We start from the raw sequence: 120402 nt of genomic DNA, 5'->3' as shown, positions 1-120402 counted from the left end.
CGAGAGTTTATCTTTAAGGGCTTCATTTCCTGTCCATTTATCCTCCCACAAATTTATCTCTCTTCCATTCCCAATCTCCCAAGAAAATTTATCTTTGAAACTCCCTTTCCAACCCTCTAACCTCCAGAACTCCTTCAAATCCTTCCACCACAGAGAATCTAACCTATTAAACCTATGAAGCCTTAGGTTTCTCCAGCCTCCGTACTTCGAGACCACCACCTCTCTCCACGAACCTTTTTCCCTCGTGCCCAGACGCCAAATCCACTTCCCTAAAAGAGCCAAGTTGAACTTTTTGATCTCTATCATACCGAGCCCTCCTGCTCCTTTTGATTCGCAAACATTTTTCCACGAAACTCACGTTATCTTCCTTCCTTTCGAGCCCCAGCCCCAGAGAAAATCCTATTGTAACCTGTCTAGCTCCTTACCACCACGGCTGAAACTTTATAAAGAGACAGATAAAATAAGGGAAGAGAAGATAACACAGATTTAATCAGACACAAACAATCCGCCATAGAGATGAACTTGCCTTTCCACCTATCTAGCATGTTTCTCACTTTCTCTACCATCCCTTCCCAAAAGCTCTTTCTTTTCTGGCACCCCCCAACATGCAACTCCATATACTTAAAAGGAGTTTTTGTAATCTCACAATTCAAGATAGTTGCACAACTCTGAAGCAAGTGTTGACTGCAACCTACCCCTCCTATATAGCTCTTCAAAGTTTACCTTTAATCTTGAAACTAATTCGAAACAATTAAGCATAGCCTTAATCACAAAAAATTATGTATTTTTTGTGAATTATTTAAACTTGTCCATAGGTAGTTTTGTCAATTATTTGAACTTGTGACAATAGTATGACAATAAAGGAAAAATGGTCATTAGACTAATAAGGAACAACTTTATGAGGATTGTTATTTGATGTGCTAGAATAATAAAATTTATATTTATATAAACGCAAAAACAACGCCTTCTCCTTAAGAAGTACGAACATTTCTCTTCTTATGATTTTATGGATGTAAAATCTCCAACAATAACAATAGTTATACATACCTTCTATAGATGGTCATGACACATCTTCATTACGAAAAATATCTTTTATAGAGAAGTTAATACATGTCATGCAAACATTATATTCACGAAACACCTTAGACCTTAAAAACTATACACAACAACTGTAGAAATGCATGAAGTTGCCAACTTACTCCATGTAGCGTCCTTCTCAGGTGACATGAAACACCTCTGATTTAAAAACATACACACCTTTGCTCCTATATAAATACAAGACCACTTTATGAACAAAACACATACACCCTTGTATAACTTCAAAACACTTCAATATAGCAGCCCTTTATTCTTGAACACCGCCACAGTTCAACAGAAAACAAAAGTAAAGACCTCCATTTGTTCATACTTGTTGTCACCATTCTATGCCCTTATCTTCTTTGATTCTCTTGATTCATTGAACCTTGATTTAAAACAGAAAAAACAACTACGTTAGATAGTAGCAAAAAGTAAAGCAGTCTCAAACCTATATGTCAAATCTATTCAGGAGCAGTGTGGAACACGAACTTTGATAGGTAAGAGATTCATAACAACTAAACCTTATTGTGTAAGGCGTGAGTAAACATGACACCATTGATTTATTGACAGAATTAGTTCCAATGAGCAAACAAAATCTGCTAGTCGGGAAAAAATAAAGACACAAAACTGAACCAGGAAAAATCAGAGGAACACCAATAAATAACCTGTCTTCTATGATCTGATCATAATTTTGATTGTATTTAAATTTGATTCTGAACAGATTTATTACAAAATCAAATCAACATAATGTACAATCCATCATATTAAAATTGTTAATATTGAAAGATAATAAAAAGTAAAACCAGATGTGTCTAATAAGCTAAGTTAATATAATATAACTAATAAGTAAATAAAGAATACAGAGTGAGAAAAAATACATTACCATTAGATCATATAGAAGGTTTACAACCACCACATGGTCAACAAGAACTGTCCATAGAAAAGATGTTTCAATGAGAATGATGATATAATCTTCTATGATATTTCACTGAATGTATAGAAAGATTTTATAAGTACTAATTTGTTCTTCGTTCAAATATTTCTAAAACTTATTAATTCTTTTACAATGCTAATGTCCATGATTTTATAATTAATTCAACCTGTCTCCATGGGAATAAGCTAATCAAATATATACTTACTCAGGATGCCTCTGCCTCGTCTTGTTGCATGAACACAGAATTCATATCACGTTTAAACTCATCTACTTCCACTCTTAATTTCTCTGGAACTTTGTCACCAAAACGGAAAAGTTTCGCACTGCAGCATTTTCTTAACGACATTTCTTCCAAGGATAGAAAATTCAAAGTGGAACTCCCACTGTAAAAGCTTCGAAGTTTTGGTAATGATTTAAGAGTCAAAATCTCAAGCTTCTTGAATGTAATCTCATCTTCACATTCATTTCCACCGTTATCACATTCACCTGCATTTTCATTTCTATCTCCATCACCTTCACCTTCACCTTTAGCATAAGCTTTAACTTCATCTTGGTCGTCTTCACCTTCACCTTGTCCCTCCTCCTCCTCTACACCACCATCTTTGTCTTTGTCACCTTTATTTTCATCTTTGTCTCCATCACCTTCAGCATCATCTTTATCTTTATCTTTGTTGTCTTCACCTTCACCATGTTTCTGCTTCTCCTCCACATCATTATCTTCATCACCGCCACCTTCATTTTCATCTTCATCTCCATCAACTTCAGCATTAGCATTAGCTTTATCTTCATCTTTATCCTTATCTTCGTGGAGTTCACCACCACCTTGTCCCTCCTCCTCCTTCACACCATCATCTTCATCTCTGTCACCTTCATTTTCATCTTCATCTCCATCACTTTCATCATCATCATCATCATCATATTCATCGTCTTCATCTTCACTTTCACCTTGTCCCTCCTCCTCTACATCATCTTCATTACCTTCCCTTTGTCCTTCCTCCTCCACCTCATTGTCTTCATTCAGGCCATCTCCATCTGTATCAGCCACTATCGTTTCTAGCGATTTACAATTGGTTATGCAAACTTCCTTCAATACAACCAATGTTTTGGCCGTTGAAGATGTGAACAAGTATTTCAACTTCCGACAATTCTTTACATTAAGCTTGATCAGATTTGAGAAAGACACAGTGGATGGTGTCAAGTTTGTCAAACAATGGCAGTCCCAGATAAGTAAGGTATTTAAATTTTGTAGTAAGGGGATTACCCAGGAGTGCCCTAATCCTATGGATTTAAGTTGGAAGAGACTCAGAAGCTCCAATGTTTTAAGCTGTGAAAGGATTTTAGTACAATCTATGCCTGGTGCTTGAGCGGGGAATATCTCTTTGAAGGCACAATGAAGCAACCCAAGCTTTTCGATAGTGGGGAGTGACACTGACACCTTCGAACCAAAAACAAATGGAAATACATCCCCTTGTTCATCGTGAAAGCACTGCAATATGAGCGAGCTTAATTTGGGGAGCTCAATATGAAGTTTTCCCTGCAAAATCATCGCTTCTTCTTCCTTACCTAGAGACATTACCTCCAAGCAGGGAGTAACCTTGGATTCAAAATAAATACAAAAGATTAGAAGGCCACAAAATTGTGACACATAAAGTAAATGTTGGATGTCCCAATAATAACCTTAAAAACAAGTCCCAATGATAAATGTATATGTGTAAACACAAAATGCAGTGTGTTTAGGAGTGTTCTGTCTAAACAGCCATACCTTTTCAAGAGAGACAACTGCTTGCTGATCTGTTGAAAATCCATCTTGATCATCTTGATTTAAACCCGTAGAGTTTTGATATTCTGTTGCAAAAAACTTCAGCTTTTGACAATGTTTGACATGCAACTCTTTTAACATACCCCATTTTAATATGTGCATTCCAGGATATATGGACCTTAGGTTTGGCAAATTCGATAGCCTCAACAAGGTTATGCTGGAGAACATAGCAATCTCTTTATTAGCTTCATCAGTTTCTGCTTCACCCTTTGCAACAATTGCCACTAACTCTTCACAGTTTTCCACATGAAGTTCTTTCAGATGGGTGAGAATTCCTTGAGGTCCCATATTAGTGATCTTCGAATGACTAAATACTGCCTTTAGAGAATTACATCTCCGCACTTTCAACTTTTTCAAGTTATTTAGCAAATGAAGTAAATGGGAAGGCAGTATTGCATCTGATAAAAAATCACAATCTTCCACTACCATAGAAGTTAAATTTTGGAAATACCCTTCTGGGAGTGTCCCTGTCTCTGGTTTCCATATCTCTTGCAACATATGAGACTTCCAGAAAACTAAATGATTCTGGGCATACAAAAGAGTAAAGGCGAGTATGTAAGGATTCACAATGTTTAACTGTAAGGTACAGTTTCAAATGTTGTATGAAATCAGAAAACTGTAAAGATTTGTAAAACCAGAAAAACAGAACAGAGGGATTTTATGAAGTTGTGCAACGAAAGGGAGAAAAAAAGTAATTTTATATTTGCTGAGTGCAGTAGGTTGTGTTACAGAAAACAAAGATTGTCACTTTAAACACACAAAAGAAATAAGAAAACCTCCACAATATAAAGACAAACATTACTTTGTACTTAATCATTGTCATGCAACCAACTCTCCCATAAAATAAGGATTAACACTAGTTTCCAACCTAACAAAACTGAGCACAACAGAAAATAACATATGTGACTGAAAGTCTACAAAAGTCTCCATTTATAAAAATAACAATAAACTACTGACAAATTATCAAAATATTAGAATCACAATAATAAGGAAATTATTGAGATACAAATGTTGGTATCCTGTGTGCCACAATGGATCAAAAGAGAAGTTTGGAAATGGCTCACTAGTTTAAGACATCAAACTCACAAAATTTGAAGTTGTAGTAATTGATTTGGAAGAAGAGGTTACCTGTTGTTGAAACACCTTTTTGACAGTCGAGTTAAGATCATCATGCACGATGACCGATCCATCATTTAACTCGGAAGTTGTAATTTTTCTACAAAAATTCGGTCCTATTGATCCTTCAGAGAAAATTTCCATCTTGGGGCACTTAATTATTACAATTTCTATCAGAGAGGGTAACTGCAAAGTGTTATTTCCAGAATAAAAACATTTCAAGCTTGATAAATCATATAAAACTATGTAGTATAGCTTCTGCAATTTGATCTCTCCTGAAGTTGTTTCAGCTCGAGGTGCCACTATTTCTTCTAGTGATCTACATTGGTAGAGATAGATACACTCAAGCTGAGTTAACTCTTTTGCTGCCGAGGATGTGAATAAACACACTAATCTTTGACAATTGAACACATACAATTGTTTCAAAAAGGAGAAAGATACTGCTGAAGAGGAAGGCATTAATTCCTTGAAATGAGGACAACTGAAAACATATAATTCACGGAGCTTCTTACAAATCATGTCTAACCATGGAACATCCCCTGACCCAATAGATTTGAGCTCCCATACATCTGTCAGATCCAAAGTTTTCAAGTCTGTACGCTTCCTGTTTTGACCAATTTCAGGAATTTGAGTGCGGAATGCCTCTAGGCAATGACAATAACTTATAGTCATTCCTTCTAAATTTGGCACATTCTGGAGTATTTGAATGGGCAAAACAGGCTTCTCATCCTCATCAGCATCAAATCCCAGATCAATAGTGCTTAAATCCTTAAAGTGGTCCTTAAGATCTCCTAAGATTGAATTTAACCTCGAAATGTGTTTCCATTGGAGTGTCAATTTCTCCAGGTTGGGATTGACCTAGTCAAAACAACACAACAAAAAAGAAAAGACTGTGAATTGGAATTAGGATTAGTAGACGAAAAACTAATAAATAAATTAAATGCAATCTGCATATTACATACCTTCAGATACAAGAAAAGAGGAATTAGATCAAACTTTGGACAATCGCACACATTTAAAGTATTTAACAGAGGGCATTCTAGAGTGAACGATTTGGGGTAAAGGTAGCTGAGCTCTGGCAGGGCAATAAGAATTAGTGTAGTTAAACAAGGGAACACAAAATTCTGCGTTTCGTCTGATGCTGAATTGTCTTCCTTTCCAACAATTTCTAACAACCCCCTACTAGATTCAATTTCAAGTTTGTAAAGCTTTGTAAGATTTTTTACAAGGGCTGCAGGAAACACAGTTTGCAGCATGTCACAGTCTTGAACAGATACTTCTTGCAGATTTTGAAAGCTATGAGTTCCTTCACCATTCCTTTCCCACACATTCTTAAGCTCTGATAGGTTGCCTAGAGTTAATTTCTGCAATTGGAATGTCGCTCCTGTTCCCTCTGTGACATTCATCTCAAAAACTACCTTTACCTTGTTGCAATCTTGCACAAACAGCTCATTTAAGCATTTCAAATAAGGAAGAATATTAGATGGAATTGCACATGGTTGAATTTCACAGTTCTCCAACTTCAAAATTTTCAAACTATAGAACCAATTATTTTGCGGATAAACTTTATCACCTTGCCAGGCTTTTTGTAGCTCTGGGTGATCAGAGAAACTCATCATGTCCATGCCTTCAAAAAATTTCTGTGAATATAAATAACCATGAAGTTAATATTAGGATACAACATAATCCTCTCCATATTAAGTCAATCAATTGTCTTTCACTTTTGTTATTTCCTAATTAGTAAAAATACAGCTTATATCTACAAATTTCAAAAATAACTATTTCCATAAATTTTAATAACAATATTATTCACATAGATATTTATCAAGTGCAATTCAGAGAAAAAATACTAGTTACTTAGAAATAACTGCAGGATGAGTAGTAACCTTCAGAACCACTATATTTCTCAATTCCTTAAAACAGTTAAGAAAAAACAAAACAATATCACAATATTTTGATTGACATGGAATTTCATATTCAATCTAATTCATTATCTAATAAGCAGGAATTCCTTCTTAATTTATTTCAATTTTATTGTTCATTTTTTTCTTTATTCACCAATAATTCAAAAAGTCATTTCAAAAATAAATTTTAAAAGAGAGAAATAAAAAAGTGTAAAATGAAAATTCGGTCCAAAAGATCATAAACACACATACCTTATCCTGAAATATTTTTTGTATTGTAGCATTTAAATCACCTTCCCAGCAATATCTTTTCTTCTCTTTTTCAGGTACCACATATATATTTTGTAAAATGGGTGTGCTACGGCTGGTGACTTTGTCAGAAAATTTTCTCATATTATAACATGCACTCACCACTAGTTTTTCCAATGAAGGGAACTCAAATTCACAACTAGCAGAGCTACAAAAACTCTGGAGGTTCTTCAGAGAAACAAGCTCCAGAGTCTTCAATTGTTTAAAAACAACTTTGTCAGCATTCTCTGCATCTTTTCCTACTATTTCCATCAGAGAACTACATTTGGTTACCTTCATGGTGTTGAGTTGACCCAAGCTTTCTGCAGTAGATGGTGACATTAGCTTTACTAATCCATCACAACTATCCACTTCAAGAGTCACCAAGTTACTGAGAGAGGCCGAAGAAGACACTACTGTTTTCAGGCTAGGACATTTTTTCAAAAGCAAGAGTTTTACCCTTTTAAGAATTATGTCTTGTTCAAAGCCTAGATCTTTAAGATTCCTTAAATTTATCAACTTCAAGCTTTTCAGCTTTGGAACTACTCCCAGTGTTTCAATTTTTGTATGTTTTTCAAGAGGCAGTATCTCTTTAAAGAAACAATCACTCAAGGACAGACTTTCCAGATTAGGATTGCTATGGAGAAAAGAATATAAGATCTCAGTATCCATTAATCTAGATAAACGAAGCTCTTCTAAACTATTTCTTCGATGATTCCCTTCACCCATACAACTGTTTGGTGACTCTGCATGCCAAGACTCAATTTGCATGGACTTCAACTTATTGAGTACCTATAAGAAATAGATAATGAAAAAGAAGTATAAATTTAAGTAAATGTGCATTTTTCATGTCAAAGAGATTATTTTTCCAGTTTTATAACTTATTTATTTTTACAAGAATTAGAAATTATTGTTAAAGATTTGAAAGGCTTAGTACTACCTCTTCAGGAAAGAGGGCAGACTTTTCTTGTGCATCTACAGTTTCTTTGTGGAATGGTTCCAGCCAGTCACAATGTTCAATAGATAGGTCATTCAAGGTTGGACAAGACAGTTGAAAAGCTCCTGGATAGAAACTTGTAAGTTGTTGTAGGTCTGAAAATTTGATGCTTCTTAGTTTAGGGAACTTGAATGATAAATTATCAATGTTGGCAGCTGCTCTTTTGGCCACAATTTCCCTCAATTCATAACAAGAACTCACCACAAGGTATTCAAGATTACCAAGACTCTTAGCTACAGAAAATGGAAATATATTTTCTAAGCATACACAATTTTGAACCATTATCTTTTGCAGATTGTTCAAGTTAAGAATCCCTCCTCGACCCTCTTTCAATTTCCATATATGCTTCAAATTTGGGAGTATTTCCAAATGAATATCTTGCAAGCTAGTTACATCCCCAACATCATGTTTTTTATCATCTATGTCAAATATTGTTCGCATTAACCTGCACTTTTTAACAGTCAGGCTGCATAGACTGTGAAATATTCCCTCATTGTAACAAGGAAAAACACTGACTAATTTATCACACTTCTCAATGATTAGTGTGTCTAGCTTGCTAAAGGATTCTGAAGGGAATTTTGAATTCCATATCTCACGCAAACTCTTCATGCTACTAAATTTGATATTCTTCAATTTTGGAAAGATGCCACCCTGTTTTGGTTCAAAATAGTCATAAGTTAAGCAAATTAGATGCCAAACAAGCAGCAAACTCAATTAATAAAGAGAGAGCAAAATTTACTTTGATTATAATAAAGGTTGTAATTCCTATAATGGTTAAGATATTATTGTATATTGGTATCATATTAAGTGCGATAAAGTTGAAACTATGATTGTGGGTTGTAAACTTGTAATTTGACATCATAACCACAAGAAAGACAAGTCATACCTATATGTCAACTAGTTTCTGATATTTATGACTTAGAGAACCTACATTTTACATATAGTATGCTAACATAATATTCGAACATGAAAATTAGAAAGTGAAATATAATCCGACCACCGACTCACCTCCATTTGAAGCTTATCAGGAAAGATGCTTCTCATGTTCTCACATTCACTAACAAAAAGGCTTTGAAGGCTTAACAGAGACTTGGCCATTGAAAATGATATTAGATATTTTAATTCCCAACAACCATTAACATCCAAATGTGTCAAATTCTTAAAAGAGGACCTGTGTGAATAATGATCACTCCATATGTTGGGAATTGGGATTGAGGACAACTCCATTCTCTCTAATTTTGAAACTTCAACCTGCAAAGAGACACATGAATAGTGTCCGGAAATTAAAGAATTTATTTCAATTTTCTCAACTTAATTTTTTCAGTAGATAAGATGATTTAAGTCTTAACACCTTACAAACCCCTTCCTATTCGCTTTAAGAAAATAAAATGTGAAAAACAAGTTTGAGCTGCTAAAGATAAAAACATTTAGAGTATAATTTTAAACATACCTTTTCGTAGAAGAGTTCTTTCTTGGTTCTTACAGTTGATGTGGTATAAAATTCACCAAACTGAGACAAAGATTGTAGCTTCAAATAGAGTAATTTAGGAAACACGAGTTTGAATTTCAGAGTGTTCCTTTGTGATTCTTCCACAGAGACAATCTCCTTCAAAGAGTTACACTCAGAAACTTCAATCGTTTCAAGAACAGTTAAAAGATTTACCACAGAAAATGAAAACACACACTTTAATTGACCACATAGATTGATCTTGATGACTTTCAGTTTACCAAAGGAGGGTTCAGAAAGTTTACAGGAGCATATATTATCCATCTTCTTGAGCTTATATAGATACAATGACTCCAGTTTTGGAAACGCTTTCTCAGGGTGTTGTGACTGTTGTCTGTCTTTTGGATAGATGAGAGATTGAATGGTGGAATTATTTACAATCAACAGATGTTTTAGACATGGAAAACCCTTTAAATTCAGTCTATAAAATATATCATGGACAGTATTAAGTTCTTCCAAAAGCAAACTTTGAACTCCTTCGAACAGCATTTTGACCCCCTTTAGAGAATGAATGTCAAACCCATCTTTCAATCCTATAGCTAAAAATCTACATGTTTCATACCTCTCTGGAATCTTGAAATCAGTCTCTAAGCTTGCACTCAAATCTCCAATAACAATCTTGTAACTATTTAACTTGTCGAAGAACAAGGTTTTCGGCAAATGGGAAACCTCTGGGATTTGTATGTCAAGAGTTGTCAATTGACTCAAATGCTTCAACTCAGAAAGAAGGGCTATTTTACTTTGACGAGTAAGTTCTTCCTCCTCCCATTGAATCAAGGTGTTTCTCATATACAACTCCTCTAAGCATATCAAGCTTGATATGACACCAGATGGAATTTCTTTAAGTTTAGAGCAACTACTTATGTCAAAAATTTGTAATTTTTTCAACTGTTGCAATTCAACCGGCAATTTCTCAATATCAGATCTTGAAAAACTAAGAATTCTTAACTTTTTCAGCACTCCTATGATGGATAATTCCTTGTCTAGTGTGCAGTGCTCCAAACAAAGCAGTCTGAGTTCTGTCAAGGATGAAATGGACGAATCTAAGAGAGAGAAATGAATGCCAGTCAATATCAACACTTTGAGTTCCTTCATTCCCTTAAAGAAGTTTTTGGGTATTTTGAGATGTGGATCACTATTGTTGACATGGAAGACCCTAAGTCTCGGATAGTTTATTCTCCTAGGAAACCCCTCAATGAAGTCACAATGATGCAAGGAAATAGCAGCATACTTTTCCAGTTTATCAGGCCATTCATCTATCTTTCCCTTTGTCATTGTAAATAAATGTTTTTCCTTATTTGCTATTGACAAAGCTGCACTGCGAATAGTATCTTGCATGGTAAATTGATCCCTTGAATAACTGTCAGACAACAAACCCGATTCTTTTAGCTTTTCAACCAGGTTATAAACTCTGTCTCTGGTTTCCCTTACTGTGTAGATCCCTTGAAGGAACCCCAAACCGATGCAGTATTTGACCAAGTCCATAATCAATGCATCATGACCCATGCGACCACAAAGTAAGAAAGTATACTTCAGCTCCTCGTCTTCTAAAAGATCATAACTCAACTTTGTTGAAAACTCAGGTGCTCCAGTTAACTTCTGCCATTCAAGTCTTCGGAGAATATCCTCCCATACAGAGCGGCTCTGATTTTTTAATGCCCTTGCAGTTGTAACAATTGTCATTGGCAACCCATTACACTTGTTGGCAATTTGAGCTCCTAACTTCTGAAATTCTGAACTAAAGTCTCCCATTCCAGCCATTTTCTTGAACAGCATCTCTGCTTCCTTCTCCTTTAAGACTTCCAAAGAGAAAACACAGTTTTCTGTCCTTCCCATTTGACTTAATAATACTTTTTTGCTTTCAGAAATCATCAAAATTTTGCACCCATACTGACTACGAGTTTCTTCAGTTTTCATCTCATGGGAAGCACCACGGGCTTCTTTAGACTTTCCATCTTTCATATTCATCAAGCTACCAGCAAGGAGGGATTTTCCTTCTTTAACATTTTTTAGGCCGTTATCGCCATGTATTTCATAGGGAATCCCAAGCATATTGAAGTCCACTTTTTCCCAAAGATCATCTAGGATTATAAGCGTCTTCTTCTTTTCGTTCTTCAACATCCCTTGTATTCTAGCAGCTCTTGCAATGTCACTTTCCTCATCCAATATAACCCCCAACGTGTCAGCAATTTGTCCTTGGATTTTTCTGATGTCAGGATTTCTTGTCACGCTTGCCATGGTCACTACATCGATCTTCTTAGCTTCTAAGACTACTTTAACAATCTCTTTGACTAAAGTGGTCTTGCCCATGCCACTTAACCCATGAAGACCAATCATTCTAACACTTGGCTCTTCCAATTCTGCAATCATCTTTCTCAATGTTTCTTCTCTGGATGGAAAGCTTTCATAACCAACGTTAGAAAAAAAGGCTGCCATGGAGGGTGGACCAGACCAATAAGAAAATGTGTCAAACTTTGAACTTTGCAATAACCCATTGACCTTCCTTCTAATATCATATGCTTTTCTGCTTTGATGATACCTTATCCCCGGCTTGGGAAGGTAACCACTCTTCAACAAGTTAAACACCGCAAGTTCATGGTATGTGTCCTCGTTGAAATCCTCATATTCAGAAATTAGTCGGTTCACGCTCTCTATCCATTCTTTCACTTGAAGAGGAATTTCTCTTCCACGTCGTTGTTCTTCCTCCTCAACTTTGTGCAGAATGTCATCTCTCACATTCTTGAGGTTCTCGACAGCACCTTTTAGTTCACGAACACTTGTCTCGTACGATTTGAGGTAAATCAATTGCTCTTTTAGCCATGCCTTTAAAAGAGGCCACCTCAGGAACTTACGAAAACCAGCTATTATTAGAGAGTCCATGCTACATCTCAACTACATCTTCTGCATGTACATAAATAGCAACATAGTGTTAATTAAGAAACAGTTTAACAGGTTCTTCTGCATGTACATAAATAGCAACATAGTATTAATTAAGAAATGGTATAACAGGTCTGTGAGACTGTGATATGATAGAGATTTGTTGAAGATCCCACATCGACTAGAGATTAGAATATTTCATTGTATGTAAGTGGGTGCAAACCTCATCCCATGAGCCAATAAGCCAACTCAATTCATATCATGGTGCACTAGTGTAAGAATGTTTACATTGTCAACCAAAGATAGCTTAGTTGTTGTTTTGTTCTTCCTTGAGCAAGAAATATCAAGTTCTGTAAAACAAATGGGTTGTGTGATGTGAGGGCACAACATGAGCTGTTTCACTTGGTGCTAGAATAATTTTTTTGCAATACAAGATGGAGCTATAATATAGCAAGAATCATCAAGTTTAGAAATACAAATTGGTGCTACAATAACTTTTTTGTAAAATTATAATTTGATCACCAGAGGAGTATACTATATTTATGCAGATTTGACGGCCTAGCAGCAATACTAGGTGTTGCATTATGCTAAACGCAGTTGAAAGGGACGAACCACAACAAGGTAAACAATGTGAGAAAAAGTATATGTTTAGGACACTGTTTAAGGAATAAAAACTGAGTTTTCATAAAAAAGATGTCATTAATGCTTTGTAATGTTGTTTTCAGTGAATTATAGCCTGTGAAATGACAGAATCTTGTTATACATATGGGAAGATACCAAAATAGAGAGTGAGGGGAAGAGGGAGAGGAGTGCTTAAATATATCATACAACCACGCATTAAGGGCATATCTAATGTATGGGTCATAACTAGGGTCTTATTAAGCTTAAGATGTGAATCTTATAACAAACTGTTTTTAGAACATGCTGATGTAATATGAGAGAGTGATGTGTTCCTTAGGGAAGCTATAGGATTTATCATCTCAAGAAGAATTTGAGAAACCAAACTCTATGGATGGCTCAAAGAAGCTTGCGGCATTGATCAAAATGTAACAATAACAAGTTGCAAAAGAAATTACAAATTGGATTAAGGTAAAAATAGGGAAAAGAACATGTCACTTATAGAATGAATTCTAAGTATTGAAAAAACTCTTGAAGATAAGAACTAATAAACAAGAGTTTCATACTTTCAAAGACACTCAAAGATGCTTACAAATTTAGTTGTATTTTAAGTGTCATTTGATGTGAAGGAAGTTATAGCTTGCAAATATGCTTCCTTAACCTTTGGTCTTCCACCTTTTGAACTTCTAGGAGATTCTGAACATTCTTAAACCTTCTAGAACATTTAGAATCTCCGAAAAGAATACAAACATTTTGCTTTTTAATTTCTTCTTCTATGTTCTAGATAGAATCTTTCTCTTATAAATGGAGAACTTAACTTTAATCATGGATCATAAAGAATAAAATATTATTTAAAGATCTTATTGAAGTGTGAATAAAGAATGGATTTTCTAAGATCGATGGATTCAAGATCAATTATTAAAAATGATGCAGCATGGTGAGACTCATACAAAGTAGAATAAGACTTTATGGTATAACTTTTAGATTAGAAATGACCTTAGAAATAAAAAAAATAAAAAAAATGACTTTTTTTTTAAATTATCATGTAATTATTAAATAATTTTTAATCTTAATAATATATATGTATGTACCATATTTACTTTTTACCCTCCCATAATAAACACTAGTACGTGGACTAATGTGATGCACAAAATATACTTTTACTAATAGACCTAGTAATTTTATTTTATTTTTATATAAAAAATTTATAACAAGAAAATAAATACTTTTACAACTTTTCTTTATATATATATATATATATAATAAAATATTTTATTAAAGTTGTATGTTTGCGTTTATTTAATGTTAAATCTTTATTTAAAGATAATAAATTTGTTTTAGTATTTCTAACTATCTTTTATTTATATATAGTTTGAGATCAAATTATAATTTAACTTTATATTTATCATTATACAAAATATAAATTTTCGGGAATATTTAGAAATGTATTTTCAAAATTCATTTTAATAAGAGACTCTTGTAGCAATATTCTGACAACTCTTTAGGAAATATACAATCCAAATTGTATGATCACTCTTTACACCCTTTGTTCATCAAATATAATAGTGGAGTTTAAGAAGAAAAGAAGAATGAGATGTTAAAGGAAAAGTCAAAACTTGGTCCACCAAAGAAACCAGATCCACTCAAAATTTATCAGTAGCCTCAGATACTTTTACAGAACATTTATAAAACCTTTACAGAACATTTAACATACAAGTGTCAGAAAACCACAAACAATAACTTTTTTTTAAGTATTTTGAAGAGGACAAATTATAGAAAACTTTGTTTGTCTTCCTTATTTTTAAATAAAAAAAATTATCCAAACATACCTGCAAAAATCATATCCAAGCATATGCATATGTTCAAACAATGGAAATGAAAAAACCCAAACAGAGAAAAGGACAATGGGAAATTCAAGGAAGAGAAAAAGGAGAGCTTACCTTGTTAAGTAGAACCATTGAACACTCTCAAGAAGTAACAGTTCAAGTTGTGAATTTCGTAGCCACTCTTCTGTTAAAGCAAGTGAAGGTAAAATGATGAATTTATGGTAAAAGAAATGGTACAACAATAATTTCTTCAACTAGAAAAGTTGATTCTCTTTGTGATCGTCCATGGACCAAAAAAGAACCTGAAGAATTCAAAATTTGGTTCCCAGATTCTAGTAAAAAGAACGTTGTAGTTAATCTAAGTAGCAATATTATCTTTTCAGACTATAGAAAGTTAAAGATGCATGGATATTTTTGTTTTAGAAGAGATCAGAGCGAAAACCATAGCTTCAAATAGGAAAGATGAGGTTGCCATTAGTGCTTACCTGATCACCATGAAGGCAACCGAAACAACCAGAAACTTTGAAGACTGCAAAACAAAGAAAAAAGTTTTGAAGAAAACAGTGTGAAAGAGAAGGGTATACTTCAAAGCATTGAGATTTACTTTGATATCTGCAACAAAACTTTTATGATAATAAAGTATAAATAAATGTTTGGTGTTGTTTTTAATTAATTATCAATCACAGATTTAGTTTTCCCTGAAATATTATTGTCACTTAAGTGGGTCTTTGTGTTACTTTGTCACTTAATATATTTTATAAAAAAATTACCAAATACTCTCTATAAGAAAAAAACACTTCTTCCTCGTACTTTTAATTGTTAGTTTTCTGTTACAATAATTAATCTAAAGTATTTTATATGAATATTTTTTTTTAAAATGTTTAACTACAAGTCAGTTTTGTAGTTTTAGTAAACAAGTAATGAAAATTATTAATTAATTAAACTAGTTAGGAGTGTAATTTTATTTTGAGTAAAAAAGCTTGGTGAATTTCACTTCTTTTCGTAAGTACAATCAATAAAAGCAAAAACAATAAATATAATAATGATGAGAGAGGTTAAAAATTGAATTTTCAAAAAAAGGCTAGGAATATTAATTAATTTAGTACAAAAAATGAACGAAATTTCTTAAATTTTTTTCACATTGATGAAAAACTTCAATTTCATAGAAACTTAATTTGAAAAAACAAGGAACCTTTCTTTGTTTTAAAGGATTGGTAATTGATATTTGAGAATCATATGGTTATTGAAATTGGGGTTACAATGCGCGCCTACTTGTTTTCCCCTACCTTACTCGTGTGAATTGAGTTTATTGCTACAATTTATATAAAAAAAATATTAATTTACTTATAATATATATAGAAAATATTTGTTGTCTAGTTTGCAAATTGCATGATAATAATGTTGGCGTGACAAAATTCAATATGTATTTTAGGAACTATTTTTTTTATCTTTTTTAACTTGTTTTTATTCTAATAATTACGAGTTGTGTTAAATGTAAGGAAAAAATTCACTATACTCATAATTTTAAATGAAATTTAATTCAATAAAAATTTAATAAGTTTGATTTGCCACGTAGCACGCTTAATATTACTATTATAAATACCTAGTAAAAATATAAAAAAATATACAAAAATAAACATAATTAACCATTGTATTTTGCATATTCTATATACACCATTTAATTATAATAGTATTAATACATTAATCATTTAAAGATACATAAAGTTAAAAATGTTTTTAATACATTGTCATTTAAAATGTTTAGTATAGGTCCAGCAGGGAGTATAGGGAGGATTTGTACAAAATATATAGTATTTCAAAAGAAAATTAAATATAACAAAAAAAAATATATATATATATATAATAAAATATATGTACATATATTTATGTTTTATGTTTTTTCAAAAAGATAATTTAGATTATTTTTCAGTTTTTTTGAAATATGACTCCAAAACATATATACTTATATTTTTGTTTGTATATATTCAATATATTAATAACAAATCACTACACAGACAATATATACAAAGTAAATTATTAGAATAAATTTTTAACATTTAATAAATGTATATAAAAAAATATTTTAATTAGAAATTCACCACGAATTCTATTAAACATAAACATAAACATACATAATCATCATTACAAGAAAAATTCATTTTAGCTACTAAACAAAAAGCAGAGGCTATAAAAAAAATCACTAATATTGGTAAAGTCTAATCAAGTTGGATACAAAAAGAAATGTCAAAAATTGTGTCCACAATGGAGACTTTTACCTCACACTAAAAATTATTAAAATAATAATAAGTTAGTGTCTAGAATTGGGACACAAAGTATATGCAATGAAAAAAATTAAGTAAGAGAATAATATTGAGTATAAAATGAGGACACAAAGTGGATGCAAATTAAAAATTATTAAAATAATAATAATAAGTTAGTGTCTAGAATGGGGATAGAAAGTAGATGCAATAAAAAAATAAGTTACAAAATGATACTGCGTCGAGAATGAGAACACAAAGTATATGCAACATAATATTTTATTACATTTAGCATAGGTCGACACTAAGGTGATGTGGATGTTTATTGTCACCTTAGCCCACGCTAAGTTATTTAATAAGAAAAGAAATAAAACACTAAAAAAACATATTCATTTTCTCACACTTTCAATTTCTCATTTCTGTCTCACACGTTTAAACTCATAATCCTGAAATTCCTCCTAAAAATCTACATCTTCTTCGTGGCCATTTCGTCTCCTTAATTTCATTTTTCATTTTTGTCTTCGTGGCCATTTCGCTCTCCTTAAGTGCATTTTACTAATTTATTTCCCAGGTAGTGTCCTCAATAACAACAATTTACTCACATTTGCTTTCTCATATAGTGTCCCCAATGACGACGTTAATTTTAATTATTGTTGGAGATCCCACATCAACTAGAGACTAGGACATTTCATAGTATATAAGTGGGTGTAAATTTCACTTTATAAGTTGGTTTTATGAGGTTGAGTTAGGCTTAAAGTCAACTTCTTAATACGGTATCAGAACCATTTCAAGCTTATCCTAGCGATTGTTTGTTGGGCTTACCAGGCCACCCACTATCAGACCATTATCGGACCACCCAAAATATATAGCTCACGCACGAGTTGGTAGCCTCAACGTGAGAGGGGTGTGTTGGAGATCACACATTGACTAGCGATTATGATATTTCGTAGTATATAAGTGGGTGTAAACCTCACCTTATAAGTCGGTTTTATGAGGTTGAGTTAGGCTTAAAGTCCATTTCTTAATAATTATCTAATTTTATATCCATTTTAGTGCTCCCCAAACCTACGCTATAGTTAAATAATATATTTTTCTTTATGTAGCTTAGCCAACACTACCTTGTAAATTTGTGTCCCATTGGAGGTCGTCTCTAATGCATAACCACCAAAAGAATAACTTTCATTTCTATTGGGACGCTAAGCCCACACTAGCCCCATGTAGCATCTCTCTTTTGCTCTTTGCATCGCTCTTTTGGGGACTCTGCCATCATTATTTCTTGTAGTGCATATAAACCATATATGAATCTATACATCAAAGGATATTCATCAAGAAATATCTACAAACGTATTTTGGATGACTCGTATTAAGCATTCACTACTATAGTTGTCTTGCATTGCCACCCCTAAATTCATCATCCTTTAGAACACATATTTTTTTCTCTAAATCTTAAGATATCATCCATTCTCATAGAGAAGCTTTTATCAGTATTTAATAGGCTTAATATTCTTCAAATAAAAATCCATAGGCTTAATATTCTTCAAATAAAAATCCACCAACTGCTTCACTCTCACTTTTTCTAGGAACTCATTAGTTATAACAAACATATTACATATAATATAATGAAGATATAGAAACCTTCAAATTCAAATTGTTGAATTTCTCAATCAACTCAAACTCTCTAACCATAATTGATAACACATGTATCTTCTTGTGACTCAGCATTTGCAATAATATTTGAATTCCCAAGATGGTGCATTACTTGGAAATCACAGTAATTTAAAAGTTTGATGACTATTTAATTCAGCAAGTGTACTGAGTCAAAAGTAATAAATTGTTCGACAGATATCGAAACCAGAAGGAACGAATCTAAAATCTCAAGTATAATATTCACAAAATATGAAAAGATGTGTCAATTTTGTTCAAAAGGTTGTTTGTATCATGAATTTGTAATAAATTATATAAAAACAAGGTAAATAATTTGGATGATTCAATTGAGAAAATTGAGATTGTGATTAATCCTTCTCACTCATCTGTATTCTTAATGAATAAAAACATATAACATTCCATCTTAATTAATATTGATGCTCATATAAAAATCATTCATATTAGGGGTGACAATGCGGGTTGGACCGCCCCGCATAGAATCTGCAGGCTGATTCTTGTAGCCCGCCCCGCATAAGGGTTGGTCCGCGGGCTTGCGGGCCAGCCCGCATAAGAAATATTTTTAAAAAATAAAAAAAAATCTTAAATAAAAATTTTGAATTTTTATTATTTAGATGAATTAGGTAAATGGTCTCATAATATTATTTTCATTAGGCATGCGTAATAAGATGTTATTAAAATTTGTGGAATATGAAATATGATACTACATAAAGAAAATATGGAGGTGCAGAAAAAAATTTCTACATTTTAAAGTTATGCGGGTTATGCGGGCAAACCCGCCCCACCCCGCACTTGGCCCGCCCGGGCTGTGGGTTATACGGGGCGGGCCTAAGCAAGCCAGCGGATTAAAATAAGCAGCCCGTCCTGAGTTTTTTTTCAGCAGATCGCGGGCCGGCCCGCCCCACTTTGCCACCCCTAATTCATATTGATTCCTCACATACAAAATTATGAAGATTGTTTTCTAAATATCAATTCCTCGCATATTTATAAAAACGTCTTATCATTATGAACAAATGTTATAAAGCAATTGATATTTCAAATTTATTCGTAGCATTCAAATATGTTAAACATTACCATTTAGGTAAGATGCTTAGAAGTACTTTTCAATCAAATCTAAGGAACAAAATCATGGATAAAGATTCAAATTTTAAGAATAAAATGATAATACCAATCATCAATCAAGAATAGAATATTATAAAAAAATATCACCTCAATACGTAAGAGTTTGAACATATTACTCCCAATCTCAAAAAGGAACACTTAGTCACTCATATTGGTCATTACAAGCATGGAAAACAAGAAAATAAGATCCATGGTGTTTCTCCTTGAAGGTTGTCTCCTCTAGGGTTCTCTATCATTGAATATCCTCCCCATGATGTCTAGGGTTATGTCTCACACCTTTCATTTAACGTAATTAGGTTTGGTTTAAGTGACATCTAACTCAAGCGAAATATTGCTTCCTTAAGCAAGTTTCACGAGACAAGGTTCAATTTCACTAGAGTGAACTTGCTTAAGTGCCTGTTTGCTTCTGGGGATGGCACTGTAGCCGCAGACAAATTGTTGGTGCCACCCCCGTTTGTTTCTATTGAAGGGTGAGGTTGAGAGTGTGAGTGAAGGGAAAGTAGAGAGTGTTTTTGTTGCTCTCAAGAGTGAAGAGAAAGTGGGGGAGATTAAGAAGAAAGCCACGTAGGATAGTGTCATTTACATAGTTACCCTTGCCTTTTGCTATCTTTCACGTGAGCTTGCATGTCATTGCACAACACCACAACATTGAACAGTGAGTTTCGTAGTGGTTCACTGGGGTTGGAGAGGTTCGTGATGCATCAAAGTGGTAGGGGAGTGAGTTTCGTAGTGGTTGTTTGGTCTCAGGTTAGCATTGTCTTGGTTTTGTATAGCACATAATCGATTATGACTGAAAAATAACAAAGTACATAATCGATTATGCTGTTAAAAACAGTGGATAATCGATTATGCTCTTGGGATAATCGATTATCTGTTATTTTTTTCCGACCATAATCGATTATGCACTCTGTGTAAAAGTGAGGGTAATCGATTATGTATTTGAATAATCGATTATGTTAGTTTTTTAACTATATAAATAATTGATTATGTTAGTTATTTTCAGATTTGTAAATTTTTGTGTTGTTTATTTTTTTTTGTTTTATAATAATTTGTATTGTTTTGAAAATATTATTAGTAATAAAAATAATATAATTATTTTCATGAAAATTAATTATATAAATTAATTTAAAATAGAAATATTAAGATAATAATGAAATTTATATTATTTAAAATTAAATAAATAAATTACATATTTTTGTTATAGAATCCATTCAAATGAATTTCTCTTGATTAAAATTCATTTTAAATCTAGACCAAATTAATATAATTATTATTTTTTTATCAGCACTAATATAATTATTGTTTTTTATTTAGGGTTTTATTGATTAATAGGAGTTTTTTTTTTCATATTAGTCATAAAACATTGAATTTTTTTTTTCTGTTTTTAGAATATTAAGGTTTTCATGGTAGTTTTAATGGTACTATTTAGAGAATGATATTGTTTTAAATGCAACTTTTTTAACATTTAATTTATATTATGTATAAATTAAATTTAGGCTCCATTACATTGAAGCATTACTTTATATATATATATATATATATATATATATATATAATTTAAAGAATCATAAATAATATTAAAATTATCTAAATACATTAATTTAACTAATAAAATTAAAATAAATTAATAAATTGAAAAATAATATAATTATATTTTATTTATTTGTTTGAATTTTAAATTATTTTATTTTTTTATTTATAATTGAAATTTTAAATTATTTTAATTGAATAAAATGTGAACAAAATTAATTATTATTTGTTTTCTTATTTTTATACACAAGGGTAAATTTGTAATCTTATCATTTACACAATTAAAAATAATTCAAAATATCCTTATAACCATCACATCACTCACATATTTCAATAAACTTTCCTTACACATCCACTCTAACATACCTCAATCCAAACACACTCAACTTTCTTCACATTTTCTTCTCAAATCTTCACACTTTCATTTCCCCTCACCCTCAACTTTCCACTCCCCCACACCCTCTAATCCAAACAAAGCCTAAGGGAGCCATGGGCGAGTTCCTAGAGTAATCTTGCTTGAGCGAGTTTTCAATGTTTCAACTTTATCTTTCACTTGTCCATTTTCTTTTAGCCTTCTTATCTCCATCTTCTCCTAGATTTCTGAAATTAACACAAACTTGAGAATAAATCGTTCTTATTCATCTCATAATAAAAAAATACATAAAAAGGTTATCTTTATTAGAGGTTGAATTATAACTTTATTACTGAAATATTACTGAATTATGACACTTATCAAGGCTTTATCCATCTTTTTTGTCTCATGTTAGGTTGCTTTTGATCAAACAAATATCTTAAGCTCTTATGATCAATAAAGGTAATGTCTCCATATTTTCAAATCAAGAACGATTACTATAAATTCCAAATCATGAGTTGGGTAATTCCTCTCATGTATCTTCAACTGAAGGGAGGCATAGGCAACGATTTTCTTATTTTTGATGTGATATTTCTTGGTAGGTAGACTGAGTCAACTGTAATATATATGATAAGAGAGATTGTAGTTTCTCCAGGAACTAGGTGTAAGCAGAACAAATGCACTTTTCATTATAAAGTAAGATCATAATCATTTGAAGTCTTGTAAATATTTGTAAAGTAAACAAAATATATGTTGTATAAAGCTAAAATTAGGTGCAAAAGGAAAAGAATTTAGATTTGATAAGATGTTGGGATTGAATAAACTTTGCAACTCTTTTTCACTCAATGATTATAAAAGCAATGTAGTTGATATCCACTTCTCCCAAGTCAAACAAAGTTAATACCTTAATCATGGTTATATAGAAAGCAAACTATCATAATTAATTCCTTGACTTATAATAATTTGAATTTGCACTACTAATGAACAATACATGCCAAACACTTCAATTTCATCCCTAAACATTAAAATCTTTGGATGATTTGATTTAGTTCAGAAGGTGAAAGTATTTCCCGATATCATTCAACTTATAAAAGAAACAATAGTGATCCCTCACATATCAACATTAAACATAAAATCAAATCAAATGGACTGAAACACACATGCATTCATAAGTAAAAGCGTACATAAATGTTACATTGTCTTCAATCCCAATAAAAGTAACTTGGCTACTCATAATGATGAATATAAAACAATGAAAGCTTAAGTAGCTAGCAACTAAGAACATGCTTATACTAAATTTCGCTCTCTTTTTGTTTCCTCCTTTTTCCACTCTTTGTTTGTACCATGACATCTTCTATTTATAGTGTTGAGTCAGTGGCTCTGTTTTGCATAACTTTTGTTCAACGCATAATAGATTCACTCAACGAATTGACTTTCTTCATCTCAAAGAATCCTATGCACTCAACTCCTCTGTTGTTGTGCTCAATAAATTAACTTTCCTTTGTCTCAGGTTTTTTTTATGCTCGGCGCTTCATGGCCTTCGTTCAATAAATCATGTAATTTGATTAACCTTCTTCGGCATATATCCGCTCAATGATTCTCTAGACGCTCAGTGGTTGGAGGTGTTTCTTCCATGCCTTTTTATTATCATCAATCCATTCCGCTTTTCATGTTTGTGCTCAACAGATACTCCATTTTGGCTTAGTTTCTATTTCTTGTAACAAGTTTAACATGAGATCATACAATTTATTCTAATTATTATTCTATGTGGGAAAAGTTCAATTTCATAATTTTTTTCTTCAATTTATGTGCCTAAATTAATTAATACTTATGATAATTTGGAACCTATAAATTTTGCAACAAAGAAAACATCACAATCCTTAATATATAGCATCATATAAAACTTCAAAAGGTTGACTTGTATCATGGATTTTTAAGACAAGAGCATTAATTAATCTTCTTTTTAACTTTTCAAAACTTCTCTCACATTCCTTAATCCATACAAAACGATGATATTTTTTTAGTAAAGTAAGTCAAATATCTTAAAAATTAACAAACCTCATAAAATATCCCGCTAACCCCTTAAATTTATTATATATATATATATCATTATAAGAAAATCATTAAATAAAAACTAATAGAGACAAAAAATAATTAACTACTATATTGACTAAATTAGAAATCATTTTAATTTTTTTTTTAATTTTTAAATTAATTTCTATTATTATTAAATAATTTTTATTTAATATTTTATTAGTCACCAAGATTTTAACTAATATAAAAGTTTCTTATCTTAAAAGTATATAATGAGTTATGTATAATTATTTTTAAAATGAAATACACCTTTATTGCATTAACTAAATACTTATATTTTAATCAAGTTTCAAACTCTTTTTAGTTATTGCATAACACGACAAACCCATTTAAATGATGAGACATCTATGAAATGAACATTGGACAACTCTATCCAAGGACACCTCAAACGACCTTTGAAGAGACTTTACAAGGCCAGCCCAAAAGACCTATCAAATCATTTAAGAATTTTTTTTTATTTGATGGTAAGTCTTTTTCTTTTCTTCTTTTTTATTGTTTTTAATCATTAGATGAATTGAAAATAATTGAGGAAGAGAAATATCATGCTCCAAACTTTAATCAATATTAGAAAAGATTATCACTATAAATTGAATATCTCATAAAATATCATAATTTAGTGCTCACTCAAGTATAATAATGACTAGTTTTTCATTTCATATCATTAACAACTCATCTCAATCAATCACTTCTTATCTTAAAATCCATAAAATATAATATTTATAAACATATAAACAATTTAAAAAGTTTTACCATACAACTTTTTAATCGTAGGATTAAATAATTAAACAGTTTTTTTTAAGAAATCTGCAAACAGATTTCAATCCAAGAACAGGTGCAAATTTGCATAGTGAACTTCTCATAGAAAATACTGTCTAATTTTTTTTGTCCGAAAGTAATACAATTGGACTCGTGCTCTCATGTTCATTTCCTTGTAATTGCTTTGTGAATTTTAATACGGTGAGCTAATACATAAAAAACAACATCAAAAAAACTCAGCTTTTCAATTCAAACCTGCCATTTTCAATTCAAATAAAAATCAAATTTCGACATTCCAATTAACACATATACTCAACCAAGACCATAACTCAAACAAAAATCACAATTTCATCTCTATGAGTCCAACAACTCTACACTTTAGTATTATAAGCTAACATTTAGATAATCAAATAATTAAATTTAAAACTAATCTTCAAAATTCTCAACAAAAGAAACATTAAGTTTCAAAATACCAAATTCTTTTTACAAAGTTACACAGTAGCTAACTAATAATGTTAATTTTTATCATTTTATTTAGTCATTTTACATTAACCTTGTAAATTATTCTTTAACTTTTAACATACATAGTCGTCTTTTGATAATTTGTTTTTTTATGTAATTGGATATTAGTTACTCTCATAGTTAAATTTATTTTGTTGGGATTAGATGTCATAAGAAACTAAATTCTCATTTAATTGATATTGTTTATATATGTGTCTTTCCTGTTAATATTTTTTTTATATGTTTAATGTTTACAATAGTTTTGATCATCTATAACTTGATATTTAATTCATTGGGTATTGAAAAATATATTTTGTGATATAGAACAGAAACAACACACTTATTGAAGCTTATATCTTTAAACGGACGTTGACTCACTAATTGTCTTATATTTACAAATTATTTTTCAGGAAAATTGGCAAAAAATTTAACAGAAAAATTGGTAAAGAAAAATCTTTTGTCTATTGATACAAAGTTTCTTAGTTGTTCCAAATTAGTTCAAAATAAAATTACCAACTTTCCTATATAAGAAAATTAGCCAAAAGAGAGTATGGATGAAATAAGTCACACAAAAGTGTGATGCATAAAAGTGAAACATAATTTAAGAACATTAACATCTATGGAGTTTAGCTTCATTATCTAACCCTAAACATGGGATCCATTGAAATCCCTAAAATTGATGATAAAAATTGAAGAAACTTGGAATAGAATTATTAGTTTCCACTTCTCCAAAATATCTTCTTTCTAAATCTTCAAATATTTTCTATGACAACATATAGACATAAAAAAAGTCAACAAGATTCCTAGTGATAAAAGCATTAATCCAAAGTCTAATTACCAGTAAGATGATTAACATGAAAGTGATCAAAGTTTAAAGCTATGGAAATATTAGAAATTCTAAGATAGACAAAAAGAGGTAAAGACACAAGGCATTTATCATAGGAGAGGGTTGATACAGAGGATTGAGGTATTGTTCATGAAACACCTTATAACAGAGAAACCAACCATACACGACATGTGTAGAGATGCAATGCTCAGTTTCCAACTTATCCATGGAGCATCTTTCTCTACAAATAAACTCATGTCAAATTTATTCAGACAAAATCCTTCAAAAAACTCAATTTAAAACAATTCAAATCTGGTCAAATATATGAAACATCCTTCACATAATTTAAAAGCAACATGCATCTGCTCCTGCATGAATACAAGAACAACACTTATTCACATACAACCTTATATATCTAGAGAACCATTCACGGTTTCCTGTAGGTATATATAGGGAAACTTTATTCATCAACACTGGACTGCAACACAAAGAAAAAGCCCTCTATTTGTTAATAGTTGTAGTCATGTCGCTATCAAGAGTCCCTTGATTACCCTGCAACTTGAATTTTTTTAAAAGAACTATGGTTAGAGTGTGGAACAAATTAAAACTCTTAGGAAAATAAGACGAATATGTTGATGTGCAGCAAGTGAAATCCCAACTTTGAGAAGTGAAAGATTCACAGCCTTTAAACTGGTTTTTGTAAGGCATGAGAAAACCTGACTATCAATATTTTGATAGTCTGAACTAGTGTTAAATTTCTAGTTCTGACTAGTGTCCATGCTTTATCAAATTTTTATATCAGAACTTTTCTTTCTTCAATCTTTAAGAATAAACTTATCGTGTCATCATTTATTATGTTAAGAATAATGTTTTATAGAGATGGAAAATTATGAATGCAAGAAGGAAAATAAACTCACTAACATTCCATTTCTTCTCTGTTGTTGTGCTTAATGAAAAGAATAAAACAAGTTTTCAGGGGTACCATAAGCCAACGCAATGACAAAAAGTATTTTTCAGCTGACATTTTCCTGAAGCAAATGATTTACAAGGTTAGTGATGACAAACACATATTAAGGAAAACTATTTTTTGATTTAACATTTCATATTTCTTCATTTATGTAAAATGCAGAAACAAAGAAAAGTTATTAAATGAGGAATCTCTTCACACAAAGTCAATAGCAGTTGATCAGCATATGCCAATCCCATTTCCAAGAGGAATAGAAAATCATATAATGTACTTACTTACTAGTCTACAGAATTTGTGACCAAACTAACTCAGGATGCCTCCTCCTCGAACTGTTGCATGATCAGATGTTTTTTATCACCTTCACAACGGAATCCATCTATTACCACCCTAAATTTCGGAGGCACTTTATCACGACGACGGAAAACTTTGGTGCTGAAGCAATTTTGAACCCACACTCTTCTCAAGGATGGGAAATTTAAAGTGGAACTCCCGGTGTAAAAGCTTTCAAATTTGTCTAATGAGATAAGAGTTAATTTCTCAAGCTTCATGAATACCATCTCATTTTCATATTTATCTTCACCTTCTCCTTCGGGCTCATCTTCATCTCCCCCTTTGGCCACTATTTCTTTCAGTGATTCACATTCTTGGACTCCGATCTCTTCGAGGTTCACTAGCTTTTTGGCGACTGAAGATGTAAATAAATACTGCAATTGGGAACATCGGTATGCACGCACTTGTTTCAGAAAAGAGAAAGACATTGTAGAAGTGGAATGCACTCCTATTGTTTCAACAAGAGGGCATTGGAAGACATTTAATTCGTGAACCTTCTCGCAGATTGTGTTTAACCATGATGAGTTCTCTGACTGGATGGACCGGATAGCAGATACTTGGAGTGTCAAAATTCTTAGCTGTAAGAGTATCCCATCCTCACCAATTTTGGGGTTTTGAGCAAGGAAAATCTCCGGATTATTGCAATCTGGCATAGCCATCATCATTTCTGTTAGGTTGGGTGCTGTATGGAATATTTCATTGAGCACCATAGGTATCTCACTCTGATCAGCATCTAATGACAGGGACATATTCTTTATACATTTGAAGACTCCTGTAAATTTTTCAGACCTAAGCCTTGATCTTAATGCCAGAATTTGTTTCCAATCAAGACTCAATCGTTTCAGGTTGGAAATGACCTAAAAATTAAATCAAAAACAAATTTAACAGAAATTAAGGACTGTAATAGGCAAAAAAAAGGGAAAAAAAAAATAGATTGCAGATTCTTTATTGTGCACTTGCCTCTAGACTTGAGATAAGAGGCTCTCTGTCACCTAAAGTAGTCTCACCAATGCAATGTGCACTTTGAAATAACTCCAATTTCTCACAGTTCGACACATGTAATTTATAAGGCTGGACATTCCAAAGTAAATGTTTGAGGGTAAAAGCAAGTGAGTTGTGGCAAGGAAGAAAGATTGAATTCCTCTAAACAAGGGAGTACAAACTTTGCTTCTGTGTCTTCCTCTTTTTCTATAATTTCTTGGAACTCAGCACAATATTCTATCACAAGTGCCTTGAGAATTTTAAGATTTTTTGCCAGGGAAGCTGGAAATAAAGATTGCAGGTTTTCACAATTGCTAACAACAACCTGTTGCAGATTTGGAAAGATGAGAACTCCATTTTTCTTCTTTTCCCAAACATGTGTCATCTTCGATAGCCCTTTTAATGTCAATATCTTCAACTGGGATGCTATTTCCGTAATCTCAGTGTCATTCATATAAAAGAGTACCTCTACTGTTGCGCTATCCCGTACTTCCAACTCTTTTAAGCTCTTTAGAAGACCAATAATAGCAGATGGAAGTGCACATGGCAGAGTACAGTTCTGCAGCTTCAAAGTAACCAAATCGCCCAACCATTTGTTTTTCAGGCCAAACTTATAATGCGGATCTTTTTGTAACTCAAGATTATTAGAAAAACACCCCTTGTCCACTGCTTCGAAAAACTCCTGTAAATATTACAAAAGGTTTATTTTTATAAATTTTCTAAATTACTTGTAAATATGCCTTCGATATGATAAGGTCAAATAAATTATAAATATCTTTCTAAACCCATCCTTGAAATTTTTACCTTTCGTTGTGAGATCCATTTTATTCTGGTGTTAAGATCTTGACGAGGGGGTAAATCGTCTGCTTCCTTGTCCATGGATAACGTAATTTCCATAAGGGATTCAATTCCTTGGGAGAAAATCTTCATGTTGGGGCAGCTCCATATTTTCACAGTTTTCAAAGATGATAATTGCAGAGTGTCACTCCCAGAATAAAAACATACTAAACTTGTTAAAGATAATAGATAAATGGTGTGGAGTCGCTCAAATTTAATGGGTTCAGAAGTTGCATCACCCTCTTTAGCCACTATTTCTGTTACTGATTCGCATTCTGTGACACTGATCTGCTCAAGGTTCATTAACTTTTTTGCAGCTGAAGATGTAAATAAATACTTCAAGTTTGGACATTTGTGTATGGTGCAGTTCTTTCAGACAAGAGAAAGACACTGTAGAAGTAGAATGTATTCCTAATGTTGTCAAATGAGAACATTCAGAAACAAGTAATTTATGAATTCTTTCACAGATTATGTTTAAGCTTGAAGAGTACTCAAACTGGAAGAACTGAAGAGTGGACACATTGCATAGTGTCAATATTGTTAAATGTCCCAGCATCTCCTTCTCGCCAATTTTGGGGTTTTGAGCAAGGAAATTCTCGAGTTTGCAATTGTTTATTTCCATTTCTATTAAATTTGGTGCCTTGAGTATTTCAATGGGCAACATAGGCATTTCATTCTCATTAGCACCAAGGAACCACAAGGAAATGCTGTTTAAATTTGTGAGGCCTTCCGTAGATTGTTGTGACTGAAACCATAAGCTTAATGCCCTTTGTTTCCAATCAAGAGTCAGTTTCTCCATGTTGGAAATGACCTACAAGTTAGAGACAAAAACAAATCGGATCGAAAGGTGCGTGAATTTTGAAAGGAGAAAAAAGTTGATTCAGTGATGCTTTAACTTACCTTTGGATCTGAGATAAGAGGGAGTATGCTTCTTGAAGTACCTTCACCCATGGGATCATATACCCCTAACTTATCACAATCCCTCACCGATAAAAATTTTAGGGCGGGGAATTTCAGAGTGAATGTGTTAGGGCAAATGACCTGGGGCAAGGCATTGAGTTCCATATCCTCTAGCTTAGGGAACACAAACTCTTCTGTTGCAAATGCTATTTCTTGCAAATCTTTACACGAATCTATTTTAAGCTTCTTAAGATCCTTGAGACTTTTTGCCAGGGAAGCAGGAAATAAACTTTGCAGCTTTGCACAATCACTGACAGCAACCTCTTGTAGATTGCGAAAGATGAGAATTTTGTGAGTGTCCTTTTCCCACACATGCGTAAGCTCTGGTAGCCCATTTAAAGTCAATATCTTCAACTGGGATTCTGTTGCAGTAATCTCAGTGTCGTCATTCATGTCAAAAATTGCCTTTACTTGGTCGCTTTCTCGTACTTCTAACTCTTTTAAGTTGTTTAAAAGAGCAAGAATAGAAGATGGAATTGCATATGATAGAGTGCAGTTCTGCAGCTTCAAAGTTTCCAAATTGGCCATCCATTTGTTTTGCAGACCAATTTTACAACGTGGGTCTGCTTGTAGCTCAAGATTATCAGAAAAACAGTCCTTGTCCACGGCTTGAAAAAACTCCTGTAAATATTTCAATAGGTTTATCATCAGATATATCAATTGCCTGCTATGCTTTGTTTACCTATAAAAAACCGCTTTAAATCTACAATGGTTCTGTCAACAGAGACAAAGTTTTTATTTTTAATATTTCAAATAGAGAGTACAATACTATATAGTCTCACAATAGACTTCCAATGCATCTTGTTCTCTAATAACAGTTATAATATAAATTACATCTAAAATCATATTATAAATAATATTCAAAATTCAAAATTAAAAGTAATAATTATTGGTCATTCAAATTTTGACGAAAAAAACAACTGAGGGCGACTTTGATTTGAATGCTTAACAAATTCCTCCCTTAAACTAAAACCTTTCATATTCTTCATTCCAATCATCTTCAATTTTTCAAATAGAATTGTTTGTAGATGACTTGCAACATGCATTATTTTTACTTTTCCATTCTTCACATGTTCTAATAAAATGAAAACGAGTATCAATATGCTTATTCCTCTCATGATGAACTAGATTCTTTGCTAATTCAATGGTTGATTTGATGTCAACTCGTATTTTAGTTGCCTCAAGTTGTTGCAAATTTAACTCACATAATAAATTTCTTTACCAAATCATGTGTCACACACACCAAGATGTTGTAACATATTCCTCCTCACATGTTGACAAAGTTACGATTGGATGCTTCTTTAAGAGCCATGTTAATGTTGTATTCCCCATATCCTGCTCTACTTTTTCGGTCATCTACATCTCCACATCAATCACTATCAGAGTATCCAACCAACTTAAATTCATTTGTCTTTGAGTAGAGTAGCCCAAGTGATTTTGTTCCTCGAATGTATTGAAGAATTCTTTTAATATCTTTTAGGTGCAAGTGTCTTAGATCCTCCATGAATCGACTTATTATACCAAAACTATACTCAATGTTCGGCCTTGTACATGTGAGATACGGTAGACTCCCTACTAAACTACATTATTCTCTTGCCTTCACTTGGTCTCCTCCTTCAAATTTAGAGTGTTTCATACCGAGCTTCATTGGCGTTGTTATCGGATAACAATCTTCCATCTCGTTTTTCTTCAAAATATCCTTAGCATATGTGCTTCTTGGGACACAAAAATTCCAAAATCTCTGTCTAATCTCAAGGCCAAGAAATACTTCATCAATCCTAAGTTTGTCATTTCAAACTCTTGCTTCATAACTTCTTTAAAATCTTCAGTCATCTTCTTATTACTCCCCATGAAAATAAGATCATCAACATAACGAGCAACAAAAATTAAATTACCTTCTTCTTTCTTTACGTATAGTGCATGTTCATAAGCACATTGTAAAAATTTATTTCGCTTTTGAAGTAAGTATCAATTTGGGAGTTCCAAGCACGGGGCGCTTCCTTTAACCTGTACAATGCTTTCTTTAGCTTCAAAACTTTGGTCTTTTTTCCAAAATTTCATGAACCCTAGCGGTTGCTCTACATAGACGTCTTCTTCAAGGACTTCATTTAAAAATGCAAATTTCACATCCAGTTGATAGATTGGCCACTCGATTTGTGCAACAAGAGAAGAAAGAAGTCGAACTTTCTCTATTCTTGAAACTGAAGCAAAAACTTCATCATAATCAATTCCCGCCTTTTGTTTGTAGTCTTTTGCAGCTAGGTGTGCCTTATGCCTTTCAATCTCCCCTTGAACATTCATCTTTTTCTTGTACACCCGTTTTACACCTATGAGTTTACTTCGTTTTGGAAACTCTAATAAGTCCCTCATTCCATTTCTTTCAATTGTTTTTATCTTTTTGTCCATTGCAGCTTTCCATTTCTTGTCTCTCACTACTTCCTCAAATTCAATGTTCTTTGAGTCTACTAATAAGCGAATCAAATGTGTTTCATCAGTTGAGTCATATAGGTCTGGCTTCGCATCTTAGGTTGTCATGGCTCTTCTTCTTCATCATGATATGGAAAAATTATTCAAATATTTACTGGTACAATACTCAATTACCCTCCTTGTTTTGCAACCATTTGATTCTTCTAGTCCCACGTGTTTTCTTCATTCACTTGTACGTCTCGACTCCCAATCACTTTTTTATCAATGGGATCAAGTATTCCCATCATACCAAACAAACACATATTTCTTACTCTAAGGTGTGAGTACAATGCGTGTACGCCATACTACCAAACACTTTAAGGTGTGATACGGTTGGTTTATAACCGCTCTAGGCTTCTTTTGGCGTTTGATTCATCAATTTTGTATGTGGATATCGATTTTGCACGTATACAACACATTGCACTACTTTCGCACAAAAATTTCTTCGGCATATTTTTTCTCTTTAACATGGATCAAACCATATCAAGTATTATTCGATCTTTTCTTTTTGCGATGCCATTTTGCTGAGGTGAATATGGTGTTGTCAAGAATCTTTTGATACCTTGTTTCGTACAATAGTTTATGAAAGTGGTTGACATGTACTCTCCGTCTCTATTTGACCGTAAAGCCTTTATGTATAAATTGATTGTCTTCTCTACCATTGCCTTAAATTTTTAACACCTCATATGCTTATGATTTTTCCTTCAAAAAATAAAATCAAGTCTTCCTTGTACAGTCGCTAATGAAAGTAATGAAATACGTCTTCTCACTAAAAGACCTAGAGTGATTAGGCCACATATGTCAGTATGAACCAACTCAAGGCATTTCCTTCCACGATATTCTGCCTTCTTTGAAAATTTGTCCTTGCTTGCTTACCAAATACACAACCTTCACATAATTTCTTGATGTAGTCCATGTCTGATAACCCATGGACCATCTTCTTCTTTGCTAACTCTTTTAGCCCATTGTAGTGTAAATGTCCAAACCGTAAATGCCATAACCATGCTTTGTCCTCCATGTTGACTTGCAAACACCTCTCTTGTATATTCTTTAAGTTGAGTTTGAACATCACATCTCCACATTTGCGATCACTCTATCATTTTTGTCCTTCAAGTGCAACATTCGGTCTTTCATGAAAACCAAACATCCTTTCTTCAATAATTATCCCATACTAATAATATTACTTTTCAAGTCAAGTACATAATAGAAGTCCTTCATAACTTGAGGAACTCTCTAAGGCATGGAATGATAACCTGCACACATGGATCACAGATTTATACTGTAGTTGTCTCAAGGAATAATGTTTTCCATTGGTGCAACTCAATTGGGGTGTTAGTTTAGACCAATGTTGGAGATATTGTATTGTTTGTATTTTTTTTCTTAATTTGGTGTTTTGGTGAATTGGGGAATTATGTAAGTTTTAAGTTAGGAAAATTATGGGAGGGGAGCAATTTTCGGTTATATATTTATGCGTTTTAAAGTTTTTACAGGCTTGATTTTTGCTTTAGTTGGTTAGCTGTCTTAGGCCAACATGTAATACTTTTTCTCAAGCCTGGTTTTTGTATATGGGTTGAGGCACCCCAAGTGCTCCCTATTTTATTTTTTATTCTTTGCCGATAAAAAAATATAGACGTCCTCTATAATACCTTCTTTTCTATCCTTCTAGGAAAACATTTTTTTCCCTGACCCTTGTTGAGTCTCCAAAACATGTCCATCTTTTATCTCTTGTATATCAACAAAGAAGTGTTTGTGCCCACACATATGACTACTAGTATCAGTGTCTTGATACCATACCATGTCACTATCCAAAATGACATTTTCATCAACCATCATGAGAATTCCTTCTTCTTTTGTCTCATATTCCTCGACTAAATTTGCATTTTCTTCCACTTTCTTCTCGGTATTACAATCTTTTGCGCAGTGTCCATGTCTTTTGCAGTTGTAACATTCAACATTTTGACTATTTGAACGACCACCACTTCCACGACCGCAACCTCATGCACGTTAGTTTTTTTGGTTTGTTTGTCCTTTCTCTTTATTGTTGTATTCACGAGCATGACCTTCGTTGCGACTGAAGTCGCGACCTTCGCATCCACGTCTTTTTCCTCAGTTACATTGCGCATACATCACCTTGTATTTCTTGGTGGTCATCTTTGTTTGTTAGGCTTCCTCTAAGACTTCTTGTTTCTTTTTCTTCTTTCGCTGTTCATGCGCTGTCTATGGATTGCGTGAAGGATGATTGTAGCTTAGTTGGGTGTGTTCTAGGGTAGTTTGAATTTGTTAATTCACTCTTAATTTGAATCCAGAAGTTGGTTTAATTCAAATCTTTTTAAAAGAGTGTTTTATGAAGAAGCAAAAAAACAACCAGTTGTTTTATCGTTTCAATCAGTTGTTTTATACATAAGGTTTTTGAAACTACCACTACAAGAAAATCATGAAATAGAAACCAATTTGTAGAAACCAAAATAATTAGTTGCAATAGTAACTAAATTAGAGACCATTTTAGAAACTAAAAAGAAATTTGGTTTCTAAATTAGTTTCTATTATTGTTAAATAGTTTCTAAATTGGTATCTAATTAGCAACCAAGGTTTTTGCTACCAAATTTAGAAACTACATAATTGGTAGTTAAAACCTTAGTTGCTAATTAGATATCAATTTAGAAACTATTTAACAATAATAGAAAATAATAGAAACTAATTTAGAAACCATTTTTTTTTTAGTTTTTAAAATGGTCTCTATTTTAGTTCCTATTGTAACTAATTATTTTGGTCTCTAAATATTGGTTTCTATTTCAAGATTTTCTTGTAGTGTAGTTTTGGCATATTTGAACTTGGTTGACTTTGCTGTCAAATCAATTTAATCGGTTGTTTCGACAAAACAATCAATTTTTTTTTAACTGCCTTAACATAATTATGTTAAGTTTGTTAAATCTGCTTTGAATGTTTTAAAACTGATTTGACTTTAATAATAAATGCTTTTAACTGCTAATTGGAGTATAAATATTCTGTTATACGCTCCTAGCAAAAGAGTTAGATCAGTTTTTGAAATCAAGTTTTCTCCAAGATTGCTTAAGGCTTTGGATTTTTCTCTAAGAGTGAAGTAGGACTTGTTGTGTACTTTGATTTTATTTGTACCAGGTGTGATCAATCCTATTTCCTCCTTCAATTGTATTTCTATAAGAACTGGTGTTCACAGAGTCAGAGGGTGTTATGATCTGTGGTGTGTTTGTGGTGTGCCAAAGGAAGTGTGTGCTCTTGAGGGGATCAAGATCACTTCTTTAGTGGTTGTGTGTTTGTAATCTGGTTTTTCTATTACTTAGTGGATACCCAGAGGTTTCTGGGAACTGGATGTAGCTTTGGGTATAAGAGTGAACCAGTATAAAATTGCTTGTGTGATTCTTTCTCTCCCTTAACTCTTGCATATCTGTTTTTAGTTGTATTTACACTCTGCTGATAAAAACAATCGGTTGAATCGCAGAAACAACTGGTTGAATTTCTGGAATTCAACTAAAACTGTTTTCTATTTTGTATTCTTTGATTCCTTTGACTTTGATTCTTCTTTGACTTTCTACATACCTTCAAAACTTTCAAAAAAACGTTTGAAAACAAGTCACCCCTTCTTGTTTAAGGCCTACAATTCTAACATAAATGATATTCAAAATCAGAATTAAAGGTAATAATTATTGGTGATTCAAATTTCCATGGAGAAAACAAAACTTAACTTATGGTGGTTTTGAGTTTAATACTTAGCAAATTCTTGTTTTAGATTCTTTAAATTCACACAAACCAGAGTCATAATTAATTGATTCATAATTAGAAGTGGTTACCTCTTGAAGGAACACCTTTTTTACCGACGAGTTAAGATTATTGTATAAGAAAAATTCATCACTTGTGTTGTTTGAAGCTTGAATTCCTCTAAAAGAAGAATTCATGTCTATCTATCCTCGAGAGAAAAACTCCATCTTGGGGCACATCCATATGTCCACTTGCTTCAAGGAGGGTAAGCGCATAGTGTCATCGCCTGAATAAAAGCATTCCAAGCTTGGTAAAATACTTAGATCTATGCGCTTTAGCTGCTGTAATTTGATCTCTTCTGAAATGTCACCCTCATCTTTCAAGACTATCGCTTCCATTGATTTACAGTCTCTGACTTTTATATGCTCAAGGTTCTCTAACTTATTCACCGCAGATAATGTGAATAAATACTTCAATTCTTGACAGCTTTCTATGAACATTTCTTTCACATACGTGAAAGACACTGAAGGAGTAGAATGCACTAAAGTTTTCAAATCAGGACAATTTTCAATATATAATTCTTGGAGCTTTTCACTGTCACAAATCACGTTTAACCATGGTGAGTCCTCCGACCCAATGGACTGGAGTTTCGAAATGTTATTCAGTTCCAATGCTTTCAAGTCCGTAAGCACCACCTTTGTTTCAACAATTTCTGGGATTCGAGTTTGGAATAACTCGAGGCAACTGCAATTGTATATACTCATTTTTGTTAAATTGGGCATCTTCTGGAGTATTTGAATGGGAAAATCAAATCTTTTATTCTCATCAGTATAACAAAACAGGAGAATATAATGTAAGTATTTGAGGTTGTCCATAGGTTCTCCCAAGTTTGTCCTTAACACCGAGTCAAGTTTCCAGTCAAGTAACAGTACCTCAAGGTTGCAGATATCCTAGTGAAAGAAAAACAAATAAAAGGGTGAGCACTGAGTATTAAAAGGTGAAACGTAAAATATATACAAAGTGCGCATTTCTTTTTACTTAATTACCTTTAGATCAAAGAACATGGATTGTCTGTTAGCACTTCCAAATAGCTCCAACTCTGGGCAACTCCACACTAATAATTTATTTAACACAGGGCATTCCAAAGTAAATGATTGTGGGTAGAAGTAAATGAGCTCTGGCAGATCACCAAGATGAAGTGTAGTTAAGCATGGGAACACAAACACCGCTTCTGTGTCCTCTTCCTTTCTAACAATTTCATGCAATCCAAGACAAAGTAGTATTTCAAGTTCGTCAAGTTTCTTAAGAATTTTTGCCAAGGTCAAAGGAAACACAGTTTGCAGGTTTTCACATTCACTGACATTGACTACCTTCAGATTTTGAAAGCTCTGAGTTCCTTTACCGTTTCTTTCCCAGACATCCTTAAGTTCTGGTAGCTCTTCTAAAGTCAATTTCTGCAAGTGGAATGTTGTTCCAGTACCCCCTTCAGCATTCATCTGAAAAATTACCTTTACATTGTTGCAACCTCGTACTTCCAGTTCTTCTAAGCTCCTCAAATAAGGAAGAATGTTAGATGGAATTGCACATGGTTGAATTACACAGTTTTCAAGCTTCAAAATTTTCAGACTATAAAACCAGCTATTTTGCTTTTGAAGACTAGATCCACTTTGCCAGGTTTCTTGTAGCTCTTGATGTTCAGAAAGGCTCATCTCCTCCATGCCTTCAAAAAATTTCTGTGAATATATATTGTGTAAGTTCATTGTATGATACCTATTCCACTCAGACAATCACTTGTCATTGATTTTTCTTTTATTTTTTGGTTAGAGGATGTTTAAAAAAAATGGGTCTTTGATTCTTTAAAAAGATAACTGAAGCTAAGACATAATTATTTCTCGTTTTCTATTTACCACAAATTCACACAAATTTTTAAGCCCACTAATTACACTGTTTTAAGTTAACTTTTAAAACTGGGGACAACAAAATTGAAACGAAAATTTAGTCAAGAAAATCATACATAATTACATACCTTCTCCCCAAATATTTTTTGTATTGTAGCATTTATACCTCCTTCCCAGCAGAATCGTTTGTTCTCTTTTCCATGTACAACGTGAATATTTTGTAAAATTGGTGAGCTGGAGACTGTTTCAGAAAATTTTTCCATATTATAACATGCACTCACTACAAATTTCTCCAGTGATGGGAATTCAAAGTCACAATCAGAGACACAGAAACTCTTGAGGTTCTTCAGTGAAACAAGCTCTAGGACTTTCAATTGTTGAAAAACAACTTTGTCCGATTTTTCTCCATCTTTTCTTACTATTTCCATCAGGGATTCACATTTCACTACCTTCATGGTGTTGAGCTGAACCAAACTTTTTGCAGTAGATGCTGACATTAGACTTTGCAATCCATCACAGTTGACCACTTCTAGATTTGTCAAGCGAGTAAAAGATACAGAGGAAGGTGCTATAGTAATCATACAGGGACAGTTCTGTAAAATCAAGAACTCTATCCTTTCAAGAATTATGTCTGGTTCAAAGCCTATCTCTTCAAGATTCGGCAAGTCTATCAATTTCAAGCTTTTCAGATTTGGAACTACTCCCAAGTTTTCAATTTCCGTATCTTCTTTTAGAGGCACTATCTTATTAAAGAAACAATTACTTAATGATAGGCTTTTCAAATTAGGATTTCTTTGTAGGAAAGAATATAAAATCTCAGTATCCATTAATCTAGACAAGGAAAGCTCTTCTAAGTTATCCCTTCGATGGTTCCTTTTACCCATATAACTGCTTGGTGACTTTGCATGCCAAGACTCAATTTGCATGGACTTCAAGTGATTGATTACCTATAATTGACAAACATGTAAACAAAAGGATGAGTATATTAATATAAATGTAAATATATTTAAATAAAAGTAGAAGAATATGTTTCCATTTTTATCATTTTCTATTTAATTTTGCATGAATTAGAAAGTGTGGTTGAAGAGTTGAAGGGCTTAGTACAAGTACCTCTTCAGGAAAGCATACATGTACAGGATTTCTTTGTGCATACTCGGTTCCTTTGTTGAATGGTTCCAGATTGTTACAAAGTTCAATAGACAGCTCATTCAATGGACATGATAAATCATAAGTTGTTGGATAGAAGCTCGTAAGTTTTGGTAGTTCTGAAAATTTGATGGTGCTTAGTTTAGGAAAGTTAAATCTGGCTCTACCCCTGTTGGTAGCTTCCCTTTCGGCAACAATTTCACTCAATCCATAGCAATCACAAACCACTAGAGATTCCAGATTATCAAGACTCCTGGCTACAGAAAATGGAAATATATATTCCAAGCTGTCACAATCTTGTGCCCACATCTTCTTCAGTATGTTAAACTTAGGAATCTCTATTCGATCTTCATTATTGATTTTCCATACAAGCTTCAATTTTGGGAGTGTTTCTAAATGAACATCTTGCAAGTTATTAGCTACATCCCCAACTTGCACACCTATATTAAATATTGTTTGCATGGACCTGCAATTTGTAACTCTCAAGCTGCATAGACTCCCAAATATTCCCTCCATTACATTTTCAAGTTTGTCACACTCCTCAATGATTAGAGTGTCTAGTTTGTTAAAGGAGTCTGAAGGGAGTTTCGGATTCCATATCTTGCTCAGACTCTTCATGCTGCCAAGTTTCATATTCTTCAATTTTGGAAAGATGCTACCCTATTTTGGTACACAGTTACCATTAGTTAATGGAATTAGATGTAAAATAGAGAAACCAAATTAATAAACAGAAAAACATGAAGTACTTTGGTTATAATAAACATTAAAAACTATTAAAATTTGAAATGGACTAATATAACATTTATAGATCTACAAACAAACAACATCAATAACTGTACTATTTGAAACTACGATTGTGGTGGGTTTGCAATTTCAAATCGTAACATTGAATCTAATCAGACCAATCTTCTTACCATAATATCCTTCTCTGTATCTTGTTCAGGGAGGAAGATGCTTCTCATCTTATCACATTCACTAATATAAAGGCTTTGAAGATTCACCAGACTCTTGGCCATTGTGGATGATACCAAATATTTTAGTTTCCAACAACGATTAACATCCAAACGTGTTAAACTTTCAAAAGATAATCTTTTAGAAGAATGGTCGACACTCCATATAACGTCAATCATGATTGAGGACAACTCCAGTCTCTCTAATTTTGAAACTCCAACCTGCAAAGAGACACACGTGATTAGTGTCTCAAAAAACTAAGGAATTGATTTTGATTTTCTCAACTTAATTTTCGTAATAGACAAATAAGCTTCTTCTATTTTAAAGTTTAACTCCTTACAAACTCTTTCCTATTAGTTTAACAAAATAAAATGTGAAAAAAAAGGTTTAGCACAGAAATTTGGAGGAACAATTATAAACGCACCTTTTCGTTGAAGAGTTTTCTTTCCTCTCCTTCTATCGGAGGAATGGCATCAAACCCAATAAACTCAGACAAAGATTGTAGCTTCAAATAGCGTAATTCAGGGAGAGTAAGAAGCTCAGTCTTTTCAGGGTTGCTTTGTGGTCCCACATCGATAATTTCCTTCAAAGAGTTACATTCAGAAACTTTAATTGTTTCAAGGACTTTTAAAAGTCTAACCACAGAAATTGAGAAGACATTCTTCAATTCACCACAGAGATTGATCTTGATGACTTTCAGTTTACCAAAAGAGGGTTCAGAAAGTTTACATGAGCATAATTCATTCATCTTCAGATTATAGAGACATAATGATTCCAATTTTGGAAAAGCTTTCTCAGGGTGCTGCCTGTCCTTTGGATGGATGAGAGATTGAATGGTAGAATTATTTACAATCCACAAATGTTTCAGATATGGAAATCCTTTTAAATTCAATCTATAAAAAAGGTCGTGGACAATATTATGGGCTTCCTGGACACTACTGTGCTTTTCATGGACAGTATTAAGTTCTAGAAACAAATTTTCAACTCCTTCAAACAGCATTTTGATCCCCTTTAAAGAATGAATGTCAGATCCATTTTTCAATTGTACTGCCAAAAATTTCAATGTTTCATATTTCTCTGGCATCTTGAAATCTGTCTCTAAAAATGAACTCAAATCTCCAATAACAATCTTGTAACTATATAACTTGTCAAAAAACAAATTCCTTGGCAAGTAGGAAACATTTGGGATTTGTATGTCTAGAGTTGTCAATTGATTCAAATGTTTCAAATCAGAAAGAAGAGCTACTTTACTTTGACGTGTTGTTCTTCATCCTCCCATTGAATCAAGGTATTTCTCATATACAACTCCTCCAGACTTACCAAGCTTGATATGACACCATATGGAATTTTTTTAAGTTTAGAGCAATTACTTATGTCAAAAATTTGTAGCATTTTTAACTCATTCAATTCATCTGGCAAACTTTTAATATCAGATCCTGAAAAACTAAGAATTCTTAACCTTTTCAGCTCTCCGATGATGGATAATTCCTCATCTGGCATGCAGCATTGTTCCAAACAGAGCATTCTAAGTTTATTCAAGCATGAAATTGAAGAATCAATGAGGTGGAGATGAATACCAGTCAATATCAACACTCTGAGTTCTTTCACTCCTTCGAAGAAGTTGTTAGGTATTTTCGGACGTGGATTATTATTGACAATTTCTAGGACTCTAAGTCTTGGATAGTTTATTCTCTCGGGAAACTCTTCAATGAAGTCACAATGATGTAAGGAAATAGCAGCATAGCTTTCAAGGTTATCAGGCCAATCATCTACTTTTCCCTTTGTCAGTGTAAATAAATGATTTTCCTTATATGCTATTGACAAAGCTGCAGTACGAACAGTATCCGGCATGGTAAAATGATCACTTGAATAACTGTCAGACAACAGACCCGACTCTTTTAGCTTTCCAACCAACGTATGTACTTTGTCTCTGGTTTGCCTTGCTGTGTTGATTCCTCGAAGAAAACCAAAACCAATACAATATTTGACCAAGTCCATAATCAATGCATCATGACCCATGCGAGCACAAAGCAAGAAAGTGTGCTTGAGTTCCTCATCCAAAAGCTTATAACTCAACATTGTAGAAAATTCAGGTGCTCCAGTTAAGTTTTGAGATTCGAGGTTTCGGTTAGTTTCCTCCCATACAGAAAGGCTCTTATTTTTCAGTGTCCTTGCAGTGGTAACTATTGTCATTGGCAACCCTTTACACTTCTTGGCAATTTGAGCTGCTAATTTGTCAAATTCAGAATTCTTGCCATCTATTCCAGCCTTTTTCTTGAACAACATCTCTCCTTCCTTCTCCTTTAAGACTTCCACGGGGAAAATATACTCTTCTTTCCCTTCCATTTGACTTGATAACACTTGTTTGATTTCAGAAATAATCAAAATCTTGCACCCTTTGTACTGAGGAACAGTTTTTTCTGTTTTAACCCGATCAGAAGCATCAACGGGGGATTTTCCTTCATTGGCATTCTTCAAACCACCGCCAAGGATATCTCTTATTTTGACACTCTTCACCCTATCAAGAGCACCGGGGGATTTTCCATCAGTGACATTCTTGGAGCTATCAACATAAAGGGATTTTCCTTTGACATTTGTTACGCTATCATCTTTCTTTAATTCACATGGAATCCCCAGCAGGTTAAAGTTCACTTCTTCCCAGAGATCATCTAGTATTATAAGCGTACTCTTATTCTCATTATTCAATATCTCGTGAATCCTAGCAGCTCTTGCAATGTCACTTTCCTCCTCCAATACAACCCCCAACATGTCAACAATTTGTCCTTGGATTTTTCTTACGTCAGGGTTTTTTGTCACACTTGCCATGGTCACCACTTCGAACATCTTATCTTTCAAGGCTTTCTTCACAACTTCTTTCACTAAAGAGGTCTTGCCAACGCCACTCAAGCCATGAAGACCGATCATTCTAACACCTGGCTTTTGGAATTCATCAGTAATCTTTTTCACAGTGTCATTTCTTGATGTATAGTTTTCGTAACCAAGGTTTGAAAAAAATGCAGCCATGGAAGGTGGCCCAGACCAATAAGACAAAATGTCAAACTTTGCATTTTGCAGCAACCCATTTGCCTGCTTTGTGATATCATCTGCTTTTCTACTTCGATGATACCTTATTCCCGGCTTCGGAAGATAACCACTTTCGAAAAAGTCAAACACTGCACATTTATGGCAATTTTTGTCCTCGTCGAAATCCTTATATGCGAGAATGAGTTTATCCACACTCTCTATCCATTCTTTAACTTCAACGTGAATTTTTCTTCCATGTCGACGTTCTTCCTCGTCAACAGTATGCTGAATAGTATCTCTCTTTTTCTGGAGCTTCGTCACAACACCTTCTACTTCACGAACTCTTGCCTCGTACTTGTACAGTTGAATCAAATGCTTCTTTAGCCACGCCTTTGCACGAGGTGACGATGTCAGGAATTCATAACACGTGACCAGAGAAGCCATGTTGCCTCTCAATTACATCTTTTCTGCATGCATACGTGTAAATCACAGAGTAATATTAATTAAGAGATAATATAGTTGAACTAATGAATCGATAATAATAGATTAGGGATGATGAACTTTGCTGTTCTTTGAGCCTGAAATTTCATGTTTTGTAATGCAAAAACTAATTTCGTGTAAGAAAAAGAAGAATGATATAACAAAGAGTAGTTTTCTAAAATTCTTATCTCCACAAAGATCGATATCTTATGTATTTCTCTTAATAAATTCTGCAATTCTTTTGTATATGTTTATGTTACAATATAAGTTTAACCATCTGTGTAATTGAGGTGCATAAATTTTACCTCTGCAAATGGACCGAATATAAAAAAATCCAAATTGTTTATTTGAATTAAAATGGGGAACGAACTTTCAGTTAAAGAATTAAACAATCAAACTTGAAAAGCAACATTAACATAAATGAAACAAAAAAGTTTTGTAATGGAGTTCTGCTTTTTTTCTCCAATTTTCCAAGCGACCATAATGAAAGAGATATGTGGAAGATTTTTCTGAGAGGGAGAAGAATCAAATATGTTTTCATTTCAAGAAGATTTAATGTTTAGGGTTTGACCTTTCTTCTTCTCTTTCCCGACACGGTTTGACCTCAGTCTCTCTTTCTGACGGTGATATTGATAATTGCAACACTCGTTTGGGTGATTCTGTTTCGCCTGTGGCCTCGGCCAAACTGTGGGAGATAAGTAGAAGAGTGGGGATCACATGCCAAGGGGACGAACAACAGGTTCTCAATGAATACTCTTCTTTGGAAGCAAGAGATCTGCAGTTCATGGAGAGTCTAGCGGAGGGTAAGAAGGATGTGTTTAAATGATAATTGTCAATTTAAATATAAGAGGTCTGGGGGGAGGTACCAAAGCCAGGTATTTGAGGCATATCATTGGAAGCGAGGGAGCAGAATTTGTGTGTGTGCAGGAAACAAAAACTAAGGAGATTTCGGACGGTAGATGCTTCTCTCTTTGGGGAGATAACAATGTTGGATGGATACATAATAAAGGAGATGATGGGAATGGAAGTTTACTGTCGCTATGGCATAAAGAAGCCTTTAGCTGTGAATATCATCTGGTAGGCAAAGGTTTTATTATAGTGTGCGGTCAACATATTAAATCCTCTTCTAGGTGTGTGGTGGTTAATGTGTACTCTCCTTGTGCATTAAGTGGTAAGAAGAAATTATGGGAGGACCTTTCTTCTGCTAAGCTGGCCTCTCAAGTTCTAGCATGGTGCTTGTGTGGAGACTTCAATGCTGTGAGAAGTAGAAACGAAAGGTCAGGCATTAGAGGATGGGGTACACAGTCAAGTGAGATAATGGGCTTTAATAGTTTCATTGATGCCAATTTTCTGCTAGACTTACCTCGGGTAGGCAAGAGTTTTACGTGGTTCAAACCGGATGGAACGGCTAAGAGCAGAATCGATAGAGTGCTGGTTTCTGAAGAGTGGCTTAAACTATGGCCCACGAGTAAACAGTATGTTTTACGGAGGGAGGTATCCGACCATTGTGCACTGGTGGTTAAGTCGGTAGAGAAGGACTGGGGACCTAAGCCCTTCAAATTCATTGACGCTTGGCTATTGGAAAGGGGCTTTAACAGGATGGTGAAGGATAAATGGCAATCATACTTGCTACAGGGGAATGGTATAACGGTTTTTAAAGAAAAACTGAAAATGCTCAAAACAGATCTGAAAGTATGGAACAGAGATGTGTTTGGTAACCTTGATACTACTAAGAGGAGGATCCTTCAGGATCTGGAGGCTTTAGATTGCCAAGACTGCAGTGGGGGCTTAGGGGAAGGTGAGAGGCTGGAAAAAATGGAATTGACAAGCCGTCTGGTTGAGACTGAAAAGAAAATTGAAAGCCTTTTTTGTCAAAAGGCTAGAGCAAGCTGGTTTAAAAATGGGGACTCCTGTACTAGGTTTTTTCACTCATCTTTGAGGTGGAGAAGGCTCAGGAATGAAGTGAAGGGCGTTCAGGTTGGGGACCAATGGTGTGAGGAACCTAGTACCGTTCGCATGGAGGCAAAAAAGTTGTTTGAAGCTAGATTTAGTGCCACGAAAGATCTTGGTGTAAGGTTGGATGAAGTCGAGTTTAAATCTCTTAACCCAATGGATAACGAGAGACTTGTAGCAGCGTTCACGGAGGAAGAGATAAGGGACGCAGTGTGGCAGTGTGAAGGTTCGAAGAGTCCCGGTCCAGATGGCTTTAACTTCAGTTTTATCAGGAAAAGCTGGGATCTTATAAAACATGACATTTTTGCAGCAATGGCTTTGTTTCACAGGACTGGAACCATTCCGAAGGGTTGTAACGCTTCGTTCATATGTCTAATCCCCAAGGTCAGGGACCCATCTAAGCTTGAACAGTATAGACCCATCTCACTAGTAGGAGCCCTATACAAAATCATATCTAAGGTCTTGGCTAGCAGGTTGAAGAAGGTGCTGCCTGCAATCGTAGATGAAAGCCAATCAGCCTTCCTAAAGAATAGAGGGATTCTAGACAGCGTGCTTATGGCTAATGAAGTGGTGGAGGATCTTAGAAAAAAGGGGAGAAGTGGGCTCTGCTTAAAGGTGGACTTCGAGAAGGCATATGACTCGGTTAGATGGGAATTCCTATATGATATGCTGCACAGGATGGGGTTTCATAACTTATGGATCACTTGGATTCGAGGTTGTATGGAGTCCGCTTCAATTTCTGTGCTGGTCAATGGGAGCCCTACGAAGGAGTTCAAGCCATCAAGAGGGTTGAGACAGGGTGATCCTTTAGCCCCCTTCCTGTTCTTGGTGGCAGCAGAAGGTCTTGCTGGAATTGTCAGACAGGCTTTGAAGGTCAATATGCTATCGGGTCTCAAGATTGGAAGCAAGGAGTTAGAGATATGCATTCTCCAATTTGCGGATGACACCTTATTTCTGTGTGAAGACTCCTACAGCAACGTGTTAACTTTGAAAGCCATTTTGAGGGGTTTTGAGCTAGCCTCAGGCTTAAAGATTAACTTCCATAAGTCCAGGCTAGCAGGTATAAACGTGCAAAGTAGTGCAGTATCATGCTACACTAAGACTCTTAATTGCTCGCAGATGGGGATTCCCTTCAAATATCTTGGCCTGGAAGTGGGAGGAAACCCAAGGACGAAGCAGTTCTGGGAACCGGTCATTAATAAGTTAAAAGGAAGACTTAGTGTATGGAAAGGAAGATTCCTTTCAATGGCAGGAAGAATTTGTCTTATTAAATCTGTTTTAACAGGTGTACCTTTGTATTACTTATCCCTTTTCAAAGCACCGCTGGCGGTTTGTAAGAGGATTATGAGCATACAAAGGAGATTTCTGTGGGGATGGGGGAAAGCCAATAAGCCAATCTTCTGGGTTAGCTGGAAAGACGTATGCAAATCTAAAGCGGAGGGAGGTTTGGGTTGTCGGGATATACGTATGCTCAATTATGCTCTTTTAGCCAAATGGAGATGGCGCAGTCTGTCTGATGTGAATGGAAGGTGGAAGGAGCTGCTAGATTCAAAGTACAACTTGGAGTTAGAAGATAACCAAACACCTACCAAAGTTCAGTCTTGGTGGTGGAGAGACCTGTTAAAGATATGCAAGGAGGGAGGAGGTAAAGGCTGGTTTCAAGAAGAGCTAGGATGGGAAATAGGATGTGGTAATAAAATTAAATTCTGGGAGGAGGTATGGGTTGGAAGTGCCGATTTGAAATCCATGTTCCCACGACTTTTTTCCTTGTCCCTAAATCAGGGTCAAGTAGTGGGTGAGGTTGGTGAATGGATAAACTCGGAGTGGCGGTGGAGTTTGAAGTGGAGGCGTGCTCGATTTGAGTGGGAGAAGCCAATGGAAGCAGATCTTAGCATGATCTTATCCAGGGTCATTTTGAAGAAGAACATCAAGGACAATCACACGTGGGGGAAGGAGAAATCACGGTTATTCTCTGTGAAATCTGCATACGAATGCCTAACTAAGCAAATTAGAGACCCTCAATCCGAAGTGTTTAAACTCTTGTGGAAGGTAAAGGCATTTCCAAGCGTAGTCACGACAGCTTGGAGGGTACTTGTGGGAAGAATACCTACAAGAGTGGGCTTGAGCAGGAAAGGGGTGTTGATGACCTCTACGTCGTGTCCTTTATGCCAGTTGGAGGAGGAGTCATGTCAACACATCTTCTTGGAATGCAAACACGCTCAACGGGTATGGTCTTTATGCTTTAATTGGATAGGTATTTTATCTGTCCAGCATAATGATTTAAAGGTGCATTTTCAAAGCTTTTTCTTATCCCAAGTTAGTAGCAAACAAAATCTGCTATGGAAAGGTGTTTGGGTAAATGTTGTTAGGAGCATATGGGATCAAAGAAATATGGTTGTTTTCCAGCATGGGGTAGTAGACGTGGAGGAAGTCTTCCAAAAGGCTCAACTCAAGTCTTGGCTATGGCTGAAGCATAAAACGCCTTCCTTTAACTATTCGTTCGTTGATTGGGTTCTTAATCCACTTATATGCATTACGAGCTTTAAGTAATTTTTCCAGGCAAGTCTTTGATGCAGATACAGGGGAATAGATGGGCCGTTTTTGATTGCTGGAGAAGAAGGTTTTGACTGGAAATAGGGATCTTGGGAGAAGTCGAGTTAGTTCCGGTGCTGTAATAGGCTTTGAGAGTATGCACTGCTTTGAGAAGTGCACTACCCTCACTCTATCTTTTCTCACTCACATGTGAGCTGGCGTAAACATTACTGGTATAGGTGTGAGAATACTGGAACTGGCTTAGTGGTGCAGGACAGGCTTGCTGGAGCTTGGAGGATGCACAGCGTGTTCATACAGACACGGTCTGTTGGTTTTACTTGGCATGGGTAAGTTGGAAAAGGCTATAACAGAGGAAGATATGGAAGGGTGGAGCATGGAAGGACAACAGTAGGTGTATATAGGTGGTGGTGTTGGACGATGGCTTTGCATTATTATAGATGGAAGGGGTGGCCTTGGAAGAACATGCAGGAGTAGATATGGGTGAGGTGGGTTGGAGTGCAAAAGAAATCATCAGTTGTTGGAGCCTGCTGCAGTGGTGAATCTATATAAACACTTTGGTGTTGGCTGTTTCTGCTGTAGTTGAGAATTTAAAATGTCGGGGTACTTGCTGTTTTTTTTACTGCTAATGAGGTATCCTAGGACCTTTTTAAAGGTTAGATCATAAGCTAAGAGCACCCTTCTCATGTTTGTTTGGAGGATGGGTTTAGTGGGTGTGTAAGCTCAATTCTGCTGCTATGATTCTTTTTTGCAGGGTTTTCTTGTATCTATCGCTGCAGGCATAGCCTCTCTATGGCTGCTCAGCAGTATAATCAGTGTGTGGTTTGTAAACGGGTTGGGATACCCCTAAAGTATCCCTCTTAATTTAATTCATTCATTGCTGATCAAAAAAAAAAAAAAAAAAAAAAAAAAAAGAAGATTTAATGTTAGAAAATAAAGGTTTGGTTTTGTGAGATTTCAAGAGGTTGTTGATGCTGCGACGTGGAAGTTGCGAGTACATAGATCAAAATATAGGAGGTTTGAGGAATCAAAGAATGAGTGGAATTGAAGCCAAAGATCAATGCAACACAGGAAGGAATGGAGGAAACAAGATCATCGTCAGATGCCAGACGTTTGCACAAGTGGTGAAGGGAATGAAAGAAGGGAAATACTAGGTCCATGGCAAGAAAGATCCAAGAAGACTGAGACTATGCTACTGATAGTAGAGAAACCCTCATATACATGTTCAAGAATGTCATAAACCTAGTGTAAAATATTTAAAGTAGAATTTATTTTCTTGTCAAAAGTAGAATAAAAAATTTACTTATAACTTTTCTTAATTGTAATTAGGGTTGAATTTAAGCATCTAAAAATCAACCTAGTTTAAATTAGGGTTTATAAAAAAACCCCTAGTTAACCTAGGCCAGTCATTTAGGTCTAAATGAATCACATGAAACACACCTTGTCGTGCTTGACTTGTGAGCTCATTTTAGGGGCTAATATACAAACCCATTGCATTTGAATTTCCCACTAATTTCCTTGTACAATGGTTGTACCTCATTCCTATTTAAAAGGGTGCTTGGCTCATGAATTTCCAAGATTAATGAATGACTAAATTATTGCCAAGATTGCATGCTTTCTCACTCTCTTGTCTTGTCTCTCTAGGATTGAGACCTTAATCTTCTTCTTCACCTTCTCCAAGTGATATGGCCCAACCAATCATGCACCTTCAAAGAAACCATAACTTTATTAGAATCATCCTTGTCCGCTTCCTACATCAAGCTTTTGCTCCACCACAAAAATTCAAAAGAAATGAAGACAATGCTATCAAGAAGAGTGTATGGTTCTTATCAGGGTTAAGGAGGATAGTACAAAATGGCTACAAAAATGCTTTGTAGGTAGAATGTTAGAGGCGGGGAAGGTGGAGGCCATAAAGGAGAGATCATCATGAAAGGTTTCAACTTCATTAGAGTGAGATATCTAGGAGATAGTTTTGTGTTGATGTCTGGGGAAGCGGAAGGGGTGGTAGAGAAGACTATCAAAGAGAAAAAGGCATGGCTAGAAGAATTTTTGAATAAGTTGTTCCATGGGTTAATAGCTTTGCTGTAACGGATAAGTATGTATGGGTAAGATGTAGAGGAATTCCCTAGCTTACTGGAACAGACAGTGCTTTGAAGAAATAACTGCTCAAGTTGGGACACTAATAGAAGTTAATGAAGCAACGTTTGGAAAAGAGGTGCTTCAATGTAGTAGAGGAGGAGTCGTCTCTCTCGGCCAACATCTCCATATGCTTTCATCCCATGTGGGGGGAGACACAAGAGGCGGACTCGGATGTCGGCTCAGAGGAGAAGACTGGAGAGCAGTTTTACGAGTCAGAATGCTCTAACTATGGCGAAGAAAGAGAAGATGGTGTGAGGGTGGGTGAAGAAAAATCTGTGCAGTTTCCGGTGGAGGAGCTTGCCCTTCATGGCAATGGTGCGTGCAATGGTGGCTCGAGTGGAGATAGGATCTCGAGGAGTGGAGAAGGTTTCACCCAAATGGAGGGACACTTTTGGTTGTACGAGGAAAGAGAGGGAAGGAAGGGACTCAAATGAGTATATGTCACTGCAGCATTATTAAATAAAAATTAATTTTAAATATTAAAAATAATTAGTTATTATATTAATTAAATTTAATATTATTTTAATTATATATTAATTTTAAAATATCAATAATTGTACCGTCCCGTTCCCGGGTGTCGACCAAAGTCAAAGTCAAAGTCAACATATGGTGGGACCCCTCAAGGGGAGTCAAGGAAGAAAGTCAACAGGTTGACTCCTTCAGGCGTCGCCAGGTTGAGGCGTCGCCAGGTTGAGGCGTCGCCAGGTTGAGGCGTCGCCAGGTTAAGGCGTCGCCAAGATAAGACGTCGTCAGGGGGAGGTGTCGCATCATTAAGGCATCGCCAAGAGAAGGCGTCGTCAGGCAAAGGCGTCGCCAAGACAAGACATAGCCAAGGTGAGACGTCGACAGTGTTACCCCCAGATACCTATGGGTAGGAAAGACCTTGGAGGGGGCGACACCGCTCGGAGGTCTCAGGTCCGACAGCCCATAACAGTAACAAGGAGAAGAGAAAGGTGGCTTCAACAACATAGTTCTAGTACCAGTAGGGAGTAACCTGACTCGTGAAGTACCCACGCCACCTTAGGGAGACCCCCGGGATAGATACGACCCATGAGAGGGTCATGCCCGGGGGTGAACCATGTGCATGGTGTGAGAGGAAGGTAGATACACTCTCTAGGCGAGTGACTAGAGGTTGGGGCGCATGAGTTGGCACCCAGGAAGTCACCACACACGCCAGATGCACTTCGAGGAAAGAGGACTCACACAATGGAATAACCCTAAGTTGGGTTACAGCGCTGTGAGGCCCTTTACGTAGAATAACGATCAAGTCAGAAGAACACATGACAATAAGCACGTGCTCATCAATGTTATAGTGAAAGTTTACTAAGGTACGCGTTAATTTAGTTTACGTATCAAATGTTTCAAGACACATTTTTATATGCTTTCAATGCGCTTTAACGCGCTTTAAATGCAGGAGGTGTATGAAAAGGGGCCTGGGGACATTTGAAAAGGATCCGGGCTTTGACCTAATTCTCACAGTTCTACACATACGTAAACCCTAGTTATTTCGTTGTGCACCCACTGGACACACAGAGAATTAGGGCAACACAGTTTTAGCCACTCAGTATATTTTTCGACCACCTTCAGAGCATTCGTTCACGGTGCTCCGATATGGAGGTGTGTCCCCTTGATGTTTCTCGCTAGTTGACTTGATCGTCGGAGCGCAAACGGCCGCTAGGGCGCCCCTTTGTCCACTTCTTTTCAGGTATCACAGACGGTGCAGAATGAAGACGCCCTAACTCGCGAGGACAAGCCACGCACGAAGATGTCCTGGTCAACCGGCGGGAACATTTGGTGCCCACCGTGGGGCCGATATAAAACATCAGTCCCATCACCCAGTTTTCCAGTTGCAGTTGCAGTTTCTAACCCAATTCCCTCGCCATTTTACCAAAGAAGAATTGGTGCAGTTTTCACCGGTTGCTTTGGTTGAGTCGTTGTACGCTCACGTTCGTTCGAATTCAAGTCTTTACCCCTTGGAGTTGCACGACAGCTAAGAGCGGTTCCAGATGATGAGATCCACGAGACAAAGCGCGACGCGCGCTGAAAGTGAAGAGATGACCATGCAGTAACTCATGGGTATGATGCAGGGATTACAAGAAGCAATGGCAGCGTCGAAAGTGGAGTAAGAACGCATGCAAGCGGATCTTGCTACATCTCAAGAGATAAACGAAGAGCTCCACCGTACAAACGAGGAGCTGCGCCGCGGGCGGCGCGACACAGACGAAGTCGAGGCTGTCACCCCACCAAAAGAATTCTCAACACCGTTCTCACAAGCGATCCTAGAGACAGTGATTCCCAACACGTTCACAGGGCCCAAAGCAACCTTCACAGGAATAGAAGACCCTGAGGCGCACCTCACTGCGTTCCACACGCAGATGATGCTGGTAGGCGGCTCTGATGCGGTAAGGTGCAAGCTCTTCATGAGCACCTTGACTGGGATGGCCATGGACTGGTTCATCAACCTCCCAGAGGGTCATATCACGTCTTTCGCACAGCTTTCGCGGCTATTCCGAGAGCAGTATCTAGCCAACAGGGCCCCTCCCCCAGTTTCATATGACCTATTTGACGTAAAACAGTATCAGGATGAGACCCTGAAAGAATACATAAGCCGTTTCGGGGTGCAGGTGGTGAAGGTGGGTACCACAGACGAGCCCATGATCGTGTATGCATTCAGGAAAGGGGTGTGTCCTGAGCCTTTCAGCAAGTCGCTCTTTCGTGACTGCCCCAAGACTTTTGCTGAAATAAGGCGTTGTGAGGTAGAACACATTGCCTCTGAGGGCGAGGTGTACGAGAAACGCTCAACTGTTGCGGCCATGCACCCGAGAGCGCATATACGCGCGCAACCCGCTAGGATCCACAAGGCCACGACAGGGAGGGAGAACCAAGACAGGAAGCGCCCCTACGAGGCAAGAAGTACCCAGCCCAGGGGTCAAACAGAGAGAAAGAGAGAAGGGTGTAAACCATTGAGGCACAACTTTGTGGTAGAGCTTAAAGACCTCATCGTCGTGCCCAACATAGTTGACAGGTTGAGGCCACCAGTAAAGTCTGATAAGGTACTAGGACCTCACAAAGATTCGTGGTGCGAGTTCCATGAGGCGTTCGGGCACCATATCAACAACTGCTTAGCGCTGGGCTATCAGTTGGATGAGCTCGTGAAGAATGGTTTCCTAAAGGATTATCTCGCTGGGTCTGCTGTGACCACAGTCCCGACGGTACCAGAGGAGGGTCAGGCACATGAGATGCCAGTCCATGGGGAAGTTCACACCATTTCTGGTGGCTTTTCCGGGGAAGGACCTACTGCCTCTCAACGTAAGAAATATGTGAGATCACTGAGTGCAGTTGCTGGGAGTTTTCGGATGACCCATGAGAGTCAAACCTTGTTTTCACCAGGGCTGACCTACGGGATGTTCTCCCGCATGACAATGACCTCGTGGTCATCTCAGTAGTCACAGCGGGGAGAAAGGTACACAGGGTCCTTGTCGACCAAGGCAGTTCTGCAGATGTCATGTTTTGGTCGACCTTCAACAAGCTACAATTATCCCCTGACCTTTTGAGACCCTATACTGGATACTTATATGGATTCGCAGACAATCCAGTGGAGGTACGTAGCTACTTGGAGCTGAGAACGACATTCACTGATGGAGTGGCGTCGCGTACCGAGAGCATCCGGTACTTGGTGGTTAACGCCAATTCAGCCTATAACATTTTGTTGGGCAGACCCGCCCTAAACAGATTGAGAGCAGCGGCCTCCATACACCACATGAAGATGAAGCTACCGGATCTTAGTGGCAAGGTGATAGTTATCAAGTCATACCAGGAAGAGGCCCGGAGATGCTATGAAGAGAGGCGTGGTCATGGTGATTGAATGACCACCCAATTCAGATTCGCGAATGGAGTTAGACCCAGTGGAAGAGGCAATGCCTGTAGAAGATGTGTGCGCAGAAGGAAGCCACATAGAGGCCTTGCCCATAGAAGAAGCGTCGGAGGAGGCGACGCCCGACGCACCCGACAGGGCGACGCCAGTAGAAGAGGATCACAGGAATAAGACTCGTGCAGAGAGTGTGCGGGATAGGTGACCCCAACCATTAGACAATGTGGTGGAAATGCAGATAGGGGGTAAGGTGTTCAAATTGGGACGTTTGTTGAGTCGGGAAGAACAAGATGAAGTGGCAGCAGTCATCTCCCGCCACCTAGACGCATTCGCGTGGACTGTGGCGGACATGTCGGGCATAGACCCATATTTTTTGTGCCACCATCATACTATAGATGCCAACGTTCGCCCTGTACGATAGAGAAGGAGGAAGTTCAATGAAGAACGATGCCTCGTCATGAAGGAAGAGACGCAAAAGTTGCTAAGCACCGGGTACATCAGAGAGATACAATACCCTGAGTGGCATGCCAACGTGGTTCTAGTGAAGAAAGTGAATGGGAAGTGGAGGATGTGCGTCGACTTCACGAATTTGAACAAAGCGTGCCCTAAAGATTCGTACCCGTTGCCCAACATCGACGCATTGGTGGACAGTGCATCGGGAAGCAAGATGTTGAGCTTCTTGGACGCATTCTCGGGTTACAACCAGATCAAGATGCACCCAAGAGATGAGTGTAAAACAACGTTCATGACAGAGACATGCAACTACTGTTACAAGGTGATGTCGTTTGGGCTAAAAAATGCAGGTGCCACTTACCAGAGGCTGATGGACAAGGTCCTAGCACCCATGCTAGGAAGGAACGTGCAAGCCTACGTGGATGACATGATAGTGACTTCGCGTGACAAAGGCCAGCACGCAGTGGATCTGGAAGAGCTGTTCGCCACAATAGCCAGATACTGCTTCAAGTTAAACCCGGAGAAATGCGTTTTTGGCATGGAGGTGGGGAAGTTCTTAGGCTTCATGCTCACGGAGAAGGGGATAGAGGCAAACTCCGATAAGTGCGCAACCATCATCGCCATGAGGAGCCCAACCTCAATGAAAGAAGTTCAACAACTGACGGAGCGAATGACAGCGTTATCAAGATTCGTATCTGCTAGAGGTGAGAAAGGCCACCCCTATTTTCAATGCCTCAAGAGGAATAGCCGTTTTGCATGGACAGATGAGTGTGAAGCAGCGTTACTCAAATTGAAGGAGTACTTGGCGACGCCACCTGTTCTTTGCAAGCCACGGGCAGGCGTCCCCCTCCGATTATACTTTGCGGTGACAGAGTGGGCCATTAGCTCTGTGCTGGTCCAGGAGCAAGACCAAGTGCAGAAGCCCATCTACTTTGTAAGCAAGGCCTTGCAAGGCCCAGAACTGAGGTATCAATCACTGGAGAAGGCAACACTAGCAGTGGTGTTCTTAGCCAGAAGGTTCCGCCACTATTTCCACAGTTTCACAGTGGTGGTGATGACGAACTTCCCCCTCCAGAAGATAATTTAGAAGCCAGATGTAGCATGGAGGATGGTTCGCTGGGCGGTGGAGCTGTTGGAGTTTGATATCCAGTATGAACCCAGGGGATCCATCAAAGAGCAAGTCTATGCAGATTTCGTGGCAAAGCTGTCACCAGGAGGAGACCCTCAAGAGGTAGACTTGGGATCACAGTGGATGCTCTCAGTGGATGGGTCCTCTAACCAGTAGGGAAGTGGCGCTGGAATAATCTTGGAAGGGCCTAACAGAGTGTTGATCGAGCAAGCCTTACGATTCGCATTCAAGGCAAGCAATAATTAATCGGAGTATGAGGCGCTGATTGCTGGGATGCTTTTGGCTAAAGAAATGGGCGCTCAAAGCCTTTTGGCAAAGAGTGACTCACAATTGGTCACAGGACAAGTAACAGGGGAGTATCAGGCAAAGGATCCACAGATGGCTACGTACTTGAGGTACGTCGAGGTGTTGAAGGGAGCCTTCGCCGTGTTTGAGTTGGTGCATGTCCCTATGGAACAAAATGCCAGTGCTGACCTACTTGCCAAGTTTGCTAGCTCAGGAGAGGGGGGAAGGCAGAGGACTGTCATCCAAGAGACGTCCAAAACACCGCGAAAGTTTGTGGCAGACAACAGAGTGGATGTCTTTCACATTAGTACAACAAGAGGAAAGTCAAGGAGCCATCGCTCTTTGAGTCAAGCTACGGCGAGGACACCCTGCATCAGTACCTACGCGACCTCGTTGGAAGAAGAGATGGGCGTACATGTATGCGCCTTGGAGGAAGGCGACACCTGGATGACCCCTTACAGGCGATACCTCACGGATGGGATCCTCCCAGCGGAACCAGAAGAAGGCAAGAAGGTCAAGAGGAACGCCGCAAGGTAAACTTTAGTGGATGGGATATTATTCAGACATGGGTTTACGCACCCTATCTTGACGTGTGTAAGTGGCAACGAGTGCACCAGGATAATGGCTGAACTCCATGAAGGTATTTGTGGGAGCCACGTGGGAGGAAGATCCTTGGCATCCAAGGTAGTACGTGCAGGTTTTTACTGGCCGACGGTAAGAGAAGACTGCGTTCGTTACGCCCAGTGTTGCAAGCAGTGTCAGATGCACGCTGATTGGCACAAAGCGCCGCCAGAAGAACTGAGATCCATATATAACCCATGGCCTTTCCATACTTGGGAGATTGATATCCTAGGTCTGTTTCCACTGGCGATAAGGCAGATGAAGTACCTGATCATCGTCATCAAGTACTTCACCAAGTGGATAGAGGTAGAACCAGTGGCACAGATCACTGCGCACAAGGTACAACACTTTGTTTGGAAGAACATTGTGTGTCGTTTTGGGGGTGCCGAGGCGTCTCATTTCTGATAATGGCACCCAGTTCGCAAGCCAACAGTTGGGAAAGTTATGTGCAGAAGTAGGGATCAAGCAAGTGTTCGCATCAGTCGAACACCCCCAGACGAATGGGCAGGTAGAATCAGCAAATAGGGTTTTGCTGAGAGGGCTGAAAAGAAGGTTAGAGAAAGCTAAGGGGGTGTGGGCTGAAGAAGTGCCAAGGATCGTGTGGGTTTACCACACCACGCCTCAATCTTCCACCATGGAGACGTTGTTCAGTTTGGTTTATGGGCCTCTCCATAGGCGTGGGCACCAGAGCGCGACTTTTGTTCCAAGTGTCTAGATACGCTGAAGACACCCAGAGCAGGTCCCTCCTCGAGCATGGGCACCCAGTACAGGTAAGATAAGTCCTCCTCGCCCTTGAGCGATGTCCAGGCCAGAAAGAGAAGATGAGACCCTTCTCATCCTAAGCGGTGATAAGGCCAGCAATGTCTTCGGTAATAAGCACCTCGGGACTCAAGACAAGTAAGCGAAAAGCAAGGAGGAGATGAAGCATGAAGGCACGAGCTGCCAAAGATGAGAAAAACACATGAAGTTAAATCCTCCTTTGCCTATGGACAATGACAAGGTGGCGACGCCTTCGTGAGGGAGATTTCTCACAGACACGAAGGTTAAGCAAGTTTCTGAGTGAAAAGGCCAAGAGAAGGATAGGCGATACGACTTAGAAAGAAAGAACAAGAGAAGAAGTCACGTGCTATCTAGAGAGTTAAAGGTGAAGCGATGAAGAGATGTATTGAGGAAAACACGTTCGATATAGTAAAGAAGACAGAAGCAAATAAAGGTGCAATGAAGATTGAGATCGTACGAGAATTTAAAGGCGACGTTCGAATGACATTCAAGCAAATGAAGTTAAGTGTCAGGATTACAAGTAAAGTTTAAAATATTGTAAATACAAATTCACAAGCAAGATAGAAGTTTATTAAGGGCAGCTCATTTCCCGAGGTTGAGGGGCACGACCTTCCCATCAACAATATGGTTGAAATGGCTGCAGTTGGAGGTGTCAATCCCCGGGTTTTCACAGGCAGCTTGAGCTAGAGCCTCCTTGAATCCCACTGCAAAGGTGTCGGCCATGTCGTCGATAAGCTTCCCTTTGGCCTGCTCCAGTCTTTTAATTGTGGAGTCCTGGATTTCCCTCTCCACAATGAGCTCTTTCTTGGCCCTCTCCAGCTCCTCGATCGCGGAGTCCCCGGAGGCTAGCTGCTTCTCGAGAACTTCCTTCTCCACCTAAAGCCTATTCAGTTCAGCCTGGAACTGGCCATGCTCAGTTTGGAGAAGGTTAAGCTTTTCCATCTTTTCAGCTAGCTCCCCCTCAGCCTTTCCCAAAAATTGCTCCCGGTCAGCGCACTGGTCTGCAAGTTGTTTCTGTTGTGCCTCAGAAGCTTTCATCGTCGTTTCGAGATCAGCGATTTTGGATTGGAGAGACGCCACCCGAGTGAGGAGCTCAGTGCCAGCTTGCCCTGCATCGTGTAGTCGTTTGCAGGCTTCCGCATTGACCTCTCGGGTCCTCCTCAAAGAGGCCTTGTAGACCTCCTCTTGGCACGCCAAGTCGCAGGACAAGCCCTCCTTCTCCTCTTTCAGGGTAGCCACTTCCTGTTGAAGGGCTTGGAGGGCGCGTACCTCTTCAACTTTGGACTTGGCCTGGGCGCGCCATTCAAGAGCGATGGCCAAGAAGGCCCCCAAGTAATAGAGCATGCCTTCTCTCCTATTCTCCACGGAGGAGCTTTCGGGCGTTGACCTATCAGCAAAACCCCGCATCAGCTGCCTAATTGGCGGGGGAATCTCCAAGAGTTCTTGGGTAGGCGTAGGGGCGGTAGGTGCAGGGGCTAGTGTTGGTGTTGGTAGGGGCGCAGACTCCACCACCCCCGCCTCTTGGGCTGCTTGTTGTGGGGGAGATGTGGCGCTGGGGGGTTGTCCATCAAAGACCCCCCATATGGAGGTGAAGGGGAGTGTGAGTAGACGATTCGGTTGGTCCTCCTTCTCTTATAGGCAAGCCCCACGTCCGAGTCATCATCCTCGGAGGAAATGGTAAGCACCCTCTTGCCTTTGTCAGGGGGGGGGGTTGTGGAAGGAATGCTAGCTACAGTTAGTGGGACTGCAGCAATGGGACGGGGTGAGTTAGGTGTTTGGGGTGTAAGGGGTGAGTTAGGTGTTTGGAGTGTTGGGGGAGAGTCGGATGTTTGGGCTATGGAAGGTGCTTGGAACGTAAGGGGGGAGTTTGGAGTTTGGTGTTTGGAGGGGGAATGAGGGGAGCGGAGTGTTTCGGCAGTGTGGGGTAGTGGTGATGGTGGCGTTGGATTGGACTCGGTGGGGGGAGTACTGGAGGCGCCGGTCTTTATGGACGTCGCGTTAGAACGCACCTTCAAGGACCTGGCCAGCTCAACTCGCGTTGCGGGGTCCATCACTGATGTTGCACCAAACAAACCAAGCAACAAAGGTTAAGGCCGATATCAATAAAGAATGAAGTATCAAATACATATGGTGATACGCAGAAATTTGGAGTTAAGGCTTGAACTTGGGACTAAGTACAGGATATTAACCCTACTACTGAGGTAATTTTGCAGATCAACAGCAAATATAGAAATTAAAGCAGACAAGTATCGCATGCATGAATAAGGGAAAGCACGATTACGAAATAAGCATAGAGGAGGCAAGCAAGGGGCAAGTTTTCCTACCGAAGTATGAAGAGAGGGTGCGCGCGTTGAACTCACAAGCTATGAGCTTCAACGTGTTGAAGACGATCTTCAGGCCAGCCAAGGCCTCACACACCCCTTTATCGGCGGAAGACAGCTCGTCCAAGGATTTCGGCTTGGTCAGATTGGGCTTTTCCGCCCAATACAGGGGAAACCCGTCTAGGACAGAGGGGTTGTGTTTGTTGGCGCACACCCTGAAGAAGAGGCCTTTCCACCCCTTGTAAGAGTTCTGGAAGAGGGTGAGGAGGATTCTGCCAGCAACCCCGAAAAAGCTTACCCAGAGGGTTTTCCCTTTCTTTTTCACTTCAAAGAAATGAAGAAAAACGTCTACCGAGGGTGGGACACCCAGGTACCCACATAGGATTTGGAAAGCCCTGACAAAGGCCCAGCTATTGGGGTGTAGCTGGGCGGGGGCTGTGTTGATCTCGGTGAGTAACTCCCTTTCAAAGGATGTGAAGGGAAGGCGCACACCAACGCGTTTGAAAACTGTTTGGTACATGAAGAAGAAGGGTTTCTTGCCATTAAACTGGTTGTCCACGCAGACTGGCTCCCCAGGGGTGCCATGGAGAACAGACACGTGGGAGTCATGGGTGCTGCAGAAGGCGTAAAAGTTGTATAGATGTGGGTCACCCTGGTGATTCACCACGTCTTCTACAGTGGTCAGGCTGGTGCACTCAACCAAGAGCTCATTTGAGGCCCAGGGGTACTGAGCCTTATAGTCGACCTTTGGGGGAGGATTGGGCGTTGTTTTTGTACGTGCCATAGATTGATAAAGAAGTTGAAGAAGGAAGAAAAAAGCAAAGGCTTAGTGAAGGAGTTTAGAAGAAGCGAATGGGACGAAACCCTAGGAAACCCCTACCCATGCGAGAAGTCCAGAAAGGGGGAAGAACGAAGAAACTAGGAGGAAAAGAGAAAAACACAAGAAATGCAGAAAAATAAACAGTCCCAGGCAGTTATATCGGGCACGATAAGCAGAAAGAGGGTCATCGAATGAGAAAGTTCATACCTTTAAGTGTTCCGAGTTGGTGAAGATCGAAAATGCAAAGTTAGAACAGAGAGCGCAGAAGGAGCTTTGAGAAGATGAATAGTAGGGAATGCGAAGAAGGCGAATGGAACAGTGCCTGGAGCGTGCGATTTCGAAAGGTTATAACGTTAACTTAGAAGCGCTAACGACGCTCATCCCCAGCCGTAGGATCAAGCCACGTGTCGAAAGAGTAAAGCGCAACTTAAGGCGTCACATCTCTGGCGCAGAGAATGTCACGTCAGCTGCTCAAGAGAATATCACGTCAGCCGCTTAGGAAATGCCACGTCATCGGGGTGCCACGTGGATGATAGGGCGATGCCTTAGTCTTTTCACTGAAAACAAGTATCAGCTCAAGACTGGGGGGCTTGTGTACCGTCCCGTCCCCGGGTGTCGACCAAAGTCAAAGTCAAAGTCAAAGTCAACGTATGGTGGGACCCAAGGAAGAAAGTCAATATATTGACTCCTTGAGGCGTCGCCAAGATAAGACGTCGCCAGGGGGAGGCGTCGCCAAGACAAGACATAGCCAAGGTGAGACGTCAACGGTGTTACCCCCAGATACCCATGTGTAGGAAAGACCTTGGAGGGGGCGACACCGCTCGGAGGTCTCATGTCTGACAGCCCAGAATAGTAACAAGGAGAAGAGAAAGGTGGCTTCAAGGCCATAGTTCTAGTACCAGTAGGGAGTAACCTGACTCGTGAAGTACCCACGCCACCTCAGGAAGACCCCTGGGATAGATACGACCCATGAGAGGGTCATGCCCGGGGGTGAACCAAGTGCATGGTGCGAGAGGAAGGTAGATACACTCAGGGCGAGTGACTAGAGGTTGGGGCGCATGAGTTGGCACCTAGGAAGTCACCCCACACGCCAGATGCACTTCGAGGAAAGATGACTCACACAATGGAATAACCCTAAGTTGGGTTACAGCGTTGTGAGGCCCTCTGCGTAGAATAACGATCAAGTCAGAAGAACACGTGGCAATAAGCACGTGCTCATCAATTTTTTAGTGAAAGTTTTCTAAGGTACGCGTTAATTTAGTTTACGTATCAAATGTTTCAAGGCACATTTTTATACGCTTTCAATGCGCTTTAACGCGCTTTAAATGCAGGAGGTGTATGAAAAGGATTCGGGCTTTGACCTAATTCTCACAGTTCTACACACACGTAAACCCTAGTTATTTCGCTGCGCACCCACTGAACGCACAGAGAATTAGGGCAACACAGTTTTAGCCAGTAAGTATATTTTTCGACCACCTTCAGAGCATTCGTTCACGGTGCTCCGATATGGAGGTGTATCCCTTTGATGTTTCTCGCTAACTGACTTGATCGTCGGAGTGCAAACGGCCGCGATGACGCCCCTTTGTCCACACCTTTTCAGGTATCACAGACGGTGCAAAACGAAGACGCCCTAGCTCGCGAGGATAAGCCACGCACGAAGACGTCCCTGGTCAATCGGCGAGAACAATAATTTTTTTAATTTTTAAAATAATATTTAATTTAATTAATATATTAATTAATTATTTAATTTAAAATTAATTTTTGTTTAATAATTTTCTTGTAAATATTCAATTTTCACCAACACATAATAAACACTAGTACGTGGACTAATGTGATGCAAAAAATAACATTTTCCTATAGACATAGTAATTTTATTTTATTTTTATATATAAAAATTTATAACCGGAAAATAAATACTTTTACAACTTTTCTTTATATATATATATATATATATATAAATATATATATAAATATATATATATAAATATATATATATATATATATATATATTTATATATATATATATTATCAAAGTTGTTTGCGTTTATTTAATGTCAAGTCTTTATTTAAAGATAATAAATTTGTTTTAGCATTTATAACTATCTTTATTTATATATAGTTTGAGATCAAATTATATTTTAACTTTATATTTATGATTGATACAAACATATATTTGGTTTATTTAATACATACAAACATAGAAAATTAGGTTCAATTTTTCTTTTTTTTTTCGTTTTTTGTCATTTTATAAAGTAGGAAAAAATTCTACTTTATAATAAATATTACTTTGAAACACATCATATTTTGACAATGTATTATAAAACTACATATTTATAATTTATTTTTCCTTTTATAACTTATAAAAAAATATTATCTGATCCATTTACAATACTCACAATCTGCAGAAAATATATCCCATAAAATTAGGACTTTTTCTTCCTCACCCACATAATTTTCTTCAACACTTATTAAAATTTTAATTTTGTCCTTTACCTTTTAGAATATATCGAAAGTAGTAAATAAATAATTCCAGATCACCCATCTGTAGAAATATAATTTTTTTTAATTCCTTCTCAGATATTCTAGTTATAAGAATAACTTGCATAATTTCAGCATTTCCTTTTTCATTATTATTTTTAGAATGATAACTCTTTAGGAAATATATAATCCAAATTGTATGATCACTCTTCACACCCTTTGTTCATCAAATATACTAATTGAGTTTAGGAAGAAAAGAAGAATGAGATGTTAAAGGAAAAGACAAAACTTGGTCCATCAAAGAAACCAGATCCACTCTAAACTTATCAGTAGCCTCAGATACTTTCACAGAACATTAACACACAAGTGTCAGAAAACCACAAACAAGAAATTTCTCTATAAGTATTTTGTAGATGAGAAAATATAGAAAACTTTGTTTGTCTTCCTGATTTTTAAATAAAAGCAATTATCTAACATACCTGCAAAAATCATATCCAAGCATATGCATATGTTCAAACAATGGAAATGAAAAAACCCAAACATGAAAAAGGACAATGGGAAATTCAAGGAAGAGAAAAAGGAGAGTTTACCTTGTTAAGTAGAAACCATTGAACACTCTCAAGAAGTAACAGTTCAAGTTGTGAATTTCGTAGCCACTTCTCTTCTGTTAAGGAAAGTGAAGGTAAAATGATGAGTTCATGGTAAAAGAAATGGTCAACAATAATTTCTTCAACTAGAAAAGTGGATTCTCTTTGAGATCGTCCATGGACCAAAAAAGAACCTGATGAATTCAAAATATGGTTCCCAGATTCTAGTAAAAACAACGTTGTAGTTAATTCTAAGTAGCAATATTATCTTTTCAGACTATAGAAAGTTAAACATGCATGGATATTTTTGTTTTAGAAGAGAAAATTTATGAGGTTGCCATTAATGCTTACCTGATCACCATGAAGGCAACCAAAACAACCAGAAACGTTGAAGACTGCAAAACAAAGAAAAAAGTATTGAGGAAAACAGTGTGAAAGAGAAGGGTGTACTTCAAAGCATTGAGATTTACTTTGAGAAGGATGAAGTTGCAACAACAACTAATATTCACACCCTGATATCTGCACCAAAACTTTTATGATAATAAGAGTAAGAGTAAAAAGTATAAATAAATAAATGTTTGGTGTTGTTTTTAATTAATTATCCATCACAAATTTAATTTTCCCTGAAATATTATTGTCACTTAAGTGGGTCTTTTTCTTCTCCTTTTTAATATATTTTATAAAAAAAATTACTAAACACTCTATAAGAAAAAAAACACTTCTTCCTCATACTTTTAATTGTTAGTTTTCTGTTACAATAATTAATCTAAGGTATTTTATATTAATATTTTTTTAAAATGTTTAACTACAAGTCAGTGTTGTAGTTTTAGTAAATAAGTAATGAAAATTATTAATTAATTAAACTATTTAGGAGTGTAATTTTATTTTGAGTAAAACAGCTGGGTGAATTTCACTTCTTTTGGTAAGTACAATCAATAAAAACAAAAACAATAAATATAATAATGATAGAGAGATTAAAGTTGATTTTTTAAAAAAAGGCTAGGAATATTAATAAATTTAGTACAAAAATAAACTAAATTTCTTAAATATTTTTTCATTGATGAAAAAAACTTTCAATTTCATAGAAACTTATTTTAAAAAAACAAGTTACCTTTGTTTTAAAGGATATGGTTATCGGAATTGGGGTGCCGCCTACTTTTCCGACTCGCATTGATTAGAAAAATGTGGGTGATTCACCTACCTTACTTTTTCAATTGAATTTATTGGTTCATTCTGTAAAAGGAAATTAAAATTTTATTAAAAGTAAAAAAATGTTAATGTACTTAAAAACATTTGTTATATTGTCCGTAAACTACGTTATGATAATGTTGGCGTCATAATATTTAATTTGTATTTTTAGGGATTTCTTTATATATTTTTTAACTTATTTTCATTTTAATAATTTTTTTCAATAACTTTATATTTTTTTAGTATTGAAAAGGTGTTTGGAGTGACAAAAATGACATGTTGATAAAAACCAAACGTTTGAACACACAATTTTGTACTTTTTATTATGATTTTTTTCCTGTACTCCATTCAATTTTCTCTTGTATCTCATTAATTTTAAAATTTAATTTTCATAACATAAAGTCAATTCTATAAATCACTACAAGAAAATGATTTTATGATAACTAATTTAGAAATAAAAAAATAAATAGTTTCTATAATTTAGATACTATATTTTTGATAATTAAGAATAAAAAAAAATTATATAGAAACCATTTTTTTGTCTCTTGTTAAAATGTAAATGAAAACCATTTTTTTAGTCACTTTTAATCTATTTTAGAAACTAATTTTTGTCTCTAAAAGAAATAAAATTAGAAACTAATTTTGTAGTTTCTAATCATCATATGATTAGATACTTAAATTTTTAGTCACTATTATTTAAATTTATGATACTAATTTTGGACTAATTAAATTTTATAAAACTAATTATTAATTATTAATTTATAAAATATTTTAAATTGATATGAATAAATTTACTAATTTATTAATTTTAGTATAATATTAAAATAATTAATATCAACTTAAAAATTACATTTAAAATAGTATTTTAATCTTTTAATTTTATTTAAATATAAAATTAAATTAATAATCAATTCAAAATATTATTTAAATTAAAAATTTAATAAATCAATTTAAATTAATATACATATTTTTCAAAAAATTATTTAATTTTTTTAAATTTGAGCATAGTTTCGAGGAATTTGAATTTCAAAGTTTATCTCTATTTAACTTTTCTACTCATCTCTCACTCTCAGCAACACTCTGCAACCAATCGGAACCGCACCCTGCGATGGCAACGCATCCTTGACGGCAACACAGCCGCAACGGCAATGCACCCGCAACGGTAACGCACCTGTGTTGGCAATGCACCCGACGACAACGCACCCTTCGTAAGTTTCATTCTCGCTCCATTAATTTATGCCCCATTTTGCTCTTTGTTTTTTTTATTTTTTTCTTGGTCATCGAAGCTTCACAACTTTACTCACTGTATCTTCCCCATCTTAAAATCCTAAATTTCTTTTCTCTCTCATTTCATTAACTCGGAGTACTATTTTTTTGTTTCAGGAAATATGATTTCTCCGTAAAACAGGACAAATTGAGTACTATGCAAAGCTACGTAAGAGCATCTGTTGAATTTTTTTAGCTTTTGCTTCCCCAGTGAAATTATGTTGTTACAATTGGGGCTATTATGTTAAGACGCATTCTTACCTCAATAATTCTATTCTTAGGAGAATATGGTGATTGCTTGAACTTCATTATGTTCATCTTTTCTATTTGTTAAAATCAATTGTGAATTCAGTGTTTTTGAAATGTTTTCTTCTGTTTTGACTTTTCCTGTTGTCTTTGATGCTAGTTTGGTTATATTAGAAACTGAAATACTTTGTTCTTGAATCTGGCAGCCTCTTCTAGAAAGTACCAAGGAAAAACTCTCAAAATTTTGCCATGTTCCAGTAAGTTGTTGGTGAACCGAGCTCAGTTGTCTGAGAGTTTTGTTCTATCGGTTAATTGATCTATATTTTCTGTATGATTTTTTTGCAGATTGAGAATATTCTGAACATCCATGATGTACCAAACATTTTGCATATTCCCCTGTTATTGAGAGTGGGTCTTTATAAAAAATTTGGTTGCATTGAAGCTTGGCTTCTTTTGTTTATATTTTATGTCTTTTTATTTAATGTCTGGCTGCTATTTTCAGAACCAAAATGCTCACCATTCAATTCTGCAACTACTTAACTTACTCAAGTGAGTTTTTTTTAGAAATTAAGCACTTGTTTGTGTTTTATACTGTTTCGGGTTTCATGTAGTTATCATGTTTTTATATTAGCTTTTAATAATTACAGGATCAGAAGAACATACATGAGGCATCGATTCCTCAATTCTAGAATATGATTCTTCAAATTTAGCCGCGGAAAATCTAGACAAAAATTTAAAGGTATAGTTGACACTGACAATCCATGTTACTTCCTATTTAGTTTCTTCTTGGGGATTGAATTGAATTGAATTGGATTGAATTAGTTTAAAAAAGATGCAGATTATGAGATTTATAAAGATCTTTTGTCTCATATGATGCAGCAATTTGAACTTGAAAATAAGATTGATGAAATGAAGTTGATTCTAAAGTATCTGTAGAATCTTCAGTTCAGAGTCAAGTGGTGAGTCAACTTTCACTTACACTTCAAATGCTTATCTGTAATTATGTGTCACAACTTACTCAACTTGTTCCCTTGTTCAGGTTTGAAGTTGTCAAGTAGATTGAGGATGCATTCACAGGTCTAAAAGTGCTTGCATTTGATGAGAATTGCATTAGGTTGTCATTGTGTACTTATCTACCAACATTTGAGGGCATTTCCTACTAGCTGAGTGTTCAAGAAGATACCACTAATGCAGCTGAGCTGAATCATGAGTTATTAATTGAAGTTACTGAGCATGGACTAGCACTGCACTAGTAACACACCTTTGATGGATTGATATTGTTGTCAGTGTGTGGGTAACGATAGATGGAGCACTACTATGTGTTTCATTTTTTGGAGTTTCACTCGAAGGGCTGCCTTTTGCCTTTTCAGACCACCTACAAACATATACTACAAAAACATTTTCAGCACTTTTATTCTTATTAGTACCCTCCCACTTCTAGGGGAATTAATTAATTATTAATTGTAGGAGTAAATTTGTACAATCTCCACTTAGTTCATCACCATCCCTTTGTTGCTTGATAGTACTAAACATAAAAAATATAAAATAAAATAAAAGTTAAAAAAATAAAAATTAAATTTTTTATAATAAATTATATTATTTCGAGACCAATATAGTGACCATTTTTTGGTATTTATATATTTGGTCACTAAATGAGTTTATATATATTTTGGTCACTAAATTGATTTCTATATAATTGGTTGTTAATTTGGTTTCTATATAATTGGTCACTAAATTAGTTTTTATATATTTGGTCACTAAATTGGTTTTTATTTTAATGGTAACTAAATTGGTTTCTAAATTAGAATCTAAATTGGTATCTAAAATTAGTGACCATGATTTTAGCCACTTAAGACAATTAGTTTCTAAATTAGTCTTTAATTACGTTAGTGACTAATTTTATCATTTTAGAAACAAAAAATTTAGTTTCTAAAAGCACTTTTTCTTGTAGTGAATGGAAATCAAATGGGAAAAAATATTCCAAAATAACCTTTTTAGAATAGTTATCTTACTTTCCAAAATATAGAGTAACTATTTTGACTTTTGGAATTCAATTTCTAAAATTGATAGGGTGCAGGAAGAAACATCATATTATTATTATCCGGACTAGCGGGTTGAGCCGCCCCGTCCCGTACCTGGTCTGTGCGAGTTATGGGTGATGCAAGACTGGCTTAAACGGATCAGCATACCAAAACAATGAGTTTGTGTTACGTGTTTTGTATGGGCTCCGATAGAACCCATCACCTCGCTTTGTCACCACTAATTAAAATTAAAAATTTAAAACTTTAATTGAATAAAAATATTTCAAAATTATAAATTATTAAATTAATTAATTAACTAAAAATTAAGATTAATACAAGACAAAGTATAGATACTTTTGCTTTCTTTTATTATTGAATTGACTAGCCACCAAATGGTTGTCCCATTGAAATTATTGTGACTGTTGCAAACATTTCTATACTGGTATGGACTGTACAAATGGTTAAGTGGGTCGGTCATTCCTTACTAGACCGACCGATACCTTAACTGATTCACAGAACAAGCATCCTCACGGCCCGTTCCTCAGAACGACCGAGATCTTGACCCCCTCGAGAAGGTCGACCTATCTCAAAGCGCTTAAAGGAAGTCAGCAAAGCTAATCACAGATTAAGCGCTAAATAGCACAGCCCAACTCCCTAATCCGGCCCAATCACAGAGGCCCATTAAGGTAATATAAATAGCACAGATTCCAAGAATCAGGTACGTCATTATCTACAGTACTCTGATAACCGAGTGCCGACACCTTTGCTGACTTGAGCGTCGGAGTGCCTTCTGCAGGTACCATTCGAGTCTGTGCCCGAGACGACTCAGAGGTGTGACGAGAAGGAAGGAGGTTGAAGACTAGCACGACCGACCGACAGGTGTTAGAAGATCGTTGATACCAATAGTTCTCTGGGTCTCAAACCCCGTTCGAGAACAATTGGCGCCCACTGTGGGGCCGAGAGAATTCGTGTGAAGAAGCATTGGTAGATGGTATCAACCCGAAGCATGGCGAGCGAGAAGATGTCTGAGGCAAACCAGACGGCAATGTTGATGGCTTTGCAAAAAAGAATTGGCCGATATGAAGAGGAAGCATGAAGAAGATGCTAAGAAGAATGAGGAAGAGATCATGGCTCTACGAAAGGAGAACGCTGAAATGAAGAAGTTTATGGAGGGAGGACCATTTGTTGACCCGAACAATTTAGTCGGCAGGTCCTTCACCACCACTATCGATACCAAAGCAGCCGAGGAGCAGAGGAACAAGGTTCTTACCTTAGAGATGGACGGTGAATCCCATCCTAACAAGTCACTGAACATGACCGGGACTACAGGCTCCAGCCATCGACACCCGTTCACTGACTTCATCATAGGAACCCCACTGCCGGATAAGTTGAAGGGATTCAAAGGGACCGTTATGATGGCACGACTGATCTTGATGAGCACATGGACGCGTACACTATGCACATGAGATTGTATACATCGGACGACGCGGTTCTGTGTTGAGTGTTCCCCACCTCGCTCAAGGGAGGAGCTTTGAGCTGGTTCACAAAGCTCCCTCTGAATTTTGTAGATTCTTTCGAGACCCTGGTTGCAAAGTTTGACACGCAAATTGCCATTAGTCGGCCTCATCACCTAACTTCAATAGCCCTAGTTGGCATCTGGCAGGAGAAAGGGGAATCGTTGAGGGTGTTCATTGACAGGATTGGAAAAGTAGCCATGAACATCCGCAACCTTAGCTCGGACGTGGTCATGCATCACATGCTCACGGCGCTACGGCATGGGAGCTCGAGAAGTGACATGCAAAAGTGACTCCCAGGTGATGGTCAGTCAGGTCAAGAGGGAGTTCAAGGTGAAAGAACCTTTGTTACAAAGGTACTACCATACGGTGAAGAGCAGTGTCGCGTGTTTTCAAAAGGTAACGGTGGACCATATCTGCCGGCAGACAACACGAGAGTCGATGCGTTGTCTCGGTTGCAACAACCAAAAGGAAGAGCCACCACAAATCTGTCATTCAAATTTGGTTAAAACAACCTAGTGAGACAGAGGCCGAATGCCTAACGGTCAAAGGCCGAAAGCTGGATGACCCCAATCGTCCAATACCTTGAACATGGCACTTGCAAACCGGAAAAGGAGAAAGCTATGAAGCAACAATGTTCAAGGTACACAATGATCAATCGGAACCTCTATCGGAGAGGCTATTCAAGGCCGCTGCTGAAGTGCATCACTAAGGACAGGGCCGAGTATGTTCTTAGCAAGCTACACGAAGGAGTATGCGATAATCACTTAGGGGCGCGAACGATGGCTGCAAAATTCATTTGAGCCGGCTATTACTGGTCGACCGTTCAAAGAGATTGTGCGGAATACGTGAAGAAATGCACCAAGTTCCAGGAGTTTGGCCCCCTACGTCACCTCAAGCCAGAAATGCTCCACAACATGACATCTTTGTGGCCTTTCGCCGTCTGGGGAATGGACATCATCGGTCCATTCACCCCGGGAAAAGGCCAAACGAAATTCCTCCTCGCAGGAGTCGACTACTTCATCAAGTGGATTGAGGTCGAGCCACTCGCCTCTATCTCGGCCAAGAACGTACAAAGTTTTGTCTGGCGCAGCATTGTATGTCGGTTCGAAGTCCCGCATATCGTCATCACTGATAATGGCCGACAGTTAATTGAAAAAGGGCTCTAGTCATTCTATGAGGACCTTGGCATCAAATCAATAATAGCCTCGGTCGAGCAATCCTAGGCGAACGAATAAGCTGAAGCTGCTAACAAAGTCATACTAAACGAGCTAAAGAAACGGTTAGGCAAAACGAAAGGGCGATGGACTGAAGAGCTATTGGAAGTCCTTTGGGCATACCGCTGTACCCCCAAGATGCCCACACAAGAAACACCGTATAGCTTAACATACAGTACCGAAGCGATGATATCGGTCGAGGTGGGGGAACCCACCATCTGGAGACAAATGTTCAACCTCAACCTTAATGAAGAAAGCCTATCGATCGGATTGGATTTGTCAAACGAACTCCGGGACAAAAGCAAAATCCAAGAGGCCGCATGCAAACTACGTGCAGCATGGCGTTACAATACCAAAGTCTGACCGAGGACTTTCAAGAAAGGAGACCTTGTCTGGAGGATGAGGAGCGAAGCAAGGAAGAACGAAGGCAAGTTCTCGTCCAACTTAGAGGGATCGTTCTAAGTCTGAGACGTTGCTGCTGGGGGCGTATCATTTAGAATGGTTATCGGGAAAAATTGTACCAAGGACGTGGAATGTTATGCATCTCAAATTTTATTATAGTTAAAGGCAATAAAATTTACGCACTCTTTCCTCGTCCGGTTGTTTTTCCATAAGGAGGGTTTTCAGCCGGTCAGGTTTTAACGAGGAGTTTTTATTCAACTCTGCTCTTAATTATTTTTTCGCATTTATAATCACACGATGCTGTTTGGATGGAGCCATAACCAGCATACCCTGCCGACACCTCTGAGACACGGTGCGGTCTGGATGGAGCCTTAACCGACATACCCTACCGACACCTCAAAGATGCGGTGCGATATGGATGGAGCCTTAACCGACATATCCTGCCGACACCTCAAACACGTGGTGCGGTCTGGAAGGAGTCTTGACCGGAATATCCTGCCGGTACCAAACACCACTTGTATAAGGAATAAACGTTAACCGACTTCTCATACCGACACATAATTAACATGCAATTTTGTAAGATCATTTAAACTATTCTGACAGTGTTTTTTAACTTGGTTGATTTATCAGTTGTAAGCAATGTATAAAAGGAAGAAACAACCGATTCATTGAAAAAGAAGAGGACGAAGCCACACCCCGACCAAGGAGGAAAAGTAACAGAAGGCCACATCCCGGCCGAAGGAAACAAAATGTTAGAAACCTAAGACACGAATCTTCGTCTTCATCACCTTCGGTCGATGCAGGTTGTGTCGCGCTCTTCAAGGCCTTCACCTCGGCACGTGACAGAACACGACCCTCGAACACCTCTATCTCGGGATCGAAATCACCAACCGGTGGTGGACCGTTGTAGAGGACATGGGCCTGGTGGACGACTTGGAGGAAGCTCCGGTTTGTCAATTCCAGAGTGTCTTCATATAATTTTTCTAACTCGACCTCCAAAGCCTCTTTGTCCTTCCCGAGACCAGATGCCTCGACCTGCAGTACCAAGTTCTTCCTTTTCGCCTCCTCGACCATCTTCTTCAGCTGAGCCTCCTCAACTGTGCTCTTGGCCAGCTGCCGCTCCAATATTGCCGCCCGATCCTGGGCAATCTCCCTTTCAGCAGCCTCTGGGGCCAACTTTTCTGAATACTCAGTATTGACCGCGAGGGACTGCTTCAAGTTACCCATAGCCTCAGCCAGTTGATGCTCAAGCCGAGACACCGCTGCGTAGACAATCGTCGGTAGGCACGACACGGAGGAGCTCCTTGGTAGGGGCAGTCAAGCCAACCTGCACTCCCCGTGCACACTACAAGTCACCCCCAACATCGATAGGGGTGATACTTGAATGGCCTCGGCAGCGGGAAGAGGCAGGGGCTGGTCGAGCTCCCCTAGTGACGGAGAGTCGACATTAATAGGACCGCCACGTCGAGGAGGGGGCACTGGCAATGAGCCAGAAGACCAATTAGTCCTGACTGTATTACCTCCCTCCCTTAGTCTTTTCCTAGAAGGGTCAGCACCAGCAACCACCTCCTTCCCAGGAGCCACGACCTCTATGCACGACCGACCTTTACGCTCTGCGGCCCATATCTTGAAGAAGTCTAACATGTCGCCGGATGAAGGAAATTCCTTAGTCATTATTTCTGCACAAGAGTACAAAGGTGTCAGTTGAAAACAAAATATCCGACCGAGACTAGTGAAAACTATCATACCCTTAAAGGTCGCCCAACGTTGTGTTTCCCCGTACAGCGCAATCAACTTCCGTGTGGGAAGTTTCCGGGGAAGCTTGTCAAAGAGAAAAAGAATCTCCTTCTCCTCGGCAGTCGAATCTGAGCGAGGCCACTCTTTAAACTTCCGAGGTTTCCTAGTAAAAAACATAGGAAACCTCGAAAGGTCATTTCGATTAAAATAATATGAGGTGCTCTCCTGATGAATGACAACCTTGAACTTTTCCTTGAAATTCTTTTAGGAGGTGGTGAAGGCGTTAAACAAAACATTCCCCGACCGACTTACCAACGAATGCAATATGATTGGTTCGGTCGGATGAGACACATAATGACATAGAAAACAAGAAGGAGTAGGTCAGAGCCGAAAAATGTCGCATATCAGGAAGAAGGCCTGAATGGACGCTGATGACTTTTTATGGCAAGTGCACTACTTTGTCAAAAGTAATAATTGTCCCTAAGGACGGATATCGATCCTACAAGGAACAATGAATTATCAAGTACAATAATCGCTAAATATAGAACAAAACAATTAAAAGTGTATTGAAAGTGGTTGTGTTGGCGATGATCAATAAGAAAACAGACAAAGAGTTGGTTGCTTCAAGTTGGAAAAATAGGGATTAGGTTTCATCTCTCTCACTCTCATGTATTTTGATTAGCATGTCAATATTAAGTTTTTTGATTGAAATTGATGCCCGTATAAAAATCATTTATATCGATTCCTCGCATATAAAATCCTTAAGAATGTTCCCTAACTATCGATCCCTCACATAATTATAAGAAAAACTTAGAACGAAGCTCAGACGTTAATAGCAATTAACATTTCAAGTCTATTCCTGGCACTGAAATATGTTAAGTATTGTTGTTTAGGTCCAAACCCTAAAAATACCTCCCGGTCAGATTTAGGATTCTCTATTTGTCACGGAAAGTTAAAACTAAAACAACAATACCAATAATCAATCAAGAACTGAATATTAATATATAAGATATCACCTCAATACTTAATAGTTTGAGCAGATTACTCCCAATCCCAAAGGGTAGAATAGTCACGCATACTTCTAACACCTTTCATTCTCCCAATTGGGTTACAATTCACTCTATGGTATTTTCGTCTCAATCTGAGACACTAGGGTTGAGCCTCTAGCCCCCTATTTATCCTAATTTTCTAGGGCTAGGTTGCTTCATGTGTCGTGCTAATGGGCTAAGTGATAAAACATAAAAAAAGGCTCAATCTTTTCCCATTTTGGGACCTTCCAGCTTTCTCTTTTTAGCTCAAATTATTCTCCTTTACTCCAAATCTTCAATCCTCCCTAGAAATCTGCAATTAACACTCAGACGTCCAAGTGTTTGGGTGAAGTTGGGTAGGAGCGACATTGAGCGCCAAAAGGACGCCCGACATAAAACTGTCGAACGATAAAGAGACATGCAGTAAGCACGGAAGCATTAACCACTAAACCAGACAACTTCTTTGGTCATATTATCATTTTTATTATACTTATTATTAATATAATTTATACATATTAATATAATTATTATTAATAATAATAAAATAAATTATACTCATATTATTAAATTATTATTAACATTATTATTAAATTATTATTAACATTATTATTAATATTATTATTAACATTATTATTAACATTATAATTAATATTATAATTAACATTATAATTAATATTATAATTAACATTATTATTAATATTATTATACATATTATACATATTATTAATATTATTAGTATTAATATTAATATTTAATAAATTTAATATTATTAGTATTAATATTAATATTTAATAAATTTAATATTATTATCATCAATTTAATAAATTTAATTTAACTAATTTATATCATAATTTCAAAAATAAAATAGTTATGACAATATATAAATAAAATAAATTTAAAATAAATAATATTTAAAATAAACAAATATTTTATATAACATTTAAATAATTTAAATATATATTTTATTTTACTCAATTAATTTTAAATCAAGCACTTATTTAATTTAATAAATCTAATTTAATTAATTTATATTCAAAATTGATAAATTAAATAATTTATTATAACATTAAATAAATAATTCTAAAATAAATATAATAAAGAATTAAATATTAAAATATTTATTATACATTAAAAATATGTAAATTTTAAAATTCTAAACATGCGTGGGCTATAGCGGACGCATATGCGTGGATTCTGTGGGCAACGCAAAACGGACGCATATGCGTGGGCCGCGGCCGATGCAAAATCGACGCCTATGCGTGGGTCGCGGCCGACGCAAAAAAAAAAAAATTAAATCAATATATGCGTCCGTTTTGCGTCCATTGTAAATCTTGCGTGGAATTTTACTCATTTTGGCCGACGAGAGTAGCGTCCGCAAATGGCCCACGCAAAAATTTGAAAGCTAAATCAAGTTTTTCTTGTAGTGTATAGATACATAACATTTAAAATGTTTTTAATACATTGTCATTTAAAATGTTTACAAAATTATGTAATTTAGTATAGTTCCAACAGAGAGTATAGGGAGGATTTTTACAAAACATATAGTATTTCAAAAGAAATTTAAATATAACAATATATATATATATATATAATTAAATATAATAAAATATATGTACATATATTTATGTTTTATATTTTTTCAAAAACATAATTTAGATTTTTCTTCAGTCTTTTTGAGATACGACTCTAAAATTATACTTATATATTTTTTTTTGTATATACAGTATATTCATAATAAATCACTATACAAACAATATATACAAAGGTAAATTATTAAAATAAATTTTTAACATAAAATAAATGTATATAAAAGAAAATATTTTAATTATCAATTCACAATGAATTCAATTCTATTAAACATAAACATACATAACGATATCTATACATCAAAGGATATTCATCAAGAAATATCTACAAACGTATTTCAAATGACTCTATTAAACATTCACTACTATAGTCGTCTCGCATTGTCACCCCTAAATTCATCATCCTTTAGAACATATATTTTGTTTCTAAATCTTAAGATATCCCTCACTCCCGTAGAGAAGCTTTTATTCTGCTTCACTCTCACTTTTTCTAAGAACTCATTAGTTATAACAAGCATATTGTATCTAATATAATGAAGATATAGAAACCTTCAAATTCAAATTGTTGAATTTCTCAATTAACTCAAACTCTCTAACCATAACTGATGACACATGTATCTTCTTGTGACTCAAAGCATCTGCAATAATATTTGATTTCTGATGAGCATATATTTATTCACACTCACTAGCCTTATTCATAGATTATTGGACTATAATAATAAATAAATCCATTGTTTTAATTAATATTCTTATAATTGGGTTTATTTGGGCCTTAACTATTATTATTGTTAATTTTGTGTTTTTAGAGTAAATTATCTAGAGGAAGCATCTACCTTTGTGAATGGGCCAAATATGCAAAAGTCCAAGTTGCTTCTTGAACCAAAACAGATCTTCTGCAAAATACAAGAATTATGGAAAGATAGAAACTTGGAAACGGTTAACAAAATATAAACTACAATATTCTCTCAAGATCCTTGGAGGTGAAAAGCCTATAAAAGGACACAAGCATCAAGGAGAAAAGGGAGAGCTTCATAGGGTTTTCTTAGTTTATTTTCTTCTTAGTAATTCTTTTGTTCTGCCTCCGCATGGAAGGCTAAACCTTTTTGGTTGATTCTTTTGTAATTCCCCATTGAGTTCTGAGGTTTTGTTCAATAAAAGTTTCGATTTTTAATTCTCTATAGCAGTTGTTTTTATTGTCTAATCTCCTGGAAAACTGGTTTTTGTGAGAGGTTGTACTTGAACGCATGATTGAGAGTCTTCCTTATCTTAAACTTTGGTTTCTTAGTTAGTTCGCATTGTTCTAATTAATTTCTTGGGCGCATGATTCAAGGGAGAGGAGGTAAGCTTTCCCATGGAGTATACGCATGGAACAAAATGGGTATTGATTAAACTAGTAGACGCATGCTTTACTGGTGAGTTTCAGTTGAATTAGATCGGCGCATGTTCAATCTGGTTTAGCTCTGTTGGAGGATTGAGAAAAGATTAATCTTTAGAGAACCTGTGAAGAATTCAATGGTGGAAGAACTAGGGATCAACCGCTTTTTATTTGCTATTTTAATCTTTTTTATATTTTCTGCACAACTATCTCAAACCCCCTTTTTATCTTTATTGTTATTGCTAACTTTTATTGCTTGCAGATAGATTTTAAACCCTGATCAACTGATTTTACTATTGGATTTGTTGGGAGACGACTTGGGGACATTTATCCACAATTATACTATCATCTCTCTAGTGTTAGACAAGTCTACGCTAGAATCATATTAATTTGACAGCAAAACGACAGCTATCAAATTTGGCGTCGTTGCCGGGGAATTCAATTTGATTTTGGTTATCAGGTTTTTCTTTCTTATCTGCATAATTTTTTTTTCCCTAATTTTTTTTCTGCAGATTTAACCTGTGTTTTCTTCCTTTTAGTTTTTATTCATTATAGCAATAAAAAAAAAACGAAAAAAAATAAAATAAAAAAAATCTAATATTTAGAATATCTCTTACCTTTATTTTATTTTGATTTGTTTTTATTTTCTTTCTATATATCTTTTATCTTTATTTTTTTGTTTTGATTTGTTTTTATTTTATTCCTTTATATATTTTATCTTTATCTTATTTTGCCTTAATTTTATATCTTTTATGTTTTTAGTTATTTCTTTTATTTTGTTTTGTAATCTTTATTTATTTTTATTTTTGTTTTTGTTTACTGTTTTTATTTTCTATATTTTAGTTATTTCTTTATTTATTTTAACATAATTTTTTTTTCTCTAACTATTTTTTTTAAGCATTAAGTGTAGCATTTGCATTAGTTTTTTTTTTTTTTTTTTTTTTTTTTTTTAGGATCTTGCATTTAGGTTAGACACTTCAGTTGCTACTCTTTGATTTTTTTTTTAAACTGAAAGCAATTCAGGGAAGACTCTGGCTAGGAAAGACTTGGTTTCTAAGTTTGTCCACTTGTGACTCACCTCTCTTTCCTGGGAGTTTACTTGGTTTGCTTTTCAATTTAAAAAAAAAAAGAGTTTGCTCTAAGGCGTCTAATAGGTGTTGGTGTCCATAATATACATCCACTGTTTTCAATTCTAAAATGGAACGGAAATTAGCTGAAGAAATTTACAATTATGATATTTATTATGAGCCATATTTGCAGCAACGTTCACAGTTTTATGAGCAGCCTCAACAACAATGTGAACCATATTTTCAACAACCTCAGCATTTTAATCCATATTGTCAGCCGTCATATGAGCTACCTCAACAGCAACCATATTATCAGCAATACTATTTTGATGAAAGTGAAACACCTTTTCAACCATTTTTTCAAACTGATAATATTACTCATAATCTTGAAGAGCCATCTTTAGAGGAGCTGGTGAGACAATTAATGGTAAATACAATCAAATCTCAGCAAAGCATAGATGCTACTCTATCAAAATTAGAAGAGAAAGTAGGTCAATTGACTAGACAATTTGAAGATATTTCTAAGCAAAGTTTGAATTCACATCATGATCCTAATTTAGATATAGAAAATTTTTCCAACTTTGATACAGGCTATACTTGTGATCCTGATATATGTGTTGAGATTAATTCTGTCATGCCTCCAGTTTCCATTTCATTTGCAGGAATTAAACCTTATCCAGACACTCCCGAAGTGCATATGATTGCTGAAGACATAGAGGATTTTGATGATACATGTGCAACATGTTCTGTGATGACCAAATGCATATCCTCTGATGATATAATTTGCAGTGCAGACACTGTTGATTTGCAGGTTGTTAGGATCTATGAACCATTACCAACTAATGTCCAACCTCCACTGATGGAGGAAAAATCATTGCTTAATCAAGAGGCATTAGACTCTATGACACATGCAGGTCTTGATAAAGAAGTTGTTGATGCTGCTTTACTTGTCGAATCTACTGAAAAAGATTGCGCACTAGCAGATGGCTCTGACATAGTTTTGGAGGTAATACAAGAAGAAGAAGAGCAGAAATTACCCATCTTTCAAGTAAACACGGCTAGTGGAGAAGAAGATGACATTATTCTTCCATCCTTAAAGCTTCAAAGAGTACAACCTCCACTATTTAAGGTGAAGCCCATATCACTCATTCCATCATCTCCACTGGTTACACCTTCTATCATAATTGGAACGTTTGAAAGCAGCCTTTACCAGCCACCACCACCTCCTAACTTACATTTCATTCCATCTCCCACCCCAACTAGACCGTCTACCCTAGCTAGACTGTCTAGCCTTAGACCACCACCCTTAGACGATCCTCAAACAGCTAATCATATCAGATCGTCTATGATGAATATATTTTTGTCTTCCATATATACTCTTGAAAGTACCATCATCCATTCATGGAAGAAACTGTACCATTTCACACGACCTCCAGACCCGCCCCATTTTCATCTATTAATTCAAGGCTTATTCGTCATAGCATGTTTGTTTCATAGTTTACCAAGGTACTGCATGCCTTGGCAAGACCTTCCAGCAATCATCATCTTTGTGCTACACTATACAAAGGCCCTTGGATTATATTGTAGAGGAGATGGTTGAAGAGATTTGTTGCAGTTGCCACTTCCCTCAAGCTGAATGAGGGAGTACTTCTTCTCTCACTTTTATTATACACATTTATTTATTGATTTTACATTGAGGACAATGTATGATTTAAGTGCGGGGGAGGAGAATCATAGTTTAGGATTTATCTTTTCTTGATTTATTTTTGTGTTTTTTTGTTTTTTCTTTTAATTGTTTGAATTTATTTTTGCTTTTGTTAATAAATAAGCTTTTTAGGATTGTCTAATGGCTGACATGTTTTATAATTCTTGAAAATCTTGGTTTCTTGATATTTTTCGTTTGGATTTTCTTTAAAATTGATAAATAAGTTGGTTATGAGAAATTTTGGGTTGAATCTTTTGATAGAATGTCCCTAGTGAGTTTTGAGCCTTAATTGATATATCATTTAATACTCTTTTTAGTGTGTTTTCACTCATGTTTGCTTATACTCTAGAACTTAGCTTGATTCTTTGTTTTACAATTGTGATTTGCGTGCATGAATTGATATGATTGAGGCATTCTTTGTTTAAATTAACCCACTAGCCATATTAGCCTACCTTTATGATAATCCATTTGTTAGCCCCTTGAGCCTATGGCCTTTTTCTTATTTTTAACCCTCATTACAAGCCTCAAAACAGAAAAACCATGTTTGTCCCTACCTTAGAAGATAAAGGAGCTTTGAAATTATTTGGGAATAGGTTTTTGAATAAGTGTGGGGGTGTATCTCATTTTCATAGTTTACCTCTTCAGTTTTAAAGAAAAAAAAAAGAAAAAAAATGGATAGAAAAAAAAGGAATACAACAAGAGAAAGAAAAGCAAAGCAAAATAAATAAAATAAAAGTGGATCCTCTAATACATTGGATTGACTGTCTACTATATGAAAAAAAAATGATATCTTGAAATAAAAAGAGGAGTTGAATTGTCATAATACTTACACTTGTTTTTTAGACCTATGCTCTATTGCTCCTTTGTTTTTCTATGGTTTTTAAGCCTATTTTCCCACTTTTTACCTACCTTTACCTTAGCCTCATTACATCCCTTATGAAGACCTCTTGATCTTTGATTGCATGTTTTTTTCGATTGTTATGAATATTAGAGTCTTGTTAAGCATATGGTAGTGTTTGTCTACATGGGTGCTGAGTGTAAATACAAGCATATTGTATCTAATATAATGAAGATATAGAAACCTTCAAATTCAAATTGTTGAATTTCTCAATTAACTCAAACTCTCTAACCATAACTGATGACACATGTATCTTCTTGTGACTTAAAGCATCTGCAATAATATTTGATTTCCCAATATGGTACATTAGTTGGAAATCACAGTAATTTAAAAGCTTAATGACTCTTTAATTCGACAACTGTACCGAGTCAGATGTAATAAATTTTTCGACGGATATCAAATCTATAAGGAACGATTTTAAAATCTCAAGTATAGTATTCACAAAATATATGAAAAGATGTGTCAAAGTTTGTTTGAAAGGTTGTTTGTATCATGAATTTATGAATTTGTAAGAAATTAAATAAAAACAAAGTAAATGATTTGGATGATTCAATTGAGATTGTGGTTAATCCTTCTTACTCGTTTGTATTTTCAATGAATAAAAACATATAACATTCTATCTTGACTGACATTGATGCACATATAAAAATAATTCATATTGATTCCTCACATACAAAATTATTAAGATTGTTTCCTAAATATTGATTTCTCGCATATTTATAAAAACGTCTTATCATTACGAACAAATGTTATAAAGCAATTAACATTTCAAATAAATTCCTAGCATTCAAATATGTTAAACATTATCATTCAGGTCAGATATTTAGAAGTACTTTTCAGTCAAATCTAAGGATCAAAATCATGGATAAAGATTCAAACTTTAAGAATAAAATGATAATATCAATCATCAATCAAGAATAAAATATTATAAAAAAAATATCACCTAAATACATAAGAGTTTGAACAAATTACTTCCAATCTCAAAGGGAACACTTAGTCACTCATATTGGTCATTACACTACAAAAAAATGTGTATGTGGTGACGGTTATTTTTGTATAACCTGGCTTTTATAACCGCCACATTATACGCGTGTGGCGGTACCGCCTACCGCGTACCGCCAGAATTCTTGCTGCCACAAAGTTTAATGTGATGGTCAATTGAGAACTGTTGTAGCAGACGCCATATAATACATTATATAAAATACGGTTTTAAGCACGTAATATTGTTAGTTATAAATGTCACAATTTTGAATTTGGGTAAACCAATTTTAGTGTAAATAACGGCAGTTTTAAATGCCACTTAATACATTATAATATGACATTGATAATAACTATTACAACGGTTGTAATTCAAGAATGAAATATTTATTTATTTTTATTTTTATAATTTTTAATAATTTATTCAATTATGTTTTATAATTTAAATTTATAATATAATTTAATTTCATATTATACTTAAATTCCAGTATACAATTAAATTTCATAATATAACTAAATCATAACATAAATATAATATAATTAAACTTCATAATGTAATTAAAATTGATAAATATAATAATCAAAAGATCACTTCATTTATTCATTTAGATAACAAAGTTGATAATGTTAAACTAATCCAAACTACAAGTAAATTAAATTGTCAAAATATCAATTATTTCATTATTTTAACATATTACAAGTGAAGTCGTAGTCCTAATTTGTCTTGATGCCTCCACTTGATCCTTTAATATTCTCGTTTGGTGATAGAGCACCACTTCCAACATCCAATGTCTGAATAAATAAAAATATTTCTAGAGTTAATTTTCAATTTTTAAAATATAAATGAAGCAAAAAGTTGGCACGTGTGGTAATTAGTAAAATGTTTCGGCACACCTTCATGATAAACTACATCGTGTGGTAATTAGCAACTCAAGAATAACAAAAAAGAAAGTTAAAGAAACCATTAGGATTAAATATGAAATACTTGCACAATTTAAATTCTTGAAAGGTAAGCTTATAAAGTAAAATACATGCACTAAGTCATACCGCTATTTAGAACAAAAGCTGGTCCTTTTTTACGATCATGAATAATGATAGACAAAATGTAAATTAGCCCACAATGCTCGCAGCTTCTTGTCTCGTAATATTTCCAATTTCATTTTCTAGCTTTAAGAATTCATGAAACTTGAGATATTCAAATAATAGCAAGCAGGAATTTACATATTAGTTATAAGTACTAACTTATGCATAATTTATTTGAATTAACTAAACAATACATTATGATACAAGGCAAAAATCATAACTAACTACAACCGACCAGTTATGTGAAGTCATAAATAAGCGTGGTCATCATAGTTAGATAATTAACTAAACATCAAGTCATAATTATAATATAATAATATAAACCTTTGGTTGTTGCTCTGTTAATTAGAGCATGTTAGATTGGTTCAATTCACACCACTCATGTACAAAACTTTCAAGGTAAAATATGCATATATGACCTATGTGTCATGTGTCATGTATGTGATTTAAAAAATAAATCATAAAATAAATAAAAAATATTAGTTAGTTTTGAAATTTGAAAAGGTACTTTTCATATTTTGAAATTTAAAAAGGTACTTTTCAAATTTGAAATTTGAAAAATGTAGTTTTGAAATTTATATTTTAGGCACATTGATGGTATGTGCTGATAAGAGTTTTTTTTAAAAGAAGTCCTCCTTCAACCAAGAACGTGAGAGACTTTCTTCTCCATCAGAAAGTTTTGTAGAAGTGAGAAAAGAGTCAAGAAGAAGAAAACCAATTTTGTGATCATCTATTGTCAACATATTGAAGAACAAATCTACATGGATCAAGGTGCATATTTATATTTATGAAATTGTGAAAATCATATAGTTCTAAGATCAAACAGTTTTTAAGAAAATTCTTACATGTGGTATCAGAGCTAGGTTTAAGAACATATGATTTTCCATTATTTTTTGTCATTTATTTCCACTAATTGATAACCTTAATTTTGTTGATGAGAAAATTGATAATTTTATCAATTATATATTTCCGCTGCTTAATGCCTTTAAGGGTTTGCTTTAATAATTTATTGCATTTGAAATGTAGATTATTCTTCTTTATGATGATTCAAGATTGATTTGATTTCATAGATATAAAAGTAATAAATTATTCTTCAATAGTATAGTTTGAATGAGTTATATATAATAACACTAAATGTTAAAGTACAATTATAGAAGTGGAAGCATAAAGAATTATACTTTGTTATTGCAAACAATGACATCAAATTGGAGTCATACTATGTAAATTTTATTATTGTTAGTGTTGTTTTCTCAAAGTATGTTTGAGTCTGATAAGTCAATTGCTGGGACATTATTGGGTACGTTAACTACCATGAAGTTTGATGGTGGTCGTACAATGCATGAGTACCTCACTGAAATGAAAAACATAGCAGCAAGATTGAAATCTATGGGATTGGAAGTGAATGAAAATTTCTTTGTACAATTCATCATGAATTCTTTGCCTCCTCAGTATGGTCCATTCCAAATAATTACAACACTATTAAAGATAAATGGAATGTGACATAATTGCAAAGTTTACTTATTCAAGAGGAAGAAAGACTCAAGAAGTAAGGAAATCACTTGGTCAATATTGTGGGTAAGTCAGGAGATAAGAAGAAACTAGGAAAGAAGAAAGAAGAATCAAAGGGGGCTATAAAGGACCGTTAAAGGTTAATGAGTCATCAGCCAAAATCCACAAAGAACAAAAGAAGGACGTGGGTCATTTTGGTATGAAAATTGGACACTATAAGAAAAATTGTCTGAAATGTAAGATATGGTTCAAAAAGAAAGGTAAGCCTAGTGCTTTCGTATGTTTCGAATCAAATTTGGCAGAAGTTCCTTATAATACTTGGTGGATTGATTCTGGTTGTACCACTCATGTTTCTAATACGATGCAGGGATTTATTATGACCTAAACCACAAGCCCAAATGAAAGATTTGTGTTTATGGAAAATCGAGTCAAAGCTTCAGTTGAAGCCATTGGAACTTACCATTTAATTTTAGATACTAGACATCATTTAGATCTTTTCCAAACTCTTTATGTTCCTTCAATTCTAGAAATTTAATTTCTTTGTTTAAACTTGATACAACTGGATATTCTTTTAAGTTTGGAAATGGATGTTGCAGTTTGTTTAAACATAATCATTTTATTGGTTATGGTGTTCTTGGTGATGGTTTATACAAATTAAAACTTGATAATCCGTTCGTTGAGACTCTATTAACCTTGCATCATAATATTGGTACTAAACGCGATTTAGTGAATGAAAGTTCAGCTTATTTGTGGCATCCAAAGAAAGAATACAATGATTGGTAAAGAATGAAATCCTACCTGGTTTCAATTTTAATGATATTGGTATTTGTGTAGATTGTATTAAGGGAAAACATACAAAACACACAATTAAGAAAACAGCCACAAAAAGCTCACACCTCCTTGAACTTATACACACTGATATATGTGGATCTTTTGATGCTTCATCTTTTGGTGGAGAAAAGTATTTTATCGCATTCATTGATGATTTTTCACGTTATGAATATATCTATTTGTTGCATGAGAAATCTCAGTCAGTAGATACCTTAGAGGTATTTATTAATGAGGTTGAAAGACAATTAGATAGAAAAGTGAAAATTGTCAGGTCTGATAGAGGAGGAGAATACTATGGAAGGTATGATGAAATGGGACAACATCCTGGTCCATTTGCTAAGTTCCTAGAAAACTATGGCATATGTGCCCAATATACAATGCCAGGCACACCACAACAAAATGGTGTTGCAAAAAGGCACAGTCGTACTTTAATGGATATGGTAGGAGTATGTTGATTTATTCTTCTTTACCCTTGTCATTGTGGATGTATGCTTTGAAAACCGCCATGTATTTGTTAAACAGGGTTCCCAATAAGGCAGTTTCAAAGACACCTTTTGAACTGTGGACAGGAAGGAAACCCAGTTTGAGACACTTGCATGTTTGGGGTTGCCCATCAGAAGTAAAAATATATAATCCACAAGAAAAGAAACTGGATTCAAGAACAACTAATGGTTTTTTCATTGGTTATCCAAAAAAATCTAAAGGGTATAAATTTTATTGTCCTGACCATAGTACGAGAATTGTTGAAACTGGAAATGCAAGGTTCGTTGAAAATGGTGAAATTAGTGGGAGTCTCGAACCACGTAAGGTGGAAATTGAAGAAGTTAGGGTGGAGATTCCTTTACCTAAAACGTCTACTCAGGTTGTTGTTCCCACAGTTGTTGAAACTTTTGGCAACATACAAGAACAAAAAATAAATGATGAAACACCCCAAAATGAAGTTGTCACCAATGATCCTGTAATAAATGAACCATATGGGACAGTATTAAGAAGATCTGAAAGCAGAGAAAACCTGCTATTTCTGATGATTATGTGGTTTATTTACAAGAGTCAGATTTTGACTTAGGTATTGATGAAGATCCAGTTTCATTTTCACAAGCCATGAAAGCAGTAATTCTATTAAGTGGTTAGATGTCATGAAAGAATAGTTGAAATCAATGGATCATAATGAAGTTTGGGATCTTGTTGAATTTCCCGAAGGATGTAAAAGAGTTAGGTGTAAGTGGGTCTTTAAGACCAAGCGTGACTCTAAAGGCAATGTTGAAAGACACAAGGCTAGACTTGTTGCTAAAGGTTTCACTTAGATAGATGGTGTTGATTACAAAGAGACATTTTCTCCAGTTTCTGAAAAGGATAATTAGAATTATCATGACATTGGTAGCTCAATATGATTTAGAGCTTCATCAAATGGATGTGAAAAACACTTTTCTGAATGGGAATTTAGAGGAAGAAGTCTATATGGATCAACATAAAGGTTTTGCAATTAAAGGAAAACACATGGTGTGTAAGCTTAAGAAGTCAATATATGGAGTTAAACAAGCTTCCCAACAATGGTATCTTAAGTTTAATGATACTATCACTTCCTTTGGATTTACGAAAAATATTGTTGATTGATGTATATATCTAAAGGTCAGTGAGAGCAGATTTATAATTCTAATTTTGTATATTGATGATATTTTGCTTGCTATTAATGATGTTGGCTTATTACACGAGACCAAGAAATTTCTCTCAAAAACTTTGAAATGAAAAATATGGGTGAGGCATCCTATGTGATTAGAATTGAAATTATTCGTGATACATCACAAGGATTATTAGGTTTGTCTCAAAAAGCATATATTAATAAAGTTCTTGAGAGATTTAAGATGGAAAAATGCTCTACAAGTGTCGTTCCAATTCAGAAAGGGGATAAGTTTAGTATTATGCAATGTCCAAATAATAAGTTGGAACACAAGGAAATGGAATGGATTCCTTATGCATCTGTCGTTGGCAGCTTGATGTATGCTAAAACTTGTACCATACCAGATGTCAGTTGCTGTCGAAATGTTGGTCAAGTATCAAAGTAATCCAAGATTAAATCATTGGAAAGCTACAAAGAAAGTATTGAGATAATTGCAAGGAACCAAAAAAATTACATGCTCACTTATAGAAGATCTTATCACCTTGAGGTGATAGGATATTCAGATTCAGATTATGTTGCATCCACTATGAAGGATGAGTTTGTGGCATGTTTTGAGGCCACTATTTAGGGATTATGGCTACGAAACTTTATTTCAGGACTTGGAATTGTCGATAGTATTGCCAAGCCAATGAAAATTTATTGTGATAATATCACAACAGTCTTCTTTTTCTAAAAACGACAAGTATTCAAAGGGCGTTAAACACATGGATATGTCAATTGAACACATTCGCACCAATCTTATGGTTGTAGATCCCTTGACAAAAAGTTTGCCACCAAAGATATTTAATGAGCATGTTGAAAGAATGGGTGTAATTAAAAACCCTTATTGACATTATGATTGAGTATTATGTTCTTTATGTATTGGCACTCTAAGCTCATTAGATTATTGTTTCTGATATTTAATGCATCCTATTTTATTGAATTAATTGTTGTATATACATAATGAGTTATGTTGATATAACAGGATTTGTCAGTGACTAAGACATTATTGTTGGACCATCATGAGCCTTTCATTTATAGGTCATATTAAGTAGAAAACTAATATTGTAATACTTCGAAGGAATTATGTCAATTTAATGACATAAAACCGCTAAGACTCATATTAGCCTATACTTAATGATGATATAATGATATAACCAATGCTTAAGATATTTCAACCTTATGTTTATGGTTTATTTTTCATTAACGTAGTTCTGCCACATTGGCCAAGTGGGAGAATGTAAAATATGCATATATGACCTATGTGGCATATATGTGGTTTAAAAAATAAATCATAAAATAAAAGAAAATATTAGTTAGTTTTGAAATTTGAAAATGTACTTTTCAAAATTGAAATTTGAAAAAGGTACTTTTCAAATTTGGGGATTGGAAAAGGCAAAGAAACAAAAGATTTTGGGAATAGGTTTTCATAAGATTTTTAGAAATTTGGGAGAATCAGGGATGAAGATGAGAATAGGGTTTTGGGAAATAAAAAATTTGAGGAAGTGTCGGAAATGTTGAAAGCGAACGCGGGACTTGCAGAGATGATGGAGAGTGAAAAGTGAAACAAGAGCGAGAAAACAGGTTTGTTTCGAAAAACTCTAGCGCAAACGAAGCCAGCGGTGGATGTGGCAGGGAGAAAATGGTGAGTGGCGGAGAGAAAACGGTGAATTGTGAAGAGAAGATGGTGGATGTGGCAGAGAGAAGGCGGATAGCAGCGAGGAAAATACGATGAGTGGCAGAGAGAAGAAGAGAGGGTTTCGAATAGAAGAGGGATTTCAAAGGTTTTAGTAAATAAATTTTGAGAATTTTGTGAGAATTATACGGAGGGAACTAAATGCGGGAGAGCATTTATTTCAAAGAATAATTATGGTGGTTCTAAATGCCACATTTTAGAAAATAATTATGATGATTACGAAGTTGTCATATTATACAGATAATCGTGACGTTTTTTAATAACCGCCATATTATAACCGTCACCATATAAACATTTTTTTGTAGTGTTACAAGCATGAAAAACAAGAAAATAAGATCTAAGGTGTTTCTCCTTGGCGGCTGTCTCCTCTAGGATTTTCTATCTTTGAATATACTTCCCGTGATGTTTAGGGTTATGTCTCATGCCTTCTACTTAACCTAATTGGGTTTGGTTTTAAGTGAGCTCAAGTAAAATATTGCTTGCTTAAGTGAGTTTCACGAGAAAAAACCTAACTTCACTAGAGTGAACTCGCTTAAGCGAGCCTTGAGTGAGTTCCTCTTGAGTGATCTTGCTTGAGCGATTTTTCAATGTTCCAACTTTGTCTTTTCATCTTGTCTTTAAATTGTCCATTTTCTTTTAGTCCTCTTATCTCTATCTTCCCCTAGATTCCGAAAACTAACACAAACTTGAGAATAAATCATTTTTATTCATCTCATCATCCAAAATTATGTAAAAAGGTTATCTTTATTAGAGGTTGAATTATAACTTTAATAAAGCTAAAATTAGGTGCAAAAGGAGAAGAATTCAGAGTTGATAAGATGTTGGGATTGAATAAACTTTGCAACTCTTTTGCACTCAATGATTATAAATGCAATGTAGTTGATATTCACTTCTCCCTAAAGTCAAACAAAGTTAATCCCTTAATCATTGTTTTATAAAAAAGCAAACTATCATAATCAATTCCTTGACTTATAATAGTTTGAATTTGCAATATTAATGGAACAATACATGCCAAACACTTCAATTTCATCCCCAAACATTAAAATCTTTGGATGATTTGAGTTAATTCAGAAGGTGAAAGTATTTCCCAATATCATTCAATTTATAAAGACAATAATAGTGATCCCTCACATATCGGCATTAAACATAAAATCAAATCAAATGGACTGAAACATACATGCATTCATAAGTAAAAAAAGTGCATAAATGTTACATTATCTTTCAATCTCAATAAAAGTAACTTGGCTACTCATAATGATGAATACAAAGCAATGAAAGCTCAAGTAGCTAGCAACTAAGAACATGTTTAAACTAAATTTCGCTCTCTTTTTGTCTCCTCCTTTTTCCACCCTTTTTTTTACCATGGAATCTTCTATTTATAGTGTTAAGTCAGTGACTTTGTTTTGCGTAACTTTCATTCAACGCATAATAGAATCACTCAACTAATTGACTTTCTTCACCTCAAAGAATCCTATGCACTCAGTTGCTCTATTGTTGTGCTCAACAAATTAACTTTCCTTGTTCTTAGGTTTTTTTTATGCTCTACGCTTCTTGGCCTTCGTTCAATAGATCATATAATTTGATTAACTTTCTATGGCATATAGATCCGCTCAGCGCTTCTCTAGATGCTCAATGGTTGGAGGTGTTTCTTCCATGCCTTTTCTATCATCAATCCACTTATATTTTCATGCTTGTGCTAAACAGATACTCCATTTTAGCTTAGTTTCTATTTCCAGCTAAATCTCATCAAGTTTAACATGAGATCATACAATTTATTTTAATTATCATTCTAAGTGAAAAAAAATTTCAATTTCATAATATTTTCTCTTCAATTTATTTAATTTATGTGCTTAAATTAATGTAATACTTATGATAATTTAGAACCTATTAATTTTGCAATAAAGAAAACATCACAATCCTTAATATAGAGCATTATAGAAACTTCAAAAGGTTGACTTGTATCATGGACTGTTAAGACAAGAACATTAATTAATCTTCTTTTCGATTTTTCAAAACTTTTCTTACATTCCTTAATCCATGCAAAACGATGATATTTTCTAGTGAAATAAATTAAATATCTTAAAAATTAACAAACCTCCTATAATATCCCGCTAACCCCTTAAATTTATATATATATATATATATATATAAAGTTTCTAATCTTAAAATATATAATGACTTATGTATAATTATTTTGAAATGAAACACATTTTTATTGCATTCAAATCATGAGACATCTATCAAATAAACATTGATATGGACTTTACTCTAACTCTTTTCAAGGACACCTCAAACGACTTTTGAAGAGATTTTACAAGACCAGCTCACACTACAAGAAAATCATGAAATATAAACCAATTTTTAGAGACAACAAATAATTAGTTGTTATAGTGACTAAATTAGAGACCGTTAGCAAAAACCTTGATTGTTAATTAGACACCAATTTAGAAATCATTTTATAATAATAAAAACTAATTTAGAAACTAAAATTTTTTTAGTCTCTAAAATGGTTTCTAATTTTGTCATGATAGCAACTAATTATTTTTTATCTCTAAAAATTAGTTTCTATTTCATGATTTCTTGTAGTGTCAAATGACCTATGAAATCATATCAAGATTTTTTTTTATTAGATGATAAGTCTTTTTCTTTTTTTATTTTTTATTTATTTTTGTTAATCATTAGATGAATTGAAAATAATTGAGGAAGAGAAATATCATGCTTCAAACTTTAATCAATATTAGAAAATATGATAAGAATTAAAATCGCATTTATAATTCTCATATGAAGAACTAGAGCCTATAAGTAAATAAATTAAAGTAGAGATAGATATTTTTATGATAAATTATTTTATTTCATTTTATTTAATAAACTTATCAATTCTTTTATCTAGAGCAAATATTTTATTTAATTTTTCTTAAAAACGTTTCCTATCTTTTTACATAATTCTTTGAAATAGAATAAAATATTATATTTTTTTGGTTGTTAAAAAACTTTCTATAAACTATAACAATTTTTTACTATCATTAGTAAATTAAAATAAACATACAAATATATATATATATAATATTTGATATACCTAGTAATTATACTTATTCTGATATAATTTTTTTTTTTTTTATAAACATCATATAATAGGATGATTTCCCGCGCATTGCAGTGAGTATTGATAACACTTCACTTTTGATCAAATACTAAAAAAATCTTTATTAACTTTTATCATATCATAACTTTCATCTATATATAAGGTTATCACTATAAATTGAATATCTCATTAAATATCATAATTTAGTACTCACTCAAATATAATAATGACTAGTTTTTCATTTCATATCATAAACAACTCATCTCAATCAATCACTTCTTATCATAAAATCCCATAAAATATAATATTTATAAACATGTTGTTGGGAATTAATTGATAATTGGAATTGAAACCGAAACATCCTCATTAGAAAAACTGTACTGATACAATACAAGCAATGTTAGTTATAGCTGTTAAAAACAAAATGAATTAAAAAGATTCTGATAACAGAAATATCTAGCTTTAAGTTTTGGATAGTTAGAGTTAACAACCTAACTCTTTTATTTAACTTATTTCAACATTCTTCCTTAAGCTAAATTCTGCAACACTTCTAACTCCTAACCACTATCTTAGTTCTTCAAATCTGTCTAGTCTAAGTGGTTTGGTGAAAATATCGGCCACTTGCTTCTTGGTGTTGCAATGTGTTGCAATGCTTCACTTTTAGCTTTCCTTTTCCAACTTGTTCCCTTAAGAAATGGAACTTGGTCTCTATGTGTTTACTCCTCCCTTGTGAGATTGGATTCTTTGCAAGGTTGATGGCTGATTGGTTGTCCACACAAAGTTGCACAGGGCTTCACATGATCCAACTTCAAATCATCAAGCACAGACTCAAGCCAAACACATTGACAAGTTGCCTTTGCTGCAACTATATACTCTGCCTCACAAGATGAGAGAGCAACTATAGTTTGTTTCTTAGAACACCAAGAAATTGGTGCTTTCAGATATTTGAAAAGAAATATCCATAGGTGCTCTTCCTTCCCACTTTATCACCACACCAATTTGAATCACTCCAAGCCTCCAAACAGTCTTCAAATTCATTCAAGCTTACTGGAAACAGTAAGCCATACCCTGTTGTCTCCTTAAGATACCTCAATATGTGTTTTGCTGCTGCCATATGAGAGGCTCTTGGATTACACATGAATCTGCTTCTAAGTCCAACTGCATAGCTTATGTCAGGCCTGCTGTTGCAGATGAACCTCAAACTTCCAACAATTTGTTTAAACAAAGTACTATCTACTGCAATCTCCTCGAAAGCTTTGTGTCAGTTTCAAATTTCCAACAGCAGGCACCCTAGCTCCATTGCATTGATCCATATTAAATCTATTGAGCACTTCATTAATGTACTTCCTTTGATGCAGGATAATACCTTGATCTGTGTATACAAATTCCATTCCCAAAAAATAGCTAAGCATTCCCAAATCTTTCATTTCAAAAACAGCCTTCAATCTATTTTTGAATTGCTCAATCTCTGTCATTGAGCTCCCTGTGATTAAAAAATCATCCACATATAGACATACATAGATTAAGCTTTGACTTTGTGACTCTCTTACATACACTCCATATTCTACTGAACACTTTGTGAAGCCTAGCTTGAGCAAAAACGAATCTATCAGTTTATTCCACACTCTAGGAGCTTGTTTGAGTCCATAAAGTGCTTTCTTGAGTTTGAACACTTTGTGGCTGACATCCTTTGCTTCAAAACCTAGTGGCTGAGTCACATAAACCTCCGATTCTAAAATTCCATTCAAGAATGCAGATTTAAGATCCATTTGATAGATTTTCCAGTTTCTAGAACTGACCACAACAATCACCAATCTAATGGTTTCCAATCTGGCCACTGGTGCATAGAATTCAGTGTAGTATATTCCATGTTTCTGCAGAAAACCCTTAGCAACTAATCTTGCTTTATGCTTGGTTATGCTGCCATCAGACTTGAGTTTTATCTTGAAAACCCATTTGACATCAATTGGTCTTTTCCCCTTTGGCAAAGCCACTAATTCCCAGGTTTCATTTCTCTCTAGTGATTCCAGCTCTTCAATCACTGCACTCTTCCACTTTCTATCAACTATTGCCTCCTTCCAAGTGATTGGCTCAATGTCTGCCACAAATGCTAACCAACTCTCCTTCATCAGAGATCAAATTATCACTGTAAACTTCATGACCTATTAATCAAGAAGAAGGAAATCTTTGCCTTTGTGATCTTATAGATTCTGGCTCAACTATATTTTCATGTTCTTCATCTTGTTGTTGTCCACTTTCTTCTAAAACACAATGAATCTGTTTTACAGATTTACTCCAATTCCAGGATGCATTCTCATCTACAACAACATCTCTGCTGATGAGAATTTGCTAGTTTACTGGGTTGAACAACCTGTAAGCACCTATTGGATGATATCCAATTAAGATAAGAGCTTCACTCTTATCTTCCAACTTCTTCCTTTTCTCATCTGGAATATGCCTATAGCACAAGGAACCAAATATTTTCAAATGACTAACAGTTGGTTTAAGTCCAGAACAAACTGTTTTTGGTACAACTGCCTCCAATTTTTTTGTAGGACACCTATTGAGAATATAGGCTGCAATGGTGACAACCTCTCCCCAAAAGCTATGAGGCAGCCCCTTGCCTTTGAGCATGCACCTTGCCATATCAAGCAAAGTTCTATTTCTTCTCTCTGCAATTCCATTATGTTGTGGAGTGTAAGGAGCTGTAACTTCATGTTCAATTCCTTTTGCAACACAAAATTCTTCCAGCTCTTTGGAATTGAATTCTCCACCTCCATCAGTTCTGAAAATGGTTAAGGCATAGCCTGATTGCCTTTCAACCTTAGCACAAAATTTTACAAATCTTCCAAAGACCTCACCTTTCTCCTTTAATAGGTAAATCCAGATTTTTCTGGTAAATTCATCAACAAAAGTAAGAAAATACCTATTACCTCCAAGTGAATTGTTATCATGAGGGCCACATACATATGAATATACAACCTCCAAAGGCTTCTTTGCTCTTTGCAGTACTGATTTCTTGAAATTCTTTCTTGATTGCTTCCCAAATAGGCAACATTCACAAGTCTTATGAGATAGGTTGATTGGTGGCAACCCTGTGACCATTTGTTTACTGCTCAGTTGGTTCAAACTCTTGAAATTCAAATGACCAAATCTGTAGTGCCACACCAGATTTGTTTCCTCCTTATCCCCAATTGAAGACAAGCATTGTGCAGTTGATGTATTAAGGTTAGTCTTAAAAGTCCTATTTTTAGACAAAGGTGCCTTAAGAACTAACCTTGATTTCTAATCATAGATGTTGATAGAATTATGCTCCATTGACATTTTGAATCCCTTTTCCAGTAGTTGGCCTAAGCTGAGAAGATTATTCTTCATTGATGGCACATATAGGATATCATTCATACAACCAACTTTTCCATCTTTACAAGTGAATCTGACCTTGCCAATTCCTTCAGCAGAGATCATACTATTATCTGCAAATCTCACACTGTTTTTGACATTAGAATCAAAATCAATAATCCACTCCCTGTTGCCAGTCATATGATTGGAACAACCTGTGTCTAAGTACCAACTTGAAGCATCTTCATCCTGATTTGTAGTGGCCATTAATAACACTTGATCTAAATCAGAATCTTCATCTTCTTGAGCTAAATGTGCTTCATCTTTCCTGAAAATTTTTCCAGTGTTGTTACTGTTACCAACTCCCCAACATTCAACTGCAAAATGACCATACTTTCCACAATTATAACATTGTAGTTTTCTTTTATCATGAAATTTCTTGAATCCATGATCTTGACTCCCTCTACCAGCAACCAATTTCTGCTTTTGCACACTATTTTGACTCTGGTTCTGACTGCTTGAAGCAAGCCAGTCACTTGATTGACCTCCTCTTTCTCTTCCTCTTCCTTTCTTTTTCCAGCCACTTCTTCCTCTGCCTTTGCCAGCAGTTTGAGCCTGGAAAACTTGCTCTACTACCTTTTCTTTACCTTTTCTTGAAAGTAACCATTGTTCATGTGCTTCAAGAGAATTTTGGAGTTCTTCTACTGTCATTTCATCAAGATCCTTGGATTCTTCAATTGCCACTACAATGTGATCAAAAGCAGGAGTCAAAGTTCTAAGAATCTTCTCAACCACCTTTGAATCAGGCAACTGCTCATCACAACCTCGCATGGAATTTGCATTTGCTTGGATTTTACCAAAGTAATCACACACTAATTCTTGATCAGTCATGGACATCAATTCAAATTGTTTTCTGAGTGATTGAAGCCTCACCTTCTTAACCCTACAAATATTTCCATAGGTTTGTTCCAGTATGTCCCAAATATGCTTGGCAAATTCAGCTTTTGAGATTTTCTGGAAAATAGCAGCTGAGACACACTGATGCAGTAACATCTGTGCCTTGCAATCAATCTTTTTATTTTCTTTTGATTGCTTCTCAGACTTTTTCTTATGCTCCTCTGTTTCAAGCTTGGTTGAATCTTGAAAGCCAATCTTGACAGCTTCTTCTAATTCTTGAAAACCAAGAATGACTTCCATCTTCACAATCCAATCATCATAATCCTTCCCATCAAACACCGGAAGACTCCTTGGAACCACACCAAATGCAGCCATGACAGCTATCACCTACAGCAGTCAACCTCCAATTCTTGGCTTGCAAAACAACAACAGATCCTTCTCTGCTCAAAGTTCCAGCAACAGTCTTACCCTCACTGCCAGGAAACCACACAAGTCCCCTCCCTATGCTCTTGATACCAATCCGTTGGGAATTAATTGATAATTGGAATTGAAACTGAAACCTCTTTATTAGAAAAACTGTACTGATACAATACAAACAATGTTATTTATAGCTGTTAAAAACAGAAAGAATTAAAAACATTCTGATAACAGAAATATCTAGCTTTAAGTTTTGGATAGTTATAGTTAACAACCTAACTCTTTTATTTAGCTTATTTCAACACATGTAAACAATTTAAAATCTTTTACCATACAACTTTTTTAATGGTAGGATTAAATAATTAAACAATTTTTTTTTAAGAAATCTGCAAACAGATTTCAATCCACTGAACAGGTTCAAATTTACTTAGTGAACTTCTCATAGAAAATACTGTCTAATTTTTTTTGTCCGAAAGTAATACAATTGGACTCTCGTGCTCTCATGTTCATTTCCTTGTAATTGCTTTGTGAATTTTAATACGCTAAGCGAATACATAAAAAACAACATTAAAAAAACTCAGCTATTCAACCCCTAGAATATATAAAAAATCAAATTTCGACATTCCAATTAACACATATACTCAACCAAGACCATAACTCAAACAAAAATCACAATTTCATCTCTATGAGTCCAACAACTCTACACTTTAGTATTATAAGCTAACATTTAGATAATCAAATAATTAAATTTAAAACTAATCTTCAAAATTCTCAACAAAAGAAACATTAAGTTTCAAAATACCAAATTCTTTTTACAAAGTTACACAGTAGCTAACTAATAATAATGTTAATTTTTATCATTTTATTTAGTCATTTTACATTAACAAAGTAAATTCTTCTTTAACTTTTAACATACTTAGTCGTCTTTTGATAATTTTTTTTATGTAATTGGATATTAGTTACTCTCATATAATTATATTATTAATCCCTATTATTTTTGTCTAAAAATTGTACCGAAAATACTTGTGTTAAACCAAGTAAGTAAGAGGGAAATCCATGAAAAAGTTTATAAAAAATATCGAATATGAGAATTTTAAAAGTTAAATTGCACTGATAGCTACTTAGATCAAGCTCAACACCGAGGATTTTGTGTTGCCCTAGGATGAGCACCACTTGACTCGCACTTAGCGCCACTTGAAGAGGAATCTAATTTTCTTCTTTTGCGTCCATGCGGCGAGTGTGGAATGTCTAGTGCTGGGTGCTGCTTTTGATGATATGATATATTTGGCTTATTTTTTCAATTTTTTTGATATTTTTTATTGAATTGGAGAGTCGAAAGTTGAGGGTGCGGGTGAGTAGAAATGTGAGGATATTAGAAGAAAGTGTGAAAAAAATTGGGGCTGTTTGAATTAAGGTATGATAGACTGAATGTGTGAAGAACGTTTATTAAATACATGAGTCATTTGATGGTTCTAGGAGTATTTTATATTACTTTTAAAGGTTTAAATTGTAAGATTACAAATTTATCCTTTATATAAAAAAAGAAATAAATAATTATTAATGTTGTTCATATTTTAGTTCATTAAAATAAATTAAAGTTTTAATATAAATAAAATAAAAATATTGCAAAATTCAAAGAAATAAAAAAAATAATTTTTTATATTTAAATATAATTTCATTATTTTCCAATTTATTAATTAAAATTAATTTTGTTAGTTAAGTTAATTTTAATATTATTTATGTTTTTTTTAAATTATTTTATATATATATATATATTTATATACAAAATTATTTTTAATAAGGACTTCTATTATTGTCATTAACAAAATTAATATATTTTAAAAAGTAAATGGTTATTTAGAATATGAATATTAAGTAGTTGTGAAAATATACACTACAAAAAAAAATGTATATTGTGGCGGTTATTTTCGTATAAACTGGCGTTTATAACCGCCACAATATACACTTGTGGCGGTTTCCCAAACCGCCATAGAACTGGCCGCCACAAAGTTTAATGTGGCGGTTTTACGTTACCCGCCGCAACACCCGCCACTTTAAACATAGTGTAAATAGTGACGGTTTTTATATGTAAGTATTATCAGTTATAACTGTCGTAATTTACATTCATTGAAAAAGATTTTGACACCATAATCTACATAAGTAGTGTCAGTTATAACCGTTGCAATTTACAGTATGGCACCATTATATACGTAAATAGTGACATTTTTAACTGACGTAATTTTAATTCTGAATAAATAAAATTTAACCACCACGTTTTTATAATCTGTTTTATACAATTATAAAATTTAACCACCACTTTTTCATAATAAAATAAAATAATGTATAAAGTTATAATCAATCATTCATTTCATTGAAAATTAAAACACACATAATAATGTTTATATATAATTAAAAATTAAAACACAAAAACTACATACATCTCTAATCAAGTTTAAAATTACAACACATAATTGTTAAAAAGTTCAATTAACATCATTTCAGTAATTGTTCAAGTTCCACAATTTCCCATCGTGCATCTGATGTGTCCACTAGAAGGGGTTTTGTTTCAGAACTTGGTGCTGCTTGAAATCAGTACGCACTCTCCATCCTTTATCATAAGCCAAAGTGTGCCTATCCTTTTGAAACAGAGTGTTAATACGCGATATACCTCTCCCATGAATCCTGCAGAACAGATTAACATAACTTAGTAGGGAAATAAGTAGATTTGTCTCAAAGAAAAACACATGCACATTACCACTGCATTATCCAGAGTCACAACAACTACCTAAACACAAATATTAAGGTCAATAAAAAGTCAACAGAAACTCACTTCCAGATCTTCCAGGGTCAAACGTCAATTTTGTGCCTGTGCTTCCTGTCTTTTCAATGCATATTAGCTCAGACACGCTATGAATCAATGAACTTGCTCTCCCAAGGCAGCATGATCCAAGAGAACATAAAGATAAAGTTTATTTTAATATATGACTCTTAATAAACCACATGACAAGGCAAATGCATACATATTAGTACATATAAGAGGAAGATAATTAAGGTTCACCTGTATATAACGATAAAGGTTGGGAATCAGTTGGTCCTCCTCGTGACTCATTCCACTCTTGAAGTGGGTTACTCCAACATCTGTTTGCTGACGGTATCGAAGATCACTTTGTGGAATCAAAATGTGACCCATGGACAACAATCCAAGCCCTCCTATTTCTTTAGGAGTGTAGAAAATGATAGGTGAGAACCTGATAAAAGATACAGTGGAGCATAGATTTGAACATTAAAACCTAGTATTTATGAATAAAATATTAAGAAACAACTAATATACCTACCATAAAAAAAAGAATTAATTACCTGCTAGGCGTCTTTGTGTTGAGCCCAATCTTAATACGAGTCTGAATTTTATTTTCACATTTAACTAGCAAATCTAGAAGCTCTTGGGTATGCACAGTTGCCTCTCGAAAATAGGTCATAAACCCTGAAAACAAACAAAGACCATGGGAAACCAATGGTGACCTCTTCACAGACTATCCACAATTCAGCTTCACTCACCAATTAAAACTATATTTTCAACCATAATCATGATAAATTAGACACCCAAGGCCAGTTAAATATTCTTAAAGGCTTGAATGCAATGAAAAAAGGGAAAGATAAAAAGGAATTGGTATTGCTGAAAATAATCAACACTCACATGCTGAAAAGCAAGTTTGGATTATCCTTGCTGTAAACATAAACAAAGCTGTTCTCCCACTCCAATGTTGAGATGCTTCGAGGAAGACGATTCTTCATATCCCAAAAGACACTCCTCCCAAGATCGACTGAATGATACCAATTAAAATGTCAAACAAATTAAGAACCAAACGTCAATATATAATATATTACAATATTAATATATTATAATAAATGTATGAGAAATGTCCTGTGATGGAGAGTTTAGTATTATGGAATTCACAAATTTGACTTCTCAAGTCTACTAAAATACTAGTGTACGATTATAAACTTATACTTCACGTATTTTTTTTATTAGCAATCAAGAAACATATATACCCAAGAACCACTTATTATCAACATTATAAAACGTATAATTAATCCATTTTTATGAATATTAATTCTCAATAAAGTTAGTAGATATTTGTTAGCATATAATGGAAAAAAAGATATTAAAATTTAATCAAATTTTGGTTTCATAGATGTGGATCTAATTCTACTGATTAATTTCTTTACCAAGTTTTAATACTTTGTGGATCTAATTCTTTAACCAGGCAATAATGGCTAGTTAATTTGTATTGTTTCTATATACAGGTTAATAATATACATGGGAAAACCATATAAAAAATCATGGTGTAGGAAGGTTCACCCAAGGTTTTGCCTTCCTCTGCAGACAAGCATTTCACTGTTATCATATCTGGTTTCTTGTGATAAGTTTGTCATGGTTTCAAAGATATTAGTGTGACTATTTTACTCCCACTTTTCCTTTCTACTCCCTATACATCACCAAGTTCATCCTTTGTTTTTGAAGAGGTAACATGGAGATATCAAGAAACTTACAAGTGTAACTTTATATCAGAAAAATTCAGGATTTCCTTCAATCTGCATAAAAAGCTCTCGTGTAGCTTTAACTATGCTTGAATGCCCAAGGTGGGGGAATGATGAAGTCACATCATAATGAATGTAGTTGCAACTGCAAACAGAACATAAAATGTTGAAGTGAGGGACCAGAATATTGTGTTGGACCATAGAAAGGATCTATACAGTTTGGCCCATATAAAACTATTACACATTGGAACTGAAACTATAAGGTATATAAAGAAGATGATTTATGCAGATAAATGTAACTCAATAGGAATGTCATTACTCATTAGCCTTTGTTTATAAACAGTTTATAATCAAACATCATAACATAACATGTCAAAATTCATTTTCCAGGGTATGTATGTCACAACCTTCCAAGTCATTGAAAACCAATCCGACAACAATACCAGAGGATATGTAGTTGTCCTAAAATTTAGAAGTTCAAAATTGCATCTTAAAATTGTGAGTATTGTTTATTGCTTTGTGTATTGCTCTATCAATTTCATAACAGTGTACTGACTGAAAAAAAGTTATTTTGTAAACAAAACTTAACTATTTTTTTGGTGCTTAAAATATTATAATCCTAGTAGTACCTTCATAAGCTTCCCACGTTGCCCCATCATTCTGAGGGCACAAGGTATTGGTAAATTAAACATGTTACTAATATAAGCAGTGACAACGTACGCCTTAGCTATTGAAACAATTATCTCCCTGAATCTTGATCGATAACTTACAAGACAAAATGGCTTGAATTGATGTAAATATTCACTACAAGGAAATAACAATTTAGTCACCGAATTTAGCGACCGAAAATTAGTGATCGCAATTTGCAACCGAAATAGCCACCAAATACCCGTAGTGTCAGATCTGCGACCGAAATAGCGACCGACTGAATTATTTATCATGTTAGTTAGTTTTGCGACCGAATCCGCAACCGAATATGAGAGTGACAAAACCATTGGTTGCTAAAGTGGTGGTTGTTTCGAATAAATTGGGAAAAATATATCTGCAACCGAATTAGCGACCGAATATGTTTATTTTTTAGCCACCGATTTTATTTCGGTCGCTAAATTTTATTGCTTTTTTCTGCCACCGAATTAGCCACCGATTATGTTTACTTCTTAGCCACCGATTTTCTTTTGGTCGCTAAATATAAATGTTTATTTTTGCCACCGAATCAGCCACCAAATTTATTTAGTTTTTAGCCACCGATTTTTTACCACTTTTTAGCCACCGAATTTCTTTTGGTCGCTAAATGTAATTGTTTATTTTACTACTATTAATAATAATAATAATTCATTTTTATTTTAAAAAACTATACAAGGATCACACACACTTTTGAATATTAATGAGTACTCATCCGTTTAAAAAATAATTAGTTGTATTACTGGTTTCGTTTTCTATTTAAAAAATATATTTCAAATATATTTGTAATTTCTTAAATTTAAATAAAATTTATTAAATACTCTTTTTAAAATATCAGCTCAAATAAAAATTCTAAATAAAATTACATAACAAAATATTATTATTAATAAAATTATGCTATATAATTATGCTATATAATTAAATTTAAATAAAATGATATCTTTAAAATAACTTTAATTTTATAAACATAAATAAATTTTTAGACATAAATTGTAAATAGTTTTTTAATTATTAAAATATCCATATTTACTATCATGGATATTTAAATATTTATTTTTAATTTTACACAAATGCTATATTTTTTAATATTTTTTAATTTGAAATTTGTTTTTTTTAAGCTTTGGAGTTATTTGGAAGTGCAGGTGTTGTTAGGGCACGAAATACCAAAATTGCTTATAGGAGTGAAGAAAGGTGCAGAGGAAGCTACAGCGGTGGTCGGAGGAGGAGGAAGCTGCAACGGTGGTCGGAGGAGGAGGAAGTTGTAGGTGATGATCGTGGTGCGAACGGAGGTACGAACAGAGGCGAACGAAGGTGTGAGCGGAGCCGAGCGGAGACGAACGGTGTGAGCGGAGCCGTGCGGAGGCGAACGGTGCGAGTAGTGCGAGCGAACGGTATGCCTGTCTTTTGGCTATATGATTGATTGAAAATAGATACCCCTAGAGTCGTATTCTTTTGGCTTTTTTCTTTTCTTAAAGCTTCATCTTAGTTCTGTCTATTGAAGTGAAACTCCAATTCTGATTGGAAAACAACAACAAAAGCATATGTAAAACTGCATCTATGTTTTGTTCTAGTTAATAGCTGTTTGAGTTGAGTAAACATATTTGACCATCATTTCAATCAATATATCAATACCTTGGCAGTGAAGACCGAATGAGCTAGTCTCATAGATTTATGCTTATGAGTTATGACCCATTCTACCAAGCAGAGAAAAGACTCCCACTGATTTCTTTGCAGTGAATCCCCAACAAATAGCAGTTTTTTCCCTTGAAGCTTTCTGAGGGCTAGCTTTGGGTTGAAACTGCAAAATATAGTCATTTTGGAATGTAGTTTACATAAACTAATCATACATGTATATGATAAAAATGTTTATATACATAAAGCAAGTTCTACAATTACAATTGGCAAGTTGGAGTGAGGAACTTACCGTGGCAAGGTGCAATCTTCTGGCTGTCACGTGCAATCTTCTGGCTGCCACTCCCAATGACGATAGTCAGAATCATTCCTCCCATTCTTGACACAAGAAAACTGTCTATCTATATATGGGCAGCTTATGTCAGAGTAGAGAGACGTTACTGAAGAGTTAAACACCCATTTCCCATTGGCAACATTGCACTCCTCAGGGTCAAAATCAAACATGTCATCAATCCATGATGATGCATTCACAATCACAACCTCTTCATCTGCCTTTTTGTCACCTGCTAGGACTATCATTGTATGATGAGATATAAATGCATAAGAATCAAACTCATAATAGATAAAAACATAAGAAGACAAAGATGAGGTGAGGTATATAGTTGTGGCATATGAGAAGCTGACTTACTCGACTTTGGTTTGGTGATTTGTCTAGGACATGGTTTGAACTTGAAAATGGACTTGGAAGAGAGGAAACTGAGTCTCTCTGCATACAAGATAGCCACAAAAACAAGAACACAGGTTGTGATGATAATGATGGGAAGAGGAAGCTTTCCTCTGGAAGGCTTCATTATTCCTGAAGGGATCATGGGGATTAATTGAGCTTAACGGTGGGAAGAAAGAGTTAATGAATTGGTGCTCAACAAAACAGAATGATGAGGACATTGTACAAAGGGTTTAGAGGGGGAGGTTTTATGCATTTTTGAGTAGGAGTGAAGTTAAAGCATAGTATACTTTGGCACACTAAAAAATGCTAAATGATACTGGAGGTTAAGGAATGGGTTGAAAGGCTAACATCTGGCACCTCATACTTTGGCCATGTAGAGGAAGCTATGCATGTAGCCACACATCATGCTTTCTAGTTTCTACATCATGCTATTGCATTGATAAGAAGTGGTAAAAGTTAGCTTGAAATATATCATATAAACGACGAGTAATGGTCAACATAATAAGTTAAAACTAAACAAATAGCCATGAGTTTCACAAGACAAAGTCATAAGCAACACATTCTTATTTGAAACCATTATTTTAGAAGATTAAAAATAGAGCCCAATATACTGCCAAAAGTGTCCTTAGGTTTCTTTTCGTTTAACTGTTTAAGCTTATCAACTCAATTGCTTTGATAAGAAGTGGTAAAAGTGAAGTAAAGATAAACAAAAAAAAAAGAAATTAATTGTTGAACTGCATCATTTATATTGGTGATACAAAATCAGGTTTCTTTTCATTTAAGTTTAAGCTTATCAACTCAATTGCTTTGATATGAAGTGGTAAAAGTGAAGTAAAAATAAACATAAAAACAATTAATTGTTGAACTGCATCATTTATATTGGTGATACAAAATCATTCCAATTCAATCATGTATTTAAGATTCATGGTTATGTGTGATTCTTCACTTGATATGAACGATGACTAATCCAATTGTGTGATTCAAATCATGAATTGTAAGATTCTTATAATTATGTTTCTTGGTGTATTACTATAAATTCCACTTGAAAACCAAAATCTTTGTTGCCCTGTCAGACCATTTTGTAAATCAGTGTTGTAGTAGAATTCATCAGCCACTGGGATATGTTGCAAGAGTACTTTTTATGGTCACTTTTATTTTTGTTGCATTTAAAATTCATTGAATATTCAGGATGAACATTTATTTCATTAAACTGTGTTAAACTTGTTGGATATAAAGGTTTTTCATATGTATCAAAGCTTCTATGACCAAGTAGTCCAAAGTTTGATCCTTATTGCACCCAATTTTCTTAGTAAATTTTCAATTGAAACACAAACCTTTTAAGCCCAAAGAGCTCTTGCGTAAAAAGTGTATGAGATTCATGTGCCTTCACTAACTGCTTAAGCGTTTGGGATAATTGTTTCATGACAACCTTTGGATGATTTACCAACTGGTATGCTATTGTTTTGATTTTGTAACTCACATGCTTGGGTTTGGGACATATTACATGGAATGATGTTAGAAAATAGAAGGGGATTAAATCACAATACTTGTTTTCAGCTCCCTGAAAATCTCTATTATCATCTTATACGAGTAAACTTGAAATTAAATCCAACCCAAAATTTTAAAATATTATAAATATGGGTCATTCTTTTGATTGATCTTTTCAATTCAATGTGTGTCTCACTTGCCATTCCAACATATAATCATTTTGTGCAGACTATTGCAGTTGGAATGAAATTAGATTAGTTTTGGGAGTTTATCATGACTAGATTGTGCAGATAGTATTCTGACATTTGTCAGGTTAAGGAATTGTTATTTTCTGTTTTTAGTTTGACTAATAGCTATTTGGATTTCAGTTGATAGCCACAAAATTTGTCCTCAAACCTAAATTAGGACACATTCCAAGAAAAAATCAATACATTGTCAATTAATGTGTTGTTTTGTTTTTATTTCCCTTTGCTTCTAACAACAGATAACCAGAACTAGGTATTTACAACATCTTAATGTTGGTGGTACATTTATCACGGATGAATCTCTGTTTGGCATTGTAAGGAGTTGTCCAAAGTTGGAGGCAAGTTATAAGAACTTGAATGTTAGGTTTTTGTGTTCAATTATTGTCCTCCTTCCATAACAAAAGAAACTAATATATAGAACATCAGAACAAAGGGTTTATACTGAAGCTCATGGTCAAAAGAAAAATTACAATTGTCTAAGAAATGGCATTTCAATAATCTCACTGTCTGTATGAGCCTGATCATCAATCTTCACTGGTTTATATTCGATGTTTGTGATATTCCATTGCATTATAAATGATAGCTTATTGTTTTTGTTCAGACCATTTTTCTTTGGAGTTGTCGTCATGTAACTGAGAATGGGCTTTTTGCCTTAGTTGACAAATGCCTGGAGCTAAAATCAATGAATGAGTTGTTTGACTTTTACATTTAAACTATTTGTTGCACCACCAGATTTTGTTTCCTTATAGATCTTCTCAAGCAATCATTCTATTAGCTTTATTAAATACCTAAGGGAGTGCATGACATAATAAATTTCCCATATCTGTGGCAGATTACCTATAGTGTTCCATTTGCTGTCACAGCAGAGTTGACGGCTGATTCAGGAGGTGGCCAAGGTTGGTATTAGTTGTAGATAGTTTTGATATCCTGAATATTTGGTCTTTTAATGTTTATGATCTCAAGATGCCTGTTGGTTTTGCAGGATTGGCCATAGGAGTTCTAAATCTAGCAATTGTTGTTCCTCAGGTAGTTTTCAGTAAAGCAATTGCTGTGTTTTACTCCACCTTTCTTAGAGTGAACCTTTTGGAGTTACAAAATTATCTTGTTTTATCATTGTTACATGTGTATGTTTATACTACTACATTAATGTTGTGCAATGTGGTGTTTTATCTTTCATATGCAATTAACTCTCCAAAATTCTTCCTTATTTACTAATTTTGGACACCATTCCAATTGATGTCACTTTAGAACAGAGTGCATAAAATTTATTTTTTACTGAAAAATCACAATCAATATTAAAAAAAGGCCATTATCTCACTCATTATTTCGATTACTTTTAGTTTTTATGCATACCATTTTTAATTTGTTAGTCTCAATGTTTAAATTCATAGAAATTAAAAGAGATTACAATAGTATGTATAAGACTAAAAATATGATCTTTACATGAGACTAAAATGTAAAGTTTGTTCAACTATAGGGACCAAATTAATGGTTGAACTTTAAAAAATAAAAGGTGAAAGATTTTTCCCTCTGTTCTAAACTTGCCTCTGCATTCATTTCCTTAGTTTGTAGTTTCTTCTTTCTTATTCTTTTGTATGATATCAAGATGAAACTGTTGGCAATATGGCTAATCAATGGCTGATTATATCTCAATTTTTATTAGTTTTCGATGATGGTGACTAAACCTTTATTATTAGGCTGAATCTAGTTTTACTTATTTTAATGATCTTTTGATTCAATATGATATTCTTCGTCTCTCTTGTCTATAGGAAAAATATATATAGCCGCAGCTCTATATAAATAATAGAACCTCCTCCCAAGATCAGTTACAAAGTGAACCAACAAAGGTATGTTTCTCTTCCTGTCAACCCAATACTTTCATATTTGCATCCATTTTTTACTTTCTCCATTCAGTGTTCTGTTTTCTCTCTCCTAAAACAAGTGTATACATTAAGAATTTGTTGTAGTCAGATTGCATTAATGGAAATCCCCGAAGGTAGAAAGTGGATGTATAAAAGATTGGATAGAAACAAACATCTGACAGAGGAATTTAGAGAAGGAGTGTATGAGTTCCTACAATATGTTATTAGTCAAGAAAAGTTTCAAGAACAAGGTGAAATGTTAAGATGTCCTTGTATTAAATGTAGTTGTAAAGTTTTCAAGTATGTGGATCAAGTTGGGTGGGATCTTTATCAAGAGGGATTCATGCCTAATTATTATTGGTGGACAAATCATGGTGAAGAATTGTCACAATCCCCCCCAGTGGATGTTTCCAGTTCATGTTATGGAACTTGTGAACAAAGAGAAGAATTAGGTCGTTTCCATCAAACGATAATGGATCATGTGGGGCCCTCAAATGCACATTGCATGCAACCAGAGAGTGTTATTGGATTTGAGTACATGGAGGAAAATCCTGATCTTGAAACTCGAAATTTTTTTAACATGCTTGCGGTTGCACAAGCACCCTTGTGGGAAGGATGCGAGAATCACTCAGAATTGTCAGCTTCTTTGGAAGCTCTAAGCTTGAAATCTGATTATAATATGTCTGAAGGATGTTTCAATAGAATGGTCCAACTTATGGGGGAGACTATGCCCAAAGATCACATAATGGTTAATAATTTTTTCCAAGCTAAGAAGTCAGTGGAAAAATTGGGTTTGGGTTGTACGAAAATTGATTGTTGTCCAAAAGGATGCATGTTGTATTATAGGGAACATTGTCATAAAAGTATAACTAATTGCTTTATTTGTGGAATGGAGCGATATAAGACAGTCACTAGGAGGGGAATTGAAAAGAAAATTGCTATTAAGAAAATGTGGTACTTTCCCATCATTCCTAGACTTAGAAGGTTATACTCTTCAATGGCAACTGCACCTCACATGAGATGGCATAGTGAGAATCAAAGGGACCTGTCTATTTTCTCTCATCCATCTGATGGAGAAGCTTGGAAGCATTTTGATAGAATGCATCCAGATTTTAGTCAAGACCCAAGAAATGTCAGATTAGGTTTATGTGCAGATGGGTTTAATCCTTTTGGTCAATATGGAAAAAGTTATTCTTGTTGGCCAATTATCCTAACCCCATACAACCTTCCGCCTTCCATGTGCATGAAGAGAGAGTTTATGTTTTTGACAATCTTAGTTCCAGGTCCTTCAAATCCAAAGCATAAGATTGATGTGTTCTTGCAACCACTTATAGATGACTTATGCACCTTGTGGACTGAAGGGATATTGACTTATGACGTGTCACTAAGGCAAAATTTTATGATGAAAGCTGCTTTGATGTGGACAATTAATGACTTTCCAGCTTACGGCATGTTATCGGGTTGGATGACTTCTGGTAGACTTTCTTGCCCTATATGCATGGAAAGAACAAAGGCTTTTTATCTTAGTCATAGCCACAAGATATCCTTTTTTGACTGTCATCGTCAATTTCTTTCACCTGATCATCAATTTAGGAAGAATAAAAAGGCATTCAAGAAGAAGTTTGTTGAGACTGATCCCCCTCCTCCACGTTTGTCTAGTCTTGACATTTGGAATAGGGTTGCACACTTACCAGTTTGCACTGAATTACAAGAACAACAAAATATTCCTGAATATGGTATTAAACATAATTGGAAGAAACAAAGTATATTTTGGAGGTTGCCATATTGGAAAACTCAACTTTTACGTCACAATATTGATGTTATGCACACAGAGAGAAATGTGTTCATGAATGTGTTTGACACTGTGATGGATATCAAAGGAAAAACTAAGGACACAAACAAGGCTCGATTGGATGTAGCACAAATATGCAATCGAAAAGAGCTAGAGTTGAAAGACATTGGTGGTGGCAAACTTATCAAACCAAAAGCAGCATATACATTTACGAAATCCCAAAGAGTCTTTATTTGTAAATGGGTTAAAGAACTGAAGCTTCCAGATGGATATGCTTCCAATTTGGGTAGATGTTTTGACCTTAATCGAGGCAAGTTACATGGCATGAAAAGTCATGATTGTCATGTGTTCATGCAACGTTTGCTTCCAATTGCATTTGACGCATTACCAAAATCAATCTGGAAAGTTCTTATTGAACTTAGTCTTTTCTTCAGAGAATTAAGTTCGACAACACTAAATGTTGACCACCTAAGAGTTATGGAAGAAAATATTCCTGTGTTATTGTGTAAATTGGAACAAATATTTCCACCAAGCTTCTTTGATTCCATGGAACATCTTCCAATTCATCTACCTTACGAGGCAAAAGTTGGTGGTCCAGTCCAATATCGTTGGAACTAATCACTATTATAATATTTGTTGTTTATTTATTTAATATTTAAAATTATGTACATCCATATTCTTTTTTAGGTTCTTACACTCCCTAAAAAAAAGTAAAAAATAAAGCGAGGGTGGAAGGCTCTATTTGTGAAGCTTACTTGGTGGAGGAAACATCTACATTTGCCTCATTTTATTATCCTGATCATGTTGAAACAAGAAGGACTAGGATCCCTCGTAATCTTGAAGTAGGCGAGGGTTCTTCACGTGCTCCTCCTATTTCAATTTTCAATTATCCAGGAAGAGAAATCGGAAAATGCATGACATATTATCTAAATCAAAAAGACTTTGATGCTGCCCAATTGTATGTTCTTCAAAACTGTGAAGAGGTTCAACCATATTTTGAGTAAGACAATGTTCACTCATTTGAAAAGAAAGTTAATTATGTTGCATGAGGTTTGAATAATCAATTTCTTTGTTGCAGTATTTATGTTAAATATTTAAGAGAGATTAGTCCTACTGCTTCAGAAGCTCAAATTGGCCAATACATTTCATCCTATTTTGCTATATGGTTCAAACAATATGTATGTTTTTAATTTGCCTTTTATACAAATTTTACTTTTGGAGACATTGTGTAATTTATAATCTTTTGTTTAGGTTCTAAATCCAGAAAATAATATTGAAGATCCATTATTGGTTAACTTAGCATGGGGTCCTAAGAGAAAAGTTCAATCATGGTCTATCTATGTTATCAATGGATACAAATTTCACACTGTTCTTTGGAGTGAAGGCATGAATTCCACTAACTATGGTGTTTATGTACGAGGAACCAATGATCAATCAGAGTCAAATTTTTATGGAATATTGTCTAATATTATTCAATTGGAGTATACTGGCTTTCCAATAATGAATGTAGTTCTCTTCCAGTGTGAATGGTTTGATAATACTCCTAATATAGGAACCAAAGTAGATAAGAACTATGGGATCGTTCAAGTAAAAGAATCACGGAGATATAATAAAGCATATGATCCATTCATATTTGCCCAACAGGCAGAGCAAGTTTATTACACCAAATATCCAGAGCGACACCAAGGTTGGTTGGGAGTAATTAAAACAAAAGCTCGTATTAGAATCATTGATAACACAGTAAGTGAGGTTGAGCATGACACTCCATACCAAGATGATGAGCTTCTACAACTTGAAGTAGTGCTACATGTTGATCCAGAATTCATTCATGATTCTCTTGCTGATGTTGATGGGGGGGGGGAGAAGAAGTAGATATACAATTACTAAATGAAACAAACATAGATGAACAATACGAGGAGGAATACATTTCAAGTGAGGATAACATTGAGAGTGATTTCAGTGACACAGATACCTCTTCGGTAATTCATGCATTAAAATTGATTGTATACCTAGTCCAAATTATGTTTAACATTAATTTTATTGTGGTTTCCCATAATTGTAGTGAATAACAGGGAAGATAACTGACATATTTGGTTGACATATTTGGTTGTAGAAAACAAAATCAGGTTTGAGTCTTTTGATCATGATTACTTTATTTGTTTATTCAAAATTGATTGATCGACTTTGATTATTGTATTAATTACATCTTATATATGTAATATTTTTTACTTGCAGATGACACCAAGGGGTAGAGGTGGTGGTCGTAGACCACCTAATCGTGGTGGTCGAGGTGTTCGTGTTGATGATATATCTTTACCCAATACCAACATTCCCCCTTCGTTTGTTCTTCCAACAACTATGGAGTCTACACATCCTATTTATGAAGGAGCCGCCCCACTTCCTACACTTCACGGACAAGATATTGAACATCATGTAGGAGAATCAAATCCTACTACCTTTTCTACAGAGCTAACTATGAATCAACCTTCACCGATACAAGACTCTCTTACACCTGACAATGAGTTTGGCAATGTAGTTGATCAAAGACCCTGGCTTCATGCAGCAAGAGGAGAGTAAGTATATTTTAATCTAATTGTAATTCGTAAATATGATCTAATTTTCATATATCATTTTGACAATATGTTTTGAACATAGTTTTTCACTTGAAAATGGACCTTCCAATGTAATCTCACGAATCATCAAGCAAAAATATGATGAACCCAGTCCCACTTGGAAGAAGGTTCGTCTTGAGCTTAGAGATAGATGGTTTGGAGAGTTCAAGGTAATTTGAGTTATGATTACATTTAAAATGATATTTTATTTTTCTACAATGTTTTTTTTCTAATTTATTTTACATGCAGAAAGAGTATAGGTGGGATATGGAACAAGACCAACTCATTAGATCCATTTTTTATACAAAAGCCTCCCGTATCTTTAAAAATGCTATGAGTAAAGTTAGGCATTGTCAAGATAAGGGGACCTGGATTCCACAACTTGTTCGAGCAACCTTGGACCAGCATTGGAGTTGTACAGAATTCCAGAACAAGAGTGTTATTGCCAAGGCGAATCGGGCTGTTGAGAAGGGAGCCTCAGCCTACTGTGGTGGTTCCATATCTACTGCAGCTCACTTTGAGAAAATGGTAATATTATTATATTTCTTCTCTTTCTATATTTAATTTAAATACAATCTATTATATCTTTTTATCGAATTTATGTAGACTAAAGAGCTTGAACGACAACCAACTGCTTGGGAGGTTGTAGAGAGAACAAAGAAATTGAAGACTGGAGAATGGGTCAATGACAAAACTCGCAACCTTGCGGTATTTTTAAACTTTGTTATAGTTTAATTTTTACTTTATGTTTTCTTCGTAATAATCAATTTGACTTCATTTTCAGGAGAAATATAAGAAACGTCGAGAAGAAGCCCAACAACAGCAAATGCTTGAAAGCGCATCTTCGCAAAACTCTCATGTTGCCTCTATTGATGACAATGAAATATACATCGATGTTGTTGGAAGTGGAAATAAAAAAGGGAATGTCTATGGTCTTGGTGTATTGAGCAAAAGGTTTAATAGTTCAACAAGTGCTCACTCTGCTGCAAGTCAAGCTCCAGTAGTCCATCAAATAGAAGAAATGCGTGAGATTATTCAAAAGCTAAATGATGAACTTATGACAAAACGTGTCAAGGAGCGGACACTTGAAGAAAAGATGGAGCTATTGATGAAAACTCATGAAGAGCAAAGTGAACGCATGCGCAAACAAGATGAGAAGATGCAACTCATCCTACAACACATTCAAATGAATAATCCCGCATCAGGCTCTTCAGATCCTACTACCAGTGGACATCATAAAGGAGACCAGAGTAGAGATGACAGTTCAGAAGAAGATTAGTTATATGTTGAATTATATCATAGATTTGACTCTTTTAACTAGTTTTCAACAGTTTTAGTTGTGTAGTATGATTTACCTTTAATTTGAGCACAACTTCTTCTTAAACTATGTATTTGAAGTTCATTACAATTTAGCTTGATTGAATTTTGAGTATCTTTATAAGCAGGTCTGAATTTTTTTATAAAATGGTCAAAATACCATTTTAAATAGGTATTAATAATACAAATAAAATAGCCACCGAAATCAAATCCGTCGCTGTAGAAGTCTCTATTTAGTCACCGAAATAGTCACCAAAAGATTTTTTTTTAGCGACCGAAAATGGTGGTCACTATCACCTTCTAATTCAGTCACCGATTTAGCCACCGAAATTTGGGTAGCTAATTTGGATTTTGAATTTCTGTGACCAAATTTTCTGCGATTGATTTAGTCACCGAAATTTCAGTTGCTAATTTGGTTTTCGAATTTTGGTGACTAAATTTATCTGCGAAAAATTTAGCAACCGAATTTTCGGTTGCTAATTTAGTTTCTAAATTTTGGTGACCAAATTCTCTGCGACCGATTTAGCCATCGAAATTTCGGTTGCAAAGTAGCGACCACTTTATAATTCGGTCGCTAACGGCTTTGCGACCAGGGTTTTCGCTTCCATCTTTATTTGGTGACTGTTTCGGTCGCAGATATGATTAGCGACCGATTATAGTGATTTTAGTGACCGAATTTGGTGGTCGCTAAAAGTGATTTTTTTGTAGTGATTGTTCTACAGTATTGTCCTGTCAATAGGGTTTCGATTTGTGATTTCAGTATACATGTGACAAGCACAAAATTCTAACACAATTTTGTATTACCACTCTGGGTTTTCTCTCTTTCTCACTCATTCATCACACTTGGTAGTTCATATACAATATGCAACTATCAATACACATAACTATCGCAACTCGATCTAAAATAGCTCAAGGATTGGAATAAACCAAGCATCGGTATATATGCATTATTCAACAACACAGCTTTTGCCAACAAAGTACTCATCTTTCTATCATAACCCAAACAAGAGATAAGGATAGATGCTGATAAACTGACATAAAAAAGAAAGTTGAAAGCAATTGTTATTGGACTCTTTCACCCGTCACCTTTTCAAGGAAACCTTGTATGTACATTCAGTATATTTGTTATGAGCAGTAAGTACTAGTGTATATTACAATGTTTACAACCTGTGTGAATTTTATCAATGAATTAATTGAGAATTCTTAGTAACGTTTCACCACCACCCTACTCAATCAAATACACAAAATATAGCAAATCAGAATAATCACTCAATCAGGAGAGCATAGTCACCATCACCAAAGCATCAAGAGGGACCAGTTATGGGCATCATAGTGAAAACTGAATTCTTAAAAGAGTTGTGAAAACTGAATTCTTAAAAATAATCTCAGCATATTGTTTTCCTCTAGTGGTAGGTGAAAGAGACATAATTCCAAAACAATGATTTTAAATTTTTGAGAAATGAGAATTAAATAGAAAACTAAAAAAATTAAAATATAAACTCACTTTTATATAATCTTTTAGTCATGATTAAGGACTTAATAAAATCCCTTGACTTGACTTCTTTAATAATTTCCATAGATCCATTGCTTAATACAGAAAAACAGTTTCTGCAGCAAACGAAATCCTTGTCTTGGTAGGTTTCTCTCTCAACTATTGGGCCTTATTCATGGAACATTCAAATGCTTCTGTAGTATGCTTAATAACCTTAGATTTTATTTTATTTCTGACTTTCTAAACATCTTCCAATTAATATAAATAAATTGTTCTACAACATGTGAAAACTCAAAAGAGATGGATATGATGGGAAAAATCAAAATAGAAAAAGCTAACAGTGGTTTCTTTATTAGTTAACTTTCCTAACACCTTCTCCATGATGATTCTTTTACCCAATTCACACTGTCGAAGGTGCATCATACAACACCAGTTACCAGCAGAGAAAACCAGCAGAGAATTATACCTTGGGAATTTTAGGCTGCTCTAATTTTGCATTTGAAAAAGATATTGCATTTTCTTAGAACTCAAAATGAGTTTTAGAATTCTCTCACCTGCCTCTGTGATAACTTGCTTCAATTGCTCGAAAATCAGAACTCGAGTCAAGAAACTCTTTCTCCCCTGCCGCCTCTGTGATAACTTGCTTCAATTGCTCTTTAGCTACCTAGTAAAAAGATGAAACACATAATGAAATACACAAATAAAATCACATGACAAATCCTAAACATCAAACAAAGTCGATGGTCGGCATTGATAAGAGAACGCGCGAACATTTAATTACCTTCAAATCGGTTCCGTGTAGAGGCAGAGAGAGTAGGGTTTTGTGAGGTAGAGAGCGCTAGGGTTTTGTGAGGCAGAGAGCGCTAGGGTTCGTATGGAGGCAGAGAGCGCTAGGGTTTGTGTGAGGCAGAGAGCGCTAGGTTCGTGTGAGGCAGCGAGCGCTAGGGTTCATGTGAGGCAGAGAGCGCTAGGTTCGTGTGGAAGCAGCGAGCGCTAGGGTTCGTGTGAGGCCGACATCGCTAGGGTTTGTGTGAGGCAGAGAGCGCTCGGTTCGTGTGGAAGCAGCAAGCGCTAGGGTTCGTGTGAGGCAGCATGCACTAGGGTTCGTGTGAGTGTGAGGCAGAGAGAAGTGTGAAAGCGTTAGAGTTAGGGTTCACTCTGGTTTTCAAAATGAAATTAAAAAAAAAATATTTTCTTAAGTTTTAAAAAAAAATCATTTTTCAAGTGAAAAACTGAAGGATTTTTAAATCAGTTAAAAATGTGAATATAGGAATAAAGGAATAAAGCAAGTTTTCAAATCTGAAGGAAAATTATGACAGTTAAAAATGACATAATTTGAAAGATAATTATGACGGTTAATGAAATGACGTATTATACTGAAATTTGTGGCGGTTATCAATAACCGCTATATTAAAACCGCCACTTTTTACACATTTTTTTTAGTGATATAATATAAAGTCATTAAAAATTTAAAATTCAAATTCAAAATTATCTACACATATTATTCAAAATTCAAATTTCTTCTCTAATCTTTTTGTGTTTTTAATAACTACAACAATTTTTATAATCTTTTTAATTATAAGATTAATAATTAATGTAAAATCTAAGAAAAAAAACAGTAAACATTAAAAATTTATATTTCCATTCTGTAAAAATATTTTCTTTAAATAAATAAATCTATTTTTTTATAAATAATTAAATGTTCAAAAAATAAAAACTATCTACACATATCATTAAAAATTCAAATTTCTTCTCTAACTTTTTCTGCCTTTTTTAATTACTATAATTTTTTTATAATATTTTTAAAATACATATTCATATCTATGATTTCAATTCATCTCACACAAAATAAATATTGATATTTCATCAAATTCTTTCCTTCCAATATACAATTACATAAACAACTTATCACAATAATTAATTTACTAATATAATTAATAAATTTCTCTTAAATATTGACATCTAAAATTATAAACTAATTAACATAAATAACTACTTTCAAATAATTTTAAAAAATTCAATTCCAAAAACAATAAACATCCAAACACAATTTAAACATAAATAAATTGTGCCTGAAAATCAAAGTGTGCCTGAAAAAATGTTCAAAAAAAAAAAAAAAATCTGGAAAACCATGAACATAATCGATTATCACTTCCCTTAAAAAAATCACATAATCGATTATCCAAAGATTTAAGAGACATAATCAACTATTCTTGCAGTTCAAAATCTAACATAATCGATTATGCTAACAGATAATAGATTATGGTCAAAATAACAAAGCTCTCATAATCGATTATGCTTGCCAAAAGTTTTCAGATAACCGATTATATCACGACCATAATCGATTATCAACTGTTTTTAACTACATAATCAATTATGTAGTGCGTTATTTTGCAATGATAATCAATTATGTATGAAACTAAAATGAAAAAAAACGTAACCTCAGGGCAAACATGAACTACCAAACTCATTCTCCTACCTCTATGCTTACTAAAGACCCCTCTCCAAGCATCCTATATCAATGCAACTCTTTGTGTGAAGGCTAGATAGATGTGGTGCTTAGCTTCCATGCAAAGTAAAAGGTTACTGTTGTGTAACGTGAATAAGGGCACCATGGTCTTTCAACCAATCCTACGTGACTTTCCACTCTCCTTTCTCTTCATATTTCAGATGACCCTCAAACCACCTCCTTTCCATTCACTCTCACCCTCACCTTCCCCTCTCACAGAACCAAATGGGGGTGGCCACCCTATAATCCGTCCACGCTACAGGGCCACCCCTGATCCAAACACTGTGTGAAAGAACTTAGACTACTTTTGAGAAAAGAAAGCATTTTGAAGAGATTTTTGGGATGTTAGAGTTTCCTTGAAGAACTTCATACTCCTCCTTAGTTCTCCATTTTCCTCTGTAGTTTATTTATTTATTTTTGGACTCTTCACGATAATGAAGAGCTAAATTCATTTTGTTGGGATTAGATGTCATAAGAAACTAATTTCTCATATAATTGATATTGTTTATATATATGTCTTTCCATTCAATGCTAATATTTTTTTTCTATGTTTAATGTTTACAATAGTTTTGATCATCCTAACTTGATATTTAATTTATTGGGTGTTGAAAAATATATTTTTGTACCCAGAACAAAAACAACACACCTATTGAAGCTTATATCTTAAAATGAAGGTTGACTCACTAATTGTCTTATATTTACAAATTATTTTTCAGGAAAATTGGCAAAAAATTTAACAGAAAAATTGGCAAAGAAAAATCTTTTGTCTATTGATGTTCCAAATCAGTTCAAAATACACTTACCATTTTTCCTATATAAGAAAATTAGCCAAAAGAGAGTTTGGATGAAATAAGTCACACAAAAGTGTGATGCATAAAAGTGAAACATAATTTAAGAACATTAACATCTATGGAGTTTAGCTTCATTATCTAACCCTAAACATGGGATCCATTGAAATCCCTAAAGTTGATGATAAAAATTGAAGAAACTTGGAGTAGAATAATTAGTTTCCACTTCTCCAAAATATCTTCTTTCTAAATCTTCAAATTTTCTATGACAACATATAGACATAAAAAATGTCAACAAGATTCCTAGTGATAAAAGCACTAATCCAAAGTCTAATTACCAGTAAGATGATTAACATGAAAGTGATCAAAGTTTAAAGCTAAGGAAATATTAGAAATTCTAAGATAGTCAGAAAGAGGTTAAGACACAAGGCATTTATCATAGGAGAGGGTTGATAATTGAGGTATTGTTCATGAAACACCTTATAACAGAGAAACCAACCATACACGACATGTGTAGGGATGCAAGGCTTAGTTTCCAACTTATCCATGGAGTATCTTTCGCTACAAATAAACTCATGTCAAATTTATTCAGAGAAAATCCTTCAAGAACTCAATTTAAAACACTTCAAATCTGGTCAAATATATGAAACATCCTTCACATAATTTAAAAGCAACATGCATCTGCTCCTGTATGAATACAGGAACAACACTTATTCACAAACAACCTTATATATCTAGGGAAACTTTGTTCATCAACACTGGACTGCAACAGAAAGAAAAAGCCCTCTGTTTGTTGATAGTTGTAGCCATGTCGCTATAGAGAGTGCCTTCATTCCCTGCAACTTGAATTTTTTTAAAAGAACTATGGTTAGAGTGTGGAACAATTTAAAACTATTAGGAAAAGAAGACGAATATGTTCATGTGCAGCAAGTGAAATCCCAACTTTGAGAAGTGAAAGATTCACAGCCTTTAAACTGGTTTTTGTAAGGCATGAGAAAACCTGACTATCAATATTTTAATAGTCTGAATTAGTGTTATATTTCTAGTTCTGACTAGTGTCCATGCTTTATCAAATTTTTATATCAGAACTTTTCTTTCCTTCAATCTTTAAGAATAACTTATCATGTCATCATTTATTATGTTAAGAATGATGGAAACATCATTTATTATGTTAAGAATAATGTTTTATAAAGATGGAAAATTATGAATGAAAGAAGAAAAATAAACTCACTAACATTCCATTTCTTCTCTGTTGTTGTGCTTAATGAAAAGAAGAAAACAAGTTTTCAGGGGTACCTTAAGCCAACGCAATGACAATAAGTTTCTTTCAGCTGACATTTTCCTGAAGCAAATGATTTACAAGGTTAGTGATGACAAACACATATTAAGGAAAATTATTTTCTGATTTAACATTTCATATTTCTTCATTTATGTAAAATGCAGAAACAAAGAAAAGTTATTAAATGAGGAATATCTTCAAACTAAGTTATTGCATGATCAAATGTTTTTTATCACCTACACAATGGATTTCATCTATAACCACCGTAAATTTCGAGGCACTTTATCACGACCACGGAAAACTTTGGTGCTGAAGCGTTTTTCAACCCACACACTTCTCAAGGATGGGAAATTCAAAGTGGAACTCCCGGTGTAAAAGCCTTCAAATTTGTCTAATGAGGTAAGAGTCAAATCCTCAAGCTTCTTGAATATAATCTCATTTTCATATTTATCTTCACCTTCTCCTTTGGGCTCATCTTCATCTCCCCCTTTGACCACTATTTCTTTCAGTGATTTACATTGGCAGACTATGATCTCTTCGAGGTTCACTAACTTTTTGGCGACTGAAGATGTAAATAGATACTGCAATTTGGAACATTGGTTTGCATGCACTTTTTTTAGAAAAGAGAAAGACATTGTAGAAGTAGAATGCACTCCTATTGTTTCAACATGAGGGCATTCGATGACACATAATTGGTGAACCTTCTCGCAGATTGTGTTTAACCATGATGAGTTCTCTGACTGGATGGACCGGATAGCAGAAACTTGGATGAGTGTCAAAATTCTTAGCTGTAATAAGAGCATCCCATCCTCACCAATTTTGGGGTTTTGAGCAAGGAAAATCTCCGGATTATTGCAATATGGCATAGCCATCA

General features: G+C 35.1%; 4 protein-coding genes, 1 long non-coding RNA gene, 1 other non-coding gene and 1 pseudogene across 10 annotated transcripts; 3 read left to right on the top strand and 4 right to left on the bottom strand.

The window, feature by feature from the left end:
- Positions 1-1072: 1072 nt before the first annotated feature.
- LOC137818315 (uncharacterized) lies at positions 1073-64324 on the bottom strand. 5 transcript variants are annotated; one of them, XM_068621652.2, is made up of 13 exons: positions 64178-64324; positions 63830-63903; positions 12743-12869; positions 9586-12543; positions 9144-9386; positions 8079-8786; positions 7103-7930; positions 5909-6586; positions 4959-5804; positions 3774-4355; positions 2217-3605; positions 1961-2007; positions 1073-1462 (listed from the first exon to the last, which is right to left on the bottom strand). In XM_068621652.2, exons 4-11 carry the CDS (start codon positions 12520-12522, stop codon positions 2217-2219), a joined length of 8211 nt encoding a protein of 2736 aa, XP_068477753.2. In that variant the 5' UTR covers positions 12523-12543; positions 12743-12869; positions 63830-63903; positions 64178-64324; the 3' UTR covers positions 1073-1462; positions 1961-2007. The 5 variants fall into 5 exon arrangements, with proteins under 5 accessions (XP_068477753.2, XP_068477754.2, XP_090152545.1 ...); XM_068621653.2 differs by lacking the exons at positions 63830-63903; positions 64178-64324 and adding exons at positions 15078-15147; positions 15449-15597; XM_090296419.1 differs by lacking the exons at positions 12743-12869; positions 63830-63903; positions 64178-64324 and adding exons at positions 15078-15147; positions 15449-15597.
- LOC137817973 (uncharacterized) lies at positions 26159-36687 on the bottom strand. The gene is made up of 7 exons (XR_016516288.1): positions 36433-36687; positions 30080-30760; positions 29147-29990; positions 28322-29024; positions 27307-28218; positions 26986-27092; positions 26159-26622 (listed from the first exon to the last, which is right to left on the bottom strand). It is a non-coding gene; the product is annotated as an uncharacterized LOC137817973 (transcript).
- On the bottom strand, positions 36544-41419 carry LOC137819493 (uncharacterized). The gene is made up of 6 exons (XM_068623361.2): positions 40760-41419; positions 40299-40556; positions 39349-40044; positions 38367-39185; positions 37387-38073; positions 36544-37290 (listed from the first exon to the last, which is right to left on the bottom strand). The coding sequence occupies exons 1-6, from the start codon at positions 41417-41419 to the stop codon at positions 36544-36546; spliced, it is 3867 nt and encodes a 1288-aa protein (XP_068479462.2).
- LOC137817971 (disease resistance protein At4g27190) lies at positions 41578-43803 on the bottom strand. Its single transcript, XM_068621195.1, has one exon. The coding sequence runs from the start codon at positions 43801-43803 to the stop codon at positions 41578-41580; it is 2226 nt and encodes a 741-aa protein (XP_068477296.1).
- Positions 64325-106689: 42365 nt separating the features above from the next.
- On the top strand, positions 106690-111995 carry LOC137819719 (uncharacterized). Its single transcript, XR_011082381.2, has 4 exons — positions 106690-106773; positions 106860-106903; positions 107647-107724; positions 111767-111995. It is a non-coding gene; the product is annotated as an uncharacterized LOC137819719 (long non-coding RNA).
- LOC150024760 (uncharacterized) lies at positions 107733-111653 on the top strand (annotated as a pseudogene).
- Positions 111996-112006: 11 nt separating the features above from the next.
- Positions 112007-113422, top strand: LOC137817969 (uncharacterized). The gene is made up of 5 exons (XM_090296146.1): positions 112007-112104; positions 112187-112313; positions 112393-112671; positions 112750-112851; positions 112928-113422. Exons 1-5 carry the CDS (start codon positions 112007-112009, stop codon positions 113420-113422), a joined length of 1101 nt encoding a protein of 366 aa, XP_090152272.1.
- Positions 113423-120402: the final 6980 nt, after the last annotated feature.

The sequence above is a fragment of the Phaseolus vulgaris genome, chromosome 10 (genome assembly GCF_051622355.1).
Source record: "Phaseolus vulgaris cultivar YP4 chromosome 10, ASM5162235v1, whole genome shotgun sequence".
NCBI lineage: Eukaryota > Viridiplantae > Streptophyta > Magnoliopsida > Fabales > Fabaceae > Phaseolus > Phaseolus vulgaris.
Note: the sequence above shows the minus strand (reverse complement) of the source record. Positions and strands in the feature narration are given on the sequence as shown.

What these genes read in the sequence shown, in the direction of transcription:
- LOC137819493 (XM_068623361.2), bottom strand. Translation starts at nt 41,419, where the DNA reads ATGCCAGAGAAATATGAAACATTGAAATTTTTGGCAGTACAATTGAAA. An exon ending in ATACAGAGAAGGATATTATG is followed by an intron (nt 40,045 to 40,298) that starts GTAAGAAGATTG and finishes GTACCAAAATAG; the next exon opens with GGTAGCATCTTTCCAAAATT. An exon ending in AAAAAATATTTGGGGAGAAG is followed by an intron (nt 38,074 to 38,366) that starts GTATGTAATTAT and finishes ATATATTCACAG; the next exon opens with AAATTTTTTGAAGGCATGGA.
- LOC137817969 (XM_090296146.1), top strand. Translation starts at nt 112,007, where the DNA reads ATGAATCAACCTTCACCGATACAAGACTCTCTTACACCTGACAATGAG. An exon ending in GATGGTTTGGAGAGTTCAAG is followed by an intron (nt 112,314 to 112,392) that starts GTAATTTGAGTT and finishes TTTTACATGCAG; the next exon opens with AAAGAGTATAGGTGGGATAT. An exon ending in CAGCTCACTTTGAGAAAATG is followed by an intron (nt 112,672 to 112,749) that starts GTAATATTATTA and finishes GAATTTATGTAG; the next exon opens with ACTAAAGAGCTTGAACGACA.
- LOC137817971 (XM_068621195.1), bottom strand. Translation starts at nt 43,803, where the DNA reads ATGGCTTCTCTGGTCACGTGTTATGAATTCCTGACATCGTCACCTCGT.
- LOC137818315 (XM_068621652.2), bottom strand. Translation starts at nt 12,522, where the DNA reads ATGGACTCTCTAATAATAGCTGGTTTTCGTAAGTTCCTGAGGTGGCCT. An exon ending in CTGCCCTCTTTCCTGAAGAG is followed by an intron (nt 7,931 to 8,078) that starts GTAGTACTAAGC and finishes TATTTCTTATAG; the next exon opens with GTACTCAATAAGTTGAAGTC. An exon ending in CTCTTTTCTTGTATCTGAAG is followed by an intron (nt 5,805 to 5,908) that starts GTATGTAATATG and finishes TGTTTTGACTAG; the next exon opens with GTCAATCCCAACCTGGAGAA.